Source organism: Chelonoidis abingdonii, chromosome 1 (genome assembly GCF_003597395.2).
Source record: "Chelonoidis abingdonii isolate Lonesome George chromosome 1, CheloAbing_2.0, whole genome shotgun sequence".
Classification (NCBI taxonomy): domain Eukaryota; kingdom Metazoa; phylum Chordata; order Testudines; family Testudinidae; genus Chelonoidis; species Chelonoidis abingdonii.
The window spans coordinates 100,805,930-100,949,450 of record NC_133769.1 but is presented as its reverse complement, the minus strand read 5'-3'; the positions used below and the strand labels follow the sequence as shown (position 1 = coordinate 100,949,450).

General features: G+C 46.8%; 3 protein-coding genes across 5 annotated transcripts in view; all 3 read right to left on the bottom strand.

Moving 5' to 3' along the window:
• The window catches only part of FOXRED2 (FAD dependent oxidoreductase domain containing 2), an 11,522-nt gene extending 4,643 nt beyond the window's left edge, over positions 1-6,879 (bottom strand). The window contains exons 1-7 of the mRNA XM_032781741.2: positions 6,655-6,879; positions 5,540-6,097; positions 4,234-4,485; positions 3,095-3,364; positions 2,289-2,455; positions 1,399-1,564; positions 620-861 (exon numbers count right to left, since the gene is read on the bottom strand). Coding sequence (XP_032637632.1) covers positions 620-861; positions 1,399-1,564; positions 2,289-2,455; positions 3,095-3,364; positions 4,234-4,485; positions 5,540-6,078 — 1,636 coding nt within the window. The 5' untranslated portion in view covers positions 6,079-6,097; positions 6,655-6,879. The remainder of the gene's footprint in view (positions 1-619; positions 862-1,398; positions 1,565-2,288; positions 2,456-3,094; positions 3,365-4,233; positions 4,486-5,539; positions 6,098-6,654) is intronic.
• Positions 6,880-19,883: 13,004 nt separating this feature from the next.
• EIF3D (eukaryotic translation initiation factor 3 subunit D) lies at positions 19,884-31,536 on the bottom strand. Of its 2 annotated transcripts, none has more exons than XM_032781739.2 (15): positions 31,392-31,536; positions 30,248-30,381; positions 29,233-29,278; positions 28,682-28,818; positions 28,505-28,590; positions 27,938-28,010; positions 27,626-27,738; positions 27,272-27,404; positions 26,383-26,530; positions 26,007-26,137; positions 24,973-25,058; positions 24,529-24,658; positions 23,939-24,081; positions 21,161-21,441; positions 19,884-20,036 (listed from the first exon to the last, which is right to left on the bottom strand). In XM_032781739.2, exons 2-15 carry the CDS (start codon positions 30,368-30,370, stop codon positions 20,023-20,025), a joined length of 1,644 nt encoding a protein of 547 aa, XP_032637630.1. In that variant the 5' UTR covers positions 30,371-30,381; positions 31,392-31,536; the 3' UTR covers positions 19,884-20,022. The 2 variants fall into 2 exon arrangements, with proteins under 2 accessions (XP_032637630.1, XP_032637629.1); XM_032781738.2 differs by having other exon boundaries at positions 27,626-27,741; positions 31,392-31,492.
• Positions 31,537-57,672: 26,136 nt separating this feature from the next.
• Positions 57,673-123,704, bottom strand: CACNG2 (calcium voltage-gated channel auxiliary subunit gamma 2). 2 transcript variants are annotated; one of them, XM_032781737.2, is made up of 5 exons: positions 122,983-123,704; positions 122,320-122,465; positions 67,344-67,427; positions 59,640-59,780; positions 57,673-58,695 (listed from the first exon to the last, which is right to left on the bottom strand). In XM_032781737.2, the coding sequence occupies exons 2-5, from the start codon at positions 122,459-122,461 to the stop codon at positions 58,160-58,162; spliced, it is 903 nt and encodes a 300-aa protein (XP_032637628.1). In that variant the 5' UTR covers positions 122,462-122,465; positions 122,983-123,704; the 3' UTR covers positions 57,673-58,159. The 2 variants fall into 2 exon arrangements, with proteins under 2 accessions (XP_032637628.1, XP_032637626.1); XM_032781735.2 differs by having other exon boundaries at positions 122,320-123,704.
• Positions 123,705-143,521: the final 19,817 nt, after the last annotated feature.

The following is a 143,521-nucleotide window of genomic DNA, read 5'->3' as shown; positions in this document are numbered from 1 at the left end:
GTCCTTTATTTGTCTGTTGGTCAGTGGATTTGAACCAGGATATGTGAGCCTTCCCAGGAAGTGTTACTTCTCTGGAAATGTTATAATCAGTGATTTCCCTAAATCAACCTCCACTGTTTTCACTTCCTGGAGGAGCTGTTGTAGCCCAAAGATATTGCAGGAAGTTGCCATATCTGACACCACTCATCAGTGATGTCTTCTGGATGACTGAAGAGCAGTGCTGATGAGTTCCAAAGCAACTTCCCTTCCCTCTTCCATTTCTTTATTTTGTATTCTTATTATTTGTACTACGGTAGGGCCTAGGGGCCCTAGTCCTAGACCAGGACTTCATTGTGCCAGGTGCTGTACAAACAGATGATCCCTGACCCAAGAGGCTTCCAAGGCTCAGACAAGAGAAAACAACTTAATATACACAGATGGAGTGGGTGGGTTACAAGTATACCATGAGCACTTGCAGCAGTGGCTAGTACACCCACAGGGGAACAACTTCAAAGAAGCAGGGGAAGATGTCTAGGATGGGCTCAAAATTCCCTCTTGTCCTGAACCATCCTTAACTTTCCATCTTGTACATATGGGATAATCAGGGTAGAAGGGTGAGGAGGGATGCTTGTCAGCTTACCTGTGGGGAGTTGTTTGTAGTAATAAATAACAGGATGCAGAAAGTTAGACTGCCAGGCATGTTGTGCCTCCCCCACTGCTCGGTTGTAGTAGAAGACATCTTTGTCAGCCCCCGAGAAATTCTTCCCATACTCCATGACGACAACAAAGAGCCCGTTGTGGGCCTTTCTCCCTGTGTGCAATTCCAGCTCTGCCAGGATCCCGACTGGATACTCCTCCAGGTACTCAAATGCCGTGGCATTCCTAGGAGTCACCACCACATTCATGAGATCTTTCTACAAGGAATAATCTAATCAGCCAACAAGGGGTTAAGGCAAATATATAGCACCCAATATATCCTCATTGGCTGAGGCCCCTGAACACCATCAGATAGTAATGACTTTCAGTCATTATTCATCTGGTTTGGACCACACCTAGTGATGTAGGGATTTAAAAAGCTCAATATCCTATTACAAGTCTCCATTATTTCCAGACCAAGGGACCCTTCTCCCCAGGGCTCAAATCCAGCCGAAGGCATCCGGTGCAGAGTCCTGGTGCACTCCATGGGGCTGGAGCTCTGAGCCTTGAGGCTCCAGGAAATATTTGGGGAGAATTTAACCCATGCTTCACCCCATCCAAAACGGAGACAGCCTATCTTGTTGAAAGCTTTTCATCAGGGACATTCAAAGGGGAATCCAGAAATACAGTTTTGACTTCAGCAGGAGTTTTTGGTTTGTTTTAGCCCCTAAAGAGAAGGAACTTATTGATGGAGCAGAATGCCGGGAATAATTACTCACTCACTCTCTCAGCAGAATGATGTCACCCAGGACACTGAACATCTGGTATAGTCCAGATGCCTCATTCACCCGTTTGATGATAGAATTTGTCAGCTGTGTAATGGGGTAGACTGATGATGGCCAGGGGACTCCGTGATGACGATGTTCTAACAAGCGATGGACAGCACGAGCTAGGATAGCAAATCAAGAAAGAAAAAGCTCCCTTTAAAATACAGCTCACACCTTTAAGATACTGAATCGCACAACAAGGAGACACATACAAGCAACATCAGGACAGACAAGATTGATACCCAGACTACAGCAAATCATGTGATCTCCACCTCAGCCAATTGGCACTAAAAATTCTCCCCAGGGTTGCTCACGCTGAGTGGACAGTCCTCAGAAAGATGAGGTGATCCTAACTGGCTGGAAAGTAAGGGAGTTCTCTTTGTGAATCATTTCACCAGAGCAGCAGTCTCTCTCAAGTATAAGAATTTTCAAAAAATATTAACGCCTCTGCCCAAAACCCTGCTTCACAAAAGACCTCTCACCCTCAACCACTCACAAGACAGTATACCCGATGGCAAGAACTTATGCATTGTTTTGTGTAAATAAGAGACAGAAGGCAAGAGATAGGAAGACAAACTCGCAAACAAAGACAAAACAAAAAGTGACATAACTAAAAGACAACAGATATGCGCCAAAATCTTTTCCACAGCCTGTCCTTCACCTCATATCTTGCTATGCAATCGCAAACCGGATAGATCACATTTTCACAATGAGGACTGTGTGATATACTAAAGACTGAAGGTGATCAGGTAACATTCACTAATCCACTACTAGCCTGTGAATTGTTCCTTCCCACCTCAGCCCTTCTTTCCCAACTTTTGCCCATTCTGTACATCCAACGCTCACTTGTATATCGGAATCCATGGATAAAGCCCCCAGCAGATTTCCTGAAGTCGATAGAGTGGCTAGCAGTGCCCAGAACAAAGAGCCCCCGGGTGCCTCTTGACTCATAACTGGGTTTGATCAGAGGATACTTCTTCTTAGTCCCTTTCCCTGGCATCAGTCTAAGAGATCTGGGTGCACAAAAGAGCAGATTAAGTCAGTCAGGACGGGGAGATTTGAGGGTAGGTGGCTGAATGTGTCTAGAGGAGCGTAGGTTATGGTCTGGTCATTTTGAAAGATCTCGCTTCCTGCTCCCACTGCCCTCAGAAGGGTTCATTCCTTTCTCCAGCCAGAAGCACACAGAGGGAATTTTATTAGAAATCAAGAGTATCCATTTTAAGGTGGTTTTGGGTGGGGTCACATTTGGGTCTGAGACCCTTGACACAGTAACACTCCCATTTAAAAGAAAGCAGAGTTACTGATATTGTTTCCAGTCTGTATTAGGAGACAAGCCAAGGCAGAGAGTGATGAGAATGTGCGCTGAGGGATGAAGATTAGAAAAAAAGCTTCACTGTATGGATCTGGATCTGTACACCATTGATGCAGTCACCAGCTGACAATACCCACAGGACATCAGGGCCTTCAGCTCCAGAGACACAGGTCTCTCCCCAGGAAGTCAAGGAAGCAGGTCTGCAAATTCAAATAACTCCACTCACTTAGATCTGACATCCCATCTGGTAGAGAGCAGTGGTACACATTTTCTCACACACCCACATACATAATCTCACTTCCTCTGTTCCTTCTTCCTCCAGGCCCAGGTTCACGCTCACCTGTTGTATATCGAGAAGTCAAACTTCCAACCCAGGCAGCGGATGACACGGTCGTAGGGTGCCCGGGTGGCAAAGTTGTCCAGCTCATCCTGTGGGAGAGTGATGGATTCTGCACCTGCACTGCTGTTGCTGTTTTCCAGATAGAATTTGAGAGTGATGTGCAGCTTCCCTTTCTTATCCTTGACAATAGCCAGATCTTCCAAGTCACCCTCCAGGAGCCCGTCCAAAGACTTCAGCTGGTATGTATCTAGGAGGCCATTGTTAATTGCTCTGAGGAACAGGGATAATATAAGAAAGAAGAGGGATCTGGGGTTCAAGAACTGCTCCTGGAAACATGACGAGTGTATTACGCATCCTACGATTCTGTCCCGAAGCACACTATAGCTATCCCACAACTGGTGCCTTTTGTGTCTGTGGGAATTTGGTGCTGGTGAGATGTGTCAGACTGACAGTGCTGGAGATAGGCATCCTTTATGTACCACCCAAGCAGGTACAACATAGATAGTGGCAATGTAAGCTTCCTTCATACTGCCTCACCAGTACACCTCACAGGAATAAAAGGAGAGCTCAGTCTCCATTCTGTCTATGGCCCCCATTCCTGGAGTATCTGAGTGTTTCATGGTTATTAACGTGTTCATCTTCCCAACACCTTCTTGAAGTAGGGCAGTGCTATTATCCCATTTTACAGGTGGGGAAGCGAGGCACAGACTAAACTTGCTCAAGGTCACACAAGGCATCTGTGGCAGAGCAAGAAATTGAACCTGGGTCTCTTGAGCTGGTGCCCTAACCACTGGACTATCCCTCCATGGTTCAATCAATCCTGGGCCTCCCTTCTGAGATAGCAAGCAAGAGGCCAATTAGTGATTGTAATGATGACAGATTTTAGGATTGTTTCCATTAGGAACTGTCAGAGACTCCCCCTACCAACTCATTTCACAGCCATGAAATAGATAACTTTCAGTAACTGCAAACCTGAGCTGGATTAAAACATGGGCCTAAAGGTGAAAGGCCCCATATCCCATTACTAATCCTCCAAGCCATTAGTCTGTTGCACCAATCTGGCCAGTCTCATCAGCCAATGGCAATTTCACTTGGTTAATATTCAATTCACATTAAAACTATGGAGACCAGTCTCATACCTTAAATCTCCAACGTAGTGGGTGGCCCAAGAGAGGCGAACGCGGGAGCGGCTCACCATATGTATGAAATTGGTGACCCCCAGAATGTTCTCTGCTGTCTCAAAGGCAGAGTTCCCCCGACCCAAGATCAACACACTCTGGCCAGCAAAGTCCTCTGGGTTGATGGACACAGATTCATAGCCCTCAACATATTCCGAGCCTGGGAAGTTTACCACATTGGGAACCCATGTTCCAGTGGCTACCAACAATAGGCTGCAAAGAGACATGATGAGAAAGCATTGTCAACATTTGGAAACACAGGAACTGCCTCATAAGATCTCATCCACCATCCCACCTCCTGTAATACAGGATTACACTACTGCTGCCTTGTTCAGTGTAATGTTCTGCAGCCTGCCATACTGACCCAGCTATTTAACGCATTTTCATTGCTCAGTACTACATAACATGAATGGAAGCGTCATCCCAACTTCAATTAGTAATCTGCTTATTCTCCATACCATGAGGGTCAATAACCCTTGTAATTTTATCCTTGCAAAGGCCATTGCAGATGTTATGCATAAATGTCTAATCTTCTCCAAGTCTCTCTAAGCTTTATGTATTTAAAAAAACCAATGCCAGTGAGTTTCACAGGTTAACTATATGGTGCATGAAAAGTATTTTGTTCTACACATTTTAAATGCATTGCCTTTTAATATAGTATATGGAGTGCTCCCTGTCATTTTATTATGGGACAGAAAACATCTCAATTTAAAAGAATAAACTAGATGATAAAGTAAGCAGAATCATCTCACAGGCCCTCTGTTCCAACTGTTATTTAATGTTAGGGCAACATCTAAGAGTGGAAAAGAATATCAAATAATCCTGACTGGCAGCTCTGTCAACCGTTCCAGTTCTGAGCTGTCCACACAACTCTATGACAGCACCTCATTCCTAACTGGTAGCACCTCATTATTCCAGTTCTGCCCCAAATTCATCCTTCAGACAAGGTACCTCAGTCCTGACCTGCTAGTCCAGTTCTGGGCTCCTAACGAGCATCTGGAAACACAGAATAGGGTTTAGAATACAACCATCTCAGACGCAAAATTTTCATGGTTTTATGCCAAAATGGTTGTTTACTGAAACTGCTTTACCACAGGAATAGAAATAACACCTGTCAGCATTTCAAACTTCTGCAGTGTGACATTGCTCAAGGAAGGTGGCACCTTTTCAATAATTATGTTGTGTCACCTACAACCCAACAGGTAGCTAGCTATATACTAGGTTCGTGGAAAGCTGCATAGCCGACCAGGCCCACTTTGCTGGTTACCTGCATCTGTAGTTCTGGTTGTTATGGTCTGTAAGAATGAAGTAATGGCCATTCCATGCCTGTGAGTCCCTCTCCAGTCTCACATGGATGATGGCAGTGTTGTATTGAACCCGGAGCTCCAACATGGAAGCAAAGTCTTCAAGGTAATGCACCATGGTGTCAGCCTCAGGGAAGAAGTCATGAGAGTAGTGTCGGAAAAGCAGTCGGCTGTCATGGCTGAGAAGGGAGTTCCAGTCATGGCGAAGATTGAATTCGCTGTTGGACTTGCCAGTATGTCGTTTGTTGATGCTGATAAGCTTGCGATGGCGTGGATAAAGGGCAAAGAAGCTGCCAGGTGCATGGCTACGCTCAAAGACCACATAGTTCCGGCCTGCATGTTGGAGGAAATAGGCCATCTGCAAGCCCGAGGGGCCAGCACCAATGATGCAATAGTTGTGGTGTGGAAGGGTGGAGGCACCCTCAGTGCAGGAAGAGCCCATGTAGAACGCAAAGGTTAGGAGCAGGCCCCATGAGCGCTGGGCAGCAGGCAGGGCCATCATGGGAACAGCAAGGCCAGCTCTGTTCAAAACAAAACCCAGTCACAAGAAACTTGCAAGAGCCCAGTGCGGTTACAAGTAAATCACTCCAGCGCTCAGCTTTGGGGTGAATCCACCTTTGCACGGGCACTGCAGACCCTCCAGGTGCTGCCATGGATGCACCTAGTCCACATCTGGCCACCTCCTTGCCCAGTCTCTGGCACTAAACCCTCACCCCCCTCTCGTACTCTTCCATCTTGGTAGACCCCCACATGACCAGGGGGCACAGCCCCCAAAATAGGGAACAGGGACACAGCCCCCTAAGGGAACTTCCCCCCACTCAAAAGGAAAACCGGGTGTCACACACCTGCACACACACGGCCCGACTCCACCTCAGCCAATGGGGAACAGGGACGTGAACTCTCCAGCCAATCAGAAAATCGGAGCCGCTGCTCCGCTCACGTCTCTCAGTGGAGAAAGGTGAACAGACCCTCACCCCGGCCAATAAGCACAAACCCACTGACCCTCCCCCCCCGCCCAATAAGGAAAGAGGCGTGACCAGCGTCCATGTGGTGCGTAACATGTGACGTATTAACGCACCTGACCCAGGCTGTAGCGAATCGATGAAGGCAGGTCTCGTCTGTCTGGCTGCCCCGTAAACACCGAACTCAGACCATAGAGTCCTGGCGACTGTGGTCTTCCTGCGGCGGACAGACTATACCCCACCAGCGAGAGAAGTGGCAAGAGCGGCTATTCCTCCCGAGCTGGAGGAGGGCACTGGGATAGGAACGCCGCTACTAGCTGCCTGGCGGAGCTGTGTCACGTGAGGCAGGCGACTCACTTCCCTATCAGAGCGGCGCTGTCAGACCTGTGTCACGTGTTGGGGGGGGGTGAAGCTTCCCAGCGGGAGTCTTAAAGGGGCAGGCCAAGATAAATGCCCCCCCCCCCCCCCCGCCGCTAGCTAGGAGGGGCGGGAGCTGAGCCAGGCCAGACAGAGCGCAGGGCGCCTGAGGTGGGGGGATGAGCTGCAGGGCCAGGACTTGCCCGGGTGAGCTTCAGCTTGGGGCACAGTAGTGTGGCTAGGTGGGGCAGCAGGGGGAGCGCCTGCTCCCCAGGCCAGAATTCCCCAAGTGGTGCTGTCAGAAACAGATGGTTAAGGGTTAATGCCCCTTTTACCTGTAAAGGGGGAAGAAGCTCAGTGAACTCGGCTGACACATGACCAGAGGACCAATGGGGGGGACAAGATACTCTTGGTGGAGGGAAGTCTTTATGCTCTTTGTTTTGTTCCTTGTTTGCTCTTGGGGCTAAGAGGGACCAGACCTACGTCCAGGCTTTCCGAATCAGTCTCTCATGTTTCAAAATTGTAAGCAGTAGCCAGGCAAAGTGGATTAGTCTTACGTTTGTTTCCTCAACTTGTAAATGTGTCTTTTGGCTGGAAGGATTTTTTACCTCTGTTTGCTGTGACTTTGAACCTAAGGCTAGATGGGATTCCTCTGGGCTATATGAATCTGAGTATCTTGTAAAGTATTTTCCATCCTGATTTTACAGAGGTGATTTTTACCTTTTCTTTCTTTAATTAAAAGCTTTCTTTTTTAAGAACCTGATTGAGTTTTCCTTGTTTTAAGATCCAAGGGGTTTGGATCTGTGTTCATCAGGGAATTGGTGAAGCCTCTCAAGGCAACCCAGGGAGGGGAAAGTTTGAGGGGGAGAGGGAGTGCGCCAGATGCTGAATTTCTGGCTGGTGGCAGTGTTACCAGATCTAAGCTAGTAATTAAGCTTAGAAGTGTTCATGCAGGTCCCCACATTTGTACTCCAAAGTGGGGGAAAAAACCTTGATATGGTGAGCAGTGGTTTGGGATTTTTTTTTTTTGGAAACCAAAAGCCAGTAGGATTTTTTTTCCCCTCTCCTTTATAGCTACTTAGAAAGCAGCTTGAAGGCAGAGGTGTTAAGTTTTTAACAAGGGTCTTTGTTAAGAGGAGGCTTCAAGCTGTGAGCAAGCAGCCAGCAAAAGGAATTTACAAGCTGAATTGTTTTCTTTCTTTCTGCCTGTCGGGTTTAGCTAGTTAGAAAGTCTCTGTTAACAAAGGAGTCCTGAGCTGAGTGCATCCCAGTTTCAGTGAGCTGCAGAGGGGTGTGGCCAGCACAAGAAAGTAGAAAAATGAGTACCAAGGAAGCAGTTAAACAGGAACTGGCTAGGCTGAACGCAGAAGAGAAGGCCAAAGAGGCTGACCACAGGAGAGCTGTGGAGATGAAACAAAAAGAGATGGAAGAGAGGGAAAGAGAGAGAAAGCATGAACTGGACTTAGCAAAGGCTAAACAGGATGGACCAGCCAATCCTAACAACCCTTCTCCAGGTACTGTTTCCCATCCCAGAAAATTTCCCACCTACAAGGCAGATGATGATACTGAGGCCGCCTTAGAAAATTTTGAAAGGGCCTGCCTTGGGTATAACATCTCTGCAGACCAGTACATGATAGAGCTGAGGCCACAGCTCGGTGGACCCTTAGCAGAAGTGGTGGCTGAAATGCCTAAGGAACACATGAACGATTATAACCTTTTTCAAATCAAGGCGGACGCCCATGTCAACGCCTATTCAGACCCTTCTGCCAGGGGTACTCAAGTTTCATCTAGCTCCCATGAAAAATGGTTCCACCCTTACCGTAGCATAGGCAAGGTGATACTGATAGGTCTATCAGGAGCCTTCTATAGAAAAAATTTCGAAAAAGGACCTTCTGCCATGGTTGTACAGCATCCCTATGCAACCGCGTACACTGATTAGAAGCTGAGGGCGCACAAGCTCAGTGGAGAGCCCTTAGCAATGAGGTGGCGCCTGAAATGCCTAAGGAACACATGAACGATTAATGAACCTTTTCAAATCAAGGCCCAGAATCAGAATGGGGCTAACACCTGAAGCATGCCCGTCGGCGGTTCCAGAGCCCTAAGGTGGAAACCAGATGTGTCATTTACCGACATGCCTACACATTGGAAAGAAATTGGAATGCCTGGATATCAGGAGCAAGTGCTAACTCAGTTAGTGAGAGAGCTAGGCCTTCTAAATGCAAATGGAGCAGTTCTGTAAGAGGGTGTTTCCCTGAGGAAATAAGAAAGGTACATCCTAGATGGGAAACCCAAAACTGTAACTGATGAGGTATGTGGGGGAGATTGGAGCCAGATGGTGGAAGTGGCAGAAAAGAAAAAACTACTAGCAGGGGAGCGAATATCAGAAGGGGGAAACTCCGGAGAACATAAACCCTATCACTGGGGCAAACCCAAGACCCCACCTACAACCCAAGCGGAAAACCCCCAGACACCCTATTGTCCCACCTCCACCAGTCTCGCAGCAACCCACCTATGGCGCCAGTGACCGTCCAGTGAACAGTTTTATCAGGTGTCTGGGTGATGTTTTAACTAATGTATATGAACTGTTGGGACATATAAAGCCAACTGCCGTGGAACAGAAACCCCAACCCCTTGAGTAACAAGTTTCATTACTTAGAGGGTTGCACCATAACAATCGAGTGAAATGCGATCTCCCAGGACCAGATGCCTGTCAAATACCTCTCGAGAGCGAAGGGAAACCTTGGAGAGTGGGAAGTGCAGAAAGAAGGTTAATAGCGTGGAGAGACACGCCCGGGGCACAAGTGTCAGCTATCACAACCAATCCTTAGTGAACCCAAATTCATCAACCAGAAGACCCAAGTGGACAATTCCCCATTCATTTGTCAAAATCTTAAACTCATGCCTACAGCTGACCATTGCCTGTCCAGTACAAGGGCTGGTTCAGGAATAGTGGTACTTTTGCATTTTTCTGGGTCAATTATGCACATTATATCCATCTCCCATCGCTACAGAGGGGGGGAAGACTTGGCCAACCATCGTGTTCAAGCTTGGCCAAGAGGGTGGGGAAATGGTCACACGCAGCAGGCAAGCCTATTGTTTCCACATGTCCCCATCCTTGGAGGCTGCTTCTTGAACGAGCCTGTAGCCACAGTCAAGTTGGGCCCCGTCTGTGTTACTTTTCAGAGACCCAGACAGAGGTGGCACTAATGGAACCGGATCCCCTCCACAAATGACCTTAACAGCCATAGTGCATCCAGTCCCCAGAAGCGGACAACTGGAGGGAAAGCAACCAGCACCAGAATCGCCGTTGCCTACGCATGCACTGACAGCCAGCTGTTGTAGGAATTGTGAACCGTGCAGTCTATGCATTGGCACACCCATCCCATACACTACCAAGCGCTACTGGGGGAAGGGCCACCACCACGGTACTACCTAAGATGGTTTGAATTGCAGGACACGCAGCCAAGCCAAGAAAGCCTCCAGACCCATCCCTGAAATATCACTAGTGCAGCCAGTCACAACATCTGTGTTACCAAAAACGAACCCATCACCAGAGTCACTCCAGAGGACGCCAGAGCCTGTCAAAGTAATCAAATGACAAGTGCCTCAGGACCAGTCCCAGCAGGGCAAAGCTGGTGTTGGTTTCACAATGCACTTCAGAAACCGTTGGGCCAGCAACTGGAGCACCCCATGCCCATTCTGGCCAGACTCCTCTAACCAATGGCACCCGGTACCTGAACTGGCAGAAGCAGCCCAACGGCCTACAGGGAGACTCCAAAGGTGAAACATCAGAGAAGAGGGCTACGCAGCGGAAGTGGTATGTGTTTCATCAAATAAGTACCGGTAACAGCCATGACGACTACATGCTCAGGAACCAGATAGTCCCTCAATACGGCCAAGGAACTGATGCACTTGAGCAGTGGAAGCAGATTTCAAGACCGTGTCAGAAGTCCTTCCCACTGGAGGGACAGCCTTCAGAAAGCTTGGGCCAAGGCGGCGCACGGGGCAGCCATCATTTCGCCTCGTTGAGCCTGCTTCTAACCGATCCCGGTTTGTTGTAGAACAAGGACGTTGTACTCTTTACTACTAAGGAGCGTCTCATTCTGGTAGAACCACCATGGGAAGTACTAGGCACCCGTGGACAAAACAGTTGGTAGTTCCAAACTAAGTACCTTCAAGTGGAAAGCCTGACTTAAGCTTAGCCGACATGAAGTCATACTCTCAGTGACACTATTCTGGGGTGAAAGAACCAAAGACAGGTTAGGGGTAAGTCAACACCCGAGCGCTGGGACGGGAATGGGCAAGGATGTGTGCTAATTATGTCCGGTCTTGTGAGGTGTGCCAAAGAGTGGGAAAGCCCCAAAGAGTGCAGGTACCAAAAGCCCCTCTCCAGCCACTGCCCTAAAATGTGAGGTCTCCCATTTCAGTGGAGTAAGCTGTGGATATTCTGGGTCCTTTCCCAAAAAAGCCCCAGAGGAAAGCAGTAAATACTGACTTTCGTGGACTTTGCTACCCGATGGCCGGAAGCAGTAGCTCTAAGCAACACCAGGGCTAAAACTGATGTGCCAGGCAGTTAACAGAGACATTTTTGCCAGACAGGTAGGTTGGCCTTCCGACAGTTTCCTTACAGATTCAGGAAGTAATCGTCCCTGGCAGGGACCATGAAAATCTGTGGGAAAGCTCATGGGGTGGAATCACTTGGTTGCCACCCCTACCCACCATCAAGACCAATGGCCTGGTGGAAAGGTTTAATGGAACTTTTGGGGGGATGCATGACTACAGGCTGTAAAATTAGCATGTAAATGAAAACACATCCAATGACTGGGACCTAGTTGTCCTGCAGCAAAGTTGCTTTTGCTACAGGGCTGTACCACATCCCCAGTTTAGGGTTTTCACCATTCGAACTTGTGTATGGCCAACGAGGTTAAGGGCCATTACAGTTGGTGAAGCAGCAATGGGAGGGGTTTATGCTTCTCCAGGAACTAACATTCCTAGACCTTTGTAAGCAACCTATAAAGCACCCTCCGACACTCTTTAGCCCTTGCTAAGAAACCTAAAGATGCTCAGGAAGAGCAAAAGGCCTGGTATGATAAACAAAGCAGAGAAGCGTTCCTTCAAAAGTAGGGACCAGGTTATGGTCTTGAAAGGCGCAACAGGCCCATTAAGATGGAAGTGTCCATGGGAAGGGCCATTCACGCGGTCCCAAGAGTGCCTAGGAGCTGTTAACTATCTCATAGCATTTCCCACCTCAACCTAAAGCCTAATAGAAGTGTACCAATACGTTAATTCTCTCAAGCCCTTTTATTCCAGAGACTTCGCAGGTTTGTCAGTTTACAATGCCCAGGGAGGAGATGACTAGACGCTGAGTGGCCTGAAGGTGTCTACTACGAAGGAAAGAGTGACGGTGGCGTGGAAGAGGTGAACCTCTCCACAGCCTTGGAACGTCTGCAGTGGCAACAGATCAAGGAGCTGTGCACTAGTTTTCGTACCCCAATGTTCTCAGCCACCCAGGACCGGTACTGTAACTGAACCGGGCATACACTGCCACCTTGACACAAGGTAATGCTCCCACCCAATTAGAAGCCTCACCCTACCGGATGTCTCCTCATGCCCAAGCTGCTATAGAACTGCAGGGAGGAGTTTCAAAGACATGCTACAGAATGGGTAAATGCCGTTTTTCCTCTACCAGTGCATGGGCATCTCCAGTGGTTCTAGTAAACCCAACCAGATGAGGGAAATACACTTTTGTGCTGTGAAACTACCACTCCATAAGCTGAATGCTGTAACTCACCTTTCTCCGACAACTATCCATGCCAGCACTGATGAGCTATTGGAGAAATTAGGAGACGTGCCCAGTTCATATCTACAATAGACTTAACAAGGGGTATACTGGCAAGTACCGCATTGTAGATGAACCCGCCAAAGAAAGGTCAGCCTCATCACCCATGCGAGGGGTGTTGAATTTAATGTGCTTCCTTCGGGCTGCGAAATGCACCCAGCCACCTTCCAAAGACTTGTAGATGGTCCTCCTAGCAGGATTGGGAGATATTTTCAGTTGCCTACTCTCAATGATGTGGCCATTTTTCTGATTCAGGGGCAGAACACCTGGAACACCTGGAAAAGTCTTTGAGTCATCAGGCAGGCAGGACTAACTGTTAAGGCTAAAAAGTGTCAAATTAGGCCAACAGGGTGACTTTCCTTGGACACAGGTGGGGTCAAGAGAACCGATAACCTCTCTACAGCAGGTGAGAGCCTCTCCGAGACCAAAGTGACGGCTGTCCCAAAGTCAAAGAAGGGGGGAAGGTCCATGCTCTTAGGCTTGGCCTGATATACAGGCAATTTGTTACTAGCATCTACCAGCAAATCGCTGCCCGACTAACAGACTTGACCAGAAAGACCAGCCAAATGCAGTTAAGACTGGGGCTAAGAGTGTCAGGAGGCCTTTACCCACCAGCTTAAGGCAACACTCAATTGTCTGACACCTGTGACTACTAGGGCCAGACTTTAACAAATTCCAATTCCAGTAACCATAGATGCGCTACTGAGTGTGGTATAGGAGCAATTTAATGCAGGGAGGACCATTTGATCACAAATTCCATCCCGTCGTGTTTCTGCAGCAAAAAAAACTGTGCTGAGAGGGGAAGCCACTGGTACAATTCAGTGAAAAAAGAATGCTATATCCATTGTGTAGGCTTGTAGGAAACAAGCTATACGCCCATACGTGTGGGGACTGGCGAGTTCCAGCAGCTATAACCGACCATGCTGCGCTGAAGGTGGGCTTCATACTGCAAGGGAAACAACAAAAACTTGCTTTGATGGAGTAGTTAGCTCTCCAATTTTTGATTTCGAAATCTAATCAAATACATTTCAGGAAGCTTCTAACAAGTACTGGCATGCACTCTTCCCGTGAAAGTTTGCCCAGTTCAATCAAACGTTAAATATTGTCCTTAATCAAGATGTGGAAAACTCTGCAGTTTAGTACAATAATAGTAGTATATGTACCCAAGGTACAGTTGTTTTATTACCCATCTGTATTCCTAATTAAAGTTCTATGGACGGCAAGATATCACCGCTTGTGTTTCACACTGTCTGAGATTTGGGAGGCGTGTCATAACAGATAGTTAAGAGTTAATGTCTCTTTACCCTGTAAAGGGTTAAGAAGCTCCAGTAAAACCTGGCAGACATCTGACAGAGGACCAATAGGGGACAAGATACTTTCAATCTTGGTGGAGGGAAGTCTTTGTTTGTGCTTTTTGTTTTTGTTCGTTGTTCACTTCTCGGGATGAGGGGGACCAGACATATCATCCACGCTCTCCAATCTTTTTCTAAATCAGCTCTCATATTTCAAACTGGTAAGTAACAGCCAGGAAGGCGTGTTAGTTTCTTATGTTTGTTTTCTCAACTTGTAAATGTTTCTTTTTGCTGGAAGGAGGTTTTTACCTCTGTTTGCTGTAACTTTGAATCTAAGGCTAGAGGGGGTTTCCTCTGGGCTATATGAATCTGAGTACCCTTAAAGTATTTTCCATCCTGATTTTACAGAGATGATTTTTACCTTTTCTTTCTTTAATTAAAAGCTTTCTTTTTTAAGAACCTGATTGATTTTTCCTTGTTTTAAGATCCAAGGGGATTGGGTCTGGACTCACCAGGGACTGGTGGGGGAAAAGGAGGGGAGATGGTTAATTCCTCCTTGTTTTAAGATCCAAGGGGTTTGGATCTGTGTTCACCAGGGAATTGGTGAAGCCTTTCAAGGCAACCCAGGGAGGGGAAAGTTTGTGAGAGACAGGGAGTGCACCAGACACTGAATTTCTGGCTGGTGGCGATGTTACCAGATCTAAGCTAGTAATTAAGCTTAGAAGTGTTCATGCAGGTCCCCACATTCGTACTCTAAAGTTCAAAGTAGGGGAAAAAACCTTGACAGGTGCCTCTTCCACTTGTCCTTGATTTTTGGTGGCGCGCCTGTTCTGTTTTTTGGCGGCCCTGCGCATGCGCCGCTCCGTCTTCCAGCGGCATTCCAGCGCATGCACAGGGCCGCCGAAATGCCGCCAAAGGACATGCGCCTTTTTTCTCCGACGCTCCTCCTTGGCAGTGACCCTGGCTACGGCACTGCTGGGGCGCTGACGCCCTGGGTTACTGTCGGGCTGAACGCTGCAGCCAGGGCCGAGCGATCCCCAGCGCAGCCAGTCCCCGTAGCCCTTTCCCCTAAACAGCTGCAGTTCTCAGGGCCTTTCCTGTTGCTGCCAAGTGCTATGATGGGCCCCCCCCCCCACCCATCGGACAGGCTTCTGCCTCCTCTGCATGGTGGCATGCAGAGACCCGGCACTACCACTGCAGCCACCTGCCACAGAGGAAGGTAGGCTGCACCCACACTTGCTGCTGCAGTGTGCAGCTACAGAGGGTGGGGAAAGGCTCCAGCAGCTGTACGCTGTAGAGGGGAAAGGCTCTGGCAGGATAGGCAGTGGAGCACTATTGCATTGTCAACAATAGCAGTGTATACATGGGAGGCACAGCTTGGGTGTGCAGAGAGCCATTTAGGGTATATACCCTGGGTTCAGGAGTGTAGGGCACTCTACTCTCCTAAGCCATGCTTCACTGTCTGCGCTGCTCTTTGTATCTGTGCAAGTACTGTACATGCCTCTGTAAGTGTGAACCTCCCTCTAGCTGGTGTTAGACATGGTAATAAGTGCCCTTTTTGGGGAAATGGGAAAGAGTTGAGATGGGCTGGAGCTGTTGCTGAAGTCTGATCCTGTTTCCTATAAGACAACCACACAAATGGGGAGAATAGCAGCAAATATAAAAGAAGGCTTCTGTCTCCGATGCCAACTTTCATTTGCAACCTCACTGCTGGAGAAACAGGCACAGCAGTGTCATCAGCAGTGGTGAGACAGGCTTTTAAGGCATTGCTTTTAGTTGCCTTTCTAGTCACAGGGTTGCAACAGTGTTGCAAAAGATGGAATTGCCACCACTGCCTAAACTAGACTGTCTTTAGACAGAAGGCTGAGAAAGAGAAGAAATCAAGTGGGTAAGGAATATGATATGAGGGTGGGGGTGACAGCAGGATCCGATGCCTCACATTCAGGGCCGGCTCCAGGCCCCAGCGTGCCAAGCGCGTGCTTGGGGCGGCATGCCGCAGGGGGTGCTCTGCCGGTTGCCGGAAGGGCAGCAGGCGGCTCTGGTGGACTCCCGCAGGCGTCCCTGCGGAGGGTCCGCTGGTCCCGCAGCTCCGGTGGAGCATCCGCAGGCACGCTTGCGGGAGGTCCACCGGAGCCACGGGACGGGCGAGTGGCAGAGCGCCCCCACAGCGTGCTGCCGTGCTTGGGGCAGCAAAATGGCTAGAGCCGGCCCTGATCGCATTCCAGGTGTTTGGGATTTAGCTCTAGCCAAAGTATGTGGGGCAAGGGGAGTCATGTCATCTAGGTCCCATTTTCTGGCCCAGTTTGGAAGTCCCTCAAGATCCAGAAAGCCCCATGATGTGCTGGTGAAGCCTAGGAGACAATGACATCTACAATCAAAAAGCTCACTTCTTCCAGTACTTGCATCTCCCCTGCTTGCTCTCATTTAGTGAACCCCAAATAAACAATGTCAAAGGCATGGCAACATCCTCCCATTACCACTAACCAATCAAAACTCATCAGTGATTAAACTATAAATGTTTTCTCTAATGTCTAGACTTTGCTCATTCTATTACCTCAACTTGACCCCTCATCACAGCTCTTTTAATGTAAACAAGCCAGGTTGTACTAGTCTATTTGTGTCCAACTTTGCTGATTTGTAAACAATTGTATGTGACAGGGAGAATTGGACTTTTGGTACCTTGGACAATTGAGAGTATGGGCTTCTGCATAGCACTGCCCCCCCCCAACCAATAAGGCTAAGGGGGCAAATGCTTCTTTCCAGGAGGAAGAGGAGTCTAGGGTAACTCATGGAGAGGACACAACCTGATGCATCTGGAAGGGAGCTGAATTTCAGGCCTGTGTGAAATCTCTTTGTAGGATGCTGAGAAGTAACTCTTGCTGGAAGAGGTTGGTGCAGGGAGAGATGAGCAGATCAGCATTCCATCTGTATGATCTAAAACAAGGGAAGTACTGTATATATACCACCTGGTAGCAAATTCAGGGGAAGTAGTTTGCCCTAGGAGGTTCCACTATTACAACTGTAGCCACGCTGACCAAAGTAGGACTGGTAATAGATTGCATGATTAAGAGGGTGGCACTGCTGAATGGCAGAGGCAGTTAGACCTCTGTGGCAGATGAAATGAGTGCTATGTATTAAATTGAAAAGCACTTGGGGATCAAAAGTGCTAATGAAATGGTATTTAGTACCTCCTTCCACTAATCCACCAGTACATTGGGAGGCCGGGGAGTAGCAACCTATTGACAGTAGCCTGGAATTAAACTCCCCATCATGGACCTAACCATATCAGCCACAGTATCAGGGGCTTGTTCACCTGCATGTCTACCAGTGTGATATATGCCATTATTTTAAATAATTCAAATTCTTGTAAAAAACATTGCAGCTAATTAATACTCTAGTCAGAATGCCATGGCATTCAGGAAAGCTTGGTGCTTACACCCTGGTTCTATACTATTGAAAAAATGGATTTTTCACCACTGACTTCAGTTGTGCAGAACTGGGCCTTTAATGGTTACTTGTGACATACTACAACTGGACTTGTTAGATATTTACAATGTAAGATGCCTCCTAGGAAGCACTTATGTATTAATTCTTGTAATACTTTTCTCCTGCTGTATGTGCATATAATCAGATGTGAACATGGGCATTTGTAGAGAATTATCCTGAAGAACAAGGCTGAGAGGAGATATGATTGCTCTCTATAAGTATATCAAAGGAATAAATACCAGGGAGGGAAAGGAATTATTTAAGCTCAGTATCAACGTGGACACAAGAACAGATGGATATAAACTGACTATCACGAAGTTTAGACTTGAAATTAGACAAAGGTTTCTAACTATTAAAGGACTGAAGTTCTGGAACAGCCTTCCAAGGGGAGTAGTGGGGGCGAAAGACATATCTGGCTTCAAGACCAAGTTTGATAAGTTTATGGAGGGCATGGTATGATAAATAGCCTAATTTTGTCAATTAATTTGTCTTTGACTACTAGCGGTAAATATGCCCGATGGCTTGTGAGGGGATGGGATCTGATTTACTGCAGAGAATTATTTTCTGGGTGTTTGGCTGGTGAGTCTTGCCCACATGCTCAGGGTTTAACTGACTGCCATATTTGGGGTCGGGAAGGAATTTTCCTCCAGCGCAGATTGGCAGAAGCCCTGGGGAGTTTTCACCTTCATCTGCAGCATGGGGCACAGGTCACTTGCTGGAAGATTCTCTACACCTTGAAGTCTTTAAATCATGATTTGAGGACTTCAATCACTCAGACACAGGTTTGATACAGGAGTGGGTGGGTGACATTCTGTGGCCTGCATTATGCAGGAGGTCAGACTAGATGATCATAATGGTCCCTTCTGACCTTAGTGTCTATGATTTTATGTGCCCCTCTGCCGTGTACATTGGCCAGACTGGACAGTCTCTACGGAAAATGATAAATGGACACAAATCAGACATCAAGAATTGTAACATTCAAAAACCAGTACGAGATTGGGTGACCAGATGTCCTGATTTTATAGGGACAGTCCCGATATTTGGGGCTTTGTCTCATATAGGCACCTATTACCCCCCATCCCCTGTCCTAATGTTTCACACTTGCTGTCTGAAGTGTTCTCCTACTAGGGTGACCAATCTCCCTGGACACTCAATAACTGACTTCAAAGTGGCAATTCTTCAACAATAAAACTTCAAAAACAGACTTCAATGAGAAACTGCAGAACTGGAATTAATTTGCAAACTGGACACCATCAAATTAGGCCTGAATAAAGACTGGGAGTGGATGGGTCACTACAAAAAGTAATTTTCCCTCTGCTGATACTCTCACCTTCTTGTCAACTGTTGGGAATGGGTGATGCCCACCTTGTTGCATTGGCCCTGTTAGCACTACAAAAGTAATTTTCCCTCTCTTGGTATTCACCCCTTCTTGTCAACTACTGAGAATAGGCCACTTCCACCTTAACTGAATTGGTCTTGTTAGCATTGACCCCCCATTTGGTAAGGCAACTCCCATCTTTTCATGTGCTGCAATATTTACACTGTTTACTGTATTTTCCATTCCATGCATCTGATGAAGTGGGTTTTAGCCCACGAAAGCTAATGCCCAAATAAATGTGTTAGCCTTTAAGGTGCCACAAGGATTACTTGTTTTTGCTGATACAGATTAACATTGCTACCTCTCTGAAACCACTCCCCATTTTTTACACTTACAACCTGAAGATTAGCATGTTCTTTTCCCTGCACCAGATAAGACACAAGGCCACAGGGGAACTGGTGGGACAGAGAAAACTCTGCAGTACACTCATCCAACCAGTTCAGCCTGCCAAAACTATTAGTACCAGCCCACTCTGCAGAACTGAGACATCTACATTAGCTTGACTGGGAATTCCTTCATGGGAGAAACCCTAAGCGAGGGCACTTTTTGATTTGCCAAAACGACAAGCTGTCAGAGGAGCTAATACTCACAGTGGCTCTATATCAGCATGCTCTCAGTCAGAAAGGGGGACCAATAATTACACATATTTCAGATGCTTTCAGGTCTCTGATATCACCACTTGTACCAGGGAGAAGAGCAAAAACTGTTTAACCTCCCTTTCCTTTACTGCAGTAGAGAAGAATGCTCACCTCTTCCCAACTGGGTGAAGCAGGAAAACACTAGCACAAAATGGTGGTAGAGAAGACAAAAAAAAAAAAAAAAAAAGAAGAGCTGGAGGTGGTAAACTTTTTGTAAAGCCGCATACTTTATTACAACAGCTCACCTGCCATTTCAGTGGCTGCTTTCGTCCCAGGATTTCTTTTCACGCCACATCTGTACGGTAGGTTTCTGTGTACAGCATATTTATCCACAAGACAATGAACAACAAACTCATTAAACAGAACAAAACTCTTTATTCTGTTTGTTATACTTGTAAATGAGCACGGTGCAAAGGTTCAGCTAAGATTCCACCCACCAACAAGGGTGAGATGTGCATTTGGTCACTGAAGCCCCTGCTCCCTGACCACAGGGTTTAGCTCTCTTCCTCTGAAAGAGAGAAAAGAGGTTGTTGTGGAACAATGTGCAGCAGCAGACACCCCCTCCCCCAAGAAAATGCCACAAAGATAAATAAATAATAATAATAATAGATATGTAATATCCTTTACTCTTCATGCCACAATCTTGCCTACCCTTTTCACCCAGTACAAGACTGTTCATTAGGGCCATAGCTACAATAAAATCAGATGACCACATAAACTGCTACAGAGGATTTTTGTTGCTGCATGATTCTCCTGAGAATCTTAAAAACTTAAATTAAAAAAAAAGTCTCTAGCTATTATGACTGTTCCGAAACCCTTCAAAAAGTGAACAGATCCGCCCAAGGCTACAAACAGCTTAAAATGGCGTTAAGACCTTTTTAACCATCCCATGAACATGAGCTTCAAGTCAGCTTGCCTCCCACAGTGGAGATAAAACATGCGGGGCACATGCCAGGGATGAGGGATTGTTTCAGGTAGTCGGGAGGCCAGCCAGCACTTGCCCCAGGCATGGGTCTGGATCTTCCTTCCTTGTAGAAAGTCTCCCAGTCTGCATGACTAGTGCACCCGCACTCGCTTTCCAGTCATCCATTTGAAATGGGCTGATTAGCTTAATTGGTCTAGCCACTCATTTTTAATGTCTCGCTTTGGATTTCCTCCTCTTTATCTAAAACGTCATGATAATGGCTTGATTCTCAGTGGCACTGAGCACCTGCCATTTGTGCTGAAATCAATCACTACCACCCCCTAATAGCATGGTAATACTGAGCTGAGCTTTCCTGTCCAAGTGACTCCCCCTTCCACGCAGTGTTTCAGATTATGTTTTCCGCTCAGATTAATTAGTCCCCTCCCGTCTCCTCATGGTGAGATTCATATTGCAACTCTCTTTTCATGTTTTTAGATCTCTCTAGGTTTGTATTTATTTCATTATCCTTCCAGTCTCTGGGAGTAATTAACATGTTTACTCTGCTTTCATCACTGATCAAAAGACCCACAGTGACTGTACTCTCCACACACCACCTCTCACCTTGATAGGCAGTGTGGAAATTCCGAGATCTAATCCCCCCGTTACATTACCCCCTTTCTCTCAGGCCTTAGTTACTGAGCACCAGATCCGCTGAGCACTCTACAGACCTTCCTCCTCCTCCTCCTCCTCTTCATCATCATCCTCCTCATCGGAGCTGAAGGTGCCATCAGGGAGACTGTAAACACGAATCACTTGCTTGTTGGGGTCTTTGAGGATGAGGTATTTGCCCTCATCCAGTTTCATGCAGACGTCAATGACGCAGCGCAGGATGCCCCATGCGTTCTCCATACTCAGGTTAATCTGGCTGGCGAACTCATTAGGCTTGAACTGCTGTGTGCCCAAGATCACGTGGCGTGCAGAGTCCTTTACGTGGTAACGGGACACATACCTGCGGAGGAAAGGCAAAAAAGGTCAGGAAATTCAATGCCCCAGCCTAGACTTCACAGGAAAGTCACCAAAATGAGGTGATCATTTAGATTTTAACTTCTGGGCTAAGCTGCAAGAATCAACCCCCCACTTCAAAGGGGAAAATGGACAGGACTCCCTAGTGGGGAGCCATTTCTGTGTCTCAAACAGTAACTGAGGGCTTGTCTACACTACCAAATTAAGTTAATGTACAGCCACTGCAGTAATTAAAGCAGTATTTCACACCACCCTATGGTCCTTCTTTCGGCGGTGCATGTCCTCACCAGGAGCACTTCCATTGACGTAATTGTGTGGGACACTGATGTCTGGAGCCCTGCTGCCCCCCGGGCTCAAAAGTTGGAGCCTCCCACCAATAGGAAATGTAAGTAACGTAGTTTCTATACGGACACTGTGTCACCCTAACTACATCGACTTAAGTACTACACCGGTCACAGAGGTAGAGTTATTAAGTTGATATAGTGGGCGATTTACATCAGTGGGAGCTATGTTCTAGTGTAGATGCTTATAGAGCTAGGTCAACACAAGATATCTTATGTAGACTCAATTCAGTAATGTATAACTGTCATAAACAGATAGCTAAGGGTTAATGTTTCTTTTACCTCTAAAGGGTTAACAAAGAGAACCAAACACCTGACCAGCGGACCAATCAGGAAACCGGATTTTTCAAAGCTGAGGGAGGGAATGTTTGGGTCTGTGTCTTTTGTCTGGCTCTCAGCTATGAGAGGGATCTTTCTATCTTCAAGCTCTAATCTTCAGTTTCAAAGTTGTGAGTACACAGGTTAGAACAACATCGGCTGTATTGTTTTTTTTTTGTTTACATGTGTTGTAGTTGCTGGATGTTTAAATTGTATCTCTTTTTTGAATAAGGCTGTTTATTCATATTTTTTCTTTTTAAGCAATAGCCCTGTGATTTGGTCACCTTGCTGCCAGGCGATCTGTTATGTGTTTTCTTTCTTTTTCATAAAGTTTTCTTTTTAAGACTTGGTTTGAGTTTCTCTCTCTGGGTAGGCTAAGGAACGATAAGGGAGGAATTTTCTATTGTGTTAGATCTACGGAGGTGTGAAATCTCTGCAGCCCAGGGAATTGGTGGGAGGGGGAGAGAGACGAGAATCTTTCTGTTCCCTTATATTGGGTTGTCTCTTTGTGAGAGAAGAGACATGCTTCTTGGTATTGTGATGTAAAGAGGTTGCATCAGTAACACTCAGGTTAGCCCAGAGAGGAAGTTCTGGGGGGGGGAGAGAGGTGGGGGGAATAGTTTATTTCCCTTTGTTAGGAGACTCAGGGCATCTGAGTCTTGGGGTCCCACAGGGAAGTTTTGGGGGACCCAAGTGTACCAGGCACTGGGATTCCTGGTTGGTGGCAGCGAGATCAGATCTAAGCTGGTAATTAAGCTTAGAGAGGTTTCATGCAGGCACCCAGATTTCTGGATGCTAGTCCAGATTTGGGAAAGATGCTTATGATAATAACAAGTCAGAATAAAACAGATAGGGTTGCTAAACCGAAGAGATCAGGAACTTCGCTTCCATCATCCAAGACAAAAGAAGTGATAAAGAAGAGGATTCCCAGGTCCCACAAACAGGAAAGACTTAAGAGTTTTAACAATAAAGAGTCATTAACGGGAGTTCTGATTCGATCAACAGATTAGTCTGAGGCAGCTGCATGTCTCATGGACAGAAACCAGACAGACCACAAAGAAGCTAGATTTAAAATATCAAGCATCTTATTTTAAACACCCAGTCACCAGCAATTAAAAAAATGTTAGAGAAAGTGTGTTGCAGCAACAAAGTTGATTTAAAATGTTAATGAAAGAGAACTATAGATGGTACAAACCAGCACCCACAGCTTCTGTAGTGCAGCTGTCTAGGTCGGCCAGCCAGCAGATGGGGTTCTAATTAAGAGAACTGCATCAACTCTGTGCCAACAGTGTGAAGCAAACAAGAAAAAAGCCACTTGGCTAAAGTGCTTTGGGGACTGGAAGGAGAGGCTAAAATCAGAAATGGATTGCTCAGGAGATCAATCAGTAATGGGACATAGGGCCATTCACTTTAAAGTTGCCAGTTTCAAGTCACAGGCCCCCGCCAATACATATCTGGAGAATGTGCCGGGGATCTCAGTCAAGATCCACTATAATTATCTCTCACGTTCAGCAGAGAAGCCAAGAATTGAATGGGCCATGGAGACTGAACTCCACTGTCTCACGTACAGGTGGTCTTTCCAGGTCAATCAGGAGGACATTGTAGGGAAGCAGCTTGCCCCAAACCAGTCTGCATTGTACCTCATTCTGCCCCAGTCACCAATGCTAAAATATATTCAAAAGAAGTTTTTGGTTTGCCAAACAGAATAAAAATGGGAGGGAATTCTGTGATTGTACAGCGCCTAAAAACAGCTCTCTCTCACAAACACACACCAGCAAAAGCACTTAGAAGGTCCTTGACAGGCAAATCTTATATTGGCCTCACCCAAGTTTAAGATACTCCGATCCAGCCAGCAGCGCACAACACGTCCAGCGGGCTAATTTGTAACTGTTGTTTTTCAGCTCGGTGGCAATCACAGCTCCTCTCTGAGAATCTAGCTTTTGACGCCAGTCTACTCCATTGCAATGCTGAAAAGAGAGGTCAAACCACAGTCAGCAAACCATGGGTGCAATTATCTCTGCAACTATGATGAGAACACATAGTGAGTTACCCAATGATACTATGCAGGGAAGAGATGGGAAGCTTAAAAGGACTTCTTGATTCTGGAGTATTGGCCAGTATATAAGGCGCTGGTTGGGGAAAAAAATCAAGGGAGAGCTCCATCGGACTGGTTATCACGTGGAATGGAGGAGCCTGGAAGAGGGTTCAAACAGACTACCCAGCACTTGGGAGACGCAGAGTCAGTTTAGCTGGCACTGCTGGCCCTCCACAGTCACTCTCTTCTGATGGAATTTAATGACATAACAGATACATGGAGTAACGCAAGAGGCTTGTCTCATGTCTTGCCTGCTGTACCTGGTACATCAGATAGCAATGGAGGAGCTAGAGAGGTTTGGTATCTGGTTCTCCCTCACCCTGGAATCCCATTCGTTCAGTGTTTTGATGTTGATGAATGACACTTCTCCGCCAGCTCCTGTCATCACTCCGTCGTGTTCACAGCGGACAATCAGGTCTATGTCATCTCCCAGCTTCCATCTTCGGTACCTGCAACCAAAGAATCTCTGTTATTCTCCACTCCTGGATCCACTTCAGCACTCACAAAAGCCATTCCCTTCCTCCCCTATCAGCCCACAGTGAGGATTTCACCCCTCTTCCTTCAAACCCAATATGAAAGGTGAGAGATACTGGCCTGAAGCATAAGTCCCAGAATTTCTCTCATCACAGAGTGTAGCAATGTCCATGGGAAATAAAGCTTCAGTCACACCACCACTAGCAAGCTGTTAATAGAAGTTACACTCCACCCCTGTTCTGAACCTCCCTCCCCAAACCTATGCACATGATTGAACCAAACACCACACCGGTATGCAACAGAAGCCACTTCGTTCTTATCCATGTCATCCTCCACAAATGGGTTTGGGTTGGGAAACGTGTATTTTTCTTTCCCCTGCAGAGAAAGCCAGGAAAGATCACAAGAGAATTAACCCAACAACTTGAGAGAATTAAGGCAGCTGATCAGAAACACAAACATAGATATGAATAATAAAATCATAGAAATGTAGGACCTGAAGGGACCTCAATACGTCACCTAGTCCAGTCCCCTGCTCTGAGGCAGGACTAAGTATTATCTAGAATAGACCATTCCTGACAGGTGTTTGTCTACCCTGCTCTTAAAAGCCTCCAATGACGGAGATTCCACAACCTCCCTACATAATTTGTTGCAGTGCTTAACTACCCTGGCAGGAAGTTATTCTTAACATCTAACCTAAATCTTCCTTGCTGCAATTCAAGCCCACTACTTCCTGTCCTGTCCTGTCCTGTCCTCTGTGGTTAAGGAGAACAATTTATCACTCTCCTTTTTATAACAACCTTTTATGTACTTGAAAACTATGTCCCCTGTCAGTTTTCTCTTTTCCATCCATTCCTGCCCCCTGCCAATCTTTCCTCAAAGGTCACGTTTTTCAGACCATTAATCATTTTTGTGGCTCTTCTCTGCACTTTCTCCAATTTGTCCACATCACCATCAGCCACTCTCCTCCCCTCTCCCCTTGGAACTAAAGACTCTTTCCTTCAGCCAATCAGCATCCAGGGTTCCACAGAGCATTTTAATTTGCCTCTATGCTGTCAAAGTCCTGACTGGTTCAGTTCATGGAATGCTCCATGAAGAAGAGCGGTGTTCTCCCTACAAACCCTCCCCCCCACCTCCACAAAGTTAATCCACACATCTCAAATTGGAATGATTTCTATGCAAAGTAATCTTGCTAATAAAGGTGCCTCTTGCTCTAATAAGAGACTGCTCCAGCTTTGATATTCATAGTAAGTTCCAGAGGTGCAGACTCAGTCTTCCACAGTACTGTCTGCGTGACTGGCTTTGCTAAGCCCACTTGCCTCTTACCATTCTCAGACACTGCTGGGAGAAGTTGTGGTTGATGTAGGTTGCTTCCATGGCCAGGTTGCGAGGTGAATTAAAGGAGTTGCCCTCGTCCTGTGGTGGTTCGTTAGCAGTTTCACTCACTGTCAGCAAGTCTAGGAAAAGAGCCAAGGTCAAACGATCATCAGGAGGATAGTTACCCCCCTGAAAAGGACACTCAACCCTCATACTGTGCACCAAATCTGTTCAAAGCACATGCAGATAGTGCAGGAGTTGGGTTGCTCCAGACACAGTGTGGACATTTAAGATCTAATATTGACTTAAAGGGGATAAGGAACACTAAATGCAAAAAGCTGTAATTTGTTCCCTTGCCCAACCTTGATCCTAGCAACCTCCTCACCAAAGTCAGAATTGTCCCTCTTGTCAAAGAAGAGCTTGGATCCAACTCTCTGGACAATGATGTCCCAGGAATACACAGACCGAGTACAGCTCATCAGTGTGGCCAGGATGGCGTCTGTGGCAAACACATTCCCCTGGGTCTTCGCCAGCTGCAGACGGAGACGGAGGGAAGAGTGTGAGCGAAGACAGCATACATTCTTCTCCCCCTCCTCCCAAAAGTAAACTGCAGCCGTAGCAAACCAGACACTGATTCCTTTCTTCTAGACTTGGGAGGCTGGGCTGATAGAAGACTCTGACGCACACCAATGAGATTTGGATACAAACATGTCAAATGCTACTAATCCTACCTGAACTCATTCAACAAGTTGGGTGGACAAATGCTGCCCAGAAAATCCAGCCCTGAAAATGCTCAAGCAAGTTGGGGAGAAAAGACAGAACTTAGAGCAGAAGGGAGACCTGCAAGGATGAGAATAAGTTCTTCATCCTCTGTCCCTGACTTCATCAACACTCTCAGAGTTATCCTTTCCTCTCAAGACCAGCAATCTTGGGCATGAGATCTGTGACCCTGACATTTCTCTTCTCCTTCGTACTTCTTGCCTGTAGGTCTGCCTATCTGCCCTTCCAGAATAGAGCTTTCCTTTGGCTGATATCTATCCATGTGTTAATGAGTTCCTGCCTTGGCCAATACTACTCCCTTTGCTATGGAGATCACAAATTTCTGCTGTCTGAAGAGCTGGATCCTGAATTATTTCTGTTAATCTCGTCTCACTCCAGAAAGCAAGACCATCTTGGACCCCTTGGCTTAGAACAGACTGGGTCCAAAGAATACCACACAATAAGACACATACTAGTGTATCTTGTGAGCTGAAGGGCAGGAAGGACAATTATACCTTGCGAATGACTGGATCATCAGTAGTGGTAACAGTGTGAAAGATGCGCTTGATGCTCCGCAGGGACTTTTCATTCCTTGTGGTAATGCGGTCAAAGGCTTTGTCATAATATTCCAAGGCGCCACAGCACTCTCTGCAGACATAATGAGAGAGTAGTCATGAGACACCAGCACAAATAACCCCATCTCAGAGTGTCAGGGGACAACAGTGACTGGCAGGAGTATTTCTACTGACCCTGTGCACCTCCCACAAAAGGAACTTCAAAAAACTGGATCACAAGCCAGTACCCATCCCTTTCTACACACAGATTACACCAAAAGAAATACCCAGAGGCCCTAGCTATCTTGAACTCACATGTCCTGTGGCTCTGACACCTCCAGATAGCGCATTTTCATCAGCCGAGGGAAATCCATCTCCTCCTTCACCTCCCAGTCACTGCGAACTTCAACAGAAGAATCACGAGGCTTCTGCTGTGTGGCCAGAGGAAGGGCAGATGGACAAAGAAAGAAACAGAGACACAGCACATCAGGATTTGCGTGAGAACAGCAGGAGGAGGAGCGGGTTAGAGGAATGTTACCTCAGGGAACAGGGTACACCAAGGTCTGTATAATAAAAGCAGCCAGAGGAACTGATCAAACAGTATAGTTAAAAATCAATTTACTTTACCTGTGATTTTTGGTCCCATTTCTGCCTCACCCCAAACTGCTTCTGAAATTTCTTTTGTAGACGTAGACGGTCTCTGTAAATAGAGGAATATGACAACCTTGTGAGAAATAGTCCCAACGGCGTGTCCCCAGTACTCCCACCTTCCCAAGCCACTGTTGAAACCACTGGGTTCTGAGGTCCCAAGCCAACTGATAGCATCTGCTGAACGACTGGACTCCCACAGCTGGTTGAAGCACTGTAACTAGGAACTCTGCTCTCAATGACTCTTTGAAAATGGCAACTTCAGTGGGACAACCCAGCCTTTGAAGATGGCACCACAGCTTTCAGAAGGTGCACATGCTACTTTTACAACAGTAATTTCTTTTCCTGAGTTTGGCTTAGAAAACCCTGTTGGTTCCACAATCATCACATGAAACAGCACTTCAAACCACAGCAGAGCCTAGCAAAAGACCTGTCTTGAAGTCTTGGGTTTTTGTTACAACTCAATTGACAGAAGCCAATCAGCAAACCTAGACACCTGATCATAGACTCCAATACCAGCACAGAGTTCAGGTTTGGTGTCCTCACCTCTCCTTCTGTTTGGCGCTCTTAGGCAGGGTCTGCATGTTGAACTGAAGCATGTTCCGGCGGTCCTTGTCTCGCCGAAGGTTCCTCTGAGAATGAGGAAGGGATGTTCAAGTTATAAATGAAATCTTTACAGCAATTCCACTGTTTCAGAAAGGTTCCAGGAAATGTGCAAGATACCTGTGCAAATCTCATACGATTCCTTTGGTATGCCGTCTTCTGTGTACGTGCTGTATCCACAAGCTGGAAGCTGGTCTCATCCTCCTCATGAAAATAAGCATACTGGCTTCCCCCACCAAACTGTGATGAGTACTTATCTGAGGACACAATGACTCAAATTACCTTGCTACCCATCTGCAAACCAAGTGTCATGAGAAGAGCTCAGAGTTAGCGCTCCCACCCCGTCACTTGGCTCACCCGAGCTTGAAACCACAGATAGGGCTTTTCTCTTAAAGGAGCCCATTGTGGGAGGGTCCCCCATCCTCTCAGACAAGTTCCCTTTCACAAAGAAGCTCAAAGCCAGGAGCAACACTGAAGGATGGAGACAGCCCCAAGCTCCCCTCTGGGCACACTTCTGAGTTCAAGAAACTTCTCTCATTTGGTGGAGATCTGTAGGACACAGGTTTCGTAGACACCACTAAAGACTGTGACAAGAGGGAAGCAAGGATGACGACTGAAGAAACCTCATATGAAGTATGTCAGACAAGGGCAGCCATCAAAATAGCACTTACTCGTGTATCTCTTGTCCTGATAAGTGGCACCTGTCCAGTCTGCAACCTAATAAAAAAAAGACAACAGGAAACAAAGTTGATGAGTGTGTGTCAACCAACATTTTAAACTCTCCCCACAATCTCATAATCCAGATGCCACTCAGCGAGAGCAATTAGTGCTTTATGTTCCAGAACCTACCTTACAATCTTATGACTATCAATATTCCTTAAAATACTCCCTGCTCTGCTTACACACACTATTAAGAGGTCAAGATTCATATACCAGCAAAGAATGCTGTGGCACCTTATAGACTAACAGATGTTTTGGAGCATGAGCTTTCGTGGGTGAATACCATACCACTTCTTGTAGCAACTGCAATAGGGGATAAGGAAGCTATAAGGAGCAGAACACCAATGGCATGTGTTTCAGAGTGGCAGCTGTGTTAGTCTGTAGCCGCAAAAAGAACAGGAGTACTTGTGGCATTTTAGAGACTAACAAATCTATTTGAGCATAAGCTTTCATGGGCTACAGCCCACTTCATCGGATGCATGCAGTGGAAAATACAGTAGGAAGATATATTTACACACACACAGAACATGAAACAATGGGTGTGTTACCCATACACACTCCAATGAAGTGAGCTATACCAGCAGGAGAAGAAAAAAACTTTTTGTAGTGGTTAATCAAAATGGTCCATTTGCAGCAGTTGACAGATGTGAGAACAGGGTGGGGGAGAGGAAGGGGAATAAACATGGGGAAATAATTTACTTTGCGTAATGACCCATCCACCCCAGTCTTTATTCAAGCCTAATTTATGTGTCCATTTTGCAAATTAATTCAATTCAGCAGTCTCTTGTTGGAGTCTGTGTGTATGTGTGAGCGGGGGGGGGGGGGGGGCACTTGTTAAGGAACAGTACAGGCAGGACTCAGACCTCCAATATGACAAGAACAGCTAACAGGAATTGCCATGCAGATTAATACACAGGCATTAACTGATTGCTCCAGTGATTCATTTAGCAGCATTAGCACAGGTACCTTTCCCAGACGATCTCCTTTGCTGAAGGGCTGATATGGCATATCTTTGAACTGCTCTGGAACAGCACATGGACCCCAGCCTGAGGGGTTGTCCTGGATCACGGGTGTCATGAATTTAGCCATCCTCTAAACTCCTTTAAAAAAATGGGGTAGTCAAGTGTTAGGAACATTTTAACCCTATAAGAACGAAGAGGCTGCTGGGAAACTTCACCTGACACTGACTGGGCAATGATGCCCATTCAAAAGACAAGAGTAGGTGACACCATTTTTAATGAGGTCATACACACAGAAAAGTTTCCAGGGTTAGGGTCATTGCCCAGAATTTCTGGGGTCAAGGAAAAGGTGAAGGTCTCAGGAGCTCTGACAGCACTGTCAGTATGTAATGTAATAATTACTTCCCTATGTAAGAATCTTATCACCTGAACTGTTAGACAACCTGAACTGTTAGACAAAACTGATAAGTAACCTGCCTCTGCCAATGGCAATATAAAAAGCCCCAGAAAAAAAGGTTTAATCTCTCTCTTTACTGCCCATAATAGCACAATTATTTCCCCTGATGGATGTTTCTTTCTGACCACAGCTGGAGATCACTTTATGCCTACGGGGCTCTACTGTCTGTATAGTTATTTATTTTCCTAGCTAGTGTCATTGAAGCAGCTATCCTTATTCACAGAAACACCTAATCCTATGTCACTAAGACCCAGATCCTCAAAGGTATTTAGGCACCTAACTCTCACTCAGATCAGTGGGAGGTAAGCACCTAAGCACCTTCGAGGATCTGGGCCTACATGTTGGGTGATGGGTAGGTCCCTCAGCAGCGAGTCCCGCTGGTTAGTGACAAGGGGAGAGTCAGCAGCCCCGCCCCGCACAGGGTCACTCGGCTCAGCGGAGCGGCAGGGCCCGGCTCTGCGTGTGCGGGGGCCGTGCCGGGAACTAGGGTCTCTCCCAGCCAGGGCAGAAGCCGCGCAGGCCGGTCCCGCCCCGGGTTGAGCCCCGGGCGGCCCGCGAGGCCTGCGGCTCCCGCGGAGGCGCGACCTCTGGCCTGGGGTTCCTGTGTCCGGGGCGGATCCGGGCCCGGCAGACTCCGAGCCGCGCGTGGGGCCTCGCGCGCCTGTCCCGGCCGGAGCCTGCGCCTCCCCCTCACCTGCGGGGGCCCGGCAGGTCCCGATGGAGGCAGATGCAAGCGGGCCGGGGGTGCCGGCTGCCGGAAAGACTCGGCTTGGGCGACGCGCACACAGTCACAAACGTCATCACCCCGCGCCCGCTCCCGGACGAACTGTCGTAAAAACAGACAGGGCAGTTCCGCATCCGTTCAGTGAGGAGACAGTGTTGCCGTAAAGCACACGGGCTGTCGTAAACGGAAAGAGCACACGTCATTGTGGGACGTCAAAGAGCGCCCAGAGCTCGCTACGAGCCAGGCAAGAAAGGCCACTCGAGTCTCGAGGCTGGCTCCTAATGGGGGAGAGAGAGCGAGAGCACGAGCGCAGAGTCAGTCCCCCAATTTCCCACGGTGCACTGCGTGTCATCACCATCCCACAATGCACCGAGGCATGCCCTGTCCTTTCCTGCCCTGCGCCCAGCATAGCCCCCAGTGTCCCACAATGCATTGCTTCCCTTCCACCCGCTGAGGCTAGTCGTGCAATGCAGGGAAGTGGAGGATGGAGGTTGCTCTGTCTCAGGCTCCCTTGGAAGGGTAAACTAAGACCCAAGCTGTTGGGATGGGGTCCTAATCTAAGGCCCCATGATGGGACCTGTAGGTGTGGCGCCACCGCACCCTTGTGTCTCAGAGCTAGGCCTTGCCATCTGTATGCATTGTTCATCATAAAAAATATTCCCCACCCCACCTGTCTGCACTGTGCAGTGGGCTTCATAGCGGGGCAGGAGACAGTGTCATCCAAAGAAAAGAAGGGTGTCTGTGTTATTTATTTAAAATGAACTCCAGCAGTTCATCTCTTCTCCTGAGACATGATTTACCAACGGAATTAGTTCATTGGGGTGGGTGATGGGTGACCTCTTAGTTTCTCATCTATGAAGTGGTGATATTAAGAATGGCCATACTGGGTCAGACCAATGGTCCATCTAGCCCAATATCCTGTCGTATGCAGTGTCCAGTGCCAGATGCTTCAGAGGGAATGAACAGGGCAATTTTGAGTGATCCATCCCTTCTCCCCCAGTCCAGTCCCACCTTCTAGCAGTTGGATGGTTAGGGATACCTGGAGCATCTTGGGTAATGCCATTGATGGACCTATCCTCCACGAACTTATCTAATTCTTTTTTGAACCCAGTTGTACTTTCGGCATTCACAACATCTCATGGCAATAAATTCCACAGGTTGTCTGTACACTGTGTGAAGAAGTACTTCTTTATGCTTGTTTTAAACCTGCTACCTATTAATTTCATACCCTAGTTGTTGTGTTCCATGAAGGGATAAATAATACTTCCTTACTGAATTTCTCCACATCATTAATGATTTTATAGACCTCTATCATTTCCTACCTTAGTTGCCTCTTCTCAGCTGAACAGTCCCCATCTTTTAAATTTCTCCTCATATGGAAACTGTTCCATATTTCTAATAATTTTGATGGCCCTTCTCTGTTCCTTTTCCAGTTTTAATGTCTCTTTTTGGAGATGTGACCACACAGTATTTAAGGTGTGGGCGTATCATGGAGTTATATGGTGGTATTATAGTATCTTCTGTTTTATTTTCTATCCCTTTCGTAATGGTTCCTAACTTTAACTCTTTTGACCGCCACTGCTCACTGAGCAGATATTTTCAGAGAACTATCCACAATGACTTCAAGATCTCTTTCTCGAATGGTAACAGGTAATTTAGACCCCCTCATTTTATATGTATAGTTGGGATTATTTTTTCTAATGTGCATTACTTTGCACTTATGACTGAATTTCATCTGCCATTTTGTTGCCCGGTCACCCAGTTTAGTGAGATCCCTGTGTAATGCTTTGCAGTCAGCTTTGGTCTTGGCTTTCTTGAGTAATTTTGTATCATCTGCAAATTTTGGCACCTTTCTGTTCACCCTCTTTTTCAGATTATTTACAGTTATATTGAACAGCACTGGCTCCACTACAGATCCTTGGGGGACCCTACTGTTTACCTCTCTCCCTGTTGAAAACTGACCTTTTATTCCTACCCTTTGTTTCTTGTCTTTTAACCGGTTACTGATCCATGAAAGCACCTTCCCTTTTATCCCATAACTGCTTAGTTTGCTTAACAGCCTTTGGTGAGAGACCTTGTCAAAGGCTTTCTGAAAGTCCAAGTACAGTATATTCACTGGATTAGCCCTGTCCACATGCTTGTTGACACCCTCAAAAAATTCTAATAGATTGGTGAGGCATGGTTTTCCCTTTACAAAAGGCACGTGGATGCTTTCCCAACATATGTGTTTATCTATGTGTCTGATAATTCTGTTCTTTACTATAGTTTCAACCAATTTGCTTGGTACTGAAGTTAGGTTAGACAGGATTGCCTCTGAAGTCTTATTAAAAAAGTTAATCTTCCAGTCATCTAGTACGGAGGCTGATTTAAGAAATAGGTTACATACCACAGTTAGTAGATATTTACCTCCTTTGTAAAGAGTTTTGAGATGCACTGATGAAAAGTGCTTAATAAAGCTTATTATCAATGACCTTTCCTCCATCAACTTCCTGCGATATCTGGGTTTTTGTTAATTTTCTAATTATTCTTCCCACTACCTACACTGCTGAATTCTTCAGAGCAGTTCTTCCAGTACTTTAAATCAGTGCTTCTCAAGCTATCTGATGTGGGGTCCGGCAGTTTTTTTTCCAGTGTGCCAAGGACTGGTGCCATATTATTATCCTATTCAACGCTCTTATGAGGAAACTCGCCGCAGACTGGCAGCTGATGGCTCGCGGACCGGACCACCACTTTGAGAAGCACTGCTTTAGAGGACATGTGTGGATTTCCTTTCTCCTCCCAGTCTTACCTGCTGAAAGAAGGGGAGAATCTCCACATGGTATTGAAACCCATTGTTTATGTTGTGCAGGCACTTGAGCTTATGCTCTATTTTATTCTGCTATTTTTGTATCCCTTGTCATAGCAATAAAATTTAATTTAATTCATTCTTTCCCTCTCCTCTTAGCTATTTGAAGGAAAATATGTGGGGGTCTGGCTTTTGACTGGTGCTCTAGTAGTAAATTAGTTCCATATATTCTTTATTATCTCTAAGGTGTTGGGCACTCTACCTGATCAGCACTCAGCTTACCCTCTGATCTCAAGAAGATTGCTTTTTGCACCAAGGCTTTTCTTGATAGTACCTAAGGCACCCTTTTCAGTTTAAAATCAAACAGAACAAAGAATGCTGATCCACCCTGCTTAATAAAATAAATATTCACACTTGTGTAACCCTTCTGCCCGTCCGAGTTGGCAGCAACAAGGGCCGGGTTCAGTATCCAGGGGTTCAGTTTCAGTAACACAATGCAAAACCGACTTGAGCCCCCACCCAGTGACCTGCAACAATTACATACCACCCCCCGGGTGCCTCTAAGAGGCAATACTTCCTCTCTCGCAAGTACATAGTCTGAGTGTAGCAAAAGCTTTTTAATAAAGGAGGGAAACAATGTGATATTATGTTGGGGAAACACCACAAACAGGATTCATAACATAAATAATGAGCAAAAGACCCAGCCCCAAGTAAGTTTGTCTTCTCTCCTCAGGGTCTTAAGTCCAGCAACCCAAAAGATCACCCCAATGTCCCAAAAATCCAACACCCCACTCACAGTTTCTGACCTTGGTCAGTGCGGCCCTAGAGGGGTTCTTGAGTCGAGCAACCCAAAAGTCATCCCTCTCACAGTTTCTGTCCTTCATCAGTGCAGCCCCCAGAGTTCAGAAGTTCATCTGCAGAGTTTACCTCTCAGCCTGGGTGAAAGTACAGGGGCATCCCCTGCTCTGGTTGACAGCCGATTGCCATGCCTTTCCACTAGCCATCCTACTAGCCTCTCTCCAACTTGTCTTCAGGCCCCCCCTACTTAACACAGCTCTCAGTGATTTCAGCTGCAAGAGGGGGCCTCAGTGCTAGCACACTCAGAACCAGTAGTCCAAAATAGATCTAATGCGTACATCTAGGAATCAGTGATTTCAGCTCCGCAGTACCTAACAAAATTCCTGACTGAGTCAAAATTACACTATAGAGAAGGAGGGGAAGACACCTTTAGAAGGGCAACAACACCACTCCTGCCACAGACACAGACACATACCTGACCCCAGCATCTCTCCATTTATTAGGGTTTGGAACCCATGTCCCTTGCCTAGCGAGTGCTACTTAGTTGAGGGCAAAACCTTCCATCATAAAATATCAAATACGGTTCTAATAACCAGGATAACAACACTTTATTACTTCTGCCCCAATAACGAAGAGACTGGGGATCCCACAGCAACCAAAGTTCCCCCTTTTTAGGAATTTTACAGATGACACCTTCTCTCCAATCTTTAGGACAAATCTCCTTTCCCCAAACCATTTTGTACAATCTGCTCATCTTATTCACCAGCACTTCCACTCAAGCTTTTGACACTTCAGTATCTATTTTATCATAGCTTGGTGCTTTACTACTCTTCAGTTGATATAGGCCTCAGGTACTTCCTCAGAGCCGATTACTTCTAGTGAGATAGGCGGGTCCACTGTCTGCAGGGTTCAACCGGAGTTTTGGGGATCTCAGTGCAGCCAAAACTGGGATTTAGGTGCCAAGTACTTAAGTGGAGCTCAGCCCAGGTACCTGCAGTGTTTTTATTGGCTAGGTGCCTCTGAGAAAATAGGAGGGATGGTGCAGTGGTTAGGGCCCTAGTTTGGGACTCAGGAAACCCAGGTTTAATTCCCTGCTCTGCCACAGAGTTCTTGAGTAAGTTGATTTCAATGGGTGTTAGGAACCTAAATATCTTTGAGGATGTGGGCCATAGCCTCTATATGCCTCAGTTTCCTCCATCAGTGACTTGGGGATAACAGCACTCCCCTACCTCACATAGGCTTTGGGAGGAGAACTACATCAAAAGTGGTGCTGTGGTAATTGGGTGGCACATAATTATGTAAGTCGCACAAGATGGTAAGTGCTCTAACTAATGTTCTAGCCTGCACCTATGTTTCATTAAGTGCTCTGGAGACAGAGCTGTATAGAGAGGAGAGTGGCGGAAAGGCTGGTGATGTGATTCTTGCAATACTGTCTCTGTTTTAGTAGAAGTTGGTCCTTTTGCTGTGGGAATCCAACCTGGTGCTCTGCGGTTCTTCAATACACAAGTTACATCAAGTGATGTCTTGACCCTGCCTTGCCTGTGAGCGCTGATGGGATCAAAACATAATGTAATATTACTGCAGGCAATACATGTAAGACACAGACTTCCTGACTGAAACACCACCTGTCACAGAAGCATTCAACCGACTACACACATTTTTTCCCTTTATACCTTAGCATTAATTTCAGTAGTATTAACGGTAACACCTAGAGGCCCCAGTCAAAAGCTGAGTCCCATTGTGCTAGGTGCAGTACAAACACGTGGTACGAGACAGCCCCTGCCACAAAGAGCTTACTCTTTAAATAGATGAGACAGACAAAGGGTGGCATAAAGGGAACAACATCCAAGCAGAAGATTGGAAACGGAGGCAGCGGGAAATGAAATAATTTACCTCAGGTCACAGAGGGAGTCTGTGGCAAAGCCATGGATTGAATCCATATCTCCTAAGTCCCAGACCAGTGCATGAACCTGCTTTCTGAACAGGATAATTACACAAACACAGGTGCAGGCTACAACATTAGTTGCAACACTTAGCCTCTGCTCCATATTCCCAGTTGTTTCGACAGTGTTGTCGTCCTCCTCCTCTCCCACACCCCGTCCCAGCTTCTGAATACCTTCTGTGCTGCCCAGTCTCATCATTCTCCTGAGAACACACAGCTACTGCAGCACTGGCTAAGCCAGAGGTGGGTTCAAGAGTCTGTCTGAGAGAGGGAGAGGGGGCCCCCTCCATTTAACTCTAACCTTGCCCACCATTGCTCACCTCAGCTGATGGTGCAACAAGCTGGTTGGCCTGAGTGAGGAAAAAGTGGAAAGAGGGTGCATAGACCCATACCAGCCAATGGGGCCCAGAACCCTGCCCTGAGAAGTTAGTGGAAGGAGTAGCCTGCTGCTTTGGGCCTGGGGGTGTACTAAGGCTTCAATGCATGTAGTTCTCAGGACCTACAGCGTTCTGAGCCTCAGGGTCCCTTCTCTCCTCTTGAGCAGATTTCAGCACCATCTGCTCAGTTCCGTCTTTGGCGGAGTCACCCATGTGCTTTTGTCTCTTCTGGCAAAGCCTGACTACATATGGCCTCCATTAGGCCTCACACACCCTGAGGTAGCAGGAAAAGTGGAGAAGTTCTCAGCCTTGCATTGCAGCACCCCAAGACACAGCCCCAGTCTGGACTAATGCACTTTCCAAGGTCGCAGCTGATACTAGAGGTCAGATCTGAGCTTTGCCTCTGAATTGAGGCAACCAGCTCCCTGGACTGTACGGACAGCACCACGCAGGACAGCGCAGAGGGGGTGTCAATGGGCTTTAATATAGAAGGGTAAATTAGTCTGGGATGATGGAAAGGGGAGGTTTCCTGAACTCCCTGATGACTACAGCAGAACACCGCAATTGTAAAACATTGTGAGAGAGCAGCAGGGGTGGGGAAAGGCACGTGATCCCACATAGCTTCTAACAAGCAGAACTGGCAAGCGGGATTTTATCAGCATACTTGAAACATCCCCAGACTGCGCCGTGCCTCCTGAACAAAATCCTCCCTCCTGTTGTGGGCAGATAGACTGCTGAGGCAAACAACAGTGGTCCGTGCCCGGAGTGCTTCAGCTCCAATAAACAACGATGGGAGAAAACAGCAAGGTTTATTTGAAGATCTCAAAGTGGTGCTGGGAGACGTTGTCCTCCTCAAATCCCAGCACAGGTTAATACAATCAGGTTACCTTTATTATATTTACCTCTAGCTAACGGCTCCTTCCCCCCTCCCCCTTTCCCCCCATCCCTTGTAGCATACCATGTTACATTAAGCAGGTACTAAATCAGTCAAACAAAGCGGCAACTGCAGTTTAGTTATTAGCCCACTGCTTTGAATAATTACTTGTCCCGTCTGTTGAGGGGTATTATGTACTCCCTTTTGCCAGAGGATGCAGCCTCATTAATTTTGCTTGTGACCAGTTTGAGCTTAGTCTATAACTGATAAGGGGCTGGTTTGCACCTGCTTCGTCCCCTCTACCAGCCTCTGCAGTCGATTGAGTTAACATGGAAGCAACATTTGTCACTAAAGACCTAAACGGGAGACCCTATCTTGAACCCAGGTTTATGCTTCAGTCACCAACAATTCCCTCCTGTGAGAATACCAACAAACTTTGCTGAGTTTCTCATACTCTGCGGACAAGATGTGATTAAACGCCCATGGAGCTGGGCTTAACAGAGGGTACATCGGAATTCTGGGGAGCGGGGGAGCACCAAAGCCTGCGAAAAGCATCTTAATACAAGCTACTAGGATAAGGGTAACTAATACACAAGTATTACCCTTGTGAGGGAAGGGCACAAGGCCCCTCCTTTCCTCCAGGTTGGGTCACCAACTCCAGAGGAGTCAAAGTAGTAGGTTCCCTTTCCTGAGCCTTCCATTGCTCTAAAGCTTGTTCGGCCCGACAGGATGTGTTGTTTAAAATCCTTGCATTTTCTGGAAACATAAGTACAGCATTCACTTCCAATAAGGGCACACACTCCACCGTGAAGCCAGACATAATCTAGGGCCTGACGGTGTTGCGAGGGATAGTAACCGGAGGAATAAAGCTCAGGCTGAATGCCTTTTCTATAGCCAGGGTTGAGGCTTGGCTCTTATGTCTTTTAACAGTCAGTTAAGTCCCAGATTGTCGCTGGCAGTCTCTGGTGCTGCGGACGGTCACCTGCTCGGAGCGGGCACTTTTCAAGTCTAGGAGTGGTGATCCGTACTTGGTGTCCCTCCCAACCTTGTCGCCACTGTGTGTGGGGGTTCACGCAGGATGGTGTGGCGGTCCCTTCCATTCTCTTGAAAGAGGACTCGTCTTCTCATGTGCGAACGAGGACGGAGTCACCTGGCTGCAGGGGAGTGGATAGGTTCGGGTCACGGGAGGCTGCGAGCTCTTAGTGTACCTGTGAAGAGAACAGAGACAGCAGGACAGAGGCACGTACTGAGACAAGAAACCACACCCCACTTCCCACTCTTCCTAACAGAACCGCGTACCATTCATAGGCATTGCCCTTCCAACATAATCTCGAAGGGACAAGTCCTAATCTACCCTTGAAGAGCACGGCCACGAGTAAAACAAATGGGCAAGCATCAGGCCACCGAAAGAGATGGCCTCCTTGGCAACCTTTGAAGATGTCGCCTTGAGTGTCTGATGTGCGTTCACTACTCACTGGCTCAGTCACCATGGGAGTGTGGAGCTTCCAGTTAATCTGTTAGACATCTGAGATACTCTGAATGATCTTCGATGAGTGACAGTGTGGTCCATTGTCAGCATTCCATACCAGCTGGGAAGTCCGAAGTCGAGGAATGATCTTCTTGACCAAACTTAAAGCACTGTCCTGGCAGTATTGTTTCTGCATGGGAAGGCTTCGGGCCATCTGCTGAATCCGGTCACTAAGACGGGGGAGGGGGAAGGTATTCTGTACCTGATCCGAGAACTCAGTAAAGTCTATTTGCCAAACCATTCCTGGACCTGGGTGGTTCCAGCCAGGTAGCAGGTGGCACTGAAAGTCCTGGTACTGGGTTGTTCTTATTGGCAGATTAAGCATTTGGCCTGTCTCTGCGGAGACCAGAGCCTGAGTCCAGAGGTCAGAAATTACTTATTCACGAGCTGGTAGAGCAACTCTGCCAGCATTGAGTGGTTTTGATGTAGCTTTGAGCACGGGTCGCATTAGGCTCTTTGGTTAGGAGATCTTTTCCTTCTGTGGAGTAAAGCCATCCCTCCTTTTCTGGAAGCCAATGTTGTGATGGCCAGGTTCCTTCCTCATGTGGCAGTACTGGGGCTGGGAGCTTTCCCCTACTTATGGGATGAGGGGCATGCATCTGGCATCCCAGTTCTCAGTGGTTCCGGTGTTAGCAAGCTCGCTTGGCTTCCCTATCCGCTCTGCATTGCTCTGTTGAATCATGTCTTCTTTCTATGACCTTGACAGTGTATCACTGCTACCGAAGGGAGCTGCCACTGCTTCTAAGAAGCCGGAGATCTCGTCCCACTGCTTCACGGAATCCTTGAGCTGTCAGCATTCCCCTCTGCTTCCACAGACCTGCATATGAGCGTGCACCTCAAAGGATATTTCTGAATCAGTAAGATGTTAACTCTTTTTCCTTTTTTGACAGTTCAAGCACGCGGGTTAAGGCACTAATCAGCCAGCTGACCGTGGGGCACAGAGCGTCCCGACCGGGCAACATCTGCTTTCACCCATCTCATGGAGATTACAACAGCATAGCTTGCCTCCTTTGTCCGTTTGTAACCGTCTACTGCCATCCGGTTATACCACTCATAATCTGCATTTGGCGAGTGGGCTGATCTCTTAACGTCTGGCGGCTGGAGTATTGGGCATCTTGACATCTAAACAGTTCATGTTCCTGCTCCTCCGATTCTGGCAACGGTGCTGGCTGGGGTAAGGAGGGGTACAGCTGCAGAGTGATTCAGGGTTTTCCAGAAGCTTAGCTGATTACCGCAGCCACTCGGGCCGTGTGAGCCAGAGACCACCCTTAGCATCCAGTAGGGTTGCCACCCATGTGCGGCGTGTACACCTGCACAGTCCTCCCAAAGTTAGCCTTTCAAGCTTCGCTCAAAGTACGTAGAGCAGTTGCAGCTACCGCCCGTCAAACATGGCGCACCCCTTGGCAACTATCCAGTTTGTTTTGGAAAGTAAGCCACGGGACCGTTTCCTGGTGCTAGCAACTGAGTAAGCACTCCAGAGCCACCCCTTCCGTTTCATCACTACAGCTGAAACGGTTTGCGAGAGCTCTGGCAGACCCAGGGCTCTGGCTTCCCAATCAGTTTCCTCTTTAGAATTTTTAATGCCCTGTCAGTGAAGGGGTTCCAGTTTGAAAGGGTCGGTGATCCGCCTCCCTAACATCCTCGTTTACAGCGGTTTCACCCACAGTCCGAATTCAGGGATCCATATTCTGCAGAAGCCTGCCATTCCCAGAAACGCCCTGAGCCGTTTACGATTGTTTGGGACAGGCACTTGACAGATAGCTTCCTTTCTTTCCTGTGAAAGCTGATCCTCTCCCTGCCTTAGGTGAAATCCTAAGTACTGCACTTCTGTGAGAGCAATTTGAGCCTTACTTCTTGCAACCCGATATCCCCGGAGTCCAACAAAGTTCAAAAGGCTCACAGTTGCTTTAAGGCACGGGGTGAGACGCACAGCAGCAATTAGCAGGTCATCTACATATTGCAAGAGGAGAACTTGGTCCTCATTGTTCCACTCCTCCAGATCTCTAGCCAGGGCTTGACCGAAAAGGGCGGGGGAGTTTTTAAACCCCTGGGCTAGCACTGTCCAGCAAAGCTGCTTTTTAACACTTTTTCTGTCCTCCCACTCGAAGGAGAAAATCTCCTGAGATGCAGTATCGACTGGAATCGTGAAGAAAGCGTCTTTCAAATCAAGAACTGAAAAATGGGTGTACTGTCCCCCCACAGAAGCCAACAGTGTATAGGGGTTCGGGACCAGGGGGTGCAGAGTTTTAACTTGTTCATTTACCGCCCTCAGGTCCTGCACTAACCGGTACGTGCCATCAGATTTCTGCAGGGGCAGGATGGGGGTGCTCCAGGCTGACTGACATTCTTGGAGCACACCACACTGTAGAAATCGGTCTACAGTTCCCTGCAGACCGTCTCTGGCTTCCCTCTTGATTGGATACTGCTTGATTCGCACTGGACCCTTTCCTGGCAGGAGCTGAACCTCAATGGGGGTTTGATGGGTGGCCCTTCCTGGGACCCCTGATGCCCAAACGAGGGGGTACACCCGGTCCTCCCACTGGCTCCACTCTGGAGCTTGCATAGCTGACGGCTTAATTGCAAGAGCCATTACCCAGGCATTCTCGGGGGGGGTAAGGTGAGGGTGGTTTCATCTTGGGTAAAATGCAGGGTGGCTCCTAAGCGACAAAGCAGATCCCGTCCTAGCAGGGGTGTTGGGCAATCAGAGAGGTAGACCAGCTTGTGACAGATAATTCTGTTTCCCAAGGCGCATTCTGCTGGGGCATACACTGGACACTTAGCTCCTTTTCCTGTAGCACCCACTACTGTGAGAGAATCTGCCACTGGCAGCTGAAGGGGTTGGTTTACAGCAGTTCGTGCTGCTCCAGAGTCTATTAGAAAGTCTATTTCTGAGTTTCCCACCCGCATTTTTACTCGGGGTTCCGGGGGCAGGATGGTCCGTTTCCCCTGACACCTCTAATCTTGTTTTTCTGCTGCCATCATAGGTGTACCTTCCCTTTCGGGGCACTCATTTTTCCAGTGTCCCTCCTTTCGGTATATAGCACACTGGTTGCGACCCAGACGCCGTTCCTGCGAACTAGGGCGTCCACGCCCACAGGCCTCTCATTCCCTTGCCCCTGCCACCTTCCTGAAACCTTTTCTTGCCACCAGCCTGTACTGCTGCAACCATCATTTTACTTTTGTCTCTTTTCCTTTTCTGCCTCTCTAAGGCTGTAAGTCTTATTTGCAGTTTCCAGAATTTGTGCCATGGTCCATGCCATTAAGTCCTCCTTTTTTCTGTAACTTCCTTTTAATATCAGGGGCTGCATGCAACGGCTAGTAAAAATGCCCTTAATAATTGCCTCAGTTGCCTGATCATCGGGGTTTGCATTAGTATGTTGCCTGATTGTATCCCGAATACGCTGCAAAAAGGCCAACCGGACTTTCCTTTGTTCTTTGCACAATTTCATAGGGCTTTAGCCCCAGTTATTGTGTCTAACCACTGAGTTGCCGGAGACCATGTAAAAGCAAATTCCTTATTAGGAAGAGAGGAGGGGTGGGAACTGCGGGGGTCATTAGGGTCCGACCTAGGATCAGCCCGTGGGACCGCTGCATCAAGGAAGGGAGGCAGCTGGGTCCCGCTCATGTCTCCGCTTGTGCTTCCTCCCTTGCCTTAGATATAACCTGATTTCGCTCCACCTCAGACAACAGGGTTTCTTAGAAGATTTCACAGTCATTCCAGTCAGGCTTGTGACTAGCCAGGCACCCCTCAAAAACTGAGATAAACCGGTTGGGTTTGTTGAAAATTCCCAGCCTGTGTTTTAAAGGCTGCCAGTTCCACAGGGTTAAAAGGGACATGGTTAATAAACTTGCAGGATAGTAGCCCTGGTCATTATCTTTCATCTGCCATGGCATGCTTTCCTGGTACTTGTGTGACCACAACTGATAGAATCCTACCGGGGGGTCACTCTCTGGGGCTCTAGGCACCTTCTCATTATAACGTGGGGGTAACAGCCGAAGGGGGACACCGGATCTGTCATTACAATCGGAGGGGGAGTTCTGCGGAATCCAGTAACAGCTTCTGGACCTGCCGGAGTCAGATTACACTTTTGCAAAAGATCTGATCTCTCTCTTAACAACCTAAACATCTGTGCAATACATAAGTTCATTCCATTTACCCGTACGCTGACAAAACAGAGATAACTGAAAGGATCGTGCTGTAATTAAGTGATCCTTCCGGAGGCCATTTCTCCTGACCTGTCCAGTAGATAAAGAGGCCCAGTCTACTGTACAGAATCTTTTTAGTTTGCTTTAATTAGTGGATCTGATCCAAACACTTCCCAATGGCTAGAATGCATTCTAACGGTGTACACCGTGCCCTGCCTGTAACTCTGTCCCTGCCCCATATCCTAGGGTGACACTGGGCGTCCCCAGATACCCAACAAGCAAAAAAATCCAGACAACTGGATTGTTCCTACCTTATCAGAGGGACCGGTTCTGCAACCGTCGCCTGCCCTTATCCAAGGGTCCGGTTCTGCACGTTGCCCAACAGCTGTTTCTCCACTATCAGAGCGCGTTGCACCGTGTGTCCTCCGGGGCTCAATCAAAACCGCTTCTTCGCCGAGGCCCCCGATGAAGTCAACCGGTGCGCGCTGGCGTCGGTCGTCGCTGCGATCCGTCGGCCTCCGAGAGGGGTGCGGCGAGGCAGATTTTAGCCTCAAGCCACCCAGGGACGCCAAAACTGTTGTGGGCAGATAGAACTGCTGAGCGCAAAACAACAGTGGGTCCGGCACGGAGTGCTTCAGCTCCCAATAAACACACCGAGTGGGAGAAAGCAGCAAGGGTTTATATTGAGACCTCTCAAAGTGGTGCTGGGAGACTTGACCTGCCTCAAATCAAATCCAGCACGAGTGTTAATACAAGCAGGTTACCTTTTTTTATACTTTAACCTCTAGCTAAAATGCCGCCCTTTTCCTCCCCCCTCCCCTGTCCCCCCTCCTTGTAGCATTACATGTTACATTAAGCAGGTACACTAAAACAGTCAAACAAAGCTGGCAACTGCAAGTTTAGCTTATTAGGCCCACTGCTTTGAATTATTATCTTGTCCCGTCTGTTGAGGGGTATTATGTTACTCCCTTTTGCCAGAGGTATGCAAGCCTCATTAATTTTGCTTTGTACCAGTTTGAGCTTAGTCTTATAACTGATAAGGGGCTGGTGCACCTGGCCTTCTCCCCCTCTACCAGCCTCTGAGGTCGATTAGAGTTTAACATGGAAGCACTCTTGTTCACTAAAGACCTGAAACAGGGAGACTCCATATTCTTGACCCAGGTTTATGCTTAGTCACCAACACTCCTAGCCACCCCCTTTGACCTAACAAGCTCAACATCTGCTGGGGACTGGAGCAGCTACAGCCCTTAGTGGAGGGTGAGCTGGCTTGCTGTTGTGCTTGATTCTGCTTCTTGGGATACACCTGCCACCCAACAATTCCCCCACTGAGTTTAGCATAACAGTTTTGTGTTGGTTGCACTGCTGGCTGGCCAAACAGCAAACTTTAATTACTCATCAGAGTGCCCCTATTAAACACCTGGCCTCCATTGCTAAAGCTATACACGCTCACAGGCTGCCTGCATTGTATCTTGCACAGCAGTAAGCACAACATATACGTAAATAAATAATATTACTTGTGTCCATGATGAGACTTCTTGCCAAGGGGAAGAGAGAATGCTAACAGCGAGCAGCTCCTCTGGGAGAAGCTGGAAGGGAGAGCTGGGAGCCATGCTTAACTAGAAAACATTCTTTGCAAATCTGATGGCAAATACAGGCTTCCCTCCTTCGTATGAGGTAGTGTGGTCTAGTCAGTGGACAGGCACTGGACTGGGAGTCAGGAGATCTTGGTTTATTCCCAGCTCTGATGCTGACCTGCACTGTGACACTGGGCAAGTGGCTTCCCCTCTCTGTGCCTCAGTTTCCCTTCCCCTTTGTCTGTCTTGTCTATTTTGATTGTAAGCTGTCTGAGGCAGGGACTGATTCTGTGTTTATATAGTGCCTGGCATGATGGGGGCACTGAACTCAGTTGGTGCCTTTAGGTGCTACCGTAATAATAATTTTAATAAAATCTATTTCTTGCAGTTCAGTTATTTACTTCTCCTCTTAATGACCTAAGGGTCATCTTAGATTGGAAGCTCTTCAGGGCTGTATCGCTAGCACCTAGCACATGGTGGGTGCTAGTGAAATATTGGGATGGGAGTCAGGAGGCCTGAGTTCTATTCACAGCTCTGCCACGGGCCTCCTGGGTGACCTTGGGTAAGACAAATCCCGTCTCTGTGCCTCAGTTTCCCCACCTGTAAAATAGGGATGATAACTCTGCCCTCCTTGGTAAAGTGCTTTGAGATCTATTGTTGAAATGCTGTTAGAACTACGTGTTATTCCGGTAAGAGAAGGATTGGAGAAGGGAAGCCTCTTCCTGCTATGCCGAGCTTATTTCACTGGATGGCACTGCCTCCTAAGGAATGAAAAGACCCAACACTCTTTAAATCAATCGATAAATACATTTAGAGAATTAAAAAAGGATGAAGAGAATGAAATGGTGGCAAAAGGTTCCGCTTGACTGGTCCCTGGAGAGTGAAGAAGCCCTTACTTTATTTCCAAGGCTTGTACGGAAGGGGTAGGACTAGCCACAGAGCAAGCTTCCTACACACTGTCCCCCTTGCCAGCCCCTTGCTACTGTCCTTGAGGATCCACCCCTAGGAGTGAGTTCATCTCCTCAGCCACCTTAATCCTCGGCCTCTGTCCTGAAACTACCAGTGCCAGGGCTGCTTAGCACCAGTGGCCGTAGAACTTGCCACACCACCAGCACCCAATCAGCACAAGAGTGCAGAGACCTCTCCATCCTAATTTTTCATAACAGCTGTCACTGTGGTACAATGTTGGCACTACAACCCCTGGGCCTCACTGGGGCTGGGGACCTAGATGCTGAAGGCGTGGCCACTGAAGAGAGGCCATTCCCACTCCCAGCACTGATGGGCACAGCACGTGCATTAATAAAGACCAGCAGGCTCAGTCTGGGGTCACGCACCCTTTGGTACCCAGGAAAGAGACCGGCTCCTCCCGTTGGAACTAAGAGTGAGACCTGCCAGCAGGATGACAGATCTCTGTCAAAAAGTTAACTTGTATCAACTCTGCTAGTGTCAGGAAATAGCTGGGCTCCACCCTAAAGCACAGGCTTGACCAGAGCACTGGCCTCATGATTAAAAGACCTCAGTTCAAGCTGATACAGGTCCAACTGCAAAGGCAGAGCTAGCCCTGGTGAGCATGCAACAAAAGCCCATGCTGCAGACACACAGACATCATAATCCCCAGCGGGGGGGGGGGGGGGCAGATTCCAGACCCATCATTCTACTTCAGAACCAGAGTTCACTGTCTCTTGATGAAAGAGAATCTGCATTCACTGACAACAGTAGCGGAGCTCTTACGATGCTATGTGAGGCAGTCACTAGAGGGCAACCTGACCCCGTGTTAAGCCAGTAGATTATAAATGCACTTCCTGAACTAGCGTCAAAACAGGCTTTAGGAAGTACTGCAGCAATAGCTGTGGGGTTGGCCTTTGTTGCTCACCTCTGGAAGAATGAGTTCCCTCTCTCTGTGATCCAACATCAGACATACTCAGCACTGTGGTGTTTAATGCCCTGGAATATTTTAATATCAAAGTCTCCAGGTTTCCCACATGCACGGCTGTTAGTGTAGATCACACAGAAATGAGAACAAACAGTGCTCCAGACTAACAGGACCACACTATGGAACATTCATTTAGAACGACATCTGAGGATGAGGAGAGTTAACATTAACATCAGACCCTTTGTAGCCAGAAGCAAACTCAGGCACCACCCAAGGGCAGGTCTACAGCTGCTCACACTAACTTGCCTTAGTTGTGCATGCTCATATTGAAAGTGACCCTCAGTTCTCAGCTGCAGCTGCCTGGCTATTCAGGGAAGGCAATTGCTGCTGTTTCTTCCATTTGCACCCCCTACTAGAACTTGCCCTATATAACTCGGGGCATTGGAGTGGCTGCCTTTATGTGAGTCCTTCAGCTGGAAGGTCCATCCTGTTCCATGACCAGCTAGGAATGGTGCACAGCACTGAGACAAGGGCACATTCGTTTTCCATGGATGTTGTTTTCTCATGGTTTTGAGTGGGGCAGTGCCCCAGTGACATAGTTCCAGCTCCTTTTCCCCCTCACCCCAATTCAGGAGCCCTTCCCACTTCCTCAAATCCCTCTGCCCATGTGATTGTACTGGACAAGTGCGGCCTGGAGGCACTCAGGTGGTTCCCGGAGTTCCTCCTGTTAAAGGGCCTGTCTGGCCCATGGCACCTAAAACTGAGGGAGAGAAATCCCCCCCAACAAACCTTTCACACTGCAGTGCTGGGGGCATGGGAGCTCCCCGTGACTGTGTCCTATTGGGGTCAGGGTTAGCATATCACAGCTCCACTCCTCCTGAGTTATGAATGGTCTGCTAGCTCTTGTGGGGGTGGGCCTTGAGACTTGCTGGGCTCGCCAGCTGATACTACAGTACATTGATTGATCTCATAGTAAGGAGCCAGGGAGATTTATCCCTGCCCTGCTAGGCCAGGCATGTATCCTCAGAAGGGACTGCACCAAGCCTGCAGATGGAAGCTACCAGGGGAAGAGGTAAGGAAGGCCAGGTAGATGAGGCCAATGCTTAGACAGAAAAATAAAAAGGAAGAGTAAAGCTGAGGACTTCCAGACCCACATGAGCAGCCCCAAGTCGTCTCCCACAGGGCAATGCTGTCCTCTCAGCCTGGGCACCATTAACCCTTTGGGAGAGGCTGCAGGATCAGGACCCTGCAGTGGCAGGATACCTGACATAGTGTGAGTCAGTGAGCAGCAGACAGGGTAAAGCACAGCTGATTGCTGCCAGCTGGCCATCTGCAGCCTGCAGAGGACCTAGAGAGGACATGCATCCTAAATCCATGGTGCCCCCTCCTCCACTCCACTCCACAGATCACTTCACAACATGACCTGAGGGACAGTGGAGGAAGGCAGGCAGCAGCTGGGAAGTGTGACTCTGATTAGGGTGGCAAGCGTAGCACCCAGTGCCAGTGACCAAGAATGTGGTGGTGGGGGGCCTTGGGGAGGTTGGTTTTGAGGGATCAAGCCCAATATAGTCTTAATCCACCCCTGAAAACAGGGGAAATGTGCTCGCAGCCACCCATGAGCCATTTGCTTTCAGCTCTGCCCTTTTAAAACATTCCGTACTAGACAGATTCATTAGTTAATGTTTGGAAGTGCTTTGAACATGAACAGAGCAGTGTAAGTGCTCAGTTATTTATTATCATATAAAGCCTGCCCCCGTCTGCACCCCTTGAGGCCTGAACTACATTGACAATGTTTGACCCCGGAACCTTATCCCTTCCCTGTCTCTCACTCTCGATCCCCTGTACCTTAAAACCACCTCTAGAGTTTGGGCAGAATAAGCATCCCACTCCAGAGTCCTAGGAGGGAACCACTGATCCACTGACCCCAGGCACGGAGACCTCTCCCTGGCAGAGAATCCCATATCCCTTCTGGACAGGCCACATCCCAAGGAGGAATCACTTTCTCCACAGTTCGATAATGGTGTGCCCCCCCACCACCATAGCATGAGCGCATCACACGCTGGAATGGATTTTAGCCTCCCAACACCTTGGGAGGTAGGGAAAGATTATCACCATTTTATAGATGGGGACTTGAGGCAGAGGGTAGATCAGCCTGCCCAAGACCACGCAAGGAGTCTGTGGTCAAGCCAGGAACTGAACGCAGGTCTCATGGGTCCCCATCCAGAGCCCTATTCGCTGATCCATCCTTTCTTGCCATGATTGTCCCCTCTGGGAGCTGGTCCAGGGGCTTTTTCACTCCTGACTCTACTTTTGTATGACACTGTTATTAATACCTAGCTCCTACCTGCTAGTGCTTTGCATAATTGCCTCTTTCTGTTCTCTTGCTCCAGGAGCATTGCAAGGTGCTCAGCTACTCCGGTGACGGGGATCTTATAAGTCCCTAGCTCAGATGATGGCTTTTCTAGCCAGGGAGAATTCACCCCCAGCCTTCTCCCTGTCTGTCTCAGGCCTCACCATGCACAGCCATGAAGGAGAGGCCAGCAACTTCCGAGAGCCGCCCAGGGACGGGGCAACAATGCAATGGGGATGGAGAGGCCACTGGCTCTTTCAGCACCTCCCAGTCCCATTCTTCAGTACTGGGCAGCTCAGGCCTCTCTGTCCTGGTGAGGCTGGCAGGAACCAGGAGGGGGAGGGGGACCATGTCTCACCCTAGAGGAGAAGCAGGTGAAGGGGAGAGTAGAATGGGAGGATGATTACACCCTAGAAGAGTAGGTCCACGTTCCTGGTACGTCTATGTGTGTGATGCCTATTGTAGTAACAGGGCCCTCAGCTCTGAGCCTGTTCTCTGCTGAACGGACTCCTGGCCTGCTCTGGAGCTCCATCCTTCCTCGTGCCCTCGTTCTCCAGGCAGGCCCATTGCCGCTGCTTGTGGAAGGGGTCCCTGGAGGATGAGTGGAAATGGAACACCAGGCGTCTGTAATTATCTCTGGGATGAGGCGTCCCACTGGCTTGTTCTGGCAACTTGAAACATGCAGATCAAAGGGCCAGTGCAGGCTTCCTCTGAGCTTTGATACCGGCCTGCAGGAGGCAGCCGTGCCCGCTGTGCACCACGCCAGCATGGAGCAAAAAAGGGAGAAGAGCAGCGGCCGAGAGGGAAAGGAAGAAAAAGGGGAAAGAGGAAGGATGAGGTCCTGGTGCCCTGCAATCAGCTCACTGTGCTGCCAGGCCATTTCAGATCCCTGGCCCCATCCCGCTGCCAAGGTCCAACACAAGCTGAATGAGCTGGGAGATTAATGCTCCTGCACTGCCATGTAGGACTTCGGAGATCTAGGTATAGATCTCCAGACCCAGCCTCTTGTCCTCTGGGCTGCTGGGGGCCGGGAGTGTTATGGAGACAGCAGAGGGCACAGAAGGAAGTGAGCACCTATCTCCCATTGCTGACTAAGGAGTAGGCAGCCTTGGCTTCCCCAGACAGCTGAATCTGCTGGCTCTGTCCCCCACACTGGGAACCCAGGTGTAAGCTCTCTGCTATTCCAGTAGTGTCCTCTGCTCAGGGCACGGAGTGAGGAGCAGCACTCGGTCATACTCCAAGGCTCCAGGAACCTGCTTCTTCAAGCTACGGGCTGCCATTTCCACCTGTCGCTAGGGGAATCCCATTTGGACTTGGCAGCACCTTACACAGGGCAATGGATAGGCAGGCCCTGGAAATCTGGAGGATAGTTATTCAGCAAAAGGATCCTTGCTGGGATGAAAGGACAGGGCAAGTGGAAGGAGGTAAGTGGACAACGTTGATGGGCTGCTAAGTGTCTGTTGAGAAGCAGATGTGAGGAGGTGGAAAGATGGGAGGAATGGGACAGGCATGGATTGAGTGATGTCCAGAGCAGGAGGGAAAGCCAAAAGAGTTAAAGGAAAAAGAGTAAGGGAGAGGGGACAGATCTCACTGCCCTGGGGGTGAACCCAGAGAGGGTAAACTAGAGAAATGGCAATGGAAGCTCAGCAACCCCAGGAGCTCCAGCTTGATACAACCACTGTGACTCAGTGTTGAATGAAGGGCCATATTCTATAGCTTGGTCATGTTCAGTCTCCCAGCACCTCAGTGCAGCAATGGGGGAAGGAAGGGGGTTCCGGTGCTGTATCCTTTCTAACACAGCCATGCTGCATCATACCGTGGCTTTGTGTGTGCGGTGCTCCCTGAGGAGATACAGGCCATGCCCTTTGTACTTAATGGGAGTAAAGGACTTATATGCAGCAGGTTGGGGGAAAGCTTGACCCTAGGAATAGGAAGTGGATGCTAATTAGGAAGACTGTGGAGGAGGGACGAAAAGGAGTGGTAAGAGAACTAGGGGGAGGGAGACAGATAGCTGGTGAATGGGAGGAGAGAAGAGAGCGCTGGGGCAGAGAGGGTGTTTACAAGTGACCAGAGGAGATAACTGTGAAATTTTAATGAAAGGCCCCAGTATTGATCAGTGCAAGATGCAGCAGGCGGGTGCGAGAGTCAGAGGAGAGAACTGCAGAGCTATTAATACAGAGGACGTACTGTAATCCATCAGTGTCAGGCCAGGGAGAGCCAACCTGATGCTTCAACCCCTTCATTCCCAGAGAGTTGTTCTGCCTTTGGCTCAGTCGTACAGCAGAATTAACCCTGCTGCTCCCACACATCAGTTCAAAGTGTCTGCATCTGCAGAGGAGCGGTGGGATTCTAGTCTACCTGGAGTGGAAGGTTCCAAGTCGGCCTTCTGGGGACCACTGCCACACAAGCTAGTCAGGTTTTCCTGCCCGGACTGCTGTCCTGTGGGAGCAGGTGGGTTAGGAGCGCCGTGTTTAGTGCCCTGCGCTGCCAATGCAGGAGACCCAGGAACTGTCACAATCTGTCTCCTCCGTGCTGGGTTAGCTGCTGAGGCTGTTCACTCAGGCCGAGGAGGAGCAGTGGCTTTTGCTGTGATCTTTCCAACAGATTCAAAGACAGTTGGTTACCAGCTCCCCCTTCAATCCAGAACGTGGCAGCTACAAAATAGAAGCACTGCAGTAGCAAGTGTCTGTCTTTTTGGTGGGGCTGCAACAAGGAGATTGGGGCTGGGGGGAAGTGTAATGTTCCCTGCAGAAACCAGGAATTAGTCACCCTAGTGGCACCCGCACTGTCAGGCACAGTGCACTGGCAACTCCAGCATGGACTCCTGTGCCGCTAGGTTGTGGGCACCGAAGCTCTGCAGTGTCCTGGTCATCCAGCCCCGAATCCATGAGCCTCCAGGGGTACGAGCCATGACAAGTCCCCTCCGCCCCCCCAACGTCAAGGCTAGGACTAAGAGCAAATCTAATATCCCCCTCCCCTATGAGATCATCTCTGGGTTTTTCTTACTGTCACTTTCTCTGCCATTTCTCCTGCCTGCCTTGCCACCCTTCCCCCCACAGCTCACCCATGCTGCTGTCAGGATCTGTGCCTCTCAGAGTACTGTTCCTCACCTCTCCCTCTACAAGCATCTGCAGCTCCCCCATCCCTCACTTGCTCTGGCTCCTCCTTGCAAGAACATTTCCTCCCCCCTCCCTGTGGGATTCTGAACTCCCTGCAAAGGCTTCCCCTTTGTTCATATGCTGCCATCCTGTGTCTGTGAGTCAGGGGTTCAGTTCTGCTCCTCCTGGTTGGGCTCTTCCACACAGTATGGCCTAGTGGTTAGAAGAGGGGACTGGGAGTCAGGAGAGCTGGGCTCTATTTCAGGGTCTGCCACTGCTTCACTGCATGACCTTGAGCAAGTCACTTTCCTCATGTGCCTCTGGTTTCTTCTCTGATCAGGGTCCTGACCTAGAGGGACGATGGCTCTGGGGGTCTGTAGGTGTTACTGTTTGCAAAGTGTTTTCATGTCTTCAGATGGAAGGGGCCTGAGAAATGCAAAGTGTTCATAACCAGCATCATCAGTTTAATATTAGCAGGGCTCTGGACACACACTCTCTCCCCTCCCCACTGGTGCTATTCACGTACCTGAGGGGTTTTCACTGCTGCTCCTTCTGAGCCCCCAGCACCATCATTATCCCTTGAACAGCAAACAGCAGGGATGCAGGCTTGCCCCCGCCTGCATGGCCTCTCAAACCTGCCCTAATCCAGCATATCCTTCACATCACTGTGCCTTTTTCATGCCGATGGAGGTGCTGGATGTGCCTTCTGCTGACTTTGCTTTATTCACTCTGCCCTTTGTGTTGGAAGGGGCAGGAACCCTGTGTCTCCTCCTCACACTTCTCATCACTGTCTGGTTAATTTCTCTGGCTGGATTCTGCCCTTTACTGGGTTTTCTTCCCAGCTTTGATATAATCTGGTATATCTCCCCACTATCTTTTGCCTCCATCCAGCTGCTCTCTATTTGCTTAATGCAGAGATTCTTCCTTCCTGTTCAGCTGTGTGTCACCTCGTTCCCTGGCAGCCCCTACTCAGCATCAAGCAAAGCTCCAGAAGGCTTGGTGATAGTTCAGTCACTCCTACTCTTCTGGCTGTGTCAAGTCTGGAGCCCTCTTGTCAGGCCATTTCTCCATTACTTCCTAGTTCCAGCCAGGCCCCGTTCCACAGACAACAACCTTTCCTTGCAGGGTTTAAGCAATGTTGCTTTTGGCTGGAACCAGGAAGCAAACAGCCTGCAAAAGTGAAATTGGAAACAAAATGACAATTAACTAGCCTCATCAAAGTTGTGTGTGTATGTGGCAGGGGGAGGGAAATGTTGATGATATTGGGTTCCTTTGAGTTTAGGACAAAAGTTTGAGGATCCGGTTTGAGTTCTGGCTGCACATCAGGGAGCGGGGATGGGCTGAGTTTGAATTTTGGGCAAAGACTTGGTAACTCAGTTAAATTTCTGGTGAGCCAGTTCACCCCATCCTTGTTCCTCTGCCTCGCTCCCCTCCAGTGTGGAGTTTCTTCTCTATAGACACTGACTGCCAAGGGTAGCTGATTCCACTCACACGGGCTTCCTCTCTCCTCCCAAATTGCCCACAAATAACTATCCTCATATTTTCCAGTCATGCTTTGGACATCCGAAGGTGCCAGGATGTAACAGACCCAGAAAATTAATACAAAGGGTGTATATCTGAGGAGGCTCCCCTTGGGGTCTGGTCCCAGCCCCATTTCCTAATTTCCTGAGCCTGCTTGCAGCTGCTTGAACCCTACTGCCTCTCTGCCAGCCTAGTATTGCCAGCTTCAAGCATTCAAAGATTGAGTCAAGCACCCCAAAAATAATGAATGGCTTAAAATACATGAGATTTTTAAAAAAAAGTTGTGTTTTTTTTTTTAATATGCCTTCTGGTTTTGGGGCTGCATTAGCTTCATATTTGCAGACTTTTCTCCATAGCTACAAGGGCTAGAAACTTTTTATTTTGAAATGAAAGCTGAGATTCTCAGATAATCCCTGGACTCCAGGAGCTGGGGCTTTAAAATACATTACTAACATTGCGGGAGTTGGCAACACTGCCAGATAACTGGCCTGTCATTGGGATGCTTCAGAAGAAGGGGGGAAAAGCCCACAATGCAGCTTGTCTCATGTCTGGTATTCCAGAAAACAAACACACCAACAACTCCAGTTTAATTGTATTTAGTTCAAACATAAGGATTGCAAAACCTATTCCCCCCTCAGGCCCCCACGTCATCTTTTCTTCCTGGGCCGCAAACATGTGGGATGACCAGACAAAGTGGCAACATCAGCCAGAACTCCTAACTGGACCAACACTTCTCTCCAAACTACTCTGTGTCACTGTTCCCCCTTGAGACTCCTCTGGCAGGCCAAGAATTCTTTTCTTCAAGACTTCCCAATAAAGCCACATAAACGAGGACCAAGTTATAAAAAAAAAAATCTTTATTTCATGTACCAGGATATTTTTTTTTTGTAATTTTCTGTTTTTTAATTTTTTTTCTTTTTAACAGTCTGAAAAAAACCCCACAAAATAAAGAAAATGGAGGTTGGTTTCTTGAACTGGTTTGAGCTGGACATGAGCAATATCCTTAGAAAAAGCTTTCCCGTCAGTCCTAGTCCTCCTCCTTCTCTCCCCCTCTCTCACACCCAGGTGCTCACTCATCTTCTTGTTCCATTCTGCGAATGCTCAAGAACTTTGTGGGCATCAAGTTCTCGAAAGCAGCTTTGGATTTAAACCAAAACACCGTACTCTGTCTACGCCGGAGTTTGGGAAACCAATTTTAATTCAGTGCTTGGAGGTGGAGGGAGGGGGTTATTTTTCATCTATTCTTTTACATTTTAAAAGGCCTGGGGACCAGGTGGGGATGGCAGGCTGGGAGGTAACTGGAATTCAGCAAGAATCTCAGACACCCAGTACAGACTGAGGCATGCCACCTAGATGATCAGTTTCATCTAAGCTTTCTCTGTGCTTCTCCATCAGCACCAGACCTTCCCCTCAAGACCTAGAGAGAATTCGTTTAACCTTGGACTTAAATTTCCCACATGTTGCTCCCCAACCCTGCCCTGGAAGGAACCCCACTTTCCTGTGCTGAGAGGGAAAGTAGGATAAAGCAGCAATATCTGGGGCCAGGAATCGTTTTAGGAACAGTGTCTGTACTCCAGTGGGAGCTGAACCATGGGATTAACGACTTTTAAAACTGGAGCAGCAGGAATTGGAACAGAGTCAAGGGTGGGGCTGAGCAGCTGAAAGGGTCAATTGACCCACTCAATAAACCCGCAGCCTTGGACCTGCCGCTGGATGCAACAGAAGGGATTCTGTTGTCTGTACGTCCCTGGAAAATTCTCTCAACCTGTGCTGGCCCTGGGCTGGTCTGTAGCTGACTGAGTGACACACAGCAGCATATTGCTTTGCCCACTCTCCCCACCATCCCTCTCTGTGTCCTGGTAGCAGCATTATGAAGGGAGCTGAGTTACAAGTGGTTTCTAGGACCTCCTTGGCACATTGAGTCTCCTCAGCACAAAGCCTTGGTGCTAAATGTCAGGCCAAGTCCCCGGTGCATGTGATAATCCCTGGGATGGATGGGTGCTGCAGGCACAGTGAGGAGGTTTGCAGGATTTACATTCTCGAAGGAAGCAGGGAGGGGAGAGCAGATGTCTGCAATGGTGTGGTGGGACGAGTGTGCGTATGAGCGGGAGACTGTAGGCCTGACTCTCCTCTCATGCTCACCAGTGAAAACCAGGAGTAACTGCACTGGAAGCAGTGGAGTTATCTGGGGTCAAACCAGTGGGAGAGGAGAATCAGGCCCAGTGTGTGTATGAGCAGGAAGAGGAGAGCATGTATATAGGAGTTCAAGGGCCTCACTGCCTTGCACCTGTGTTAAGTCACTGCCCCAGGACTGAATAGGGTAAAATACTACCACTGGGGCAAGCAAATGGAGACCTCCGATCTGGTAGCACTTTGCACCCACCCTCCTGGGTGTAAATGACTACGCAGGGGCAGGGCAGTAGGGAATTAGGCCTTGTACGCTATAAAGTCTGTCCAAGACTTGGGGCCCAATCCAATGCCCATTGAGGTCAATGGACAGACTCTCGTTGGTTGTAGCAGGAATGGGGGTTAGGCTCCTGGTGACTAGGCAAAACTGACATTTGAAGGTATATACAGCAGTAAGCATCCCATGTCTGCCTACCCCGGGGAGCATCCACTGCATGCATGATGGGAGTGCGCATGTGAGTGCTAGTCTCTTTATTAGCATATAGTCCTTATGCTGTCTGTCACCCATCCCCCCAATAGCAGCATCTTCCTCTCCTCAGGGAGAGATGTGTATCTAGCACAAAGCCCTGTGGCTGGGGGGGAGCCTCTCCCCTCCTGCCAGCCGGTGAGCTCTGGCCTCTCAGTGATTTTCATTTTGTTAAAGGGATTCAATTTCCGTTTTCTCTTTACAAGCCCCCCCTGCTAATTTGCATTTCCCTTCCTCCCTCCCCCCAACTCCCACGTTTTCACAGTTTAAAGCTGGAGAAAACAAAAAGAAAAATACTATCTGGTATTCTTGCAAGTAAATCCACTTACTGTATTTACATTTATTTATAGTTGGTTTTGTTTTATTAAAAAATTGCCACTTATTTTTTAGAAACTTTTTTTTTTTTTGCAATGTTGCTGTTAACCACAGGATCCCCAGGGACTAGTGAGTCCAGGTTGGTCACCATTAACTCCCTGGGAGCCCTGGGGACCAGGGAATCAGCATTAACCCCTGGGATTCCCAAGGACAGGAAAGTCAGTGTTAACCCTTCAAGGGCCCACAAGAGACACATGAGTCACCTTTGATCCCAGGGTCTTGGCAAGTCTGAGCAGGTCACAAGTAACCCCAAGATCTCCAGGGTCATCATGAACCCCTAGAACTCCCACAGATACACTCATCACTGCTAACCCACCCCCCATACACTTCCTGGGGACCCCCCAACTCCCAGAGTCTGTGAGTCCACGTCGGGTTAAAACTGAACAGAAAACAAACCAAAAAAATGAAAGAATGAAACCTGAAAAAATCCAAAGAGCTGCCTCCTCCTCCTCCTCCCACTTAATTTTTTGTTGTTTTTTTTGTTGTTTCTTGGTTCCCTTTTTTCAATTTGTTTTTATTAAATGTTAAAATAATGGTACATGGGAAATCATGCATTTTCTTTTGAATTTATTTTCTATTTTTTTTAAATCTCTCTTGGTTTTTAAAGTTTTTTCTTTTTTTTCCTTTTTCTTATTTTTTTATACTTTTTTGTCAGTGTCATTTCTTTTCTTTTGTTTCTTTTCTTTTTGTTGTTGTTGTTTTGTTTTTTGCTTTTGGAAGGTTTCCCCCATGGATGCTTTCTCTTCTCCCTCCCCAGCCTGCCCTGGTGCCCCTGTTCCTCCTCTTCCATTTCCTCCCCACCTCCCACCTGCTCCTTCCTCATTTTCAGCTCCTGGCGGTGGCTTCATACCGGGGTGGTCCGGCGGTTGGCTGTGTTAGTGTGGATAGAGTCCTTGTTCTCTTTCTGGATACAGTTGTGAACCTGGAGGAAACTGTTATCCCTGTCAGAATTGTAGGTGGCGGTGGGGGTGGCAGCAGCCTTCAGGGGGTCCCTGGTCAGGGTATACATCGAGATCTCCGTTGATGGGAGGGTATTGAACCCTTTGATCCCGACGGGCGAGGCATCCCTGGAGTGTGAAGGCTCAGTGGAACGGGAGCTGGAGCGACTGCGTCTCTGATAGCGGTAGCGGTAGCTGGGGATGCGGGTGATGGCGGAGGACTGGAGGTAGTCCGTGGCACGAGCGTTGGCACGCAGCTGTTTGTGCCGGTCAATAAACATGTGGACGGCCAGCACTCCCACCATCTCAGCTATAATGAAGGACAGGGCCCCAAAGTAGAAGGACCAACCATAGGAGTAACTGTTCTTCTTGGAGTCGCTCTTGGAGGGGTCTCCAGCATTGGCTGATATGTACACAATGATGCCAATTATATTACTCAGACCTGCGGGCGAGGGTAAGAGAGAGAGGAAAACATTAGAGTGGCCTAGAGGGAAAGGACAGCAGGCGGTGCAAGGTTAAAGCCACCGGTCTTCCCAAGAGCAGTCCAGTGCTGGTGAGGGCCAAGCTGCCTGTCTGCTCACAGCTCCCCAAACTAGCCTCCAACCCTGCCCTGCTTGGAGCCCTCTCTGGGGATTCTCAGGTCAGAGAGCAATTCATTCCACATGTTCACTGAAACCTAAACTTCACCCTGCTACTGGTACCCCAGTCAGTCCTGCCTACCTCCGTGAGACCCGCTCCCTCAGCAGATGTAGAGAGGAGCTCAGTCTCCGACTCCATGTACATCCAATTCTGAGATCCTGTCTTCCCAGCCCTGCACCCCAACACCGCTCTAACCCTGGCCTGGAGAAACTGATTTCCTATATCTCCTCCACCCAAGATTGTTGCACCCTGTTGAGAAGTAGTCAGGGACTCCATGGCTCCATCTGTCTGATGTCAGAGTCTGTCCAGTGGTGGACGTAGCCATGTAACTGAAGGGAGCTGGGATTCTTTTTTCTGTTTACTGCGTTTGTACATGTAGAGGAATCTCTCTGCAGGGAGCAGCTGCCATTTTGTGCGTCAGTTCAGATACAGAATGTCAGAGTGAGTCACCGTGTGCTCTCTCTCTCTTTCTCTCTCTCTCTCTCTCTCTCTCTCTCACACACACACAGAGACTTTATATTTACTCTTTCTGGTTGAATGTTTTCATTCATCTGAAATAAAGCTCATCTAGACTGAAAAATATATGTTGCCCTTTTTGCCTGTGCAAACATACCACCTCCTTTCCCTTCTGCCTCTGCTGCTCCATCACCTGGACAGCCTGTCACTCTTTCTTTCTCTGATGGTATCTTCCTCGCTATTGCTCTTAGTCTTCCATCCCCTCAGCCCATTTGTCCCTCATCCCTTTACCTGCAGACACGAAGAAGATGCCGGCACTAAGGATGATGTTGTGTCGGGTTTTGTAGAACTCGCTGGCTGCAATGCAGAGTCCACCCATGAAAAGCAGAATCACACTCAGGATCGGGAAAATACTAGAGGCCCTTACAGCCCCTGTGAAAAAGAGAGGAAGAGGGGGAGAAATAACAGCACAGGTAGGAGACAGAGGAAAGGGAGAAGAGAAAACAATACAGGAGACAAAGAGATGGGGAGGGAAGGGAACAGATACAGAGGGGAAACAATAGCATGTATTGTGTGGGGGAGAAGGAGAGGAAACAGAGAAGGGAGAGAAACATGGAGAGGGCAGAGTGATTCAGGGAGGAATAAAGAGAAAGAAGGGGAGGGCGAGAGGAGACAGAAGGAGAGAGTGGTCACAAATGGATCACCCATGTGTTGGATTGTCATTGAGACTATCAGAAGCCAGTGGCATACTCAGGGAGCCTGATGGCAGAAGTTTACCTGGGATTCTTTCATAACCTGGCTGAACCCCCTGCAAACCTCTCACTCCTGCTTTTGTTCACACCGTTTGCCTAAGTAGGGCCCTTCAGCTATTATTCCCATCTATAATGTGATGCAGTTTGGTTTTTAAAGAGCAGTGCCAGCATCCCAAACGTTTCACCCAAAGAGTCAGTCAATTGCACATCATTTGGAAAGTGAACTCACCTCCTAAGGAGAGATTTGTAGAGAGTTGGAAAGCAGCTACCGAGGCAAGGTGACAGTCTGTGGCTATAGGCTGAGGCTGCAGCCCTCACTGGCATTGGGAAATAAAACTCACAACCTAATCCTCCAGAAGCACAGGACTCCCAATGGCGAGCTAAAGGTGCAATTTGACAATCTCATGCATATTCCATCCAGCAGAGAGCAGTGCACATGCATGTGTAAACACACACACACACTGGGAGGACCTCTCATTTATTTCAGCCAACAGACGGTGGTGGTGTGCGTTTGTGCACCCCTCGACCCTCCGCTTCATATTCTCTCCAGCAGAGAGCAGTGTTGTGGACTGGCACATGCTGCACAATACATCACAGCAGGTACAGTCAGTATTTTTATGAGAGAGGCCTCTCCTCTCTTCCCAGCAGAAAGAAGATGCTACAGTGTGAAACAAACACATGGCTGAGAAAGAACATGCCTCAGTGCAAGAACAGCCCAAGGCAAATCTTCTTTCAGTGCAAAGGTGGGAGAATCAACCTGAATAAAGCAAACAAAGGGGGTTTCCCTAGACAGCAGGGACAGTTGGTTCACAGGCCCTGGGGGAGAATCTATCCCTTGTATCAGGGACAGGCACTGAATTCTTGCTGGTACCGACTCTAGCACAATCCCTGCTTGCTATAAACCCAAAAGGGTGTGAGGAACCTCTCACCTGTTCTCCAGTCCTACGTAGCTCTACTTCAGGGAATGGGATGGAAATAACCGTGCTAATGGTTTGGGGAAAGTAGGGAAAGATTGAACAGTGGGGAGCCAAGTGACAGCAAGCAAATGCCAAGTGGATGCCCGCTGTATGGAGGGGCCCTGTGGAAATTGTTAGCATCACATGCTGGGGAGAACACAAGGTCACAGTGTGAAATTGGGAGCAGAGGGGTGAAACCAGGATTCTCTGCCCTTAATCTCAGCTCCGTTGCCTTATTCATTTCAGAAGTTCCACAGAGCCAAATGAGCATGGAAGAGAGGGGCTGTCACTGAACCCACCGTACCGTTCCAGAGTCCTGTGCATACCCAGGGTTGGCCTTACCATGAAGCACACTTAGGCAGCCGCCTCAGGTGCCAGGGGTGGGGGTGGGGCGCAACTAGGACTCAGAGTGTAGAAAATTGTGTCTGCTGCTGGTGCATATGTATTCTCTCTGCTCCAGATGCACAGAGATGGTGGAGTGCTGTGCTGGAGGAAGGAGGGCACAAGAGACATAACGGGAAGGCAGGAGAAAAGGTGAGAGGGAATAACCAAAAGCAGCAGGAGCTGCAGAGAGAGAGAGGAGGAGGAGAAGCCTCTTATGTTGTGGGGGAGGGATAGCTCAGTGGTTTGAGTATTGGCCTGCTAGAGACAATGTTGTGGGCTCAATCCTTGAGGGGACCATTTAGGGAACTGGGGTAAAGATCTGTCTGGGAATTAGTCCTGCTTTGAGCAGGGGGTTGGACTAGATGACCTCCTGAGGTCTCTTCCAACACTGATATTCTATGATTCTATGTACCTCTCTAGCACCCCCAGGAGCCTGGACTGATTCACACTAACTTCTCAGGGAGCTTGCTGCTTCCCTGAACCCACTTGAGGAGAACAGGCAGTCAACTGAAGTAGTAGGAGCCAGTAAGGCCCTTAGGACACTGATATCTTCCCTCACTCAGGCCCTGCTACTAGCCTGTTTATTAGTCCCGTTCAATTGAGTGTTGAGAGCCACTAAAGCTGGCACAGAACAGCAGTCCTGAGTGAAAGAAGGAAACACCTCTCTGGTGCAGCATTCAGAAAAAGAAAGGAAGCTTTTCTATCTATGCCGGAAGGAGCTCTCCTGAGATATATAGACATAAACGTTCACGGTGAGCCTTCCGGCCCCAGTGAGGATGTGAGTGGTGAGGAGATGCCTGATCTTCCAGTTAGTCAGAGTGCAGGTGACCTGGCAGCTACTGCAGCATCCATATCTCCATCTCAAATGGATGTAACCATGCACATTCCTGAAGAAAAGTGTAGATCAGAGAAGAATGTGATGGAAGCGCAAGAAACAGCTGCTGCTGAGTTTAGTTCCTTAAATCTAGATGATCCAGGACTGTGGATCCACTTGAGCAGTAGCCTGAGGGACTTCCTTGTACTGCATGGGCCACAGCAAGTGAAAAACTTCGTGTTCCCCAAAGACAATGGAAATAGAAGTTTCCATCCAACACATTACTGGCATGAAATCCCCAATGGTGACAAAGTAGAGAGGCCATGGCTTATGTACTCAAAAACCCAGAATGCTGCATATTGTTTTTATTGCAAACTCTTCCAGTCTAATGTTCCAGCCACACTGGGTTCTACAGGAACAAAGGACTGGAAAAATCTGGCTAGAAATCTGGCATGTCATGAGAAGACAGCAAATCACCAGACAGCATTCCATAGGTGGAAGGAGCTTGAGATGAGATTAAGGTTAAAGGCTATCATAGATGATCAGCATCAAGAGAAGATTGCATCAGAGTCTCTTTACTGGCAAAATGTTCTGAAAAGGCTCATTGCCATTGTGAGAATGCTTGCTACCCAAAACCTAGCACTGGGTGGCATTTCAGATCAACTGTATGTGCCAAACAATGGAAACTTCCTTAAAATTGTAGAGCTGATGGCTGAGTTTGATGCTGTATTCCAGGAGTATCTAAGAAGAGTCACCACTCAAGAAATGTACACACACCACTACCTTGGAAAAACAATTCAAAATGAGATCATAGAGTTACTGGTAACAAAACAGAACAGAAGATTGTGGCAGATCTGAAGTCAGCAAGATATTACTCTGTTATTCTGGACTACACACTTAACATCAGTCAGACCGAACAAATGATTTTAGTGATGTGTTTTGTAACAACAACAGAAACTAGCGAAAATGTCCCTGCAATGGTGACTTTCAGAGAGCATTTTCTAGAACGTATTGACATTGATGCTACTACAGGAACTGGTATGACAAATGTGCTTCTTAAAAAGCTGGAAGATACAGGAATTACGACAGGTGACATGAGAGGTCAGGGCTACGATAATGGTGCCAACATGAGACGAAAGAACAGAGGAATGCAAACATGGAGCCGAGAGTTAAACCCTCGAGTTTTTTTTGTCCCATGCAGTTCTCATTCGTTGAACTTGGTGGTCAGTGATGTAGCATCAGCTTGTAGTGAGGCTGCTGAATTTTTTTATGTAATTCAAAGCATCTATATATTTTTCTCTGCATCAACTCATTGATGGCAAATTTTGAAGCAACGTCTGGGAAAATCCTCTCTGACACTGAAACCACTGAGTGCCACACAGTGGGAAATTTGAGTGAAGGTGATAACACCAAATTGGGAAGATGGCTGGTGCCATAGTTGCCATTATGGAGGATAATGCTATGAGAGGAACTCTTCATGGGAGAACAGTGGCAGAGGGAAATGGCATCACCAGAAACATATATAACTTTAAATTTCTGTCTGGCCTAGTGTTGTGGCATGACATCAGTTTGAAATATATGTTATAAGCAAGAGACTCCAAGGTGTTGATCTTGATATCTCTGGAGCAATGGAACAACTGGACAAAGCCAAGTCTTACCTGCAGGCTTACCGGTCAGATGAGGGATTTCAGAATGTTTTGAAATCCCTCATCTGACGAGTGCACAGAAGTTGGCAGAGGAACTTCACACTGAAGCTATTTTCCTACCCACTCAAGAATACAAGAGTTGCTGAAGAAGAAGACATTTTGATTGTCTCTAGTGCCCTGCATTGCTAGTGTAGGTCTTCTTCAGGTATAGTTAGGAGTTTTGGAATATCATACAACATCCCAAATATATGGTTGCATTCCTTGAGCTGCATGAAACATTCTTCAGCTGATCGTATTGCACAATCTAGCACCTGGTTAAAGATTTAAAAACACATCTGTGCTCCATAATGACGCAGGAGAGGCTGGTCAGTCTTGCAACCATCTCAATAGAGCATGATCTAGCTATGTGGGCCTTCAGCAGGAAGCAGTTCAAATCTTTGCAACCAAGAAGGCACGGAAAGCACCACTTTGATTATTCAAACAGATAAAAATGTCAATGTTTGCTATGCAGACAATAGAAGTTACATTTGCTGTTCAGGTGTTTGAAAGTTAAGTGTTACTTAAAATTTTTGAACAAGGCATTTTAAGCTGTTAGTTCTCCTTTATTGGGGTAGGTAGCAGAGCAGTACCATGAGAGGAGTAGAACAGGAAGAAGGCAGAATTGAGACCTTTCAAAGTTTTGGCCCAAGCGAGGGGGTATGGGGCCATCATTTGAGCTCCCTGCCTCAGGTGCCAAAATGTTGTTGGCTGGCCCTGTGCAGACCATGCCATCTGAAGGGAAGGAGAGCTGGCAATGTGTTCTGAATGGCTTCTACCCAGCCTCAGAGTCTTGTGGCAAAGAAACACACTGATGTTCCCCCACTTTCTCCTGACATCGGCCATTTGATTGCAAGGAACCCGAGCCATCTTATCTGAATGGTTAGCAAAACCAAACTGAGTTCTAATCAGGCTCCCTGCCATCCCAATCTTCTGCCCAATCTGATTCAGGCAACAATCTAATCTAAAGATCAGAAACAACCTCCTAGACAGTCATGCCAACACTACCACCCCCAGCTCAGGTGAAGCCTCAACAAGCTCCAATTTGACAGGAGTCCTGGGAGAACTTGTCCAAGTCAGGCCATCTCCAGTCAGGCCTAGCTCAGCATGAGATGCCTTCTACCAGACACGACCCAGCAAGTACCTCATTAAGTCTGCCCAAACCCCAATATCCCACTTCAGTTAATTGAACACTGCTCTTTCCTAAGGTATTCCACTTTGGGGATTTGCTTTGAAGGGAACATTGTCAAGGATAATAGACCTACCATTTGACCTACACTTGCCTCCTTTTGGAGGCAACAGTGATCTGAGGCCCTCTGTGGGCTCTTCCCCAAAACAAATGCTCCGAAGCTCTGTTTGCTAAAGAGAGACCAATGCCAGCAAACAATTCTTCACTAGCAAATCTGTGCTCAGAGGTAACTGTACAGCAACAAAGCAGCGTGCCCATCCCTCTGCTGATGAGTGTCACCCGTGTTTGCAGCCCTGGCCCTCAAGCTGTCTGGCAAGCAATGCAACAGAAATACATTTTAAGGAAACCTTCTCCAGAGGATTATTTAAAACCACAGCAGGTGGGCAAATATTTTAGAATTGATGATTAAATCCTATCACAGTCTCCCTCTTTCATCCATATAAATGATCTTGAAAGAATCCCAAATCTTTCTAACTCCATGGTGCTGCTGGGCCTCCAGCATGCTCCAAACACACATGAGTCGTAGTTGGTGACTCCTAGAGATCCCCAGCCCTAGCAGATCCCTAATGCTTAGCCCACACAATTAAAAGCCACTTCTTTTGGGCTCCTTTATAGCAAAGATCTCCTCTCATGATGTCAACAGGAACTGTGCTCATGGAGGGACAACAGGACATAGAGGTAGAGATTAGCTGCTGGGACCTGTGCATCTATTGTAAAGGAAGACCTAGCCTCTGCTTTTGCACTGAACAAAAGTGGTCTCTTTTCATCAATGAAGGTTTTACAGGACCACACAGAACTGCACAGCTTTCCAGGCTGGCTCCACCTACCCGTACATGGGAGTTGTGAACTCTGCCCTCATGTCCCAAGTTGGGCTCTGATCTCTGCTGTCTCTGCTTTCCACTTGTGTGCCCCTTCCAGAGACACACCATGCTCTAAGTGCAGCAAGTGGCCCTGATACATGCTCTTCAGTCTTTTCTGTGCTCCAAAGAGAAGTGTTAGCTCCAACAGGCTCTGTTCTTACCTTGCAGTTCCCTGTACCACCCACTCTCCGTCTCTTATCCACAGCCCAGTTAAGTGAATGTTCTGTCAGCAAAAGATGTCTGATCAACAGCTCTGGTGACAGAAGCAGGAGCTCTTCAGAGCTTGCCCATCTAAGCACTGACCAGCAGAAACCTACTCAGTTTTTGAAATCAGATATGATCACAGTATAAGAATTCAATATATGAATCCCAACAGGGACAGCAGAAGCAGAAGTGGTGTAAGCTTTTGTGCCCCTCTCCCCCAAGTGCACACACACACGTGCACTATCCCAGCCTCCCCACTAGTGTGCCTCCTGCCCCTAGGAAGGTCAGTCTTTATGGCCCATTCAATCCTCGGTTGCTCTGCTGAGACTGCTACCAAGGCTGCTAATTAGTGTCTCTCATGGTGATAGTTTCTGTGAGGTGACTACTTGCTCCAGAAATAGACTAAGACCACTGACTCATTTTATGTGGATTGACAATTATCAAAGGGTAGTGACTCCTGGTCACAAATGACCTGGCATGCATTAGATTCAGTGACTCAGAAGTGAGAGGCTCGTGACCCCATACCCAAACCCTCTAATCTCCTTGCCTGGGGATCAGATGGAACAAGTGACCTGCAGTTTCTGTGCAAGTCTCTATAACCTACCCTCAATCCACAGGTTTACTCAGTCCCTCCCACCTGAAAAATGATTGCAACTAGTGACACAGTCAGTGCTTCTATCGTTTCCCCTTCTCCTTCGAGTAATTTTCACTGGAAGCCTCTTATCTGTTTTGCATTATCTGAGAGCTAACGGGACACTCTCTTTGCATCCTGGAAAAGCTTCCTTCTTGTCAATATTTTTCCAATGTATTTAGAGTTGGGGGTGAGGCTGAGGGGCTACAGAATTTTATCATAATTAAATACCTTTAATTAAAAAACCCTTTAATTGCCAGTGCAAGTTTGACTCTAGCAGGATCCGGTAGATTTGGTCTTGTGGAGGTGGGAGTGGATTCATTAGTGGAAGGCAGGGGACCCACTGAGACAGATATTCAGAAGGTCTTAGGGATGCCCCCAGTCAATTCTTCCAGATTTTGCCTCATCTGGCATGTTAATCCTCAAGGGAACCAGACTTTGAACAGTGTCATCTACAGGAAGCAAAGGGCACCGAGCGCTCACACCCACAATCAGTTCCAAGGAAAAGAGCCTGCAGACTTACGGAGGAAATATTCTGCTGTATCAGCTTCATAATCTGTATCCTCAGGGAAGTGATCGATTTGCTTACACAGACCTTTAAAATTCCCTGCAAAACAAGAGAAGAAAGAACAAATGAGAACATCAGAAACCAGTCAAGGCAAACAACTCCTCTCTGGGTCATTCTTTCTGCCCTCTCTGCCTCCTTTGCAGGCAACACATACCCTCACATTAAGCTCTCAGGCATTCTCTTCTGTCCTACACACACCCCCCCTTCACATCCCCATATGCACATGGGGGCATAGGAACTGCTGTGTCAGACCTAAGATCCATCTAGCTCAGGGTATGTCTACACTACAGGATTATGCCGATTTTTCATAAACCATTTTTTTAAAAACAGATTGTATAAAGTTGAATGCACGCGGCCACACTAAGCACATTAATTTGGCAGTGTGCGTCCATGTACCGAGGCTAGCGTCGATTTCCAGAGCATTGCATTGTGGGTAGCTATCCCATAGCTGTCCCATAGTTCCCGCAGTCTCCCCTGCCCATTGGAATTCTGGGTTGAGATCCCAATGCATGATGGTGCAAAAACAGTGTTGCGGGTGATTCTGGGTAAATGTCATCACTCAATCTACCTCTGATGAAGAACGGCAGACACACACATCTTTGCGCCACCTTCTTTCTCGAGATTCGCCCTGCGCAGAAACGCATCCGCATCGGTAAATGGAGCTCAGGTAGAGCCTTTTTCACTGTAACCTACACACACAGCGAATGGACTTTGGATGCTGCTGACAGACAGGTATGCAGTGCAAAGAGACATTCATTGCCTTGCAAGGTAACAGAGAAGACCAGCCTATTGCACGTTGTGCTTTGGAAATTGGGTGATGACGGTTACCAGTCATATTTGTACCGTCTGATTGCTGTCATGGGTGTCCTGGCTGGCCTCGCTGAGGTCGGCCAGGGGCGCATGGACAAAAATGGAGAATTTGACTTCCCAGGTCATTTCCTTCTTTATGCTTTTATCTAAAAATAGAGTCAGTAACACGACATTATGGGGCAAGTGTTACTAGAGAAACCCAGAGAGCAACAGCCGCTATGGGTCAGAACCAGATATCCGCGGCAGAAATGGATGACAGCTGCATGCATTCGAGGGGGTGCCCTGCACAACCCCAACCCGTTCTTCCCTCACCCCACACCCTCCTGGGTACGTGGCAGTGTCCCCCATTTGTGTGATGAGTAATAAGAATTCGGAATAAGAAACACTGATTTTTTAGTGAGATAAAATGAGGGAGAGGCAACATCTACGCTGCTATGATATCCCAGGAGGACATCTCCCCTTACTTCTTTATAACAGGCTTGTAGGGGAGAGGAGGCACAGCCTCACCCGTGCTCATGATAGTCCAGAATCTAAATTAGACATAAGGGGCGGGGGGAGGAAGAGGAAGCCTCAGCTACTAGCTGCTATGATGAGGACGGTTTAGCCAGCCTATTGCCCCACACACACACCACACTATCGAACGCCACACTGAATCCGTCCAGGAACACGACAAAGCTTAAAGAAGGGAATGACAGGGAGTCATTCCCATTTGCCCAGGCGCACAGAGGCCAGCCAGAGAGCATACACAGATGAAATGATGAGGAACGAAACAAGTCATCAACTCATACGATATAGGACCGTCTGCCATCAGGAAGGGGATGCTGGTGTTCAGCGCTGCAGCACCCCATCTACCAGCAGCATGCAGTAGATATAGGGTGACATTGAAAAAAGGCAAGCAACAATTTTTTTCCCTTTTCTTTCGGCGGGGGGGAAGGGTGTAAATTGATGACATATACCCTGAAACACCCCGGAAAATGTTTTTCACCTTTCAGGCATTGGGAGCTCAGCCAAGAATGCAAATGCTTTTCGGAGACTGCGGGGACTGTGGGATAGCTGGAGTCCTCAGTACCCGCTCCCTGCCTCCATGAGCGCCCATTTGATTCTTTGGCTTTTCGTTACGCTTGTCACACAGCACTGTGCTGTGGACTGTGTCTATCATAGCCTGGAGATTTTTTCAAATGCTTTGTCATTTCATCTTCTGTAACGGAGCTCTGATAGAACAGATTTGTCTTCCCATACAGCGATCAGATCCAGTATCTCCTGTACGGTCCATGCTGGAGCTCTTTTTGGATTTGGGACTGCATCGCCACCCATGCTGATCAGCGCTCCACACTGGGCAAGCAGGAAATGAAATTCAAAAGTTTGCGGGGCTTTTCCTGTCTACCTGGCCAGTGCATCCGAGTTCAGATTACTTTCCAGAGCGGTCACAATGGTGCACTGTGGGATACTGCCTGGAGGCCAATACCGTCGAATTGGGGGCACTCTAATCCTAATCTGACATGGCAATACCGATTTCAGTGCTACTCCCCTCGTTGGGGAGGAGTACAGAAATCGGTTTTAAGAGCCCTTTATATCGATATAAAGGGCTTCGTTGTGTGGACGGGTGCAGCGTTAAATAGGTTTAATGCTGCTAAATTCGGTATAAACACGTAATGTGGACCAGGCCTCAGCATCCTGTCTCAGGCAGTGGCCAGCACCAGATGCTTCAGAGGAAAGCGTCAGAACTACAAAGTAGGCAGGTGTGGGATAATCTTCCCACCACATTAGGTTTCATCCTGGTCCCTTACAGAGATTGGCTGAAACCCTGAAGCATGAGATTTTAGACCCCTTCAAATTTTTTTGTTAGCATTAACTCTGGATATTCTTGGTATCATATAAATCTCCACTCCTTTTCTTAATCTTGCTAAATTCTGGCTTCAATGACTTCCTGTGGCAGTGAGTTCCAGAGTCTATGTACACATTGTGTGATAAAGTATTTCCTGTTATCAGTTTTGAGTTTGCCATTTCATATCCCCTTGTTCTTGTGTTACAAGACAGGGAGAATGGACATTCTGGATCCACCTTCTCTAGATCATACATTATTTAATGTATTTCTATCATGTCTGCTCCCATTTGTCCCTTTCTAAGCTGAACGATCCCAGTCTTTTCAATCTCTCATCATAGGAGAGTTTTTCCAGGCCTTTAGTCATTCTTGTCAATCGTCTCTGACCCCCCTCTAATTCTTCAATAGCACCTAATTACACATAAATGGTATGAAATCTGGGAGCTACATCCAGATCTAATGGGCATTGGTTAAACTGCACACATGCAGCTTTGGGGTGTACAGCATGTGACCTACAGCTTCAAAAACCTCAGGATTTTAGCACTTGAGCTAAAGGAGAACCATCCTTAACTGTCAATAATACTAGGGCTCTTACCCTCGCCAGACCAGCCATGAAACAGCAGTGGTACAAGTAAGCCCTGGCCAATACTTTGCAGCATGCACATGCACACCCAGCTGTCAGCATGTCCTCATACTTCCAACCACACCCTCTACATTTTGGTGGGTGGCAGAGGTCGTTCAGTTCCCTGACCCCTGCTGACACCTTGGAACAGAGTGAAATCTGGGGCAGACTAGAAGAACCATGGTTACAACACAGAAGTGGGATCACTCAGCCCTTCCTCCTGGTATCAGGACATTCACCCCATTGCAAAACAAGACCACGCAGAAAACAATCTCATAGACTCATAGACTTTAATGTCAGAAGGGACCATTATGATCATCTAGTCTGACCTCCTGCACAATGCAGGCCACAGAATCTCACCCATTCACTTCAGTAACAAACCCCTAACCTATGTCTGAGTTATTGAAGTCCTCAAATTGTGGTTTGAAGACCTCATGCTGCAGAGAATCCTCCAGCAAGTGACCCGTGCCCCATGCTGCAGAGGAAGACGAAAAACATCCAGGGCCTCTGCCGATCTGCCCTGGAGGAAAATTCCTTCCCGACCCCAAATATGGTGATCAGTTGAACTCTGAGCATGTGGGCAAGACTCACCAGCCAACACCCAGGAAAGAATTCTCTGTAGTAACTCAGATCCCATCCCATCTAACATCCCATCACAGACCACTGGGCATACTTACCTGCTCATTAATCTCCATGGGTTCCCCGCCCCCCCAATGCAGTGTTCCTCTCTTTTCCTGGGATTTACCCTTACAGTGGTATCATCCATCTAAAACTAACTGCCCTTGACTAGCCCAGAAGGGAAGTTGCTCTGTCGGCACAGAGACTGAGGCAATTGGGCTTGGGGGCACCTGTCCCTTGGGCTCCAGAGCTCAGCCAGTGCAGAGGCATTTGTGCAGGAGACCTGGGCCCAGATTCTTTGACCTTCTGGCTTAGATGCTCTTGGGGGTTACGCTCCTGGCAGTGGCACCCCCAGATTGGGATAGGCTGAAGGGAGGAGAGCTTTCACAGTGATTGAGGAGAGTGAGGAATCCCGGGAGAAGCTGCAGAACTACACTGCCTTACAAGGAACAATGCTAACAATGCGCAGAACACAGCATCAGGAATGGAGGATGTGGGATCCCTACAGCCACCACAGTCCTAGCTGTTGAACAGAGAGAATGGTGTTGGTTGTGAGGAGCACTCAGCATATTTCAGCCTCAGCCTTTTCCATCAGGAGGCCATGCAAGGAATAATTCAGGTATCCTGGTTAGAGGAATGTCCTGGGAAGATTCTCTCATATTCCTGGACAGGACTTTGGGACATTTGAAGAAGAGACCAAGCACAAAGAATCCATCTCAGGTTTTACTCTGAGCCCAGACTTTGCCTGAGCAGAACTTAGGGCATTTAATGCAAGTCATTACCTTGTAACTGTCCATGCAGTACTGATAGTTATACTCCTCACTGTCAATTCTCCCTGCTTTGACCCTATCTATCTGATCTGCTGATCTTTGGTATTTTTTAAGACACCATGGTATCTAACAACCAATTCAGGAAGCTCCCATTAAGGAGCTGGGACACAGCAGAGGTGAGTCTAAGATCTGAGTATATTAGGAAGTAGGAATACATTATCTTTGGGTGCCTCCAAAGTTTTCAAGCCTCATGGATCCATATTCAGAGCAGTTGATTCCCTTCTGCCCCACCTCTTCCTGTGGGCTGCAGGGGGTAGCCACTAAGCCCCTCTTACCACACCAAGGCCCACATTCAGGAACTACCTGCTTTGCAGCCACAGTTCTCCTAGAAAGAATGCCTCACAGCCAAGAAAATCCACTGTATCTCCCTCCCCATGCAACTACCTGCACACACATCATCTGCATGGAAGGCAGGTAAAGTCTGAGGCACTTGAGATGCCTTTGCCCAGGTTTGGCACAAACCCTTCCCTCTTGTTTTTATGGATGCCTGGACATAGTTCGTGAATGGCCAGGTTGTGCTGACTCACTCTTTACTTCTCTCCATGTGATGTGCTCCCGTTTGTCATGAGAGGGGCTCCTTGCTCCTGACTGCTTGTGATAGCTAGCAGTCTGTGAAAGAGGAGCATCTCCGGCCTAGAACCTGTTTGCTGGGCCCCTGGCTGGGGCTGGCTGCTCTACAGCCACAATCTCCCCTGTTTCCCTAAACTCCAGAAAAGCAACTCTCACCCACCACAAGTGATATCATTTTGCCCACAGAATTGCAGGGGACCAAGACTATGTTGTCCCCACTATAGTTATGTCTTTACCCCTTTCCATTTTCCTTGGTCTTAAATTGCCCATCTTCCACCTCTCGTTAGCTTGCAGCTCTAAACCCTTTGACATGGACACGCTCGGTGGCACCTCAGTTGGCTGTCCCCTTTCACTTGGTGGGACCAGAAAAGCCTCCAGATGTAGCTTTCACATTTCCCATCTGGAATGGAACCGCCTCCTCGACAGGCAATGCCCCCTCCCACCACATGCGGTGGGGAAAGCAGACAGTCAGAACCCCAGCAAATGAGGAATAACAGATGACCAGGAATGAGCCCAAGACACTGTGTGCTTGTGTGTGGGGTGTGTGTGTGTGTGTGTATGTGTGTGCAGAGAGACTCTTATGCTTCCTGGCACATACAGGCAGTTATGATTCCCTACCCCTCCTCCCCACCTCATAACTCCTTCCTGTCTTAGCTTGGTTAATCCCTGTATGAAAATCAGGCTGCTTATGACTGATGCTGCATCTTGTGCATGACAGTTTTCATACGGCCTCCTTTGGGTACCCTACAGAGATTCTGGGCACTCAGAGTCTGTCTACACACTACAATTAGACACCTGCAGCTGGCCCATGCCAGCTGACTTGGGCTCACAGTACTCGGGCTAAGGGGCTGTTTAATTGTGGTGTAGATGTTCAGGCTCCAGCTGCAGCCTGAGCTCTGGGACCCTCCCATCTTGCAGGGTCCTAGAGCTTGGGCTCCAGCATAAGCCTGAACGTCTACATCTCAGTTAAAGATCCCCTTAGCCTGAGCCCCACGAGCCTGAGTCAACCATAGGTTTTTAATTGCAGTGTAGACGTACCTTCAGACAACAAGGGCAAACTTCAGTGCACTGGATGGGGCAATGCTTATTCTTTGAAAATCCCCTTCCAGTAATGGGTGCCCAAGGTGTCTGGGTGCTCAGGGTCAGCAGGTGCCCAGCCACTGGGATTTTCAAACTCTCCTTGCTGAATGACACTATGCCCCCTCCAGGCACTGCTGTTCACGCTGTGTCTGCACTAGGCTTTAGTCTGAAAAATGCCTATGACTGCTGCCATTGGTCTAGCTCCACCACTGGCAGCAAAGCTGGGAGTGCTGGTGTACACAGGGCTCCAGGTGTCTACTGTCATTTTAACCACTGTGCTGTCTAACCCTGCTCAGAGCATATTGACATGCCAAGGTGGTAAGAACACTGCTGGCCATCAGAGCTTTGTCTTCCCTAGCACCCCAGCTGCTAACATATCTGGAGCCCAGCCAGATAAGAGGAAGGATTCTACCATGGGCAGGGCACAAACCTGGAGTCAGGAGACCCCAGTTCAATTTCCTGCTCTGCTACAGACTTCCTGTGTGACCAAGTCACTTAGGTTTGCCTACACTGCAGTAAAACACCTGCGACTGGCCCGCATCAGCTGGTTTGGGCTGTGGGGCTATAAAATTAAAGTTCAGACATTCAGACTTGGGCTGGAGCCTGGGCTCTGGGACTCTCACCCCTTGCGGAGGGCTATACTGCTAGGGTACGTCTATAATGCAATGTAAACCCAGGATTTGAACTCAGGCTCAAGCCTAATCCCCCTTCTATCTACACACAAATTGTGCTAATCTAGAGCTTGAACCCAGGGTCTCAGAACCCCACAAGGGTAGAGGGGCCACGCCCGAGTCAAACTAGAATCCAGGGTTCACACTGTATTGCTTTGCAGTATAGATGCAGCCTTACTGGACTCGTGCTCCAGGAGTCCACCAAAAGTATTCCAACAATCCCATGGGCTGACTTTCTTAGTTCTCTGGACAGTCAAGTTTTTCCACACTGCACCATGAAGGGCTAAAGCAACTACATTTTGGGAGGGTGCTAGGAAGTGAGGGCTATGGGTGGTTGGACTCAGGCCTGCATAGTGCAGTATAGATATTGAATCCCCAGGCTGAGACCCAGGATTCAATAATGTCTAACATGAGGTTACAAATGAGTGTAGATCAGGGATCGGCAATCTTTGGCATGCGGTCTGCTGGGGTAAGCTCCCTGCCGGGACAGTTTGTTTACCTCACAGCTCCCACTGGCCACGGCTCGCAGCTCTAGGCCAGTGGGGGCTGTGGGAAGCGGCGGCGAGCACATCCCTCGGCCCACCCTGCTTCCTGCAGGCCCCATTGGCCTGGAGTGGTGAACTAAGGCCAGTGGCTGAACCTACAGACATGGCAGATAAACAAACCAGCCTGGCCTGCCAGGGGACTTACCCTGGCAGGCCACGTGCCAAAGGTTGTCAATCCCTGGTGTAGATGCTCAAGCCCTAGGTAACAAACCCAGGGTTTGCTAACTCGAGTTCTACTAACTCTGTGCTTATATTGCAGTCTATACTGCCTACTAAGCCCAGCTCTGACTCAGGTTTGAGTCCAAGCTCCCCTTCTGTCCACACACAAATTAGTCTGACTTGGGTCAGCAAGCACTCAGGTCCGGAGTCCTAGGACCCTGCTAGGGGGTTGATCAGAGGCCAGTCCTGCTGTGACTCAGGTCCAAGCCCTGTCATTTTGCAACATAGATACACACAGCTCAAGCCACAGACCTGAGTCAGAAGGTCTGCGTAGCGCAGTATGGACATGTTTGCACAGCTGTGAGACCTGGATCCAGCAAGCAAGCCCAGGTTTACAAAGCAGTTTGGATGCTCAAGCGTGGGCTTGGAAACAGCCATGACACAAGCCGGGTCCCACAGACATGGGTTTACAACACAGTACAGACACACCCTTGGGGTGAGATTCACAAAGACACGTAGGTGCCTAACTCCCATTGGTTTACCTAAGAGTGAGGTGCCGACATACCTGTGCAAATCCCACCCTTAGTCCCTCTGTGCCTCAGGTCCCATCGGTAAAACGTGCTCTGCCCTCTCTGACAGGGGCATTGCAAGAATCAACACATTACAGACTGTGAGGTGCTCAGAACGATTGGAATGGGGGCCAGATCGGCGCTTGAGAAGGACTTGCAATGGTAGAAAATCTTTCAGAAAAATCCTGGTGCCGAGAAGGCCTATATGTCCCGTCCATTGCTCCAAGGTCACTCAGCGATTCTCTAATGGGGCACCTGTGGCCTGCTGAGACAGGAGAATGACCTCCTCTGCACCTGCATTGATAGTAAAGCCTCCAGTACACGTGGGGTGGGGGAGGGAATTGGTCACCAGTCTTCCCGAGTGCTGTTCAAACAGCCTTCCCCATTCTGCACTCAGGGGCTGCAGGAGTGGGATGCGAAGCTGTGAAGGGGCCATTTCTATACCCTGTGGCCAAAACTTTCTGAAGGTTCAAATAGCCATTTGGGTGCCTATCTATGGGCCCAAGACCCTGTTAGAAGGACAAGGGCAACTTCTCCTCTGAGCCTGGCATTTCCTTGCCTACCACCTCCCTTCCCTGCGTTGTTGCATGAGAAGCAACCCTAAAGTGGGCTGCTTCTGTACAGCCTTCTGTCTTCAGTGCTGTCTCCCTGTTCCCCAACCCCCCTAGTCAACTACCCCTTCTAAAGCTCTGCTGTGTGAGCCTCAACACTTTCCACACCTCCCCCCTGCCACATTTCCTATTGGTCCTGTCCCAATCCTGCATCTCCTCTTCCATTCTAATGTGAATCCTGTACACCGTCAATATATCTGTCTGTCTCCCTTCTCCAGCCAAGGTCTTGCTCCTAAGAAGTAAGTGTCCCTAAGAAGTAAGATCTTTACTCTGCACTGCCTGCCTTCAGGTGCACAGGCTGTGGCACAGCCAATGAGGGGCTCCTTCAACACCTAAACCCACGAATCCTGGGCTGGTCATACTTCTGATTTGACTTACTCTGGAGCCCCTGGAGCAGGCCTTGGTTGCTCCTGGGCCCTTCTGGAAATGCTCCTTGGCCCAGATCATGCCCCTATCCCTGTCCCCAGTCTGCCCCATTACAGGGTTCAAGCGACTAGGCTCTCATACACCTTGGGCACAACCAAGCACCAGCTTGGAATATCCCCTGGGTTCCACAGCCATGCAAATGGCTACTTTGCACCTGCCCAAGCTGCTGAAAATGGCGGCCTGAAGAACTAAGACTAGCACTCCAGGGCACCCCGAAAACGCATGGACCAAAGGGATAGTATATTCCAGTTGGGACAGGCAGGGTGGAGATAGTACCTGAGGCTGAGATTTGCAATGCTGCCTAAGGGTTTTGGATGGCCAATTTACATTGAAATTCATGGGAACTTGGCAGCCAACTCCCCCACCCCTGATGGTTTGAAATATCCTACCCTTACTATATAGTATGAAATCAGCGGAGCTACACTGGTGTACACCAACTGAGAAGTTGGCCCTATGTTATTAGTAACAGAGTTTACTTCTGTACCACTTTGTATGGCCATGTCTGTTTAAAAGTCCTCCGTGGCTGCAGGAGATCCATTGAATAACAGTGAGTTCCTGGGAAAGAGACACCCCTTTCCTGCAGGGGAGGAGGTATTTTGAGTGGCCAGGAGTGTACATCTGGAGACAGAGAGCCTGAGGTATAGGGAAAGACATCTGAGAGCAACAAGCAGACAGAGGTGGAGCCAGGGATGAAAAGCCTCCTTTCCCAGAATGCTTTTGGATATTTCCTTCTCAGCATAGGTTTTAGGGAAGAGGGCTTCTGGGGAGATGTACAAAGGGAGCTGGATAAGACTGCTTTCTTCGCCAGAGAGGAAGGATGGATGCAGTGGTTAGGGTGCCAGTCACTGTTCACTTCCCTGTTCTGCAACAGATGCTGTCTGTGATGTTGGGGAATTTATTCTGTGTGCCTCAGTGCTTTATCTGTAAAATGGAGATAACAGCCCTGCCCTACCTCACAGGGGTGTTGTGAGGATAAATACACCGTGAGAATCTCAGATACTATGGTAGCAGAGGATATAGAAGCAAAATAAATAAAACCAACCAGGTTTAGACTTCCTGTTTTATTAGTAATCTCGATCTCTGATGAAACTGGTATTTAATATTTACCCACGAGAAAGCTGCCAGAAACAAAGTGTGAAAGGGGTAGGTAAATCATGTTGTGAGAGAGAGAGACATACACATTTCTGTCTGTTCCAAGTCCCCATCTCAGAGCTGAGTCTGTTTGGGACCAGCTGGTGAAGCGAGGCTCGAAGCCAAAGTCTGTGCACAGATGAAAAATAGCAGAGAGCACCATGGGAAACTAAGTGTGGAGTTCATATTTATACATATTGGTAGAGAGCTTCAAAAATTGGAGACGTCCATAAGCCATCATTGACAACAGGGACTCGTGAGTTTGGGTGTCCCCTTTTAGACTGCCTAGCCTGAGACCCCTGACTGTCAGGAAGTGCTGAGCACCCTGCTTTCTGAAAAACAGGCCCCTTTAAGGCATCTCAAATTGGGCAGCCCAGAATGAGGCACTCAAAGCCGCTAGTAGCTTTTGAAAATCTTGGCTTCAGTTCCTAAATTAATATTCAGTCACCTAAATGAGTGGCTGGATTTTCAAGTGCTGATTGTCCATTAGCTCTCATTGACCTTTATGGGAGCTGTTGCGTGCTGTGCACTTTTGAAAATTAGGCCACTTATTTAGCTGTTTCAATATGGATTTAAAAGCCTAACTTTAGGGTCCTATTTTGGAAGGTCTTGGCCATGGTGCAAGAGGGAGCAGAGCTGCAAGAAGTAATGCTGGCGATTCAGCAGTTGCGGCTCGAACATCTGAGTGAGAACCAATGTCCCAGCACAGTGCAAAGGGTTGCTATACTAGCAGAGGTACCACCTTTTAGGTGAAAGCTAGGTGAGGTGCTGCCCATGTACTCCACAACTCTGCTCCTCAGGCACAGTGGAACTTTCTGTCATAAGGGAAATCTCATCTGGACAGGAGACAAAGGTTGGGGGCAGGTAGGGGGATGAGCCAAGACTGAGAAACAAGCTCCAACCTGTGACAAATCTCACTGCCTTCCACTTCCAGTGCAAGGTGCATTTCTTCAACCTGGCCTTCTCTAACATAAACACACAACAGTGTAGACATTCAAAACAAAACTAAACCCTACCAAACCAGGCAATACACTGCACACACAATTCTCCCTCCAGGGATAGGGTAAAAGAAGGAATGAACCAAAAGTGACAGATATTAGTCACATCGCTAAATGCCATACTGGAAGGGGTTCAGATACAATGGTTAGTGCAATATAAAAACCTATACAGGATAGAAATAGAACTTGTGATTATTAAGTTCACCCCATCCCTGGTAGGACCATTAGCCTGATTCTCCTTGCCACATTACAGCTGGAACAGTGTTTCTGAAACTGGTGTCGCCTCTTGTGTAGGGAAAGCCCCTGGCGGGCCTGGTCGGTTTGTTTACCTACCCCGTCCACAGGTCCAGCCGATCGCAGCTCCCACTGGCCACAGTTCGCCACTGCGAACTGCTGGAAGCGGCAGCCAGTATGTTCCTCGGCCCGCATTGCTTCCAGCAGCTTCCATTGGCCCAGAGCAGCGAACCACAGCCAGTGGGAGCCACGATCGACCGAACCTGCGGACGCAGCAGGTAAACAAACTGGCCCAACCCGCCAGGGGCTTTCCCTACACAAGTGGTGACCCCAGTTTGAGAAACACTGTGCTGCACTAATAACATTCCACCAGCTGAAAATTCAGTCATTCATTGGATATGGTATTCTTCGTTACTTCCTATCCTAAACTGTACAGTAATGTTGCTATGAGTTGTTAAATAGGTGATGCATTCTACCTCAGAACTGGCTACAGTTATTTCTGTATGTACAAGTATAGTATCCCTGGTAGCAAAACCTATCATTAACATATAGATGGAAATTTTCATATAAAAACACCCTCTTTCATAGGGTCATAACCTTCTAAAACAAAAACGTCTTTGCTTGAAATTTCCCATCATTTGTCTCAGCCAACAGCTAGATTTATCTAGAAAAGCTGAGCAAAATCTGTACACTCATTTCTGACGTTTTAACTATAAAAATAATTTAACTCAGAAATGTTTGAACTTTACAATTGATAGTCTTCAGTCTGATTTAAAATATTAACAAGTAGCATGACAATAGAAGCGATAGAAAAATCCATGTTACACATGAACAGAACAAACTTTCGGCTCTATGTAGGGTTGTGACACTCTTTTCTGAACTGGAGCACTATGCATCAAGCCTGGAGATGAATCTCATTGGAAAAAACAGTGTAGAACCAAAAGATTAGCAGGTTCACCAAAAGTCATGTAAGACGGTTGCCCTTCATTCTGTATATGGTGCATTGACACAACGGTGATGGGCATACTGGAATTAGAGCTAGATTTCAAAGGAGAGAAGAGATATTAGTTAGGTAGGTCTGGTTTTCTGCTGCTATTTCACTATGGAATTCAAAGTTGTGACTATGCAATTGTGGAGGTACTCAGAGAAAAATCAGCAGAGATTTTAGCTATTATTTCTACAGCATTATAATGTTCTCGGCTTTTTACAAACATAAAAAGGAAGGTCCCGGAGTGGTTTATGAGAAGATGAGAGAAGCAGACATCAAGGTGTGTTTCGAAAAGACAGGGTACATGGGAGAAAACATGCGCAACTAGAGAGGAGATGTAAGCAGGGGCAAAGCTTTGCAAGGCCTTGAAGGTGAGACTGGAACCAGGCCAAGTATTCAAGAAGTGAGGTGGCATAGCTAGATGGAGTGTAAGGAGGATGATTTTAACAGCAGCATGTTGAATAGGTTCCAGGGAAACAACATGGGAGCTGGGGAGGCCAAGGAGCAGTTTGCAGTAGTTAAGGCAAGAGATGACCAGGGCATGGAGAAAAGTTTCAGCAGTATAGATAGAGTAATTGAAGAATTTCAGAGATATTACAGAGGAAGTACATGCAGGATTTAGCAACAGCCTTTGTATGTGTGGGAGGGGAATCAAATGTGACACCAAAACTGTGAGGCTAGTAACTGGAAGGGTGGTGTAATTATCTGTAGTGACAGAAATGAAGCGGGTAGGGTGTGGGAAGGAGATAAGCAGTGCTATTTCCACCATGTGTAGTTTGAGTTGGTGGCTGGACTTCCAGGAACAGATATCTGTGGTGGGCGGGGATATGCAGATGGCAGACTGGAGGGCAAGCATTGGTATTTAAATGCTTTTCTTTTTCTTATTTTTTAATTTAAAATAATAATACAGTCAAGGAAACCATATTCATGTAACCATGTTAAGGTTACAATATTCAACCCTCAAAAGTCAGGAAATGCAAAAATTCTCATATGGTTATTATTAAGGCTCTGTGACTTCTGCAGTGGCTGGTGCTGGCTCAGGGCTGCCAGAGCTGGGCATCCCATGGGCCAACAGCAGCAGCAGTAGTTTGGGTGTGTGGGAGGGGGCTCAGGGCTAGGCGTAGGGGATTGGGGTGCAAGGCGGCACTTATCTCAGGGTGGGAGGCTTCCCGGCTCCCACCGGCATGTCCCTGCAGCTCCTAGGTGGAGGGGCCAGGTGGCTCCGCCTGCTGCCCATGCCCACAGGCCCCACCCCTGCAGCGCCCATTGGGTGCGGTTCCTGGCCAAAGGGAGCTGTGGAGCCGGTGCTTGGTGGGAGCAGCACATGGAGAGCCCCATGGCACCTCTCCCCCAGGAGCTGTAGGGACATGTGGAGCCAGATAGGGAGCTTGCCAGACCTGCCAACCCTTCCTCCCCAGCACCAGTGGGAATCCTGGGCTGCGCACCGCCCCCTCCAACCCCAGCAACAGTGGGGATCCCGGGCTGCGCACCACCCACCTCTCCTCCAGCACCTGCAAGGTCTCTGACCATCCCCCAGCACCCATGGTGCCCTACACTGCCCCCCACAGAGCATCATGCTCTCCCCCCAAGTTTTAGTTAGGGGTATATAGTAAAAGTCATGGATTGGTGAATTTTTGTTTACTGCCCAAGACCTGTCCATGACTTTTACTAAAAATACCTGTGACTAAAATGTAGACCTAGTTATTATTCATCCATATTATGATAGTTCTCAAAAGCCCCAATGAATAGAGCTGTGCTAGGCTCTGAAAAAATGTGAGTTAGAGACCCCCAAAGAGTTTATACCTTAATTCACCATACTGGACTAATTTTTCTCCTCAGATCTATCTGTGCAACTCATCTGGGGTAGTAGAGGTATATATGAGGACAGAATTGGACCCACTGTATATAACAGGGAGTATTTGGAGGAATTCATGTCACTACAGGTGACTGATGGTTGCTCTGAGAACTTTAGCTTTTCTGTTTCCCATCTATTGAGGGTTTAAATTTGCAACCCTAACATTATGTTTTTGTCACTTTTCATGTGAAATCTCCTTGATTGTTTTTTAAATTAGATAGGGAAAAGGAGATTAAAATGCTCATCTCCTCCATCCAGTCCCACATCTGCATCTCTCTCTCTCTCTCTCTCTCTCTCTCTCTGACATATCCTTTTGGATCTAGAGAGAGAGATTCTGGCCTTAGTTATACTGGCACCATTCTGGTGTACCTTTGTCTGTGTAATTCCTTTACATTTACATCAGGGTAACCCAGAGCAGAATTGGGCCCATAGTAATTAGTTTATAAATTATGTAAAGTGCTTTGGGGTCCTTCAGGATGGAAGGTGCTATATTAAAGTTATTTGTTATTAATAATTTAAAAAAATACCCCAGAGCCCATGGGAAATAATCCAGAGAGTGGAGCAAGCCAATTATACAAGCATCATTCAATCCAGTCCTCCCGTCCTCTTCTGAGCCAGCCGTACCGCTCCTCCCTCCATCCAGTCACAGCACGAAGAGATCCTGCTCAGTGGTGTCTACTGATCTTGGGTGCATGATCTATGATTATGCAGAACTGTCAGCATGATGGTGGGTTCGACACTATGTGGGCACATCAGGGCATTTGAAATCCTAATTTCCTCTCCCCTCCACCACAAGATGACCCTTCCCACAGTAGATGCCTGCCCCGTTCATCTCATTGCCCTCACGTTCACGGGAAAAGGACAAAGCAGCTAGGGATTGCCTGGCTGCTCTAATGCTTTCTGGGTGGGTGTCACGGGAGCAGATGCAGGTAAGGAGCAGAGGGAGATGAGATGACTCTCCTCACAGAGACGCTGAAGCTGGTCTTGCTATTCCATACAGCACATCTGTGTCTGGACTTTATTTTGGGAAGAATCAGAGTTGGGATTCCTTGAGCACTTTTCATACTCCAGGGAACTCAAGGCCCTTCATGCTATGCTAAGAAAGGTCCCCTGGTGCAGCAACTCCACAGATGAACATGGCAGCCATTATGTGCTCAGTGATCACTCACCCACACCCCCTCTGAGAACAGACCCAGGTTTACTGAGACAGGGAATATTGGTTATCTCTTACTCTGTTCCAAAAGTACTCTGGGAGCTTTAACACCACCCTTGGCAGCCCACCACAGATGGCCAGAGGGGAACTCACTTTAGTATTTCTTTGACAGGACGTTCCGCCAACAGTGCAGCATTGCAGATGAGCACAACTCCTCGGGTTGAACTTTAATTCACAGTGCACTGGCCCAGAGACAAGAATGTTGTTTGCTAAACTGCTGTCTCTTAGTGCCCACTGAATACCCGAGTTGGACCACATGGAGTGGAATATACACAATAACATTATTTAAAATACAATGGTATGGATTTATTTCTTTAATTTTGCAGTTACGTCTAGCAACTCCTGACACATCTCATTCTGTGCCATGGCCAGTACTCAGCAAGAACTCTACCCCAAACCAGCACTCCAGAACTAGATTACATTAACACACGAAACAAGCCCAGGACTCCTGAATGTCCCTACACTAACGTCAGCATGCAACACCGGTCCTCAGGAGAGACCCTAGAATAACAAACTGCAGGTACAGACCCTGTGTTCAGCAAATCAGTGTATGCAGCCCCAGTGCTCACAAACAATTGGACTTCAGTAAGCTTTTGCCCACAGCCCAGGACCAAAGGATAATTACCAGTATACTCCCTGGATGGAACAGTATTGCTAAGGTAACAGCTGTTCCAGGTGGGAGCATTTGGGTTTCTGGATGGTGCCTACGAGAAAAGGTCAAGGTCAGTGACGGAAGGCTGGCCAAAGGGAATGAGGTTTGGAGGACAGAGTTGAAGATGAGGTCTGAGTTTCCTGGTGCACAGGAGGAGGAAGGCTATTCCTTGGAACAGAGGGGAGGCTGATTACTGCAGTTGGGTAATAATAACCCCTTGGAAGTTTGATTCTAAAATATTTTATCTTTCCAGTATTTTCCCCATCCATTAAGCACATTGGTTTGATATTGGTTTGAGTTGTCCAGAGCCTTGGACTATGCGGAAAAACTAATCACAACAGGGTTGTTTGCTACTCTGTGCACTGGTTTGTTACTGTGGAGTCACTCATGGGGATGAGGCTGCACATACTGGGGTGAAGTTGACATGAGACACTAGACGAGAGCATAGTTTTCCTCATGTGGCTTGATCCATCGTCTTCTAGGCCTGCCAGCACAGCTGTGGCTGCTAAGCACACAGCTGGCCAGCTACTCCTCAGGGGCTTCTTTGCACAGCTCTCTCAGCTGTTGCTGCTCCTCTGTTTATCTGTTTCTTCAAAATGGAACTTACAGAATCACTGCACCCTTAAGTCTGGACCTCAGGGGCCTCTTGGTTAACATAGCCTTGACCACTGCTGGGTTTGATTTTGGAAAGCCAAAACGAGACAGTCTCTAACCAAACCTCCAGATTCAATCATCCATATCTTTGGGGAGGTTTGAATCCAGCACCAAACTTTGCATCTTGGGTCAATCTCTAGTGAAAACCCCATGTGAAGTTTGGCCAAACTAGAACGAAAACCACCCTTGGCTTTGTTCACCTCTCCTCCCACCTGCCAGATACATAGTGCAAATGAATCTTCAGGGCTGGCTCCTGTCCCTACTGAAGTGCTCCTGTTTCAGTGAAATGGCATAACAGTATGCAGCAGCACAGAGGCAGTTAAACATCTCAGCTGAACAATGAGAGATTTGGCTTAAGCCACAGGGATTCTGTAACAAACCCAGCACTGGAAGCTCTCCTGCAGAGGGCAAGGGAGAGCGCATTGGTTGCTTCTCTGGGAGTGCTGTGTGTAGAATATCTGCCAAGACAGGCAGAGAGAGACAGAGAGCAGAGACTAGATACAGTCCAAAATGTCAAAGCAAAACTGAGACGTACTGTGGAGGATGCTAAATTTTGACAATGGGAGAGAGGCAGATACGCAAAGGGAGAGTAGGAGGGGAGAGTAGGAGAGACTTTCCCTGCTAATGCTGTATCCTCAGAAAGTGAAGCATTATTATGCATTTCTACAATGACAGGTGTATGCATGGCACTTTAAAGGCAGTTACAAAGACAGGAGCTTGCCACAGGGCTCTTAAAATATTAGGACTCCAAACTGTGAGGTGCTGAGTACCTGAAACTCAGTAGGATTTGAGGGTGTTTTGCATTTCGCATGAGGCACTCAGCCTCTTGCAGAATCAGGCCCTTAGTTAGTCACAGAACAGCAAATGATGAGAAATAGAAGTTTGGATCTTGCTGCTATTAAAGTCAGTGGGAAAACACCAATTAACTTTAAGAGAAGTAGAACTGGGACCAAGAGCTTTGGGGCTAGGGTAAGGAATGGATAGAGGTTGTGACGGTAAAGTATCTTGAGATGAGCTATTGTATGTTCACATCTTGTTTGTTCCTGATTTGAATTGTGTAGCTTTTCTGGCATTGTTTCTCATTCTAAAAATACAGTATACTAAATTCACTGAAGAGCAAAATCTGTCAAGAGCAGAGGCGTGGTGGAGGGACATTAGGATAGGAAAGCCAGCTAAAATACGTGAGTGCACAAGGGCGTGCCCAAGGAGGCCATTCCAGAGAGAGAGGGTGGCATGGGAGATGGTGCAGAGTCATGGCTGGAGGAAGAAGTTGCTCAGGGACGTGCTGAGACATGCTAAGTTAGCACAGTAAAGGATAGGAGCCGAGAGAGGAGCTGTAGGGACTAACAGAGCAGTGCAAGACCTTGAAGATGAAAATGAGGAGTTGGGTGTTGATGTGGAAAGAGATCGGAAGCCAGTGAAGGGATTCAAGGAGAGATGATGACACAAGGGGAACAGTAGGCATGGAAGACAATTTAGCTGCAGTGTGTTAGATATATTCATGCGAGCATTAAGCATACTCCATAGTCCCACAGGGCTTCTCTATTCCTGAGCATTGCTTGTGTGATCTAGTCTATATTGCAAGAAATCAATAACACACAAGGAGACTTAATTATATACAGCAGGGCCCTGCCCCAGGGAGTGGCCCACCTTACCAGTCAGTGACTGTAGTACAGGTTCCACTGGTACAGGAATGCCACACTGAGAGGGTGACGGCTTCTCACTGTCCCAGACACAGGTGCTCTGTCACAGATTCTCCCTATAGGAGCAGCAAATGGTGGAGCCCCTGCTGTCCCAGCGCCTCCCCACAAAGGCAGTAAGGAAGGGTTCTCATTATCACAGACACAGGCTGTCCTCCACACTCTGCTGATTCCTGAGCAGATTATGCTACTATCTGTAGTGTTACTGGGGCTATGTCCTTCCAAAGGAACCCTCCATCAGCCTGGGGCTAGTGCTGGCTGCCAAGCTGAGAAAGAAACCCAGCTAGCTTGGTGATCTATTCCCCACAAGGAGTCCCTTCATCCTTCCTCACCCTCTGCCACTGGGAGAAAACTCTAGATCTGCTGCATGGATAAGCAGCACTGAACAATTCACAGCTGTTTTTAGATATGGAAAGAGATGAAATTACAGATCTAATGTCTGAACCAACAGAGAGGCTCTCCCTGGTGCAGAGAAGGTGACAGCCAGCTGCAGGAGTGGCTCCAGGGAAGGCAGGAATGGAGATTATAGTCACATGAGATCAATGCAGGGGAAGAGCCTGACTTGGACATATACATTTTAAATTTATTTCTATGCACAATTATCTCATTGTGCGACGGAGGTCATTTTCTCAAGATGGCATCAGAACCCTTAGGATATGAAACAAGATGGACACACATACTGGAATTGTGACTGAATCCTTCTTTCAAATTATCTTCTCTCTCCTTGGAGTACATCTGAATCTCTCCTCCTTCACCTCCCGTATTCTGTCAGTCTTTTACGTTCTGTGTTTTTTTTTCCACTTCTCCACTTCAAGTGTGACTCTCCCCTGATTAGTCTCCTCTCCTTTGACTTCACTGTGCACCTTGATGTCCTCCTTAATTTTGTCTCCTTTAACTTCCTTGACTCCTCTAATGCTATCTAATGTTCCCCCTTTCTCATCCATACCCATGGCTACACCACTTGATTTTATAATCCCCCTTTCCCTGTTTCCAGTTCTTCTCATGATCTCACCTCCACTGACCATTCTTTGGTTGTATGAACATTCTCTCTATTGCCCCATCTATGATACCTACAATGCTGTCTTATTCCCCACTCTTAGTCAACTTCCTATATTCTCCCACATGAAAATCTACCCTATTTCCATCATTTCAAGATTTTCTTATATACAGACCAGCTACAGATCCTCAATCACACAGGTCAGCATTTCATCAGCACTTCAAAAAACAGTGGTGCATGTCTCATTTCCATGTTGACTATGAGATCTGGGAAGCTATTCAGATACTCTAACAGAGATAATCTTATTTCTACTCCTTCCTCATTTCAAAAAGTCCTAGTAATCTTTGCTTCCTCTTTCTATACCATTAATTCTCTTCTAGCACACCCAGATTGTCTTTGCCTTCTGGTCTTTCTCCAGACAAGCATGAGAAACTTGCTTCCTTTTTTCAACATAAAATGGACCCAATATATGATAATATTTTGTGTAGCTCAACACCTCCCTCCACTGATCCTTCCTCATATCTCTCCTCCCACTCACTTTAAGACCTTTGAAAGCTTCTGATATAAGTCTCTTCACAAGATTTCTCTCTCACACACCAGGTGGATTGATTTAAATTAAAGCTATTTAAATCACCAATTTAAATCATCAAACACAGAAACTCTTGATTTAAATAATGATTCTGATCAAGTTTTATATTCGTACTTTTTAGTTATTTTTCTAAAAAGAAGTTGATTCTCATTGGTTGGTAGTCATTAAAACATATTTATTTGTGACTAAATACAGCCTTTACACTAAATTTAATGCTTCTTTGTGCTAACCAAGAGGATACACTATATCTATACCCATTTATTTAAGCAATTATATAGCTTAATTTACATTTGTTCAGATTCTTAATTTTTACATTTTTTAAAAATTTTAGAAAATGGTAACTGATGCATTTATTTACTAAATGATTCATTTTTTTACTTGTGATTTCTATCCAATTCCATTTGGATAGACATTCAAATTCAATTTAAAATGCACAAATCCAGCATTTTTTAAATTAAGCAAAACTACCTTAAATGTGTTGGAAAGTAGAAGGAAAAAAATGTATCAAAACAGGTTTTGCATTTGAAACTGATTAATTGAACAAAGGAAGTATTATCTGTAGTTAGTGAAATGAACTGATTATTTCTGGTCACCATAGCCTTCAAGATTAAACTAGTAGATCTCATCCTCTCACACCTAGTTTTTATTCAGAGATTGGAAGAGGAAAACAAGCTATCCTGCTTCTTTGGTTTCCAGTTATTTTTTAAACTTTCAGTGAAGTATTGATTGAACTGTACTAGTTGAATAAACTGAATTGAAAAAAATAATTTCCCCGCCTGTAAAAGAGGCTACCGTTATCGAAAACTGGTTTAGCACATCAACCAACTTTGGTTCCAGGTGCTTAGCCAGTGACTTCCACTAGTTCTGTTGTCTGACTTTCTTTAAAATTTTGGTAGCAAATATGTACTACTTACTATTTATTTTGTATTTAAGCGAAATGACTTTGATAGCTTATAATAAGTTTAGACCTTAACAAAGGTTGTCAATTTCAAATTTAATTTTAAATGGGTTTATTTTTTAAAAAAATCTGTATTTAATTTATATTAAAAAACTACAATTTCAATAAAAACAAATTTTAAAGTCACCCATTTTTATCTAAACCTGCTCACAAATGTTATCTTTGCCCCTTTTGAGTCTCGGTTCACCCTGACCATAGCACTGAAATCTCATAATCTCCTTCTATGAAGCCTCCTTACATTCTCCTGGGCTTCATGATGGAAGCCTTTGACACAGTGGATGTGGACCATTCCATCCTTTTGGGGTGTATCAGTAGTTATGAAGGTATCTCTGGTTTCTTAACAACCTTTCACTTGTCTAAAGGTTCTCATGGTGGAGACTCCTCCTTTGTGCCAAGAGCCCACCTCCATGGAGTAAAGGTCTTTTTGATTTTTTTCTAATAAAAATAATAATCACATGTAGCACTTGTATGGTACTTTTCATCCACAGAGCTCAGAATATCTTACAGGAGTGGGTAAGTATTATTATCCCCATTGTATGGATGGGAAAACTGAGTCACAGGGAGAGTAAGGTCAGCATTTTCAGAATGTTCACTAATTTTGTGTGCCTCCATTTTTGGGTGCCGAACCTGAGGGGCTTGATTTTCAGTGTGACTTCAGGTGGGTCTTCAGCACCCTTGGAAGTCAGATGTAAGGTATCTCAAGTTGGGCACCCAACAATGAAGCCACACAAAGTTAGAGAGCACTTCTGAAAATTTGGTTTTATGTGACTTGCCCAAGGCCAGGCATAGTGAGTCAGTTCCATAACTGGGAACAGAATCAAGGCCTGCTCATGCTTAGTCCACTAAACCACAGGTGTCCCCTCATCCACATCTTCTTCCTACCTTAAACCTTAGCTACCACCTTTATGCTGATAATCCTCAAGTGTAAATATTTTTAACACCTTTATTGGTTCTTCCCTGTTCACCTTCTGTCTCTTTTGCCCATGTAAATTTGTGGCTTTGTCACAACTTTATTCAGTTGGATGCTTCAAAGGCATTCTTAATCAAATATATCTCTATCCCTTCTGTGTCCATCCCTGACAAACACCTCTTTTGCCTCCTCTGTCTGTAACCTGAGCCTCATCCTTGACCGCATATTTTCCTTCTCCTTCCTCATCTCCTGTGACTCCAAATCTGCCTATCACCACTTCTGCACAATTGCCTATGAATGCAGCTGTTTTAATGTTCCCTCTGCTGAACTCCTCATCTCTCTCTTTCTTTCCTCTTACCTTGACCTTTGCCACTTCCTTTTATAGCCTCCCAAATCCCAGCTCTCCAGACTCACTTGATGTCCATCTTCTCACACATACAACAAAACATGACAATGTCACCCACTCCACCTCCATTCTCAGACACCTCTCCTGGCTTCCCATGCATTTCAAGGTCAAGTTTCAAATCCCCTTCTTTCATTTTTAAAACCTTACATGAACTTGTTCCAACCTGCATTACAGACCTTACTTCACCTCATAATTCAGATAGTCCAACCTGCACTGGTTTTCTTACTATCTCGTCTCTTAACATTGACATAGGTGGCAGGAGACCCTTCTCCAGGCTGCTTCCCAGGCTCAGAATAATTTCCCTGTAACTCTCTGCTTCGTTGACTCCCCATATCTTTTCAAATCTTATCTGAAAACATCTGTTTTGCCAATCAATGCCCCTTAATTTATCTCAACTGTTATCTTTTTATTTAAAATTTTCACTTTGTGCCTGCCCTGTTTTCTCTGTTCTGTGTTGAGCTACAGGTTTCTTTAAAGCTTCTGTACTAAATACAGTTGTATTGTATTTTCTGTCAGTCCAACCTGGATTCTTCAATTAGAGATGCATCAAATACCCCAGGCAAGAGATTAAAGGAATTAAAATGTTGAGCAACACAGAAACACACTATTGTGTAAGATCAACCGAAAATAAACTTTCTGGATACTTTCAGCTAGAGTTGAGGGAATTGTCCACCTTAAGGAATTTATTCGCCATATTTAACCCTTATTCCCTTCTGTTTTCAAATTGTCCACAAAGAAAAATCGCAATCTCCTCAAATTGGTTGAAATTGTTCTAAGAATGTTTTATGCAAACATAGTTGAGCATATGAATTGTTTTCAAACCATTTGCTGATAGTATTATTTTAAGTGTTTGAGACTTGAAATTCAGTTCTGATTTGATAGGACACATAGGCCAAATGGAACTGGAACTGGAACTGGTCAGAAAAATGTTTATTTTTACATGGAAAATGTTGACATTTTGTTGAAAAAAAATTCTGAAAAGCAGTTTTTTTCTATTTTCAACAACCGAAAACTGAAAATGTTTAGTTTCCTGAAACATTTTGATCTTCCAATGAAATTCTAAAAATATTTGAGGAAAACTTTCCACAAAAATTTTCAATATTTTAAAAACCTAATTTTTCATCGAGAAAAAAAGTTTTGAGTGGAAATTTTCAATCCGCTCTAATCATAACTGTTAGTATCATGTTTCCCAAGGAAATATCTGTGATTATTAATTCAGCCTTAGCTCTCTGCAAATATATACATGTAAATCTTCTGTTTCAGTGAAAATTCCTGCCAGTAAGTTTGTTTGCTAGAGTATTCACAAAAAGCAAACAGAAAGGTGGTGTGAACACAACTGAAGTAAATTTATTGAAAAGTTAGACTGAATGCTCATGAATATTTGATGTCATATTTTCTGGATTTTACCCCATTGCACATTCAGTAACAACAACTCACTTTTCCCACACAGCCTGATACCGCATCCTGACACCCACCCATCTCGCTGGGATCCCACTCTTCAAATGGTAGAACGAGAAGGATGGGGTTTGACATGTCAAGTACGCAGGGTTACTGGTCTAGTGGATGGGGAGAGGCAATAGATGTGCTATATCTTGATTTTCATAAGGCTTTTGACACAGTCCCACATGACCCTCTCATCAGCAAACTGGGTAAATGTGGTCTAAATGAAATCACTATAAAGTGGTTGAAAAACCATACTCAAAGAGTAGTGATCAGTGATTCGCTGTCAAACTGGGAGGATGTTTCTAGTGGGGTCCTGCAGAGGTCATTCCTGGGTCTGCTACTATTCAATATTTTCATTAATTACATTGGTAATGAGGTGGAGAGCAGACTTATAAAATTTGCAGATGACACCAACTGGGAGGGGTTGCAAATACTTTAGAGGGCAGGATTAGAATTCAAAGGGATCATGATAAATTGGAGAACTGGTCTGAAATTCACGAGATGAAATTAAATGAAGACAAGTGCAAAGTACTTCACTTAGGAAGGGAAAAAAATCAAATGCACATATATGAAGTGGAGAATAACTGGCTAGGTGGTATTACTGCTGAAAAGAAGCTGAAGCTATAGTGGGGCACAAATTGAATATGAGTCAACAATATCATCCAGTTGCTAAAAAGGCAAATCTTATTCTGGGGTGTATTGTCAGGAGTGTCGTAGGTAAGACATTGGAGGTAATTGTCCCACTCTACTCAGTGCTGGTGAGGCCTCAGCTGGGGTACTGTGTCCAGTTTTGTGCACCACACTTTGAGAAAGATGTGGATGAGTTGTAGAGAATCCAGAGGGGAGCAACAAAAATGATAAAAGGTTTAAAAACATTGACCTAAGAGTAATAAAAATCTCTGGATCTAGAACCTGAGGTGGGGAGGGTCCTGGGCGACCAATGCCTCTATATCACCACTGGGGAACCAGCACCCAACAACTACTGAAGTGTTCGGCATCACAGGAAGTATCACTTGAAGAGGCCAGAGTGGATCCTACACAGATGCCAACCATTTAAACCAGGAACTTACTCCAGGGAGCCTCTGAGCAACAATGCTGACTCTGTCTTGCATCCTGTCTTGCTCCTGATTCTTGCCTTTGACCTGGCCCGGCTTGATCTTGGTACTTGTTTTCTGACTCAGCTTGCTAACTAGTGCCTTTGACCCCCGGCCCAGCAGATACTACTGGTTTGGCTGCTTATGCCCTGGCCAATACAGGAAGAAAGATTTTTTTAAAATGGGCATGTTTAGTTTTGAGGAAAAAAAAAAAGACTGAGGGGGCCCTGATAGTCTTCAAATATCATAGAATCAGAGGACTGGAAGGGAGCTTGAAAGGTCATCTACTCCAGGCCCCTGCTAAGGGCTGTAATAAAGGGAATGGTGATCAATTGTTCTCCATGGCCACTAAAGGTAGGACAAGAAATAATTAGCTTAATCTTCAACAAGGAAGATTTAGGTTAGATATCAGAAAAAAACTTTGACTATAAGGGAGGTTGTGAAATCCCCATCATGTGAGGTTTTTAAAAACAGGCTGGACAAACACCTATCAGGGGTGGTCTAGGTTTAGTTGGTCCTGCCACACCGCAGGGTGCTGAACTATATGACCTCTTCCATCCCTACATTTCTATGATGCTATGATTAAAGAAGCTGTCTTCACTCTTCAGAACTACTCCAAAATTCAACCCTGACACATTTCACTCCAAAAAAAGGTGCAGAAATTCTGTGATCGCAACCGCATAGTCTTCACCTGATGAAGCAACCCTTTCGAACTAGAAAATAATTGTCTGGAGAATCATTACATCAGGGTAACGAGGTATAGGCTGTGAATCGCTGCCCTCTACTGAAGAGAATATATCAGCTCTGGCTCACTTCTCAGTTTGTGTATGACTTTCCCTTTCTGGCTGATCTAGGCATGCTACACTTTTACGTATGGATTAGTCTTGTGTGTGTGTGTGTATCTGAGCATGTGCACCACTATCCTCTACAGGGTAACACGGACCAGATTCAGATGAGAGTTTAAGTGCACCTCTGATGTGAATTGCATGCTGACAGAATAGAGAAAGGTGCAAATGACACCTACTCAGATTGCCTTTGGTTCACTTAGACTCACCTCCTAATTCAGCCTGATATGTAAGATCTAGTGGTATTAACATCAAATATAAAGTTCCCTCTCTCCTGTCAGAGACAGTGAAGCTGCTCTTTTATCTCCTCAGCTAAAGGACCTGGGTGTCTAGAGGAGAAAATGCTGAAGTTTGATTCCCCAATGACATGTGTGTGATGAACATGACCACTGTGTAGAGATTTGACTGGGGATTATTGCAATGGTAATTAAGCCTATCTAGCAAACTTCTGGGAGAACCCTTTAACAGAAAGAGAAGACATTGTCATCACAACTAGCTACAGATCAATCAAACTACCATATGCAATGAAATAATTAGTACACAGATCGGAAACTAGCCATGAAATGGGGAAAACCCTGAGAACCAATAACGGACCCCCTAGGATCCTACACACACTTAAAATCATATTAAATCCATAAATGTTACATAATCTGCCGTATGTAACAAAGCAACTATGTTCTGCCAGAGGGCATAATAGAGAATATGAGAGTACTGCTTAGCCTGCCCAGTGTGCATTGCATTGGGTCTGGTTCAGGCAACTTTGGGGCCATCTGCAAAGCCATTTGACTAGGCTCCCAGCTGCAAAGCTCAAGCTTCAGAATACACTATTATCCTCCTTCAGCATGCCAGAAATTCCTATGCCATGCCAGCTGGAGCGGGTACTCAGCTCCATCAGAGTGGAACAAGTTAACAGAGAACTGGTGTATGTTTGTGAAGGGAGTATAGGCAACAGTGATGTGCCTAGGCAGGGCTGCAAAGGGGGAGAAATCTTGAGCCTACAGGAAGCCCTAGCTACCACCAGAAAGCTTGGTTAGCATGAAGCCATTTGCACTCCACAACACATGGCTCTGGAGCAGGGCCACCCAGAGGATTCAGGGGGCCTGGGGCAAAGAAATTTTGGGGGCCCCTTCCATAAAAAAGTTTCAGTATTGTAGAATACTATATTCATGTGGGGGCCCCTGTGGGGCCTGGGGCAAATTGCCCCACTTGCCCCCTCCCCGGGTGGCCCTGCTCTGGAGCATCAGCTGTAAACTCAAACCAGACTTTCAACCTGTCCCTGGAGAAGGGGGGAACCAATGACCCAGAGGTGAACTGCAGCAGCAGATTTTGGCAGCACTGTCTGAACTGGCCCTAAGAGGCTGGCCTGAGCCGTGTTTATCTAATACAAGCCCCGATGGGAGATATTCATTTATGAAATATTTATTGTATATATATTATACCCTTAGATAACCCAACACAATCCAATTGGTTGAACCAGGGTCATGTGACCTCAAATCATTGCTATCACCCTCCTAGCTGGCCAACGGACTATTGACCTGCATTGGCTGAGCCCGTCACATGTCCCTGGGACATACAGCAACAGATCCTTAGCACATTGTAACTCTGATGCCATAGCACAGTTAGGTCAAAAAGACCCTTTTATCTGAGATATCTAAGCATGTTGCTGTTGTTAACCCTTCCTAGCTCAGTAACAGTTAACATTTACATTTATACCTTTTTATCGCTTTTCCCCGTCCCCCCCACCTGCACAACCTGAGTATTGCTACTATTATGCCTGCACTCTCTTGGTTTGGTAACTGGGTGCAGATATGTATTGCATGATGGGACTAACAATTTCCAATCCCCGTTGTCCAATGGGAGCCAATCAGATCTGACAGCATAGATCTCTCCCTCTCTCTGAAATCACCATGGAACTATCTGCTGATGCAGGAATTCCAAACCAATATCTGAGCTGACTTGAGACCAGGTGTTGTTCTTTCCATTCCAACTCTTCCTAGGTGTTTTCAGGGCGTGTTGATCCCTCCAACCTAACCATGAACAATCTGTCCTACAGGATGACATGGATTTCCTGCATGCTCCCAAGAGGTTACTCACAAACAACAGGTTTACTCATCTTTTGTGGAAGAGGGAGACCCCATGTACACTTGGTGGCAGGAACCAGAGGCAGGCTGGCTGGCATTGTCTCACAAGTAGCTGAGAGCAGCATGCAAGAGGCAGTTCCCCTGGGAAAGTGCTTTCTACATACATTGGAGCCCCAAACACCCTGCTGCTTCAACTCATGCCACCTTCCCCCATTTTCCTATGTTCCAGCCCCGCTGGCTGCTCTCTGCCACATGTAATAAGGCTGCTGAGCTGCCTCTCTGACCTTACTCCTGAAGCCCAGAACTGAGAGTTCGAGCTCTGTACACACCCCAGGGCTCTCTCTGGACTCAGCCTCTCCCACTTTCTCTTTGTTCCATTATGCTGCTTTCAATAAAATAGCTTACTGTGGCTTGCTTGTTACATATATACAGCCTGTGCAGTGTTTGAAAATTATAGTAATTTGAGATCTAGGACCTGCTAGCTTCAGTCATGGATCAGTACCTGCAAAACATTGCTAATATGAGGAACCAGAGGCAGTTTTAAAGGCCTGATGCTCAAACCACCAAAACTAAAAAGCGAATTTTGTGTAAGTTGTAGAAATTTGAGAATCTTTGCTCTCCAGTGACACAGAGCATTCATTTCTGGTTCTGAAGGGACATATCAGGCATTACTAGCACAACATTCTGTTATTCCTCTTGTTTCTTTCCCAACATCAACTTCTCTGTTTCAATTTGACCACAACTGGAGCTAGAAGTCAATACTCTGACCTCAGTAAGCTTAGAAAGCAAACTTGAAAAATATATAACGCGATGAGCAGACCATAAATACCACCACCGATAGTTATAAAACAAGCAACTTTACACATTCAGGATACATCAGCTGCTCAGTTCATGTTGCAGCTAAAATGAAAAAAGGAAAGATAGTAATCAGAATGAGATAAATCTAGGGGCAACTATCTCGTGACTTTCCACAGCTAGAGATTGGTTGTTGAAGCATTACAAATGCTTTCCTTACCAATAAAGAAAATCATCCAGATTAGTCCAAATGCTCATGTAATAGGGTGACGTAACTCTGGTGTTGATCCACCCCAGAAGCAGAGGATAAAGCCTTGCATAAAGCTGCAGAAGTCTTGCTGCCATGCTATGGCAGTAGTAGCACATTATAATGAAGGGGAGGTGGTTTTCTGGGGAGAGAGAACCGGGGAGCCAAGACAGAAGCTCTTGGAGGGAAATCCAAGGCACGGCCAAGCTTGGACTGAGGTTTATGAAGTGTTACTGTTTTTGAGTTACCAACAGAGCCATAACACAGGAAGGGGGTGAGTCTGAGGACAGGGTGGGGACTCCAGCTGGTGCCAGAAGCCAGATTTTTCAGGAACCCTGTGACAAAGGAGGAAAACGGAATTGCTGAAAAGGCTGATGGAACAATATTTACAGCAGAGCAGACTGCCATTCTCCAGCAGCAGCAAGCAGGCAAGGCTATAACCCACTAGGCCTTGTGGCAATTTATAAAGAAGAAGCAAGCACTTCCTAGGCTGCCAGTAAGTCCCAGCCCTTCCCTGTCCATGCTGTGATCAGAAACTGTCCCTCAAGCAGGTAGCTCCCGCAGATCAGTGGGCTTGGCTTATTGGTTTAGTACCTTTTCTGACGGCAGAGGCACAAACTGCATTCCAGTCCCTCAGTGAAGATATTGCTACAGACCATGAAAGCAGCTATCTTGGAGCAGCTGAGGGTGTTGGGAGAAGTATTCTAGTGATGGTTTGGAGGTCAGCCCTTGGCTCCCAGGAATGTGGCTGCACAGCTTCACCTTGATTTACGAGATAACTTGTCTCAAATCTAAGACCTTCACGGGAGAGGAATTAATGGCCTTCATAATATTGGAGTAGTACACAGAAATTCTCCCTGGGAGGGTGCAGACTGGAGTGCACTGGCATTGTCCTGCCACACTAGTGGAGGCTGTACTGCAAAGGGAGGAATATCTGGTGATGGAGCCACTGACAATGTCATCATGGCCATAGCTGCATTCTAAATCAGAGGGACACTCCATTAGACAGGCACAGGAGTGATCAAAAAACATTAGTGGACAAGAGAAGAAGCCAAAAAATAGACCCTGGTCCCAAATTCATGGGGAAATCACCAGCTCCTCCTTTTGTGTCTTTCTTGTGTGGAAAAACTGAGGTGCAAGAAGAAATTTTCCTCCAATAATAATTGTAACTAAGGAGAGATATGGGTCTGGCTGAAGACTCAGAGACCAAGAAGTGTACTGTGCCCAGGCAGCTAGAAAGTGGAGACTGTGTCCAGCCTAGTAGATTTGGGACACACCCACATATTAGTATGGGAATGTTAAGTTAGAGATGAACTGCTACAGATGCCAAAACTTATTCTGGTAACCTATGTCCGGGAGGATTCCTGCACTTATCCCCGGGCTGCAATCTTCCAGTGAGCAAGGGGAAATGTATGCCAACTCCACATGGGAAGTGGGGTTCAGGCTCATTACTTGGTGAGGGAAGAGACTGAGAGCACTTCCCACCATCCTGGATTCCAAAGTTTGGTCATGGACCTAACCTTATGCTGTAGCCTTGGAAATGCTGTAGGCAGCAAGGAGACCAGGTCTCCTAGGAGTTATATGATACCTTAGGAGCTGAGGCCCAGACCCACTGAATCCCAAATGGGTTGCACAGGGAAAAAAGCAGGCAGGTGCTGATTGGTGGGGAGGAAAAGGAATGTACCAGGCTCTCCAGCTGACACCCCCTCCCACCACTGTCAGTAGGTGTTAGAATCCTGTGTACAGCTGTGTAAGCACTGCTGACTCGTTGTGGCAGGGGCAGCTTGTTAACTTGACCCTGGATATAAGGGAGGTGGGAGTGCTCCTCTGGGAAAGGGACACTAGAGAACAGACATACAGAAGATCTTAGAGGGAAACTCTAGGAATAGCCAAGATCAGGGAGGGGGCTTAAGTTGAGATTTACATTGTGTCATAGTTTTGAGTTGCCAATAAAGCCAAACCCCAGGAAGGGCCTGGGTTTGAGTGCCAGCCAAAGGTCTGTGTGCTCTGGTGAGGATGCAGTAGGGACCCAGCTTATTTATATCATTGAAAAGGTTAAATTAAATCAAATGGATTCACTTGGTTTCCCCCCCACCCTGACCCCGTGTAAGGTTTCTAAATCAACCACCTCTGAAGCCAGCCTCCCTCATCCATGCGGTCTGTGATGAGGAGAAGCTGTGCCCTACATAATCATCAGGAAATGTCACAAATGGAGCTGGCGGGGAGAACACAAAGGAGCTGTGGCAGCCTTTCATCCAAACCAGAGTGGCGAAGAAAGCTAATCCCTGTTCAGGACACAGCGACAGCTTCAGAATTAGACAGACAGAAGAAGATGGGATGGACTGAGTGATTGCTCATTTGCCCACTGCAACTGACAGGGACTGATCCTGGGGAATATACCCTCCTGAACCACAATTACAGTCCCTGCTCTGTGCTTGATGGGAAAGTAAAAGACCCCAAAGTCCTTGTCCAAATGTCTCAGGGTGAACAGATTCCTTCCCAAACTTAAACCTGGGGGTCAGTTTCACCCCATGCCTGTGAGCGAGCATCAAAGTGATGAAGTAGAGCTGTCATCAGAAGGAGTGAGAAAAGGCTCAGGGACTGACCTTCTCATCAAATCTCTCAGGGAGATAAAACCAGCTGGAGCCTGATAGGAAGGTAACTCTTCTCTCTTCATCATGGTTGGGAAGCAGGGACTTATGGAAATACTCCGTCTGCATAAGCACGTCTAGGGGCATTGGACTCCCTTCTATGAGCTGTGACATTCACACACCTTCTGAGGGTTTATACTTCTCTCAGGGCCCAGCGTGCATTTGGCTTCTCAGATTGCTGAAGGCTGTTATTGGAAGACCAGCAAGCCCATGTTACTGGAATCTACTGTGTACTGGACAAAAACAAAAGAACACTGACACAGATCTTGTCCTCAGGCAGCAAGGGAGTCAGAGGAGTGGAAGGGAAACTCAGGTCACCAGCCCTAATCACATGCACCTGTTCTAATCAAGTCACCAGTGTGTTACAGAGAGTGGGGGAGGATTGATGTGGAAATTCTCACAATGAGATAAACTGCCTATTCTAGAGGATGGCATCAAGAAAATCCTGGGAAAATTCCTTCCCAAATCATTAAAACAGGTCGCACTAAATAAACAGCACCCTCGAGTATAATAATCTCCATTACACACAGCCCACTCCTCTACCCTGGGGCACAGCAGTCTAACACTCTTTATTAATTGTACATCGTATGCCTGTTGTTCCCTTGCAGAGCACAAAAGAGGTGCATTGTCAGAGCTGGGTAGGTGCTCTGGAACTGGGAGAGTAGGGGGTGCTATGCCTACCCAACATTTTTTCATCTGAAACTTTTTTCCCACCAAAAAATGCAGATTTGGGTTGCTGAAACATTTTGTGCATTGCTGATGATTTGGACAAATTGTTTCAGTGTAAAAAAGATAAAGAAAGTGGAAAAGTGGAATCAAACCTTTTTGATATTTCCAAAATGTCTCCTGTTTGCTTTTAGGGATAAATTCACACCTCAAAACAGGGAGGAGGTGGCTGTGCCCCCCTCATAACATTTAACCACTTGGTTAGTGCACTCACATGGGATGTGGGAGACCCAAGTTTGAGTCCCTGCCCCAGGACTATCCAAGCATTTCACACAAAGTGGAACAATTTCAACGGGAGAGATTGAGAGAGGCCCATCCTAGAATACCTAATAGCCTTGAGGTTAGGCCATTTGCCTTGAAGGAGGAAGCGGGGAGAGACCTGCATTCAAGTGCCTGCTCTAGAGCAGCGATATGAACTGGTAGGTCTCTCACATCACAGGGAAGTGCACAACCACTGGGCCAAAGGGCAAACAGGCAGCTTCTCTTCCTCCTCCATTTTGTCACTCTAGCCCTTCACTCCATTTGCTTTTATTAAAAAATAGCCAAAACAAAATGTTTCCAACTTTTCCAACTGAATGAACAGTCGGAAAAAAGTGGGTTTCGGTATTTAAAAGAAAAAGAGGGCAAAGCTCAGCAGTGGAGGAGAATACAGGAATCAGAAACTAAGCAAATGAAGAAAGAGCTGAGGAAAGAGCAGCTACAGCATGTGGGTGTCCATCTGTTCCTCATTAGCCAGATGTCTTCCACCCACCCCAGGAAGTTCCATTGACTGGGCACTGTCCTGACAAGAAAGGGGGGTGGGGGGAATGCCTTCATGGCATTCATCTAGCAATAGAAGTCCTGCCACACAGCCTTCCTTCCATTTTCCTTCCAAACTGAACCACACTCCCTTCTCCTAAGCAGATTTTAAATAGTTACATCTTCACAGAGTTTCTTGCTTTGTAATCACCGTGTGATTGATTCAGCTGTGTAAATGACATGTCATTACAGCCTTATATACCACAGTGCAGTGTTTACTTCCTGTTAGTGTGCAATCATTTCCTGCAACAACCCAATGTTTAACGAGGGGAACTTGAATTTTTGGTTCAGAGTTATTCTTCACTTGCTAAATTTCACCATATTAAGAGCCAGAGTGTTCTTGGATTCACACCACCACCCCAAGAGCAGAGGGGAGGACTTTACAGAGGATTCAGTCCACGAAAGTTTAATGAGAAGGGCAGAAAAAATTATAAAAACTTTGCTCGCCATTGCAAACCAAGGATTGTTTATAATAAAACCACTCCCAAACTGTCCACCTTTCAAGAGTGTATTTCATGTGTGTATTTGTAAGGTGGAGTTTTGTCTGGTAGCTTAAACTTGACACCAGATGCCTCCCCCTGCCTTGTATGTCTCTGATAGACCCCCAGCCCTCTATTCTCCAGCACCTAAGTCAAGCTTTCACAGTGCCTCAGAAACTGGAGTAAGCAAATGGAACATTAACTAATCCACAGCATCTGCTGATAGTATAGTTTCATATTTCCTTTCTTTAAATGTGTGTGTTTCACTGTCCTTCAGGATCCTATACCCTCCTTGTTTCCTTGCCTCTTTGCCAGAATAGAATCCAGTCTGTGTCTTCACCTCGCCCTTCCCCACTCCCAACGTCACTCCGAAAGAGTTGGAGCTGGTAGAAGAATTTCAGGCAGACAAGTGCTGGCATCTAAAAGTAGCATAAGGTCCAGTGGCACTGTCACCCACCTATCCTGCAAACCAAATCCTGCTCACATCACAAAGGCCAAATGAGAGCTACTGGATCAGATCCTTAACTGGTGTAAACAGGAGTAGCTCCAGTAAAGTCCCCAGCATTACACTTGTGACAGGTTGGGTCACAGAAACTCTCTTAAAACTGTCACTAGATGTGGTGGGATACCACTGAGAACAAACCCCTCCTGTCAGAAAAGGCTTCCCTCCACTTCTGTATTGCTAAGCTAGACACACCAGTTGGCTCCAGCACAGATAAAGAGGTTGGGCCATACCCCCCCGCAGTTCAGAGAAACTAAGATTCACTTAGCCCAGGGGCTTCTCACTTAACAGGGACTTTCCCAGAACCCAGTAGTCAGTCTTTCTGGGAACCTAAATCCCAAATAAATCCGTTTTACTCTGTATAAAGCTTATATAGGGTAAACTCATAAACTGTCCTCTCTCTATAACATTGATGAAGAGATATGCATAACTGTTTCTCCCCTAGGTATTAAATACTTACTCTGGGTTAATTAATAAGCAAAAGTGATTTTATTAAGCATAGGATTTAAGTGGTTTTAAGTAATAACAGACAGAACAAAGTAAGTTACCAAGCAAAACAAAACAAAACACGCAAGTCTAAGGCTAATACATTTAAGAAACTGAATACAGGTAAATCTCACCCTCAGAGATGGGCCAATAAGCTTCTTTCACAGACTAGACTCCTTTCTAGTCTGGGCCCAATCCTTTTCCTGGTACAGTCCTTGTTCCAGCTCAGGTGATAACTAGGGGACTTCTCATGACTGCAACCTCTTTGTTCTGTTCCACTCCCTTTTATAGCTTTGGCCCCGGGCGGGAAACTTTTGTCTCTCTGGGTTCCCATCCCTCCTTCTAAATGGAAAAGCACCAAGCTTAAGATGGATTCCAGTCTTAGGTGACATGGTCACAGGTCATTGTAAGACCTGCTTCTTCATTACCCACAGATTGGCCCCCACATCCACAAGAAGGCTTGCAGGTAAATAAACCATCTACAGCCACTTGTCCTAGTCAGTGGGTGCCATCAAGATTCTAAACCACCATTAATGGCCCACACTTCGCATAATTACAATAGGACCTCAGAGTTAACTTCATATTTCTAGTTTTAGATACAAGATAGGATGACCACACTCCGTAGATTATAGGCTTTGTAATGATACCTTACAAGAGACCTTTTGCATAAAGCATATTCCAGTTACATTATATTTACACTTCTAAGCATATTTCCATAAAGATATGGAGTGCAACGTCACAACACATATTTATGCTATCTGAGGATCTGACCCATTCTATCAATTGCAGGCTTAACTTCTCTGCTAGTGCTAGAAAACCCCATTACCCTAGACTTCAAGGGGAAGGATTTTCTCTCTCTCTTTCTCTCTTTTCTTTTTGGCTTCTTCTAATGTGAAATGTTTGGTGTTTTTATTACAAGACATTAAATCTTTTCCCAGCCCCAAATATGTCTGAATTTGCAGGAAGAACAATACCCTGGAGTCGTCTCTTCCCCCTTTGGTTCTAGCAACCTCTGAGTATCAAACAGTCTTTGCTTTGGAGAGCAAAAAGATAATGAATGACTTAAAATAGCTCTGCTGAAGAAAATGTGGGTTTGATTTGAATCATAGAGGGAATAACTTCTTTCTGGCTGTTTCCTAGAGAAGGCCAGCAGTACCTGCTGCGGCTATTACAAAGTCCTTCTATGTTCAGATAATCTAGACAATTGCAAGAAGGACTGTAAAACCCAAATGAGATCTAATACGCAAATGACTATGATCCATGACATTCCTGTAGCACTTTATAGACTATCTATATACATCTCATATATCGTGTTGATAGGCAGGCAATACATTGATAAACTGCAGAACCAGGTGACTTAATGCTGCATAGCGTGTTAGGAAGGCTGGTGCACTGATCAGGGTGTTAGCTTGAGACTTGGGCAACCTGGATTCAAGTCCTTGTTCCATCACCGGTTTCCTGTGTGCCCCTGTGCAAGTCACTTAGTCTCTCTGTGACACATCTCTAAGACAAGGCAGATAAAACCTCCCTATCTCAGAGAGGTAAATAACTAAAAATGGTGAGGTGCACAGATACTATTGTAAGGAGGGTCATATAAGAAGGTGGCTTTATGAGCATGAGTGGCAGGTAGCTGCAGTATTCACAGAGATAATTAGCTAAAACCTTTTCAATGAAATTTTGTGATGACAAATGGGCCATTTATTTCAGAAAATCATATTTCAGTCTTTGTTTTTCCTTGTTCTGACCAGGTATACTAGAGGAATCATCTTGACTGGTACCAGTGAAACCTTTATATCCCCTCCTGTTATTCTCTATTCATGTGTTTTGCAGAAAAAAAACAAACCTCTTTTATCAGAGTTTTAAGAATATTACTGGAACTCTTTTTGTATTCCTCCAACAGTAAAACTAGGTATCTTAGCTCCTCTGAATCCAACCATACAGGCTTCAGAGGAAGCCATAAATACCTCAAAAAGTGATGTAACCTCACTTTCATATACGTATAAATGTCATAATTCTAAATTCCATCATCTTAAGTGGGTGCTGGGTCCTATGAGGAAACTAGAAACCTCCAACGTCTCAATGGTATAAAGCACCTGGCCCTAATTGTCAGGTGTGGCTGAGCTGCACTTGGAACAGGACTGATGGTGTGGTGGTTTAAAGGTAACTTTCTGCTGCCTTTGTGTTTTTATGATCATTGGAAAAGCAGGGGCTGGTTTGGTCCATAGTGCAACTTAGAGTAACCACAGGGCTGCTCTAAATTGTGCCAGGTTGCTCATGGCCCAAACAAGCTGTTGCAGCTGCTGGGGATCGTTGTACAACTATGGCACTCTGACAACACTCTTCCCTTGCTCACGTCTCCTAAATGAAAGGAAGCCAAATGGGTGAGGTTATGCAGCTCTATGCCACCCAGGAATTCCCCTACACCATGGCAATCTCCAGGTAGCCAGTTAAACTAGCAATGTAGAACAGTCTTATCAGGGGACAGATTCTGGGCCTCTGTTTTTAACTCCGGGGAGTCACATGGCAATGTAATGCACTTTAAACTCATGCCCTTTTTAGTTATAAGAAGGTCACTGGCCCAGGACTGTATTTTACCCATCCTGGGCCTTGGGCAAGTTTAATTTGCAGAATGGGGAGCGGGAAGGGACAAATTTACTCTTTGAAGAGGAAGGAGAAAATATCTCCTTGGCTGGTTCAGGTTTTTTTTAAAATGGCGGCTATTTGACGTTGCCCAAGGATTTAGAGCGTTCAAATGAGAGATGCAGTGAGTGAGCGGGCAGAGGCCACACGAAACAGTCAAAGGTGCATGATAACTTCATTTATCACATTGCTGTTCAGTCAGCACACGGCTACACAATTTATCAGATGGATATCATCTTCATGTGTGTGATGCACACACAGCGGATGCCCTTAGGACCATGCTGTTTCCTACATTTATCATTATTTAGAGTACTGATAGGATTCGCTAGATGTAGAATGGAGAATTACCACAAAAACTGTAGCAGCTATTTAAACTATTAAGTGAGGTAAATGCACATTTGTAAGGGCACGCAACAGACATAGAGCCACATATCCCTGAAAAGCTACCGCATCCAGGGTAGGAAGCAGCAACCGGTTTGAGCTAGACCTGCTACACAACATACCATTATCATTATCCCCTTGAGATGGTCCAACAAAATTCCTGACATTTTCAGTTCAACCCTGAAGAAGTAGTATCTCGGGGGAATATGAATAGACCATCTAGATAACCAGGCATGACCAAATGACCCAGCATAAACCAAGACATGACACAATAGTACCTGATATAATCGAGGGAAAATTACCAGTATAACCCAGCATGACCCATTAGAATGACCCCGTGACAACGATTATTGCCTATGATACAGAGTTAATCATTCTCACCAGAGGATGCTGAATGACGCAGCAGAGTGTTGCTCACTATAGCTTCATTGAACTGCTCCTCTGTGATTGGCTTCTAGAAGACACCCATTAAGTGATTCAGCCAATTAGAGAGCAGCTAATCCACCAAAGTGTAATTCAATAATCTCTATTTTATTGTAGCATTTTTTGTCAACCCATTTACATTTTTCTGCTGCACTCATCATCCTGGTGTATGAGCACATCATTCTTGATAGATTGACTGCTCTTTGGTGGGCTACAGTTTTATTAGAAAATAGCTTTTTCCTAGTTTCCTTGATTTTTTTTTATATCAGGCTATAAATGTTCTATCATACAGTAACTGGACTGGCTGAGTACAGGTTGGGTGTTCTCAGTTATAATTTAACTGACACTTTTAAAAGAACTGTCTGATAAGACAACAATTGTAACAGTGTAGTGTGAGGTTATAGGGACCTTCTTTATAATGTTCTGCAGAACATAGGGCAGACACTCAAAAAATGTCATGAGACAATTTGGCAACAACCTCCCCTGCCATTAGAATCCCACAGATATTAACGTAAACCAGCTGATACTCAAATTTAGGGCTAAATTCTCTGGTTCACTACAGTTACTCTGGGCCACTTGGTGGCACAAAGCAGCCATAAAACTGATATAACTGGCCACTTGAGGATTCCTCCAGTATGGGGGAATCCCTAAAGGGCATAAGCCTTCCTAGCAGCGACCTGTGCCACCCCTTACTGCAGAGGAGGTAGGGAAAAGGGAAAAACAATGATCCCTTGGCCACCAGAATGGTTCCTTGGTGCCCATAGGCAGCTAGCTTACCCCCCAGCCAACATCAGGATCAGAGGAATGTAAAGGTAGCTTAAAGCCATTTCTGCTCCCCGTTTTTGGTCCTGGATCAAGTGCAACTCTGCTAGACCAGAGTCCATACAGTGAAGGGACTGAGCAAACTAATAGGATCAGTTGTGAACAAACCTATCTCAATCCCACAATTCCAACCCATACACCTGATCTAGTTATTCCTTCTCCAGCCACTCCCGACACTCTCTTCCCAAATTCTGCTACCTTCCCTTCCATGCCTCACTACTCTGCTCATCCATCCTCTTATGTATAACCTAAATCTCCCTTTATCCCCATGGCTTTGCCCATTTTCTGCCCTTGTGCTTTCTTTAACCCAGTCCAAATCCCCCATCATTCCTGTTCCTATGTGCTCTAATCTTAATTTCCCCATCATTCTCTCCCTGCCACACACCTGAACTCCCTCCCTCATTCTCATGCACCCCCATGCATATCTGAACCAACTTCTCTTTGATCTCGCCCTCTTATCCTATATATACCCAACCCAGTTCTTAAGACCTAGGTTAGTGTGGCCTCAGCCAGTAACTCATGAAAAGTTGATGAGTGACCGAGGCACTGCAAATCAGTAGTCTGGGAAAAAGAGATATTCCAATATTCTTAAATTAGGTTCTGTAAAGAACAGAAGGTCCCATCCTGTTAAACAAGTGGAAGATCAAGGGTTGCTCCAGGGAGTGCTGGCACATAGAAAAAGTCACAACACTGAAAGCAAAGTTCCCTGTTGATCACCTATCAAGTGTTTATCACTATCCCAGTGATTACCAACCAAGACGTTATCACTTTATGGTTCAGTTCATTGCTGTTCCTTCCAAATGGCTGACCTGATGCTCCATTGCGGGCTACTTTTAGTATTTCTGATGAGTACATTCTTTGGGAAAAGCTACTGCAGGGGAGGCCCAGTTCCTCATGCCGAGTCCAGAGGAAGAGCAGGGCTGGAACCCATGGCCCATTCTCTGGATGAATGCAGCACCCTCCCTGATGGAACGATGTGGTGGAATCTCCATGAGGGGTTCGCCCTGGGGATTTCCTCTCCTTGAGCCCCTTCCCATGGATTTATCACTGGAGAGGGGCCAACTGGCTCATGAATCTAATTCCACCCTTTCCTGAAGGAAATAATGATGTCAGTGCCGTGGCATCAAGAGCCACAGCAGATCCAGCACGCTCAATGAGAATGAGCGAGGAGACCTAGAATAACTGACATCATGACCAGCGGAATAGGCGGCTATGTCCAGCTCAGAGTTTTGTTTCTTTTCACTGAAAAGCATTTCTTCGCTAGTAACTCCTGCGCTGTTTAGTTTTCATAAACTGAATGAGTTTACACTGGTCAATTCTGCTGTACTGACAGTCCTAGAGACCGCAGTTCTTTATTTAGCCCCAGAGCAGCAACAGCCTGGGCAGCAGCACTGCAGCGCTGCCTCTCCAATGAGCCTCGGCCCTGACCTGGAGGGACAATGTCTAGAGGCGATATGGGAACCTCGGCTCTATGGTTCATTCAGTCCTTGGCCTCTCTCTGCTGAGACGGCAAATGAGAGATCCAGTTGTGATGGTGGATTAACATCCCATGGGGCCCAATTTTCCAAGTGCTCAGCACTCACAAGTGGGGACAGATTTTCAAAAGCACTCGGCTCCCTTTTAGGCTCCTGACTAAGAGACCTGTCCATTAGGAACTAAAATGAGATCAGTCAATTCATTTCACACAGGGCATCAAACAGCTGTCAAATGGGAACAACTTGAAACACAATCAGTCTTGGGAAAGGGATCAGAGAGTAATGAGTGACCTATGATTATTTTCTCAGATTTAAGGTAGGAAAAGACTCTGCAGCCCATTCTCCACTACCCCACTGGAGGAGGAGGAGTCAGTTGTAGTTGAAATACTCTTTTTATTGATGTAGAAAACAACAGTGTATATAAATATGTGTATGGTGTCTATCAGAGTAGTACATATGTTGGTTGTATCCTGCTTTGACACCTGTGGTATGGTGCTTGTCATTTTAGACTGTAACCTCTTTGGGGTAGGGTCCATGTCTCCCTGCATGTTTGTACAATACCTAGTACAAAGGTGTGATGCCAGAACGAATCGGGGAGAGCCCAGAAAAGAGGTGGCTATCTTTGTATGAAGTTTGCTTACTTGGACATGTATGCAAAAGGAATGATTTGGGGGCAGTTCTATGGCCTGCATTATGCAGGAAGTCAGACTAAATGATCTAAGGGATCCCTTCTGGCCTTTGAATATATAGATCCTGCAAATGTCCCTGTCCCCCATTTCCCTGTCTGCTCAACTCCAATCTCCTCTCTTTCCTCTCCCTCCCCACTTGGAATATTTCTCCTTTACAAAAGGGAAGGGAGGAGAAATAAAGAATTTGCCGCTTTATACTCCAGGTTCTGAGGCTGGGGATGTGTCTGGTAAATGTCCTCTAGGAAAAAGGTAGTACCTAAATATTTTAACTTCAGCTCCTGTGATTTACTTCCCTCCCCGCCCCCACTTTCTCTCTCATCTTTCCTGTTCTTGTAACAGGCATCTAGGGGCAATGACAGCCCCATTCACTAGAGCGCAGTCTCCAAGATCCCCTTGCCCATGGCAGACTCCAGGAAGAGGGTAGATCCTGCTGCCTTGGGCATGTTTTATGTGTCTTTATGAGGTGCCTCTCCTTTCCCCTACAGTGAACTGGACCTGGGGCACAGCCCCCTTCCCATTGTTTCTCTCTGATCGTGGTGTCTTTCTGTCCCATTATGCCACCTGCCTCCTAAAGGGACCATCACTCTGCCAAGGTTTCCCTCCTGCTGTTTCACCCAGTCCAGCTCTAGAAAAGTCTGATCTACTCAATGGGTAGGGGGTGGGGGAAAACTGTCTCTATCTCTGGGGCTTGCTTCTCCATACACACAGTGTTTCTGGAAGTTTTTGGTTCTCTCGTAACTTTCTCCCCTTACTGTTCTTGTCATGTGCACCTACTTATAATCACGCTGCACAAAGAAACACACCTGTCCTGTGATCTCACACCAGTCCTTGAGATTAATTCCTGGAAAACCATGTCTGTCCTTCCACAATCACATATTTCTGTTGCTACAGGAACAAAGTGGCAGTTCATACAGTAGAACGGAGAGGGTGCAACGGTCAGGGTATGAGGCTATGACTTAGAAGCGCTGAGTTTAAGTCCCTGCTCCACTACAGACTTCCTGGGTGACCTTGGACATGTCATTCAGTCTCCCTGTGCCTCAGTTCTCCATCTGTAAAATGGGGCTAATAGCATTGCACTACCTCACAGGGCTGTTGAGAGGAGAACTCCATTAAGAACTGTGAGGTGGTCAGATACTACAGAAATGGAGGCCATAGCAATACCCCAGGTAGACAGAACAAATGGCCCTTCTTTCAGCTTCTCTAATCTTCAGATCCCACATGGCTCTATTACATGATCCCGGGCCCTTGATCTCCCAGACACACACCCTCGCTGTCTTTGCCTTCCCTCAGTTTAATCACAGTCTTTACTCTGAATTCTCACTAATCCGGCTTGTGAAATTCATCTTCATTTAAAGGGATAAATGCTTCCCTCTCCGGAAGACACTGGCAGAGCAAGAGGGGGACTTGGGGAACCGGGATGCTGTTAAACCCCGTCATGTCTGGCAGACACACAAGTGACTGGCTCTAGTAGGTTGTTGGGGGAAGAGATACATCTCTCCATCTCTGACAGTTTGGGGCCAACGTCGCAAGTGCCTTATGCCTGGCTCCTTTGGGCTAATTGTGCAGATACAGCAGGGCCACTGGACAGGTACTTCTGTGCCAAGCTGTGCTGTCTCCTCAGAAGCACTAGGGTCTTCTGCAGCTGGCTGGAATAGGCTGGGATGCTTCAAAGACAGGAGGAGACATGGCTGGGATGGTCCTTTGGCCAGAGCCCCTTGCTCTCTCCTGAATTTTCCCCTCTCTCAGGCTGTGTTTCCAGAACAGGTTTTTTTTTGTTGGGGCGGGGGGGGGGCGGGACTTTCCCTCATTCAGCTGCCTCCTCGCCACATCCCTGTGGGCTGAGCCTCAGGTACAATCCTTGCCCCATGCCCCCCACTTAGCTGTTTCTGCTGAAAGCCAAAGTCACTTCCCAAAAGCAAGCGAACCTTCCAGTCACACCATTGAGTCTGCCTTTTAAGGGGGCTGTCACCTAATGAGGCGTTGCCATGCTGTTTTAGCCACTTCCTGTTACAATATATCCTCTCTCTAAACCACTCCTAGCTTCTTCCAGTTCTGCCGCCCCTTCTTCTTTCCCCCTTTTATCTCTCTCTTTGCCCAGGGGGACCGTTATTTACACATTCTTTTCGCCGAGATCCCCTGACCTACAGCATCATCATTCCAACACCTGTCTTTGTGCTGGCGTTGGTGACACCTTAAGGGCCAGAGGCAGCTGCCTGTAGAAGACGACTGCCTCTCTTTTCCCTGCCCCCTTCCCATGCAGCTCTGGTGATGTACAGAACCCAGCTGAACATTTATCACAGTTCATTCACTCTCCTGCTCAGAAATAAGCATGGAGAAAAAATGTCTCCCACTCTCTCTCTGCTACTGACCTTCAAAAAGCCATGATGGTACTAATGCCCAAATGGTTTCCCCTTGGACTAAGGGGAAAAGCTAATGCTTGAGATCTAAATGAAGCAGCAGTAATTATTTCTGACTGACTTCTTAGAACCCACCCATGCTGGGGGCAGTTCTTGGGGGGCGTGTGCACTAGGAAATGAAGGCAATCCTCAGCCCCCAAACCCTCCACCTTAATAGCAGGGCAGTCAACTCATTGGCATTTTGGAAGAGGACACCCCCCCCAAATACATGCAGTCACCCACTCATTCTAATCAGCTGCATTTGGAGGGTGAACAGAACCCTAGCTCTGACTCCCATCCTAAGCAGACCAAAGGGTTAGAAATGTTGTGTCAAGAAGACCAAAGTTGTGTGTGTGTGTGTTTGTGTGTGTGTGCGTGGGAGGAGGGTATATATCAGAGATGGTGGGGAGAGAGTCGGACAGAGAGAACAAACAGTTACATTTAAATTAGATGTGGACTGGTGGTTATGGTGGTGGGAGTAGAGAAAAGTTGATTCAGAAAAGAAAAAGTTGTAAGGACTGTCTTCAGTCGGAAATAGTCCTGTTTCAACAGCTGGTTCTCAGCAATTGATTTAGCTCCACTGGGCTCAGCTAGCTCTGGTTTACCTCTGGTTTAGCTGAACTGGTGCTGCCCAGAGTGTGTCCTTGTCTACACTCACAGCTAAACTGCGATCAATCGCAGTGCGGCTAAACTGCTAGCGTAAACAAGGCCTTAGAAAGATAGAGAGTCTCAGAGAAAGAGCAAGTTTAGGAAGAATGAAAATGTGAAGACAAATTAGTGGGAAGGAAACACAGACACTGAAAAAAGGCACACAGGTATGGAGAAGAGAAAGTGAGGAACGGGAAGAGAAAAATGAAAGGACAAAAACCATCCAGAGGAGGTAGCTGGCTAGTGTTATTTTTTTATTTGACAGAGTGTTTGCTTTATACAATGTTTTGACTCTTTGATTTATTGGTGGTTTGACTGCTTCTAGCAAAAACAAACAAATCCCTAGCTTTGGACACGAAAGACGTGACACTAGGGGCCCAGATCTGACTCCTTTTGGATACCACAGTCCACAGATCACCATCATTTTGTGTTTTGAAGAGCTGACAGGTATCAGTATATGGCCTCTGGGTTGTGAGATTCAGAATAAAGCCCATAATGCTTCTGAGGGGTGTTTGCTTACAGATTTGGTGGGGGGCTGGGGTATGAACTTCAGACAGCATATTCTATGGAAACGGATTCTGACTCCTGCCTCTCCTAAGTTGGGCAGTGTTGTGAAAACCTGACGTGTGAGGGCTCTGCCTGCATGAGGTGGAAAATGAGGGGAGACTGTGCTCTTAAGAGAAAGAGTGTAACTGGAGATGGGGAGGGATGGCAGTGAAGAGGGGAGAATGAAAGACAGAAGGCTCCCAAGGAAGGAAGGAAGGAGACAGACAGAACGGTGGAGCATTCGGGGTCAGAGACTCAAAGCCAGACTGTCCCATCTGCCGTTTTGCATATTCTCAAAATCAAGCTGCTGATCTAGTAAAGGACTCTGCACTTGAGAGAGTTCTAGTCTCCTTCTGAATTCTCTAGACAGGGTGATGGGCATAAAAATAGAAGTAGCTCCCAGAAAGTGGTACTGGGAGTACAATTTACTGCTGGTATAAGGGGCTGTGCAACTCCATTGACTTTACTGGTGTTGCAGCCACCTACACCCGCACCAAGTTTAGCTCTGGGTCCCTAAGGTGTGCTGGAAAGAGAAGAGCACAGAAAGACAGTGGTGGAGATCCCTGTTTCACTCACTCAACACCAGTACTGCATTGTATGAACTTGATTCTCCTGCCACTTGCATCTGGTCTAAAAAGCAATACAACTCCACTAACTTCAGTGGAGTTACTCCAGAGTTACATCAGGGTAAGTGAGAGGAGAATCAGGCCCTTCGCTGTTGGGTATGAAAACAGTACGACATTGTACAGCATCGAATGCCAGTTCAGTAATCATTCCCACACAGGCAAGAGAAAGGAGACAACCTCATTTCTAGTTCAGTCATCATGGCATCAAAGAGGCCCAAAGTCTATTGCTTTCTCTTTCAGCCAGGAGCCTATAGGAATAATTCTTTGCACATATCTAGCACCTTCATTGCTGACTACTCATTTTATTCAATAGGGTACAAAGGAAAAGACTCGCTTTAATTCCATATACTCTCAATTGGCCTCGATCCCTGGATCCTACCCAGGGAAATATGATAAAAATGACCTAGTCTCACTATCAGTTTGTGAAATTAGGACAATCATCGGCAGTAGCAGAAACACAGGCTACTTCAAAGCCTATGGGTGCAATTGAGCAGGGCTAGCATTTAGAAACAGGAATTTCCAGACTGGAATAACCCTGTGGCCCACCTGGTCTAGTATTCTGTCTCTGACAGCAAGCAGCACCAATGCCTTAGAGGAAGGTGTAAGAACACCACAGCAGGAAAATGTGGCATAATCCCTCCCCATAAAGGCCTCATTCTAGTTTCTAACAGTGAGAGATGGGCTTAATACTTGAAGCAAGAGGTTTTAGATCTCGTGCAAAATGGTTATCATAATTATGACAACTCTGGATATTCCTGTTATCTGCATAAATGTGCATTCACTCACTGAATCTTACAAGGTTCTTGGCCTCAACAACTTCCTGTGGCAGTGAGTTCCACAGTCTAATTACACACTGAGTGAAAAAGTATTTCCTGTTATCTGTTTTCATGTTGCTACCTTTCCGTTTCATTGCATGGCCCTTCGTTGTGTCACAACGGGGAGAACAGATGCTCCCAACCTACCTTATCTAGACAAATCATTATTTTATGTACTTTAATCATGTCCCCTCTCATCTATCTCCTTTCTAAGGTGAACAATCCCAATCTTTTCAAACTCTCTTCATCTGGGAGGTTTTTTTTTCATGCCCCTAATAATTTTTGTCACCCTTTTCTAAATCCTGTCTAGTTCTGCAATAACCTTAGTGAGATGAGGTGACCAGCACTGCACAGTATTCCAGAGAAGGCCGCCCCATTGATTTATATAAAAGCATTATCATTTCCATATTATTCTTCATCCTGTACTTTATGCATCCTAACATCTTGTTTGCTTTTTTTGCCTGCAACTGCACACTGAGCAGACGTTTTCACTGAGCTATCTACCATGATTATCCAGTCCCTTTCCTGAGCTGATGCTGTTAATTTAGAACCCTGTAAAGGTGTATGAGTGGTCCTGTTTCTCTTCCCCCAAAATGTGCATTACTTTGCATTTATCCTTACTGAACTTCATTTGTCATTATGTTGTCCTTTCATCTAGCTATTCATTTGGGGCTCAAGCAGCAGCCTGCAGGCAGTGCCCCCACCCCCAAATCCTTTAAATGTCAGTGCTAATCTCAGCTTTCATTTCTTTTCTTGCAAAAAAAACCTCCCCAATATAAACAGATTGCTGGGAATAAATGTTTGCCATGGCACTTCTCCCTGACAGTCACAGATTAGTTACAGTACAACAGTCACCCAGGGCTGTGGCCACGGCACCCTTTATTTTTTGGTAGGACCCTGGACTAACTCATGTTTGAAGGCTGCCGCGAGCTCCTTCTGACTCTTTGGCTGGCTGGCTGCAGCTGAGCCTGACCCTCTGCCAAGCTGCCAATAGGCCTCCAGTTATAAAGGGCTGGAGGCAGCAAAGTGAAGGAACTGGCTCAACTGCAGGCAACTATCAGAACATAGCAGAAGGGGGGAACCCACGTCTCAGACAGCCCCAGTGGCAGCAGCATTCCCCCTGAGGGAAAAAGAGGAGGCAATGGGGGAAGGAGGAAAGGAAAGTGTGGACTCTGGCTTCCCTTTCACAACAGCATCAGCTGTCAAATTCCTTACTGGAGGAAGGGAAGATAGTAAGAGCTGATGAGGGTGAAAGGAAGAGGGAGGGGAGAGGGGAAAAAGAGACATTTTATGGAGCTGGGACAATTCAGAAGTGGAAAAGAAGGAACAGATTTCAAAAGGATTGGGATCCTTCAGTGAGGAGAGAGAGAGAAAAGCCAGAGATGGGGGATAATGGAATAGAGGAGAGGAGAGAGGACAGAAAGAGGAGAATGCAGGAACAAAGGGGATGAAGAACAGAGCAAGGAAAGCAAGAGGACAAGATCAGGTAACAAGAGCGGGGGCAAGAGGGATGGACAACAGAGAACTGGGAGTGAAGATGAGAGAAGCAACGAAGGGAAAGGAGAGCTGCTTTTGAAAGAAAGAACAGAAGGGAAATGAAAGAAAATAAAAAGGGAAAACAATGGAGAGAAACGAGAACAAAATAAAATGGAGATGGCTAGAATGAATCAAAGATGGAGGGAGAGGAAAAAACTGGGAACAGAGATGTAGAGGTAAGGTCACATACGCAAGGCAAAACCTCTAACTTTGAGGTGAATTTTCTGTAATGTCAGTTCTACAATCCCCCTGACACACCCTAAATCACTGAATGTTTGGGGGAAGAAAAGGGGTGGGCAGCAGCTGAATTCTCTAGTGAGACACACTTTCTTCAGTGACCCCTTTGGAATGGGCAGGACCTCATGTGTGATGTGCAGGAGCACAGTTCCTGTCAACTAGTGCAATCTGGAAGGCAGAAACGGCACAGAATGGAGGAGTGATGGCTTCCCACGGGGATGAAAAGAGCATGTTCAGTTGGGAATCTGTTCTTAAATTAGGGGCAGTGATCGGAGATTCTGAAGGGTTCCCTGCTCCCAGGCTTACCATTGCTTTTGGGTTCTGTTTTAGAATGGGGTGGTGCTGATGTAAAACCTCACTAACACCCCTGCCTACTGTCCCTCCTCCCCACTAAAGCACTCTGGATTAGACTATACCAAAGTGGAATGGGTAAAGGGGTGCACGGAGAAATGCATGGGTTAAAATGGAATCAAACAGGAATAGCTCTCTGTATCCCTGGAAAAGAGAACATTTATCATATCCCCCATGTAATTTCCTTTACGCGTTACTGCTGCCATACTACATCTTTGTGTCCCTCCCACTATATTTCCCACCACTCCCTTCAACAAAGCAATTCCTGGTGCATTTCAGGACAATATTAACTCATTGCTTTCCCTCTCTCTCTGTAGGAGGATTCATAGTTGCTCTTTTAGAGCTATTTAGAAGTCACCATTGTAGATGAGCACTAACCGGTCATAGCTCACAAATGAAATGAGTTTGCTGGTCTCAGGCTGTTGGATATTCACGTACATCATAAAAGCTCTGCAAACTTGCCATGATTTACAGACAGCTATGAATTAAGTCTAGAGGAGGATAGAACTCACCAAAGCTTCCGGGCTCCATAGGCAAACTTCCTGTCCGCTGTCCCTCACACTAATGAAATATGATCTTTCCCTCACTTTTGAGTCCTTGATCTTTTTCACAATGAAGAAGCAGCCAACCAGCCCAGACCCTCCCTCCCCTTAGCAGGTGGAAAGCCGGCAGCAATCAGCTATGCGCTGGGCCATCACCTGCTGCTCTGACTCAGGCTTAGGACAGTGTCTAGGCCTCCTGTGATCCTGACCCTTGAAGGTACAAGGACCCTGGGTTAATTTGTTGCTGTTTACATCATGTGCTGAAAGGAGGTCCAGGAGTAGGACAGCAAGGGGTACTACTAGTTGGGACTGGGGTCACCGGCAAAGCTGTGTGAGCCAAGGACTTGAGTAACAGGCAGTTCTGCAGGGCTGAACTGAGGTGCATTGGCAGAGCTGTGGGGGGTGGTACTGGGACGGGGCCGAACATGATCAAGGTACAATGACAAAGCTGTGAGGTGGCACAGGACTGAAACAACAGGGAATCTACGCACGTCAAGGATGAGATATGTTGCCAGAACTGTGTGGAGAAAGCTTACCCAGTGTCTGCCTGCACCCTGCTTTATTTTGCTGTCAACCCTTCCTTTTCATGAACGCTGAAATTGCACTAAACTCCTATGCACTGTTCAGATATAACAAGCTGGAAAGAGAAACAGATCAGCTCATTAATTTTCCACAGGAAGGGTCTGTAGGCAGGAATTTTCTGCACCAACATCCATTCAATTACTTGTCTTCACACCAGTGAGATCTACAGGGATGTCTAATCCTGCATACATCACTCATGCCTTCTCTCACCAGACTATTTTCTCCCTCCTCTCCAGTAGCTGTCCCTTTTCTAATAATAATGACATGACAGAGCCAATAACAATACAGAAATACAAAATACAGTTTGTTTCTATTTAAGAACATAAGAGCTGTCAGACTGGGTCAGATCAGGGTCCATCTTACCCAGTATCTGTACTAGAGCTTCAGGGGGAGAGTGCACAGAACAGGGCAATTACGATCCATCCGTCTTCCCTGTCTGGCTTCTGATAATCAGAGGCTTAGGGTCAGTCCAAGCACGGGATTACATTGCTGGCCATTTGTCAAGATGGTCAGCAATTGATAAACCTATTTTCCATGTATTTAGCTTGTTCTTTTGTGAATCCAGTTATACTTTTAGCTATCACAACAGCCCATGGTGATGAGTTCCACAGATGAGTTGTGCGTTGTGTGAAAAAGTACTTCCTCTGCTTTGTATTAAACCTGCTACCTGTTAATTTCAGCAGGTGACCCCTCTTTTTCATATTGTGTGAAAGGGTAAATAACACTTCTCAATTCCCTTTTTCCACACCATTCAGGATTTTGTAGGTCTCTATCATATCTCCCCATCCTCCAGTTCTCTCTTTTCTAAGCTGAACAACTCTAATTTTTTTTAAGTCTCTCCAGATATGAAAGGCATTCCCTAGCCCTTATCTGAACCTTTTCCAGTTCCACTATATCCTTTTTGAGATGGGGCAACCAGACCTGCACACAGTATTCAAGGTGTGGGTACAGTCTGGATTTATACAGTGGCATTGTGATATTTCTGTCTTATTTTCTAGCTCTTTTCTAATAGTTTTTAACATACTGTTAGCCTTCATAAGGCCCCAATAAACTACTGTCTTTCAGTTTTTAAGATTCTACAAGAGGAGATTCAAATTAGTCCCTAGTAATGGAAATCTACAGTTAGACCAGAAGTATCATTCATAATAATAAATATACAGAAGTTTCCATGCAAGGAGGGAAATGGTTTGGAGGATCAGCAACTTTCTGAAAGGCAGAAAAGGCGAAGAGTAGCAGATCCATGGGTGCAGTGAGTCTGCAGATCTGAGCTGTTTGGTGGGTGGGTGAGCAATTGAAAAAGAGTGCCGGTTTTTATATTAAAAGAGCCAGTCTCTGCCCTTTTAAGAAAAACGGCACAAAGATTCTTGAGTGACATGAGAAATTGCTTAGACAGCACAGCTTGATGAGAGAGTGGTACCTGGAGGCAGATCAAAAAACATTGCTAGTTTGGTACTTAACATGAGCAGAGACTACATTGCTCCTCTTATCCTAGTGTAGCACTGGAGCTCATTGGTGGGCTGGAGGAAGAGGGGAAAGGACCCTCTGCCACGAAAGAGCGCTGAAATTGGAATCTTTATTCACCTCAGCACAGAAGGTCCTCCAGTATAAGGTTGGAAGTCCACTGCGGGGAACCAACCTACCATCTGAAAGAAGTGGAACCCTCACAAAAAAGGAACAGGGGCCAAGATTTCCGAAACGGTCTAGTGACTTTGAGTGCTTGAATGCATTGGTGCCTAACCTGAGACACCTTAAAGGGACCTGATTTTCAGAAAGTGCCCCTGAAAAACATGTGCCCCCTTCCCCCAAATAACTAATCACTTTTGGAAATCTTGGCTGAGATACTAAATTTCCCTCTCACCACAGGATGAGGACTGAGGAGGTGGATCACTGCAGGGAACAGAATGGATGGAGAGAGACAAAAGCAGGATGAACATGGAGGCTGACAGGATGGTAACTGGGGCCAGAAAAGTACCTGAGAGACAGATGGGGCCAGGGAAGGAGAGAACTCTAGGTGATAACTGAGACTGATTGGTGAGGCAGAAGGAACCCTGAATAGAGGCATCTATCAGGGTGCCCAGCCACACCTGGCCTATATAAAGGTAAATAACTACAAGAATATTTCTAAAAGAAAAACCCAATTTCAAATGATTACTACACTACTTAACCACCACTCTCCAGCATCAGCCCAGATTTCACTGAGTCCTTGGAGGACCAAGGCAATCCCCCATGCTAGTGGCCTGACAGTGTCTTCCTACCAATAGGCAGAGAACAAACACTGACTACTTCCTCAGTTCTTTTCCAGCAGTATAAAGCTTCTCACACACCAATGGCCCCTCCTCACCTCACAGCCTGACCCAAAGCCCACTGAAGTTGATGGAAAAACTCCAACCTACGGTCACCCTGCAGATGTGGGGAATCCCAGGTGGAGGGCCCTCTTTGCCATTTCCACTCCTTGTGCACTTCATTGAAGCAAGAGGTTAGAAGGGACTGCAAGAGAGTCATCTCACCGAACCCCCAGGTGAGATCTGGTGACCTCTGTGGGGAAGGGAGGAACAGGTCCTGGCCCCCAAGCAGCCAGCTTTCAAACACGGTGCCTGAGAGAAGTGTTTCTGATTCTCTCTCCGGAAAGGACTAGGAGGAGGAGGGAAGCCAACCGCACTAATAAAAACGCCAGAGAGATGAAAAGCAAACACAAAGTTGCTTTTCATTTGCAACCGTTAGACAGCAGCTTGACAAAGAGATTTGAAATATGGTCAGCTAGGGAAGGGGAATGAAAAGAAATCCAACCTCACAGAAATCCCTGCTGGGAAGGTCCCTGCCAGGGAAGCATGGGGCACTGCTGACTTGTCCCAGCGACAAAGGCCAATCCCGCTTAGCGTGAATGCCCTAACCCCCCCTTGCACACACCCTTGTGCTGTCTCGCGAAAACTCTTTCACCAGCCCCCCGTCAAAGTTTTAGTGCAAACTCTACCCGGCCCTGCCACTCCGGAGAGGCCGATTTTAGCAGCTAGGCTAGTTAATTAGCAGCACAGCAGTAGCGGCGCCCTCCCCGCTTCGCCCTTTTCTCCCCCGCATTCCACCGTAGTGGGAATGGGAAGCCTCATCTACCGCGGAAGGTTCACACGACTTGGCGGCAGAGCAATTAAACAAACAGAGGTGCGGAGGGGGGAACTGGGTATTGCCAGGGGGCGGGGCGCTGAGCCCTACCAGCGCAGGCTGAGGGGGAGAGGGTCCTGCAGGAGCAAGCCAGCTGTCTGTCTATCTGCATCAGGGTTGCTGTTCCCAACCCTCGGAGCTCATTCCCGGAGCGCGGGGGAGAGCCCCGGAGCGCTTTAGCGAGGGAGTGCAAGGGGCTGATGGCTCCTTGGGGGAGCAAGTGTGAAAAATTGGGACACTTTTTCGGGTGGGGGATAGTTGCCTATCCAAGACTAAGTCCCTAATAACCGCAGCTCTTGTGCCCCTAGAAAGGGGCAATCATGACATTTTAATGTAAATATTCCAGCGCTTGGAATCTAGGGGTGGTCCCAGCTGAGGCCATGGCAGTCCCTGTGCCTTTAGGGGCCGGTCCAATGTGGGGAGAAGGAATGCAACCTCTCTGATCCCCCCCCCGCCCCATTGTAGCCATAGCTACGTGCCTGTAGGTAGACACACAATCGGAATGCACAATATTCCCTACATCAGCGTCCTTCCCCCCCCCTCTTATCTCTCGCCTTCATCTCCCCGCTAGGTCTCAAGCCCAGGGACACAGCTCACCGAGAGGCTGTTTGCCCCCAAAGCTCCCCTACTCATTTCGCTTTGCGTTTCTTTTTCCGCGAGGGGCTATTATCAATGTTTAATAAAGTAGCTGTCTCGTTCCCCGACTGGGCTGAAAGCTGCCGGAGAGGCTTTTAATGATGGGGTGGTGGGGTTGGTTTCTGCGTGTGGAAGGTGTGTGTTTAAAACCTCCCCGCTTAATTTCCTGATATTGATTTTCTGGCTTGGAGCTAGCATCCAGTATTCAGCAGAGAGCTCCGCTGCAGAATATGTGAAAAGGCAGCGGTTTGGATAGAGAAAGGGCACCAAATGCAGTATGCGTCAAACAGACCATCGCTCAATGAAGTCACTTAGCTATTCAAAACATGTTCAGCCATCACTCAACCGTTTGCACCAAGAACTGGGGTGGGGTGGGGTAAGGGGGACAATTCGCGCTGCTTCACGGATCACAACCGTTTCCAAACAGCCTGCTTTGGTGAGAGACGTTAGGACAGAACACAGTTTATTCCCTCCTCGCCTCCACCCCACCCCCAATCCTCCAGGTCTGGTTTTAGAAAACCAATTCTGCGGTATCCGCTTCCCGTTCCTCCTCATCAGAGCGATCAAGGCTAATTCGGTTAAGGTGGACCCATGGAGACATGGACATACATGCACATTGTCTGTGGATGTCCCCACCCCACCCCCAATCGACCCTCCTGCTTAGAGTCTTGTCTTGAACACCGATTTTACTATCCGCGGAAACGCTCTCTCTGTGTGTATGTGTGTCTCCAAAAAACAAGACATTTGCATCCTTCCAGGACGTGCCCCTCTCCTTCCAGGACGTGATTTGAAGACGCCCACCCCCCATCCCATGCACACACACACCAACCGCAATACTAAACAACACAGCTTTAAAAGCAAATTGCCGGCCTCCCCCACCTCCACGTCTGAGTCCAGAGGCTGGCTGCATTGCTGGTTCTCCAGTGGCCATCAGACATGTCACTGTATGCGGGAGCTGAGTTGCTGCCCAGTTTCACCACATTATACTTAGGCTGGTTTTCTATTCAAAGACTTATTTATTTTTAGACCTTGCAGTAACGCTTTCAAGAGAACAAACACTCAGAAGGGGGGGAACACCCGCAAAAACAAAACCCACCCCAGCAGCGTGTGGCTGCTCAGAGACATTACGAAATGCTCTTGAACTCTGCTTGAGCTGACTGGAATCATTCGGATTTTCCGAATAAGGCTGCTTAGACAGAACAAGATTGGGGGTTAGGTGCCTCTCCCCCCATAAAGGGAACTTGATATTTACATATGAGGTGTTTTGTCGTTTTTTCTCAGTTCCCAGACTTATGATCATCAAAGCAATTTGCAAAGGAGAGCAATTATTTTAGTCTGTTATTATAGCCAACAGTGCACCAGTTATGTAGCATTTCGCTTGCTTTCCCAGGCAATAATGATCCGGAAAGAGGCGGATCACACAATTGCTTTTAACAGGGTCTCTGGATGTTTACACAATGTAGAGATTACTCCAATTAGAGTTTTTTGAAGGGGGGAAGAGAAAAGGATAAAGGAACAGAGTAGAGAGCATATTTTCCCCCTCTTATTGCCTTTTCTTTCCTCAGCAACTAACCCAACCACCCTTGTTCCATGGTGGAAGTGAGAAAATGGTGGAATGTGGAGAGATTTATTTGGGGAGGGGTGAGGAGGTCCGGAATCAAATACCTTCCAGGCAGCAGGTTCTCCATAATCCAGAATGGGTCATGACTTCCTCGTTCTTTTTGCTGGTTTCGTTCTCACTGACACTTTTAGTCTTGCAAACCCCTCTGGAGTAAAGCCAGTAGTCGGTCCCCACAGCTATGGTCATCAGGCTGAAGGCAGCGAAAGCACCAACGGTGGTTAAAAGCATCTGAACACCTCTGTCAAAGAGCCCCATAATTCTTCATTATACAAATACCCAACCGCCTTCTGATTCTTGGGGTGTGTGTGTTAATAAAATAATTCCACTACTAATATAATGGGTATATATATATATAGAGAGAGAGATATCAAAAAGGGAGGTAAGAAAGCCCACGGAAAACAGTGTAAATTATAAAGACCACACGGGAAGAGGCTTGCCTTTAAATCAGAAACGTTCCGATTGTAATATAAAAAAGAAAGTCAAAGAAAAGAAAAAGAAAAGAACAAAAAAGACTAAAGCGAGAACCCCCCCAAAATGAGATGCCTTAATCCCTTTTTCTAAAATTCTGGTCTCCAGTTTCCATATGTAATGGCTAATTTGGAGATGGCTTCCACAGTGAACAGGGGAGCAGCAGCAGCAGCATCCTCAACACAATCTCTCATTATCTGGACCTAGACAGTTAGAGATTGTAAGAGCAGAGATGCAACCTTCAGGCTTCTTGCTTAGCTCTGCAGCCTGCGCCATGAAAATCCTTTTTCTTCTCAGTTATCTTCCTGGGATTTGTGTGGTTGGTTTTTGGGGGGTTCAAATTCTTCCTTCCTTTTCGTCCTTTCTTTTTTCCTACCACCAAACCAGACTTCCCAGTATACTGTGAGCCCTTGATTTCAGCGGTACAGGTGCTGAGGTCTTGCCTTCCATGGCTTTCCCCGCAGCAGCAGCAGTTGTTGTTGTTGGTAAAGTGGGCAAGGGAGGGGGGGTTTCTCCCAGAGAATGGAGACGGATTTCCCTCCTCCTCTTGGCAAAGCTTCTGAAAATAAGGGAACCGGTGCCTTGCTGCAGGATTTGCTGCCTCTGCCTCTCTTCCCTTGTTAGTTCCTTTCCCACCTACTGCATTAACGTGGTGGTGCTGATCTGGACAGCTCCCCAGCACCGATTTCTCCGCGGTGCTGAAGAACAGCTCCTGTGCCTCTTGACCGGGATGCTGGTGGGAAACTGGCGAGCAAGAGCTTCCTCTTCCTATATCCTCTTTCCTTCAGCGTCTACAAATGCGAGCGACCCTGCTCTGCTCGGAGGAGCAGGGAGGGATGAGGAGGGGGTTGATTAGCCTTCCCACTTGTCCTTTCCTGTTTTTACCCCTCTTCTTCCAAATCCTGAAATAACTCCCCTAGGCTTCAGTAGCTGAGAGAAAGGCGTAGCTGGATCTCGCTCGCTCGCTCTCAGCCTAGCCTCCTTCGCATTCCAGCTATACGTGCCCAGAGCTCCAAATACAACCCTCACATCACAATTAGACCAGCACAAAACTTCAATCAGCCGTTTCTCTTCCCGGGAGATGGAGGAAATGTAACGTGGAAGGGTAATTAAAAATTAAATAAAATGTGTTTTTTTTAAAGCACTTGGTCTTCATTATTCTCGGGCTGGCTACAAGTTACACAGTGGGGTTTTCCCCCTCTCTCCTCTCATTTCTTTGTCTCTTCCTATCCGATAGTGTATGAATCTCTGGGTGTCTTTCTCTCTCTTTGTAGCTTTCCTTGAAATCCCAAATGCTGCTCCAACAAGCAGACATTTTGAAAAGATTAGTAATTGAAAAGGTTTTTTTTTTAAAAAAAGAGTTGCTGCAAACTGAATTCTCTCAGCTCAAAAAATAATACTCCTTTCATGTCTACATTTGAAACCGAAAGGAGCGTTGATTGAATCCATTCGAATCAAAGTCGGACTAGTTAATTGTATGTAAGTTTCCTGTGTCAGACATAACTGGTTAGTACCGAATCCGAAATCATGCATATAACATTGCACATTGCTGACATCAAAGCATGTCATAATCCTCTCCCTCTTCCCGAGCAGTATCATTACACTCGGTTAATTACATTATTCACCTCGCTCATTGTTCTATAGGTGTTGCTGTTCTTTAATCTAACACCAGTAAAGAGAAAAATGACTTCATCTAAATCCTGATGCTACAGATTTAATTTCTCTCTAATCAGCTTCATAGTTCAGAGAACAAGAGACCAGAAGGGCTGCTTTGGGTTCACTGTTTTTCTGCCAGAGGGGAGTGCAGAGAAGTTGAATCAGTTGGAGCGTTTGAAACACGTTGCAATTTAATAACTCACTCCTCCCCCACTCCCCCGCGCTGAGCTCATGCTGAGAAGACAAACTCTCAGAGGTCTGCTGAACGCTAAAGAGTTTGTAAAAAAAAAAAAGTGAATTACAAACCACTTTGCACCAGGTATAAATTCATCTTTAAAGGTTGCCTTCTGCTATCGAATTGACTGACCTAGAATAAAACACCCTTCTCAGCTTTACAAGTAAATTACCAGACTACCTGGTTTTTAGCCTAATTTTCTAGACTAACCATTTCTGCCCACACGGACAATGACAGGTTTGCTGTAGTGTGAAGATCACACATTTTCTCTTCGTCTTCTGCTTTTTTTCTTTTTCTTCTGTCCCTCTGAACAGCGTGGCTTCATTGTCCACGACCTCTAATTTCTTCTTTGTCCCAATAAACACATTTAAACCCAGGAAAGTCTACAAACGACTTTCAGGGCATTAAACAGCCTGGCCAAGCAGGGAAACAAAGTTTATTGACGGGGCAACCACGTGGCTACTTTGGGGTATGGGACCAGGAAACTCCCCCTTTCTCTACCAAAAACCTAGTGTCCCGCAGCACAACAAAACCTGTGCAAGGCAAGCTCCTTCGGAGCTGGGCAGGAGAACGCCCAAATCCCAGTTCTTTCCAGCCTAGGGTGACCAGACAGCACGTGTGAGAAATCGGGACAGGGGGTAATAGGAGCCCATATAAGAAAAAGCCCCAAATGTTGGGACTGTCCCTATAAAATCGGGACATCTGGTCACCCTATCCCAGCCCTACTCCAAGAGTCTTATGATCCCACCCCGCCCCAGTCCTGTATTCCTGTAAATTGCTAACTCAGCCACAGCAGAGCAGCCCTCGCTGTCTCGCCCCCGAATTCCCACCTGGTCCTGCCCCTCAGAGCACAGAACTGTAACCCAAGACGGAGTAAAAATGGCAAACACCCTCAGGAGGTTTTGTTTGTCAACAACTGAATGCTGATGTCTGACACCGTCGGTAACAGGAGCCACAGCAGCAGCAGCTGCTCTGTTCCGCAGCAGCCGCCGTTCCTCCTGGCGGGGAGGAGGGGGAGGATCGGAGGACTGAGTGTGGTTTCCTGACTACGTTTTGGCCCCCTTCGCCTGTCCAGCGAGACCCCTCCCCCACAGCCTGCCTGGATCAGTCCCGTGCCTGACACGCGACATGTGCTGCAGCGGTTCCACGCACAGCTGGACGCAGCTGGCATCTGCCTGGAACACACGTGCTTGATGTGGGATGTGTTAACCAGGGCGTGTTGGGTTTGTTTGCTAGAGGCTGGGAAGGACACCGTAAAGCGAAGAAGGCGAGCCAGAGAGTATTCTCTGCTCAGTCCTTAGTCTCAGCGAGGGAACGAGTGATCCTGCTCTCTCCCTACTGGGGGGAGGGAAATTGGGGGTTTCTTTCTGCACAAAAGTGGGTTCCTCTGAGCAAAGAGAGTGTTTTGCTGGCTACAGGTGAGACCACCCCCTGGCTGCTTTTTCTGGACTGTCTTCAGCAGGGGATGGATGGGGCTGTTCCCCTCCCCCGTGGTGTTCTCTTGTTCTGTTACTAGATAGATACTGGAAAGGCCAATAGCCTCAGAGACCCCTTCCTCCAACCTCGAGTCCAGGGGAGTGACTAGAATCATACAGGAGAGGGACTCCTCCAGAGAGGCTGCATCTGCCAGAAAGGGATCTTTGGAGAGGGTCTATAACTGTGAGGAAAGTCCTGGGTGGGGCTTGAAGCTCCAAGACTAAGACTACTTAGGAGCTAGTGGGATTATCAAAGAGGTTTTTTTCCTCTCCCCCAAGGTGGTTCCATTCCTGTGACAGGGAGAGGTTTTAGGAGAGGGAGGATGGTGGCAGCTCTGACCCATTTCCTCTCTGTCCCTGCATTCATTTTTCATTCCTTTCTCCTCCGGAGATCTCAGCCCATCATGGACTGTTCAGTTACACTCAGATTCCACAATCGCTCTGTATAAGAGGTAGGAGAGAACAGAGCAGCTGCTGTACAAAGGGCTCTGAGGCAGGAGCTCTGGTGAAGAAAGATTACTAAAGTTACAGGTGTAGTTTAACATATAATCCCTGGGACACTCAGATACCACAGAACATGCTCAGAGGAGAAAGTCTTCCCAAGGCAGCCCAGACGATTCAGGGGGCCTGGGGTCTTTGGCGGCAGAGGGCCCCTGCTTCAGCGGTAATTAGGCGGCAGGAGGTCCTTCCACTCTGGGACCCGCTGCCGAAGTGCCCCGAAGACCAGCGATGGGGGCCCCCCGCCACTAAATTACCACTGAACACCCGGTACTTCGACGGTGGCGCGGCATAATTTGGTGGCGGGGACTCCTTCTGCCCCAGGGTGGAAGGACTCCCTACCTTCAAAGACTTGGAGCAGAAGAAGCTCTGGGGGTCTGGGCCCTGTGAGAGTTTTCTGGGGCCCCTGGAGCGAGTTAAGGACCCTGCTCCAGGGGCCCTGAAAAACTCTCATCGGGGACCCTGCAGGGCCTGGGGCAAATTGCCCCATTTGCCCCCCGCTCTGGGCGGCCCTGAGTCCTACATACTTAATCACTCTTAAACCTGCCTTCACCAAACAAGGACACTCCATCAGAGTAGATTGTGTAATGGAACAAGCCATGCAGATACCCTGAGAGAACTTGCTTCAATACGGGGAAAACCCCACTGATCACACCCCCTATGTGTCACTACCATCCCACACTGGAACCTATACAGAGCATCATCAAAAACAGTTACAACCCATGCTTGATGGGGACCACATCCTGAAAGAAATCTTTACTGAACCCTATCTTCTGACCTTCAAACAACCCCCCAGCCTCTCCAAGCTCATCATCAGAAGTAAGCTCCCCCTGGGCTAGGACACACTAACTCAAAGCAGCACCAGACCCTGCCAGAACAACAGATGCAAACCCTGCAGATATATCTCTACTGATACAATGATCAATACCCTCCACAACACACCTTTCAAGATCCATGGACCCTATTCATGCCTATCACAACATGTGCTGTACCTCGTCCTGTGCATCAAATGCCCCAACAACAGCTATGTGGGTGAAGCCGGCCAATCACTATGCTCTCAAATGAACTCACACAGAAATATGATAAAAGACAAAAAAACACCTATCACCTGTGGAAGAACACTTTTCACAAAGCTATAACTCTATATCTGATGTATCAGTCCTCGTCCTCAAAGGAAACCCACATGCCTTCAAAAAATGAGCTAGGGAACTTAAATCTATAACTCTGCTAGGCACTAAAAATCATGGTTGCAACACAGATGCTGGTTTTATGACTCATTACAACATTTTGTAACCCAGTAAACCTTCTTTGTCCTATAATTGCAGGGGCGTTAATTGTCTACTTCATTTGAAGTGGTTTCTTGCAACCCCTTATGCTTAACAATCTGTCCCACCTTGTACTTAGCTGTGACAACCTGGCTACCTTTTCTAGATCTGAAGAAGGGCTCAGTGACACTTGGAAGCTTGTCTCTTCCACCAAGAGCAGCTGGTCCAATAAGAGACATTACTTCACCCACCTGGTCTCTCTCATATCCTGGGACCAACTTGGCTACAACACTGAAAATCCATGGGGATGTGATTCTGGAATATTAGGGAAATTATGTAAAATTTCAAAAGCACCTAAAATGACATTGTATCCTAAGTCATATTTTAAAAAATGATAGTCACTTAGGAGGCTTAAATGTCATTGACTTTCAATGAGACTTAAGTGCCAATGTCACTTGGTGCTTTTGAAAATTTTACTTCTGCGCTTTAGAAATGCTGAGCACTTATAGCTCCAGATGAAGTCAATGGGAGCTGCAGCTGTCAGCACTTCTGCAAATTAGGCTCTCACTACAGAAATGGGTGGTTTAATGAGGAGCAGGAAAGATAGTCTGGTGATATGATTGTTTACCTAGGGCCCATTTGTACAAGCCTTATTATTTGTATGACAAGCCCTAGCAGCCCTACTCATGGACTATGACCCCCATCGTGCTAGGTGCTGTACACACAGAACAAAAAGACAGGCCCCGCCCCAAGGAACTTAGGCCCAGATTCTCAAAGGTATTTAGGTACCTAACTTCTACTGATTTCAATGGGCCCTGTGCCCTGTTCATACAAGTGAGCATTTGACTCCAATGGGACTACTTGGCTAAGTGCTAACCATTGTAAGTGTTGCACAACTGGGACCACAATATATAATTAGAGCACTAGAAAAAACAACAACAACAAAACAGAACCACCCCTCCCCTCCCAAAACCAAACAAACTCAAAACATAGATTTAAACTGAAACAAGAACAATGCAGTTGAAACAACAAAATTATGTTTCTACTTACATTGATATTAGAAGAATCAGAAGTCAGAGACAGAAGAGACCTGATGGGTCATTTAGGCAATTCCCTACATCAACAAAGGATTGTTCCCTTCATTGCATTTTCTAGAGCTTTGACCAGTATAGTTTCAAATTACACAAGCAATAGGAGATCCTTCCCTTGGGAGACTATTCCACAATCTACTAGAGTGCAATCCTGCAGGATGACAAGCACCCTAAATTCCCACGGAGTGCAATGGGAATTAAGTGTGCTCGGGACCTAATATAGCTTCTTATCCAGTTTTTCCTGTTATTCAGACACAATTTTCTTTTCCCACTATCCTAGTTATATGCCTTTGGACCATTCTGAATAATTCCTCTACCATCCACAGTGATGTGATAGAGAAATGGTACCATTTACAGCAAAGAGGCAAAGGAAACACAATCACATAATCACTCAAAATCTTCAATGTGCATACAGCTGCTGCTGCTCATACTTTGCGAGATACAGTGTAGAGTTCATCTTTTATACAAAGAATCATTTTAATACAAAAATGCATTACAGAATAACATCAGTTGCAGATTTTTATAACAGAGCTACAATAAGATACTACTATATGCTTTAAACAGAACTATGTAATACAACTACAGAACAATGGGAGAAAGAGTAACAGGGTATGGGAGAAAAAGGAGATCTGAATGTTATTTGAAATGAAATGGAGAGTGATAAAACAGAAAGATACAAGAAATCTGTTTAAGATGGCAGAAGCAGAAGACAAGAAGGTTCTTGCTCCAGAAGTGAAATGATTTGGGAAGGAGAGAGAAACGGATCATACTTTGTCAGTGAAGGATGTGGGGAAGGTGTAAAGAAAGAGATGAAGTGGGCTGAAGCAAGTTCACAGGAGAGCATTAAAAGCTGATAGTGCAATTCTGAATTAGATTACGAAAGGGATGAGGAGGGGTTTGAGGACTGGGTGATACAGTGGAGCTTTTTGGTAGGAGTGAGAAGGCAGACAGTCATATTCTGCATATGCTGGAATCTAAGGATCCAGGGAAGCCATAGTGGGAGGAGTTGCAACAGTAAAAGTTGAGCAGAGATGTAAACATGGAATAGTGATGGAGCTGAGGCAGTTGTATTCATAGGTGTCATGGTATAATTCCCCACCCTGAACCTTAGCGTCCAAAAGATGGGGTACCAGCATGAATTCCTCTAAGCCCAATTACCTGCTTAGTACTTGTAGCGCTGTCACCAACCAGGAATTCCAGTGCCTGGTACACTCTGGTCCCCCCAAAACCTTGCCTGGGCGAACCCCAAGGACCCAGATCCTCTGGTTCTTACACAAGAAACTAAACCCGTTTCTCGCCCCGGTTTGACCTTCTTCCCAGGCTTCCCCTCCCTGGGTTACCTGGAAGATTACTGTGATTCAAACTCCTTGAATCACAAAACAGAGAGGAAAATTCACCTTCTCCCTCCTTCTCTCTCCCCTCCCAGACTCTCCCTGAGAGAGAATAATCCTAACACAGAGAGAAAATTAACCTTTGCTCCACCCACCAGTTCCCTGGGTGCATCCAGACCAGTCCCCCTGGGGTCTCACCAGAATAAAAAAAATCAGATCTTAAACAAGAAAAGCTTTTTTAAAGAGAGAAAAACAGTATAAATTATCTTGTATAAGTATAGATTAGGTTAGTACAGGGTTTTCAGCTATAGACACACTCGGGATACCCTCCCAGCCTAAGTATACAAATACACAATTAAAATCCTTTCAGCAAAATACCAAATTTGAACCCTTTCAGCAAAACAATTTTGAACTCCTTCCAGCCAAAGCACAATGCAACAAAAAGAAAACAAACATAAGCCTAACTCACCTTATCTACCTAGTACTTATTATTTTAAACTTATAAGAGCCTGTATCGGAGAGATTGGAGAGAAACCTGGTTGCACGTCTGATTACTCTCAGAACCCAGAAAGAACAACCACCAAAAACTAACAGCACACACAGAAACTTCCCTTCCTCATGATTTGTAAGTATCCTGTCCCCTGATTGGTCCTCTGGTCAGGTGACAGCCAGGCTTACTGAACTTCTTAACCCTTTACAGTCAAAAGCTATAAAGTACTTCTGTTCTATTAACTCCTACTATCTGTTTATGACAATAGGCAATGTGGAGATGGTAGTAGGCAGCACCACAGATACAGGAGATGTGGGAAAAGTAGAATTCAGAGTCATGGATGATGCCAAGTGGACAGTGGAGACAAGAGGGAGATCTGAGTTGTGGAAGGGGATGAGTTCTTAAGAGGGCTCCTTTTATCCAAAAGATGCACTTCAGTCTGAGATATTTAGCTGGAGGTTAGGAAAAAAGCCATAAAAGGATATGGGTGAGACAAGCAGAGAGGGTGAACAGAGCAGTCATTAATGGTACCAAAAGCTATCTACAGTCCATAAGTAACAACACTTCATTAATGTCTTTCATCTGAAGATCTCACAGTGTTTTACAACCATCAGTCTCACAACACCTAAATGAGGTTGGTACTGTCATACACATTTAACAAATGAGTGAGCTGAGGAAAGAAAAGTTAAATGTGCTTTTGCCAATACCATACAGTGAATCACTGATACAGCTGAGAGAACCCAAGAGTCCTGACTTCCAGCCTCCTTGTCTAACCATAAAAGTGACTGAAGTGATTTAAAATTAAACATACATCTAAAAGGCCAAAATTGTCTGTAGTGTAACTCCATGGGCCAATATGACTTGGAAGAAGAAGGTGGGTAGGAAAGAGCTCAAGAATTAAAACTTGTAGGGCTGCATAGAGGAGTGATATTGGTGCAGAAGAAGAGCCATCTCCAGAGGCAGAGGAAAAGGTAATTTGTTAGGAAGGAGTGGAACCATGACAGAGGCAACTAGGTATCTGAGCAAAGGAAGGTGGAGTAGATAACCCACTCTCTCACTAGGTCTTCATATGGCCTCCATCACCACAGTATCTAAGTACCCCACACCCATGAATGCATTTATGCTCATACCACTCTTATAAAGTATTATTATCCACATTTTGCAAATAGGGGCCTGATGCAAAGCCCATTGAAGTCAATGGGGGTCTTTCCATTGATTTCAGTGGGATTTGGATGAGGTTCTAAGTGACTAGCCCAAGGTCACACAAGAAGTCTGGGGCAGAACTGGAATTGAAACTAGGAGCATGTCTACACTAGAAATGCTAGAGTGGCACAGCTGCAGTGCTGTAGCTGCTCTGTAGTGTAGACAGTGACAGAAAGGGTTCTTCTGTTGCTGTAATAAATTCATCTGAATTCTTCTGTCGACCCCACAGTGTCTACCCCGGGACTTAGGTTGACTTAATTACATTACAGGGCATGACATTTTTCACAGCTCTGAGCAATGTAGGTAAGCCATCCTAACTTTGTTGTGCAGACCAACTGCCAATCTCCTGAATCCCAACTTCCGTGCTTTAACTCCAAGACCATCCTTGCTCTCCAAAGTTTAAGTGGGGTCACTGATCTGTGATTTTAGGATTCTATTCTCTGTTTGTTCTACCGGATCACAGAACAAAATAAATCTCCAAGGAAAAGATGAGTACTATGAAAACAACAAGGAGTCTGGTGGCACCTTGAATACTAACAGATTTATTTGGGCATAAGCTTTCATGGGTAAAAAAACATCACTTCTTCAGATGCATGAGTACTATGGTGCACAAACAGCACCTAGGACTTCTGGATGGGATAAAGGCTGTACTGTCTTCCTCCCTTTATCTAATCACCTCCTCCCTCTCATCTTTGCCCTCATTTCACCTCCCTTGGCCTCTCCTAGTCATTGTCCCTCTTCTCCATGACCATTAAATCTTGAATTTTTTGCCCCCACCCAATTCTTTCCAGTCAACCCTGCCCTGCCCTGTCCTGTCTTTTCCCAGAGTAAGAGGGGAATTCAATCTCCAAGTTAAATTATAGCCAGTATGCCCCCAATACACACACACAAATATATGCAAACACACACATTCCTTTCTTTGGTGGATTCTCCACCTTTCTTGGGATGAGATTTAAAAAAAATTGGTCTAAATGGTCCCTCAGTCCTGGAATTTCCCAAAGTGCACACACGCTGCTCCCCCAATAGACCTTTCTGTGTTGTATTCATTCTAACCCCTTTTTAATCACGTGCTGCTAAATGTCACCTCCTGGGCCTTGTGAGTGGATTTCTTCCAACAGGGAAATACTGCCCCTTCTTTGGGTGAGACAGGCAGCGGAGATGGACAGAGGTTCCATAGCAAATCTCCACAGCGCTGGCTTTCTGGGATGTGAACTGTTTTACCTCTCTCCCTCTTTCCATGCTGTGATGGGTGTTGTATGTTCAACAACTGCCTGATCAATAGGAATAGGAAAGAAATCAATGCATGTAACCCATTAGCTCTAACAGAGGGCAGGCTGCTGTTAAGTCACTCCAACCAGAATTACTAAAGTATCAGTACCGAAAAACACACACACAGATTTCTTGCATGGGACTCGCAAAGACAATCGGGGAGAACACTTCCCTCACTCCCACCAGCACATTTAACCCTCCCCACACTGTTGCACAAACAGAGCACATGCCATGAACCCCACATGTATCTAATTCTCCTTATGCTTCCACCCCAGAGTACTCAGCTTTGCACACCTCCCTGCACAACCCCCATCTGCCTGCTCTTTCACACCCATACATGTACCTAATCCCTCCACCCACGTACAGACCAATACCCCATAGAAATCCACCTGTCATAGCCACTCCTAGCCCCTACTCTTCTGACCAAATCCTCCACAAACACCCGCCCTTCCCCACACATCCACCCACAAGCACACAGACACATGCAACCCTGGAAGCAAATTCCAGAACCAGGTGTCGTGCAGAACGGCTCGGGGAGACTGCAGACAAGGATGGGCTAATGTCTGAATTGCAGAGCTAGGAACAGCAAAGAAGGAAAAGCCATTTGCCCATTGTCGGCAGAGGTTTGTGAATGGGATGTGGAATTATCTTGTGGTCAGGAACTGCTCTGAGTAGAAGGCACAAGGATGGGGCCTCACTGGGGGCGCAGCGTATATGCATGTAGGCTAGAACTGAACAAAATTCAGAGACAGAAGCCTTAACCTCATTCCCATTGAACCCAATGCCAAAACTCCCATTGATGACAATGAGACCATTCTCTAGCCCTGGATTCTTTTCACACTTCAGGAGGAGCGGCTGGTTGCTGGTCCCGTCAGGTCAGGTTTAGAGTCTACTGGTGAGCTAATGATTTCGCAGGAAAAAATCTGTGAAACCCAGTAGGGAAATACATTGCAGGAGTGGACTGGCTGTTAAGGAAACACGGTCCCTGTTTTCATGCAAATATGCCAGTAATCAACAGGAAGAGAGAAAAACAGAGAATATGAGCGAGGAGGAGCGAGGGAGACAAATCTAATTGTACCTAAATGGAAGGATTTCAAAAGGCTTCCTGGCAGCATAAGCAGGAAAATGAATGGCAAGGGAAAGTGAGGCCTACAAAGGGGATTATTTACTCTGACATTGATCAATATTTGTTGGTAGCAGACCTTCTCCCTGTGTACAAGGCAGAGAAGAACAGGTTAAAAAATATTTATATAAGTTAGAGTTATTTAAGTCAGCAGGCCGAGATGAAATTCATACTAGGGTACTTAAGGAACAAACCATGTCCATTGAAGGTAGGACAAGGAGTAGTGGGTTTAATCTCCAGTAAGGGAGATTTAGGTCAGATATTATGAAAAACTTTCTAACTGTAAGGGTTGCTAAGCTATGGAACAGGCTTCCAAGGGAAGTTGTGGAATCCTTTCATTGGAAACTTTTAAAAACAAGCTGGACAAACACTTGTCAGCGATGGTCTAGGTTTACTTGGTCCTGCCACAGGGGGTTGGACCAGATGACTTTTCAAGGTCCTTTCCAGCCCTACCCTTCTATGATTCTATTATAGTAGTGCAGAGAAGCCCCTGTGCAGCCTCACCCTTTTCACTTTCATCTGCCAAAGCCACGGTCCTCTGTTAATATAAGTACCATCCATTTGATCCTCTATAGAAGCATCATAGAAACTGCATCAGCTGAATCTCATAAGGAACAGACTTATTTTCCCAGTGCAGCCACTGGAAGTGATGCAGGCCTCTCTGCCACAAGCCACCCACACATTCCTCTCTCCCCTTTCGACCATTCTCAGCCCTTTTGCGACAAAAGACTGGCTAGTTTAGGGGATCAGCAATGAGATAAAGATCCTCTCACTTCTCTAACATCCAGCTGTGCAAGTCAGAGCTAATGATGGAGACAGGGAATTTTCTAAGAAATGTTATGTCCAAATCAAAAGTTCTGTCACAGCGCAAGATCCAAAGAGGAAAGCAGCTGACCCTCTGGAATTCATTAGTAAGTGCACATTTGACATTGCAGAGGAACAAATCTGAGAAATATACAACACAAAGACTATTTAGGAACTTTGTGAGTACAGGAGCTCAGAGGGGTCAAACATATAGAAGCTCAAGTCATAATGGGTGAAACGATGGCTCCTTTGAAATCAATGGGAGTTTTGCCATCTGTAGATACACAGCTGCTGTAGGCAACCCTGAAAATATTTCATATGACACAATCCTATATTACAAATTTTAGGAACCACAAAGTGAACCCATATAGAAGAACTTTGCTAAACGTGTCAGACTAAGCATGTCAGACACCACAGAGGCACTCAGACACCACAGTGATGGGCATAGTATAAGAACCTGTCATAGACAGAAGTCATACATAGAATAGTAATCCTAACCTGTTCTTTAGGAATGAAACCAAGATTTAAAAAAAAACCTGCTTAATCTCTTAACTTCATATTAAGGCACCTAATAAGTGAACCGATTTTCAAATGCACTGAGCATACAGCAGCTCCAACTGCCTTTACAGAAAACTACAGGCAGTCAGCACCTCTTGAAATCTGGCTACTTATTTAGGTGCCTAAATATTGATTTACAAGCTTAACTTTAAGATCCTATCTTTTAAAAATCTTAGTCAAAATTAAGCTAGGATTTCAGAGGCTGTGATTTGGATGTATAATCAATGGCTATTATTATCTATCATCTACTGTACATTATGATGATGTGTGTTAATGTGGCCCTGTGTAGAATCTGGGAGCTGTCTGGAGGGAGAGAGGCATCTGTTCACACATATTGTGGCAAATCTGTAGCCAGTTAGGTCACTTCACAGTTGTCACTATGCTACACACCGTGGCAGCTCAGGATTTCATGGTATCACCAGGGTCAGAATTTGATCCTTCCGCTCCAAAATTCCGGGCCCTTGCCACCTGACCTAAGGAGAATCTCCACTAGCTGTTATGGTCTTTGACACACAGTTGGACAGTTCTGATTCCATTCAGTAAAGGGCAGCTTGAACACACACCCTAGCCACTTCATTGCAATATCAAATGGGGGGGGGGGGGGGGGGGAGGGTGTCTTTCTCCTCTGAGTGTCATTAACTAGTTTACTCTGCTTGTTGATTATTTGCTGCCATTTCTTTTGAGAAAATCAGCTGGCAGAGGACATTAGGGAGGGGTCTGCCAGCAATGCCTCTGACCTCTGTACTCAGAGCCCAGGACAAGGAGCTGAACAGAAGAAGCAGAATTAGAACCAGCTGCCTGGATTCTCAGGAGATTCCCATAAACTCTCTGAGCTGGGGAGATGCCTGGGAGAGGCCAATGGCACAGATTCAGAGTCTCATCCCACTCACTACTAGTTGGATTCTTGGATGATATGGCACTGGCCTGCTCATGTGCACTTGTGTGTCTGATCCATCTGTCATTTGGGTTAAACTCTTCAGTTGCCATCTTTCCAGTATCTAGCCCAAAGCTACAAGCCACTCCTCTTTTACACAGACCACTGGGACTCTTGTCTGCAACTGACCTATATTAGTCTTAAGCTCCATTTGCTCTGGCCTGAACTCCCCTCTCTTCCCCCACCCAGCACCCCTCCCCCTCAAACACCTTTATACATCCAAGGACATTGCTAAAATAAAATGATCACAACCTGGCCCTCCGGGAACTTCAGCTTTACAGTTTGCCCTGCTCTGATGCTGACAGAATTCACAACCCCGTTCAAGAGAGAAAGCCAGAGAGTGAGAGAAAGGAGGCAGACAGACAGAGACAGAAAAGGATAGAGGAGCTAAGAAGAGAAAACGAGACTTGAAACAATCTGGGAGAGAGACAGAGTCTGGAACACAGAGGAGATGAAGGGACAGGGAAGATGAGAGACTCGGCAAAATCTACAAGGTAAGAAAGTCGCAGAGAAAGAAAGAGACTGAAAAAAGAGAGGGAAAAAAGAACAGAAAAGAGGTGATGTAGCCAAAAGAACAAAGGGACAGTTGGAATCAGATAGAGAAAGAGAGGAAGGATGGTGTCTAAAAGACTGGGAATAAAAAGGAAGGAGCACTAAGATGGTGGCCGTGGGCTCAGACCTGGTTGGGAGAAGAGAGTGTGCATGTCCCACCTGAGAACCCACACTGGAAGAACAGGGTGAGAAGAAACCAACACAACCAAACCTGTTCTGTCAGTTTAAACTCATTCAAACGACCCACCAGAAACAACTGGTAAACAGGTTGCAGTGTAATGCTCTAGGGCACCCTGAACCCTAACAAAGAGAAGCGGTTCTGTGCTAGTGCCCAGGGAATGTTTACTTTCTCTGCATTCTCAGGCCTGGTAACACCTTTCTCTGTGCTTTCACCCTAACCTAACGTGAGTGTTGTTTGCTAGTACCAGGGAGATATTGCCAGTCTCCGAACTCTGCCCTGCAGTCTCCTCTTCCAGTGTGTGGTAAGGGAACCTCAAACCCCCACACATGGAAGGGCTCACACATCCCCCCACCCCCACTTTCTTCCACACAGCCTGTTGAAGATACCATCTGCCATTCAGATGAAGTTCTCCTTCTCTCTTGCCACCTCTCTCTCCTTGCTCATTTGTTTCTTCACACAGCCCTTCTCCCTTCCACTCACACAATCTCTCTGTCACACTCTGTATCCATCTCCATCCATCCAGTCATCTATGGCCTTTCTAACGCACCCATTACTGTAGTCTCTCTCCCCACATTCTCTCCTTCACGCGGTCCATCTCTGTCCTTGCTCACAACTGCCAAATTTGCCTCTCTCTCCCTCCTTCACAGGTCTCTCTCTCTCTTCCTCCTCCAGCCAGTCCTTCTCTTTCTCACACACAGTGCATCTGTCTGTCTCTCCCTCCATCAGTTAATTTCTCTTCCTCACTCCCACACACTGCCCATCTGTCTGTCCCTCCTTCACATGGTTCATCTCTCTCACCCTCACACACACACACACACCGGCCCATCTCTGTCTCTCTCTCCCACCTCCGCACAGTCCATCTCTCTGTGTCTCCTACACACCCAGGCCCACGCTCTCTCTCTCCCCTACTGAGAGGAGGCAGCGGCAAAGAATTTGCTGCTGACCGCTGCATTGCTAGGAGGCAAACACATGGCTGGCCTTGTGCAGGCCAGTTTCCGCCTGAGTGCCCCAAGTCACATATCCCCAGCATCATCTCCAGCACTGAGAAAACAGATGGTATAATAAACGCGTTCAGTCTGATGGGGGCTGGGGGCAAAGGGGTGCCTGCCTGGGACACTCCCCTCCCCCAGACAGATACACACCAAGCTCAGGCACTGTCCTGATACCAGCCCAATCTCCTGCCAGACTACAGAGCCAACCAATGCTTGTGCTCTGTGTGGGGCCCCTGGTGGACAGCGGCAGGCGTGAATGCCAAGGGATAGGATGTGAAGTGCTTCTTCCAGGCTGTGGCTTTAGCCTCCAGAAAAGTGGGTGTTAGGTAGGGCCCAGGCAGCTCCAAAGAGATAGGTAGGTTCAGGAGGTGCAGGGCACAGGCAGCACACTAAAGGTATGTAGAGACAGCTTCAGCAGCACAAAGGTGAGTGGGAGTTATGGGCAATGCTATAGAAGATGTTGGAAGGCAGCTAGAGGCTGAGGCATATATAACTGCCTGATGTCCAGCAGATTCCTCTTCAGCCACGTGCTCTGCCTCGTCTCTTCTCAAAGCCCGTCACTTCTGTTTAGCAGCATCTCCTACCTCGGTGAATAGTAAAAGCCACACCACTAGGCAGACTCAGGTGACAGGGTCGTCAGCAGTAGCAGTGACTCAATCCTTGCCCAAGAGAAACTCCTGAGGCTTTCAATGGGTGGGCAGGCCACAGTGGATGGAAAGGGTTTATTTATTCCTCTAAGTTTAGGGGCTTTCCGGTGAGTCATAGCACCACTCTTTCACCCCCAGCCTTCTACCCCACTCAGCTCCATGCTCATTGCCAGACACAGTTCTCCCCCTGACTCCACACAGATCTGGTTCTGGCCACAGTCCCCTGAATTCCACAGGTACCCAGCCCCAAGATCCCTACACCAACCAATAGCCAACCTTGTTTCAGCTCACACTCTTCCTGTCCCTACCACCCACACATTTTCCCCAAGCCCAGCAGAGTCACACTGACCCCAGCCTGAGTATCTTCATGCGAACATCAGCTGCGAAACCCACCATCTCAACACCTCAAGGCTATCTCCTCCAGATCCCATGTTCTGACATCTCCATCAGCTGGCTTTGAGCCTAATGCCTTCCAAACGGCCCTTGAGCCCCATTACTCCCAGCTACAAAATGCTCAGGTTGAAACCCCATCTCCACAAAAACAAACCCTAGCAACTCTGCATCAAGTCCACATGAAACTGATGAAATACAAAAAAAGCAGTCAGTGATGCTTCGCTTAGACTTAAAAGACCAAACAACTGAAGCACGCACAATAAAATAGGCCTTTCACATGAAGAGCTGGGTGAATTATTTATGGCACGTAATTTGCTCATTTAATTTAGTCATTTTTTCTGTTCACAGAATGTCCATGTTTAGATTGCAATTTTCTTGAATTTGTCAATATTTGTTGTTGAGTTCTTTTGCTGTATGACTTGATCGTGAACAGTCTTTGCTGTGAGTATGCAACACAAAATTCAGGATGTCTGGGTTAGTTGTGACTGATGACGAGTCATGTGGTTTTGTTTCTGCTCTCTGAATGGGTGAACGTAACTTCTATATTCAGGTTGCTGGGGCAAATAATTCACACATCAATTTACAATTTGTTTTATGCAAGTGTTTGCACGACTGGATCGCTGAAATCTTTGGGGAAAGCAAAATACAATAGGGCTGCAGATGTGGCCAGAGATAACTGATGTTTTAATTCACACAAATGTTTGTGGAAAATATTTTTAGATATTGGCCCAGCTCTATTCAGGGGCCTTATATACTGTGACAATGATTTCAATCCACCTCTCCAACACAGCTACGCTGAATCTCACCACAGTGTCCTCAGCCCCTACCGGTGTACACTTTCCAGCTCCAGGTTCCCAGGCCCCAGCATCCTATCTTCTATGCTTTGCTTCCTTAATCCTGGTACCACTGCCTGTAGCTCCATCTTCCCCATGTTGACCCTACTCTTGTTATCGGAGACCCACATTATTGATATGACTCAGGCCCACACCCTTGAGACTACATTACCATCACCTCAGCCTCACATCACCACCACAGTCCCAACACCTCCATGCTGACCCTTGCATGGCCACCCCTTGCTCTGACTCTCGCACTGACCATCTTGAGCCCAACCTGTCATTACCATATCCTTTGCAGCTATGACATCCCCACACAGACCCTGTTCCAGACATACCAATCTTGAGCGTACCTTTGCTGAGCCTGACTCCAACATCAAAACCCAAAACTGGAGCATTGGTCCCTTGTCCTGTTTCCTGAAGCTCTCCCTCTTGCCAGGACAGAGGTTGGTAATTCCTTCTTCCATTCTATTCTCCACAGTAAACTTCATGAACTGGGCCAAATATCAGTTTTTCCCCATGTATCTCCTTCCACTCAATTCCTCCGGTGCCCTCAGTGAGGTGGGAAAGAGATTCATTCCTTCCTGCATATTCTCTTTCCCCTTTGCTCTTGCAATTCCCCTGGTTGTCTGAGACACAGAAGTTGATCTCTCCTCTGCCCACTACCCCTTGCTCCTTCAATGTCCCTTACTGGTTGGGACAGGCATTGGGTATTTTTCCAGTACTCATGCAGAGTGATTACAAGCTCCACATTTCTCCAATTGATGCATGTCTGGCTGGAGGGAACCTCATCAAACTGACCCTATCCCCGACCCTAGCCTGACATGCAAGGTCTGTCACATTTCCCCTATAAACATTGCCAGATTTGGATTTGATCTCAGAGACCAGGGAAAAGAGCAAATCCAGGCTTCACTGACAAACAGCTCCAGGGGAGGAGTTATGTGAGGCTGTGACAGAGGAATGAGAGAAACTCCCCCAAGGAGGAAAAAAAAAATAACTCCAAGTCAGAATGAGAAGAGCTAGTGTCTGTGAACGTTACATTGCAGCAACCCCAGTAGAGCCAGGACTAAGCTGCCAGCGCTTAGCCAGTGGCCATCCTGCCAGGGGAATACACCTTGGAAGGAGCGACACCCTTGGACTTTCAGAGCAGCCTGGCTGGGAATCGGGACTCGATGACCCACTCAAGAGCATTTCTTGGAAAGGACTGGGAAACCTTAACTGCGACTGAGCAGCTTCCCTCCCACCCCCCTTGTTGTTCTGGGTCAAGAACCATGAGCCTGTGGCCAAGAGGACAGGATTCGCAAGGCAAGATGACAACAGTAGGAGGAAACAACGTTCTAACTGTGGAGGGAAGATGGGCCCTTAGGGTAAAGAGGAGGATGGGCTGTGAACACAGCCCCTAACAGCTCCTCCTCACCACTCCACCTCAGTTCTGAAAGTTCTGCACTCTCTAAATACAAAACAGCACAGCCCCAGGACCCTGTACCTGATGAGCCTGGAGCACAGTCCACCAGATGGAAAAAACTACTTGATAAGAACAGGCATAGTTGACAGCTGTCCATTAAGGCAAGGAATCAGATATCCGCTCAGGTTGTGGGAGAGGTGACTGACAATGCAGGGGGAGCCGGGTCCTCAGCAGTGATAGTGGGAAGAATGGAAATGTCTCTCTGTTGTCAGCAGGGGACTCATCACAGTGGAGGTCCAAGCACAGAGGGACAGGAAGGCAGGATGGCAACTGGAAGCAGTTCCCACTTGAATGTTTTAGGTGTGGTGCCAAAAGCAGAGCCCTCAGCCTTGAGCAAAGACAAAGTTAAAACTGCACAGGGACTAGAAATGAAGTGTTTTCCCCTGTTGTCAGCACCTGCATCAGGCTCGGGGTTTCTCTTGAGAGGCAGTTCTTAATTGGGATAGATTACACATTTCTTGCTGGAGCCTGCCCAGCATCCAGTTTGATATTTTACAGCTTAACCCCTTTTGTACTCGCCAAACACAGTACCTTCTCCCTTTCCCTATTCCTTTCAACCTCAACAACATTGTGTCTTCTGCCATTCTTGTCTATAGGGTCAATCCTGCCCAAGATATGAATTGTACAAAGGAACCTTAGCCAAAGGAGTCAATGGACATAACAGACCAAATCCATCCCTTGATGTCAGTGAAATTATACTAGGATGAATTTGGCCAGATAGTATATTAATTTATCATCATGTATCTACAAGATGTCCTTTCTGAATGTTTGAGATCCTCAGATTAATTAACGTCTTGAAGAATCTGCTCTGACCTCCCTGTCTCAGGGTGTTCAACCATTTATTACAGAGCAGCAGGAACTGTTCCATTGTTGAACTTGAAGGCAAACTTCTCATAGTAAGCTCAGTTTTTAAATTCCCACTAGCTTCTGCAAGAGAAGCTGATCTTCCTGACATTTTACATGCTGCAGCTTATTCCAGGGTAGAATGTTTCTGGGAAGTGTGGTGAAAATCAGGAGTTTTAACATTTTTAAATTTTACTGGAAGCTCCCTTTTGAAAATTTGTGCAACCATTTTCAGCTCATCTCTCCAAAATGATTTGATCTAAAAACTCCAGATTTGTTTTTTTCTATCATTAACCTTGCTGAGAAGAAATGCCACTTGGTTTTCTGGGACAGTTAGTGGGGCAATGACAAAGACAGACAACATAAACAACCTGCGATATTTTATACTAAAGTGAGCAGCGAAAGAGCTAACAAGGTGCTCAGTGAAACAGGGTTATGAAAATGAGCCACTGGAAAGCTGAGAGGGGAGCTTAGAGAAGAAAAAGAAGCACTTGCTCAGCCATGCAAGCAAATAGGAAAAAGGAGATTGAAGGATTATGTACTGTTGAAACGAACTTGGTATGTTCAGGACTATTTGATTTTTACCCTGAAGAATTTCTAGCTGTCCTGGTTTGGCTGGGACTGTCCTGGGTTTTAAAAATCCACTCTGGGAACTGAGAGTCCTGCACAGTTGGAGGAAGCAGTAGAGTTGCAGGGAGACAGCACGGTTTCTTGCTCAGCAGGCAGCCTCTCTGCCGCCCTGCTCACCCCTCTGAATGCAAGCCACGGAACTGCGACAGGAGTAGAGAACAAAACCCATGGGGAAGAGGTGATAGCAGATCAATCCTTCAAAGGGAGGACTGTAAGTTTGACTGTGATCACAGAAGGCACAGGGAATCCAATATGGGCCCCAGACTCTTCCCTCACACATCCCATGCCCACAGCTGCTCCAGGCTCTCCC

What these genes read in the sequence shown, in the direction of transcription:
- CACNG2 (XM_032781735.2), bottom strand. Translation starts at nt 122,530, where the DNA reads ATGGGGCTCTTTGACAGAGGTGTTCAGATGCTTTTAACCACCGTTGGT. An exon ending in GAGAACCTGCTGCCTGGAAG is followed by an intron (nt 67,428 to 122,319) that starts GTATTTGATTCC and finishes CTTGTTTTGCAG; the next exon opens with GGAATTTTAAAGGTCTGTGT. An exon ending in TACAGCAGAATATTTCCTCC is followed by an intron (nt 59,781 to 67,343) that starts GTAAGTCTGCAG and finishes TCTTTTTCACAG; the next exon opens with GGGCTGTAAGGGCCTCTAGT.
- EIF3D (XM_032781738.2), bottom strand. Translation starts at nt 30,370, where the DNA reads ATGGCTAAATTCATGACACCCGTGATCCAGGACAACCCCTCAGGCTGG. An exon ending in AGCGCCAAACAGAAGGAGAG is followed by an intron (nt 28,011 to 28,504) that starts GTGAGGACACCA and finishes CTCTATTTACAG; the next exon opens with AGACCGTCTACGTCTACAAA. An exon ending in GTGTCAGAGCCACAGGACAT is followed by an intron (nt 27,405 to 27,625) that starts GTGAGTTCAAGA and finishes TTATGTCTGCAG; the next exon opens with AGAGTGCTGTGGCGCCTTGG.